At 52.2% G+C, this 141,443-nt stretch overlaps 3 protein-coding genes and 1 long non-coding RNA gene across 21 annotated transcripts in view; 3 read left to right on the forward strand and 1 right to left on the reverse strand.

Annotated features, from left to right (window-relative positions):
• The first annotated feature begins 3,490 nt into the window (after nt 1–3,490).
• Nucleotides 3,491–53,690, forward strand: ASB18 (ankyrin repeat and SOCS box containing 18). 2 transcript variants are annotated; one of them, XM_053903365.1, is made up of 5 exons: nt 3,491–3,826; nt 7,265–7,532; nt 26,685–27,189; nt 43,879–43,992; nt 53,178–53,690. In XM_053903365.1, the coding sequence occupies exons 1-5, from the start codon at nt 3,586–3,588 to the stop codon at nt 53,352–53,354; spliced, it is 1,305 nt and encodes a 434-aa protein (XP_053759340.1). In that variant the 5' UTR covers nt 3,491–3,585; the 3' UTR covers nt 53,355–53,690. The 2 variants fall into 2 exon arrangements, with proteins under 2 accessions (XP_053759340.1, XP_019301020.2); XM_019445475.2 differs by lacking the exon at nt 53,178–53,690 and adding an exon at nt 44,488–45,870 and having other exon boundaries at nt 3,516–3,826.
• An 8,416-nt stretch (nt 53,691–62,106) lies between these two features.
• Nucleotides 62,107–64,996, forward strand: GBX2 (gastrulation brain homeobox 2). Of its 2 annotated transcripts, none has more exons than XM_019445477.2 (2): nt 62,107–63,003; nt 63,988–64,096. In XM_019445477.2, exons 1-2 carry the CDS (start codon nt 62,414–62,416, stop codon nt 64,094–64,096), a joined length of 699 nt encoding a protein of 232 aa, XP_019301022.1. In that variant the 5' UTR covers nt 62,107–62,413. The 2 variants fall into 2 exon arrangements, with proteins under 2 accessions (XP_019301022.1, XP_019301021.1); XM_019445476.2 differs by having other exon boundaries at nt 62,119–62,936; nt 63,988–64,996.
• Nucleotides 64,997–95,694: 30,698 nt separating this feature from the next.
• Nucleotides 95,695–141,443, reverse strand: part of AGAP1 (ArfGAP with GTPase domain, ankyrin repeat and PH domain 1) — a 546,313-nt gene continuing 500,564 nt past the window's right edge. For all 16 annotated transcript variants that reach the window (XM_019445480.2, XM_019445481.2, XM_019445482.2 and 13 more), the window contains 2 exons: nt 98,413–98,668; nt 95,695–97,057 (listed from right to left, as the gene is read on the reverse strand). In XM_019445480.2, the coding sequence (XP_019301025.2) occupies nt 96,854–97,057; nt 98,413–98,668 (460 nt within the window). In that variant the 3' untranslated portion in view covers nt 95,695–96,853. The remainder of the gene's footprint in view (nt 97,058–98,412; nt 98,669–141,443) is intronic.
• The window catches only part of LOC109264861 (uncharacterized), a 1,034-nt gene continuing 483 nt past the window's right edge, over nt 140,893–141,443 (forward strand). The window contains exons 1-2 of the long non-coding RNA XR_002078900.2: nt 140,893–140,993; nt 141,368–141,443. The exon at nt 141,368–141,443 is cut by the window's right edge and continues 483 nt beyond it. This is a non-coding gene — a long non-coding RNA (uncharacterized LOC109264861). The remainder of the gene's footprint in view (nt 140,994–141,367) is intronic.

The raw sequence follows: 141,443 nt of genomic DNA on the forward strand, positions 1-141,443 counted from the left end.
CCAACGTTGGGTCAGGAAAAGTGCTGTTCACCTGTAACTAAAGGACATTGTTCAGCTAGTGGGAAGGAAAGACTAAAGAACTCCGGTGGGCTGGGGTCTTGTGGTCACTGCTTTTTCCTGTGTGGTTCTCGGGGGCAGGGTTATTGTATTTTTTGTCTCTGTATCCCCAAAACTGAATGACACGCCGTAGAGCATAATATTCCACAAATGTTTATTGAATGAATAGATGAACGAATGAATTTGTTTACAGGTATCAGTGGGGTCTTTGGTTCTTACTTTGTCCTATTTTGTTTTTCAATGTAATAATCACACATATGGCTATTGTTTTTTTAAGGCACCTCTGGCATTCTCCTGAAACAGTCTACATGTCCTACTTGTAAAACCAATGCTGTCTCCCATGAGCTATTTTTGAAGCTCTCATAAAGAACCACGTCTGTTTCTGGACTACTACTCCCTAGCCACTGAAATCAAGCTTGGATATTTAGGGCACTGTTGACAAATATAACGCATGGAAAGCTAAATTTAGCATAGGATGCGGGCCAGAATGGCTCTTATCCCTGCACTCACCTCCAGTTTTCCCATCCCTTTAAAAATAACCCATGACAAAATATATCAGGAACAAAGGAATTCTTCAGTTTAAAGTGAAGTACAAGTTGGGTCATATTATAGTTGTATATGAATAAGTCCTTTAGAAATGAACTAATCACAATCAGTCTGAGAAAAATAACATGGCAACATGACTAAGCTTAGAGAAATGAAAAGTCTGAAGAATTAATATGGCTACTGAAACTGACAGAGCAACGTCATGGTAGGTAGATGAAGTGGGGAGAGTGATTGGCTTTATTCCAGCGTGTAGTTGATAAGGGAAATGGTCACGTAGTGTCGCCTTTCATCATTTTCTGCATGCACGTGCCTCTCGTGTCCAATGAAAGCTCTCCATTCCTTGCAAACATGGTCTATATATTCCTTACCACTGCACTGTCTATAGCACCCAGCAGAGTTTTAGGCACAGAGGGGACCCTTGAAAAAAATCGCTGCTCTTCCACTGATGACATTGATTCTGTCTTTGCTGCTGCTGCTGCTGGAAACAAGGGAAGTGAACTTTAAAACATGTGAAATGAGGTTTTAAGGAGCCCTCACGGATCCATTCTCATGGACTGGAAGAACCATTGCAGCTGAAATGTCCACACCACCCAAAGCGGTCTACAGATTTAATGCAATCCCTATACCAACAACATTTTTTTTACAGAACTAGCACAAATAATCCTAAAATGTACAGAGAATCACACACATACACACACACACACACACCCTAAATAGCCAAGCAAGTCTTGAAAAAGAACAAGGCGGGGTGCATGGGTGGCTCAGTTGGTTGAGCAGCCGACTTTGGCTCAGGTCATGATCTCACGGTCTGTGAGTTTGAGCCCCGTGTCGGGCTTTGTGCTGATAGCTCTGAGCCTGGAGCCTGCTTCGGATTCTGTGTCTCCCTCTCTCTCTGTCCCTGCCCTGCTCATGCTCTGTCTCTCTCTCTCTGTCAAAAATAAAGAAACATTAAAAAAAATTTTAATTAAATTAAATTAAAAAAAAAAGAAACAGAACAAAGCTAGAGTGGAGATATCACACTCCCAGATTTCAAGATATACTAGAAAACTGTAGTAATCAAAACAGTATGGTAATGACACAAAAACAGATACATAGATCAATGGAACTGAATACAGAGTCCAGAAATAAACCCATGCTTATACAGAGTATTAATCTTCCACAAAGGAGGCAAAAACATCCAATGAGAAAAAGACAGTCTCTAACAAATGGTATTGGGAGAACTGGGCAGCTACATGCAAAACAAAGAAACTGCACCACTTTCTTATATGAAACACAAAAATAAACTCAAAATGAATGAAAGACCTAAATGTGAGACCTGAAACCATGAAATTCCTAGAAGACGACATAGGCAGTAATTTCTTTGATATCAATCATAGCAACATTTTTCTAGATATGTGTCCTTTGGCAAGGGAAACAAAAGCAAAATTAAGCTACTGGGATTACACCAAAATAAAAATCTTCTGCTGAGCAAAAGAAAGCATCAACAAACAAAAGGGCAACATGCTGAATGGAAGAAGGTATTTGCAAATGACACATCCAATAAGGGGTTAATATCTAAAATATATGAAGAACTTAGATAACTCCACACCAAGTAAACAGTAATAATAATCCAATTAAAAATGAGCAGAGGACCTGGGTAGACATTTTCTCAAAGAAGACATTCAGATGGCCAACAAACGTATGAAAAAATGCTCAACATCGCTAATCATTGGGAAACGCAAACAACAACAAAAAAAACGCAAAGAGATGTCACTTCACACTTGTCAGAATGGCGAAAATCAAAAACACAAGAAACAACAAGTGTTGGCGAAGATGTGAAGAAAAAGCAAACCTTGCGCACTGTTGGTAGGAAGGCTAATTGGTACAACCATGCGGAAAACAGTACGAAAGAAGTCCTGTTGTCTCTGTGGTGTTTACAGCTTCAGGATCCACGTAGCGACTCGACCCCACGGGTATGTGTCCAACGCTGGGCCCACTGGATGGTGGCTGCTGTTATTACCCCTCCCTCGGGACCCCTGTGTGTGTAACTGTCCTGGGCACGTGTCCCACCGCTTCCGCTTTGCCCATCCGGACAGCACCCTCCTGAGCTTCCGTCCTCCCTCGAGCCTCTGGTCACAGGGTTTTATTATAACTCACACAGTGATGGCGAAGGATGGCACCACTCAACGACAGTGGCCCATTCTAACTTCCTAGTAGGAGGGAAAAAACAAGAGTAAGAAAAAAAAAAAAGATGTAAGAACTGCGTCTCACCTACATTATAAGAAAAAATGATTTCATTAATTTTTAGGCGAGAAAATAAAGCCCTTCACTAAAACTTCAACGAGTAATTACGAAGCTACTAACAAAAAGCTATTACCATTCATTTAAAAACCAGAAAACTGTGGCATTTCCCGTCTGCGGCAAGGGGGTCAGTCCTGAACAACTGGAAGAGACTCGCAGGCCACCAGGGACCCCAGATGATGCCTCTGGGAATCTCCGGTGTGCCCTATGAAGCCGCCCACGCAGGGACGCTTGCCTAGAGCCTAGTCATTTGTAGCGTCCAGCTGGGCCTCCTTCAAACGTGCTCAGGGCTGACACAGCCCTCGGGGCACACATCCACCCACCCTTGTTCACCGCAGCAGAGAAAGTGACAGGTCAAAAGGAAGAAGACATCCTATAGAGCAGGAGAGAGAAGCCCCGCCCACTTGAGGGTGTCCGCCCTTGGGTGCAGAGCTGTCTTGGAGATAAATGGATGTGTCGCTCTCCGGGAGTCGAATCTATATAACCACAAGGCGCTGGCTGAGCACACTGGCATCCCGGTGGTCACACGATGCTGATCATATCAAGTAACCGTGATCACAGCGGAGCCCGCAGGAGTTATAAATACACCGCCACCGAGCCCCAACTGGATAACAATTGAGTAATGACAATAGAAATAGCTCACACTCCATAGGACCATCTTTCCCCTTCCTGAAGAACTCTTCTGAAATCAGCAGCCTGGCAATGGAGAGATGGCCAGAGCCGGTTAGGGGAGAGCTTCACATCTTTCAGAAGATGGAGGAAGAGCTTCAAGCTAGAGCCGGGTCCCCAGTGCTCGAGTACCATGCTGCCTTGGTCACGGGAGACCTGAGCCGTCTTGAGCTGCTCATGAACGAGTTCTTCCAGGATGCCAATGTGGTGTTCGAGATCAAGAAGGATGAGATGGAGTGGCAGGTGAAATCCCCAGCCACGTTCGGACTGTCAGGTACCCCTTTTCCTTTAAAGCTCGGCTAGTTGTTTTTCAGGAGCCACTAACACTCCGCTGGACATGTAAGTCCAGGGTGTAGACCGCTCACGGGGCCGCCACATTTCACACACTCGAGCAAAGGATGTTTATAAGTGACATCTGGTTTCTGAGATGCGAGAAATCAAATTAGAAAGGCCAAAAGGATGGTAAGAAGTGCCCATCTGATGCTGGAAGCGTCTCTTGTCTTTCAAAGAGGGCATCGGTTTGGGTGCTCGTCTACCAGTGCCTGCACCTGCAATCCGGGGAGGCAGGAGACGGAGAAGGAACGCCTCGCGTCCGAGTGCTCCCGGAGCTGTCCCCTGGCTTGTAGCTCGGCTTGAGGGCCTTCTAGGAACCTGTGAGCACCACAGCTACAGCAGGGTGGCTGGGGCACAGCCAGCATCAGCAGAGGGAGAGCCCTTAGCAGGTGCTCCGCCCGGAACCCAAGGGAGCCCGAGAACGGGGGAGGGAGGGGAAGAAATCAGAGGTCCCTAAGTCATATGTCTGAGTGCATTCTTGTAGCCTGAACACTGCTATGTGCTGGGCCGGCAAGAGACCCCCCCCCAAGGAGAAAGACACCCCTTTACCCCACTCGGGATGATGAGACTTCCTGACCACCAGGCTGTTGCCAGGGCCTTCTCGGCTGGCACTCCGCCTAGGGCACCCTTTTCCCAGGGGGTCCAGATGCAACACATTTACCACGAGGGTTCACGCGTTGGCACAACAGTTCTGCCAGACTAAGAGGATTTGAGACGCTGCGGTCGGTGAGCCAACGGCCAGCGTCCCGTGTCCCATGTGTCTGACCTGTGGGCTCCGGCAGGCAAAGAATGTGGAAGGTCAGTTTCCAAAGAACGGACACGGTCTTGTTTATACCCCACACAGGGAGAGGGAAATAAACCCAAAACACCGCCAAAGGGCTATACTCGTCCTCCTGAGCTAGGAAGTCTACTTACGGGGTCGGGGAGGGCTCGGTGAACTGTTGAATGCTCGATTAATGCCAATTTTTTAAATTACGTACCACCCAGCCCTGGACACACTCAACCACACTCAAACGTTGCAGTTTCAAAGAAGTGTTGATGTTAACCCATGGTCTGAATCCAAAGGCGTCTTCCTTTTTTCTGCCTTAATCTTTCCACCTCTGAGTTCTGCTGGGTTTCTATGGTGTGGCACGCCCGCACAACAGAAAGTTAGGGCAGGCTGACCGAGAAGGCGGTGAGCTGTCACCGTGGATGGGGCAGCCCTGAGTGCCAGTGCTGGCCTACGGCCTCCGTGCGGACCGGGAAGAGAGGGTGGGTGGCACTCAGGGCTGCGACTGTCCGTGCTCCCTGGGCTCAGCCACTCGACGCTCCTTGCAGCTGACCACGCGGCAGAAATGACCAAACACGGCTTGCGAACAGCACCCTCTCCCACATGAGAACTTCCTGGTGGCCAATCCCAGCCCCCCCTGAAGGGAGTCATGGGGATGGAAGTACACCAGCAGGTTCACAGGGCCAGCCCCCCAGTACCTCGGTGCACCCAGGAAGGAATGCCAGCCGCAGTCCAAGGACAGCGTTGGCATGAGGACCTGACGTTTGGAGGGATGTGCCACGTGGGGAGAAGCCTGTGTCCACGTTCCTCCCGGTGGCAGAACCAGGACCGGGGAGCGGGCGGTATAGGCAGCTGATTCAGGCTCTGTGGTCCACACAGCTGCCTCAGAACTCGGGTTTTCTTGAAGACCTTCAAGAAAGTGGAAGCCTACCACCATCTCCCAGGACCCGGATGGAGGTGCTGGCCTCAAGCTCCGGCTGAGCTCAACGCCCAGCCCAGACTCCTTCCTTCAGTCCTTGGGAAGACTCAGGAATCCAGGGGTGGGTGAAGGGAGCTGCTGGGGTGGGTGGAGTTGGGCTGGGAACTTGGTGTGCCCCAGAGGATGGAGTCTGGGCGCTCCCCCGCTTCCTTGCCCTCCCTGGCCCAGGAAGTAGACTTCCCAGCTCAGGAAAACGAGTCCAGTCAGAACCAGGAGCAGGAATGTAGCCCACCGTTACCATCAGGGACCATATGCATCTATCCCCCTCCGAATCACGCCCGGTCTTCACTGGGAAGGGCAGACCAAACCCGTGCGGGCCCACATGCCAGGGCCCAGCTGGCCACCACCATCCACTGCCGGGATGACAGGCACATCCCCCACCTAAGTGTGCAACAACCTTCGGGCTGGGCCTCGGGGACACAGGGCAGGCTGGAACCCTGCACCACATGCAGGTAGGTAATTATGAGTGGTCTTTCAAAACCTGCTCAGCATGGGTCCCAGGAAGGAGGTGGCCTGTGAAAAGGGTCTCCTCTGCCGCTCATTACAGCCATGGTATCGATTCTTCCATCATTATCAGAAGGCATTCCTGCCATGTGAAATCCTGTCCCTTGAAGTGTATTCACCAGGGACTGCTTCCCCCATTTCCACAAGCGCTCCTGGCCGCTAACAACCTTCCATGGGCCTTTTGAAAGCCCAAAGTTTTCAGAGAAGTACAATGTGTAGCACCTGCTCCATTCATCCGTCAAGAAAGAGCAACGCTATACACACACGCGCACACGCACACACACAACCCTAAAAGGCGCAAAGAAACAAACCAGAATGGTGCTGAATGTGGACAGCGCATCAAAGGGAGCTTCTGAAACCCAGTGGCTTCCAAGAGGACTAAACTTTCTAAGGCCTTTCCTTGAGCAACCTTGGTGCAGGGGGTCAGTTTGTTTCGCCGACTGTCTTCTCCCGCTAATGATAAAGGGATAAGTTTGGGGTTCAACGAGAGAGAGCTGGATTCCAGAAAAATCCACAGCTCGCTTTCCTCCCTCAGGCTGTCCCTAATTCAGAGCCTGGGAAATGTGAACTCCTGGCTTACGTTCTCCCACCATCCACCTACTTGGCCGGCTCTCCATTCCTCAATTCCTCGCCTCGTCCTCAGTCGCCCCCCTATTTGGCAAGACCCCTCTTGCTTCTCAATACGGTCCACTCCCTCCAGACCCTATTAACCTTCTTTTTATTCCTTTTCTCCCTCCTGGGTCTTCATCTCCCTCTCCTGGGCCTGTGAGACTCTCCTCCCCACTTCCTCCACTTCAGTTTTCCTGGAGATCTCTCTCTGCCCCTCTGCCTTTGTCTTTGCACCTGTCACCCTAGGGTGGGAGATGGCCCTTCTCCTCTTCTCTTCTCTTGTCTTCTCTTCTCTCTCTGTGCGCCTAGCTAGATCTGTGCCTCTAGCTGGAACTCACTGGGGTTCTTGGTCCCAACCGTCTGCGTCTTTACATACCTCTGCACCGTCTATCTTTCTTTATGTACCTACGTGTCCACCCGGTAGCTACTTCTAAGAGATGGTTTCACGCTAGCTGGGCCTTAAGGGACACGGCCCCCCCCACCGGTCCCCCACTCACTGTACCTCTCCTCTCCCCCAGGTCTCTGGACCCTGGAGTACAAGCGTGAGCTCACCACGCCTCTGTGCATCGCTGCGGCCCGCGGCCACACGGCCTGCGTGCGCCACCTGCTCAGCCGCGGCGCGGACCCCGACGCCAGCCCCGGTGGCCAGGGAGCCCTGCACGAGGCCTGCCTGGGGGGCCACACGGCCTGCGCCCAGCTGCTGCTGCAGCACGGCGCCGACCCCGACCTGCTCAGCGCCGAGGGCCTGGCGCCCCTGCACCTCTGCCGAACCGCCGCCTCGCTCGGGTAAGGACACGCGGCCCGGGCGGGGGCCACAGACCCTGACCCCATCCGGGTCCAAGGCTCCAGAGGCCGGCCACGCCCTCTGCCCCTGGCCCCGCCTCCAGGCTCCGCCCCAGACCCCGCGGCCTCCGCCCCCTGGTCCCGCCCCCAGATACCCAAGGCCTGCGCAGATCCTCAGGACCCAACGGTCCCCGGCCGGGTCCCTGGACCCTGGACCCAGCCTCGTCCTGTGTCCCAGAATCCGGGACACACCTCGCGCCCTCACCGCACCCAGACTCGCGCCCCGGCCCCGGCCACCTCCGGGGTCCCCGCGGTCCGTCACGGCCCGCTTCACCTGGTCCCCCGCCCTGACCCCGGACCGCGACCCGCCCTCGGTCCCCACTCCCCACCACCCGCCCCAGACCCCGGCCCCCACCGTCAGCCCCAGACCCTAAGCCTCTGACCCCGGGCCCGGGACCCCGGATCGACCTGAGCGCCTACCCCAGCCCCTGCGTCGCGACTCACACCCGGAGCCCCTAGGACCCCAGACCCAGACCCCACCGCGCCCGGCAGAGTACTGGATCCTTCTTGCGGCCCAGACCCCCGGCCCCCAGTTCTCAGCCCTGGACCCCGGCTCCCCCGGCTCCCCCGGCTCCCCCAGTCCCCAGTTCGCAGCCCCGGACCCCAGACCCCGGCTCCCCGGGCCCCCCGCCCCCCAGTTTGCAGCCCCGGACCCCGGCTCCCCCGGCCCCCCGGCCCCCCGGCCCCCAGTTCGCAGCCCCAGACCCCGGCTCCCCGGGCCCCCCGGCCCCCAGTTCGCAGCCCCGGACCCCGACTCCCCCGGCCCCCCGGCCCCCAGTTCGCAGCCCCGGACCCCGGACCCCGGCTCCCCCGGCCCCCCGGCCCCCAGTTCGCAGCCCCGGACCCCAGACCCCGGCTCCCCCGGCCCCCCGGCCCCCGGGCGGGTGTAATTAGCGCTTGATTGCGAGCGCGAGGCGGGAGGCGCCGCACCGAGGTAATGAGCGGGGTGATCACAGGCCTGCAGACGCCGGCGCTGACGAATGCTAAAAGGCCACTGGCGGCGTTGGAGGCTGAAAAATTAGGGTTTTTAATGATAATTTTATGCAGAATAATTGTCACAGTGTGACATAAATGGTTAGCTCCTCGGGCGGGGCCTCGGAGTCCCACAGGAAGCCGAGCTGTGCCCCGCGTTTTCGGGCGCCCGCCCAGGGCCCGGGGTTCGGGAAGTTCTGCAGCTGCCGGCCGACCCCCGCGGCTCCCCTCGCGGGGTGTCTGTCCCCGCGGGGCCCGCAAAGTCCCGGGAGAGGCAGGCGGCTTGCGTTTGCTCGTCGTGACACTCCGTCAGCCAAAATGGTCTGGTCGCTGCCCTCGGGGTTGCGATTTCTTGGCCTTCTATCACGGTGGTGGGGATTAACCAAAACCGCCGTCTGGAGAGCAGGCGGGGCCACTGGGCTCTCGGTGACCCAGGCGGGGCCGCCAGCGACCAGTGTCACTCGAGATGAGAGCAGGGACTGAGAAAGACGGGAGAACCACCCGAGGGTGCCTGAAGGAAAAAATATGCCAACTATACGTACATGTTCTTTTACGTTTATTTACGTTGAGAGAGCGCGCACCTGCAGGAGCGGGGGAGGGGCCGAGAGAGAGGGAGAGAGAATCCCAAGCTGGTTCAGCACAGTCAGAGGCAGAGCCCTGCCGGGGACTCCATCTCACCAACCGTGAGATGGTGACCTGAGCCCAGATCAAGGGTCCCATGCTTGACCCCCTGAGCCACCCAGGCACCCCCTAAACATATACTTCTTAAAGCAGCTCTCCTCACGTGTCATTGGCATACAGTAAATTGCGCCTGGTTTTTTTTTTTTTTTTTAATTTTTTTTTTTTTAACGTTTATTTATTTTTGAGACAGAGAGAGACAGAGCATGAACGGGGGAGGGGCAGTGAGAGAGGGAGACACAGAACTGGAAGCAGGCTCCAGGCCGTCAGCCCAGAGCCCGACGCGGGGCTCGAACTCACGGACCGCGAGATCGTGACCTGAGCTGAAGTCAGGCGCTTAACCGACTGAGCCACCCAGGCGCCCCAAATTGCGCCTGTTTTAAGTGCACAATTTGATAAATCTGGACCTATGCATTCACGACAATATGCATTCACGAGATCATCCCCACAATCAAGGGAGTGAGCACACCCATCACCGGCAGACGTTTCCCTGCCCCACTGTTATCCCCCCTCCCCTCCTCCATTATTATCCCACTAATCTGCTTTTCTAGCCCTATAATTTAGTCTGAATTTGCCAGTGTTTTACATTTTGTCTGGCTCCTTTCATGCAACGCGATTACTTGGAGATTCAGCATATTGTGCCGTGGATCCATAATTCACTCCTTTCCATTGCTGAGTGGTATTCCCCGGTATGGGACTGCCACAATGTGTTCATCCGTTCGTGTGTTGAAAGACACTTGATTGTTTCCAGTCTGGGGCTATTACAAATAAAGCTGCTATGAACATTTGTGTACTAGCCTCTGTCCGGGTGTCTGCTTCCATTTCTCCTGGACGGGTGCCTAGGGGTGGAATGGCTGGCCTGTATGCGATTGAAAGATAACCTTTTCAGAAACCGCCAAACTGTTTCCAAAGTGGTTGTGCCAAGTTGCACTCCCACCAGCAGGGTACGAATGTTCTCGTTGTTTCACATCCTCGGTAGTGGTTGCTTATGGAAACTCTGTAACTGTAGACCTTCTAATAGGTGTGTAGAAATATCCTGTTGTAGTTTTGAGTTGCAATTCCCTAACGACAAGTGATGTTGAGCATCTTTTCATGTACCTATTTGACATCCATCGGTCTTCTCCAATGAAGTGCCTGTTCAAATCTTGTGTCCCCCCTCCCTTTTTTTTTTACATGGGGTTGTTTTCTTAAAATCTGAGATTCCTTTATATACTCTGAATACAAGCCCCTCATCAGACATATAATTTGAAAATATTATCTCCCAACCTATGGGTTGTATTGTCTTCTCTTAAAAATGCCTTTTAGGAAAATAAATGCCTTTTAGGGGCGACTGGGTGGCTCAGTGGGTTAAGCATCTTCTCAATTTCAGTTCAAGTCATGATCTCACAGTCCTGAAATTAAACCCCCACCTCAGGCTCCACACTGAGCACGGAGCCTGCTTGGGATTCTCTCTCTCTCTCTCTCTCTCTCTCTCTCTCTCTCTCTCACCCACACACACACACACACACACAATAAATAAACATTTTTTAAATGCCTTTTAAAGAATAGCAATTCTTAATTTTGGTGGAATCAGCTTGTCAATTTTTTTCTTTAGAAATTACCTTGGGTTATAATATCTTTAAATAAAAAAATCTTTGCCTAACCCAGAGTCACAAACATTTCCTCCTAAATTTTCCCCTATAAATTTAATAATTTTACATTTTGCATTTAAGTCTGTGACCCATTTTTTTGTTAATTTCTGCATATGGTGTGAGGTATAGATCGAAGCTTTCTTCTTTGCATGCACATGTCCGAGTGTCCCGGCACCATTTGTCAAAGGGTCTTTCCTTTCTGCCCTGAATTGCCTTTGCACTTTTGTCTAAAATCAACTGACTACATGTGCATGGGTTTATTTCTGGACTCTCTGAAGTGTACACACAGGACAAAGCCTGACTGATTCAACTGGTAAAGAGCCACTCTTAAGTTCAGACCATTTATCACTTATGTACACCGTGAAAAGAGGACTGGCCAATGGTGCCAATGCCTCGTCCCACACACCAAGAAGGACAACTCCTGCCAAGACTTAGATCAGCAGGGCTTCAAGACCTTTGCTTGCACAGCCTGTGTGGATACACACAAGGTTACCAGAGCTCCGTGGTAGAGCCATTCCTCTATATTTGTCTTCTATTTTATTGGGCTGTTTGTCAATTTTGACATCAGTACCACATTGTATTGAATACTAGAGCTCTATAAGAAACCTCGAAGTCAGGTAGTGTAGGTTCTTGGGTGTCGTCCTTTGTCAAAGATGTTTTGGCTATTCTAGCTCCTTTGCATTTCCATGTAAGTTTGAAAACCATTTTGTCAATTTCTATTTAAAAAAAAAAGCTGCAGGGTTCTGGACTGGGGTCAGAATCAACCTTGAATCTCCCCAGTTGACCCATAGGTCAATCTATAGATTTGGGGAGAATGGACATAATAAACACAAGAAAGCTCTCCGTTCCTTTAGGTCTTTAATTTCTCTCTGCTGTGTTTCTTACTTTTCAGTGTACAGGGCTGGCACATATTTGTCAGATTTCTCCCTAAATATTTATTTTTGGTGCTTGGTAAATGCTATTTTTTATTGTAAATTTTTGATCATGTGTAGCTATTATACAAAATTAATAATTTATTTTTCCATATTGATCTTGTATCTTGGAGCCCTGTTAAGCTCACTAATTGTTCTCATAACTCATTGTAAGTTCCATAAGATTTCTATGCAGGCAGCCGTGTGATCTTTGAATAAACATAGCTTTACTTCTTCAGCTGATGCACTTTATTCTTTATCCTGCCTTATTGCACTGGCTAGTATCTCCAGGGCAATGATGAAGAGAAGTAGTAACAGCAGACAACTTTTCTTATTCCTGATCTTAGAGGAAAGCCTAAGTCTTTCACCATTAAGTAAGAGATTAGACATTGGATTTTTGTAGATGAACTTTTTCAGATTGAGAGAGCTCCCCTCTATTTCTAGCTTGCTGAGAGTTTTTATTATTAATGGTATCGAATTTTCTCAAATACCTTTTCTGCATATTTAGACATGATCATACAGTGTGTTTCCTAGTCTGTTAGTATAATGATTTATATTGATTGTTTTTCAAATGTTAAACCAACCTCGCCATCTTGAGATAAACTACACTTGATCATGAATATTATCCATTTTAATAAATTATTGGGTCTGATTAGCTGGAAAAATTTTACTATGTATCTATGTTCATGAGAGATATTGGTCTGTAATTTTCTTTTCTTGTAATGTCTTTATCTGGTCTTCATATCAGAGTGACACTGGCTTCAAAAATGAGTTGGAAAGTGTCTCTTCCTCAACCATTTTCTTGAAGAGCTGGTATAAAATTGTCATTATTTCTTTCTTAAATGTTTGGTAGTGGGGCACCTGGGTGGTTCAGTCGGTTGAGCATCTGACTCTTGATTTCACCTTGGGTCATGAACCCAAGGTCATGGGATTGAGCCCCATATTGGGCTCCATGCTCAACATGGAGCCTGCTTAGAATTCTCTCTCACTCTCTCTCTCTCTCTCTCTCCCCCCCCCACCCACCCCTACTCACACACTCCCTCTCTAAAAAAAAATTAAAAATATATTTGGTAGCATTCATCAATGAAGCAATCTGGACCTGGAGTTTTCTTTATGAGAAGGTTTTTAACTATTAATTCAATTTCTTTAATGGCTATTGTACTACTGAAAATATTTCTTCTTGGGTGAGCTTTGATAGCTTGTATCTTTCAAGAAATTTATCTCTTTCAGCTATGTTGTTGAATTTATTGACATAAGTTGTTCTTTATTATCCTTTTAATCTTTTTTTTAAATTTTTTTTTAACGTTTATTTATTTTTGAGACAGGGAGAGACAGCATGACAGGGGAGGGTCAGAGAGAGAGGGAGACACAGAATCTGAAACGGGCTCCAGGCTCTGAGCTGTTAGCACAGAGCCTGACGCGGGGCTCAAACTCACAGGCCGCAAGATCATGACCTGAGCTGAAGTTGGATGGTTAACCAACTGAGCCACCCAGGTGCCCCTTAATCTTTAAAAGCTATAGTATTATCACCACTCTCATTCATGATATTGGAATTCATTATATTGTTTCTTTTATTTTCTTCCCTGATCAGTCTTGTTTTTTATTTCATTGTTTTTTTTGTTTGTTTGTTTACTGTTTTCTATTTCACTAACTTCCACTATGGTCTTTATTATATTTCCTTCTTTGATTACCTTGAGTTTCATTTGCTCTTCTTCCAGTTTCTGAAGATAGAAACTAATGTCATTGATTTGATGATTTTTTTTCTTTTTTTACTTTCTAATATAGGCATGCTTTTGGTGTTGTACATGTCCCCCTATGTATTACTTTAGCTAACTCCTGCAATGCTAACGTTATATTTTCATTTTCAATCTATTTTAAATTCTTTCTAATTTGTCTTTGGATTTTTTTCTTTGAACCATAGTTATATAGAAGTGTGTTATTTAGTTTTCAAATACTTGGGTATTTTCCAGATATCTTTCTAGTATTGATTTCTAATTTTATTTCCATGTGGTAGGAGAACTTACTTTGTATCTCTTTACTCCTTTTCAATTTGAGTCTTCTTTTATTATCCAAAATATATTCTGTCTTAGCAAATGTTCCATGCACACTAGACAGGAATTTGTATTCCACAGTTATTGAGAGGGGTGTGAGAGGAGTGTTCTATATATGCCAAATGAGTCAAGATGCCTAGCGCTGTCATTTAAGACTTCTATACCTTTCTGTTTTCTGCCTACTTGTCTTACAAGTTATTGAAAGAGAAGTGTTGAAATCTCTGACTATAATCATTTTGTCTATTTCTCTCTATAGTTCTATCAGTTCTTGCCTCAACTATTTTGAAGCCTTGTTATTAAGTACACAGATGTTTAGCATTATTATGTAGAACTGACCTCTATCATTATGAAAAGATATCTTTATCTCTGGTTTTATTCTTTGCTCTAAAATCTACTAAGTCCCCTATTAATATATCTAGTTGATGTTAATATAGATTTCTCTTGAATGGTGTTATCATAGTACATATTTTTCCATCTGCATGAGTTATCTATTGCTGCATAAAAAATCACCATAAACTTAGACACTTAAAACAACACGCATTTCTTATCTCAAAGTTTCTGTGGGTGAAAGTTTGGAAATTGCTTAGCTAGGTTCTCTACTTCAGAGTCACTCACAAGACTGCAATCAAGATGTCAACAAGGGCCAGGGTTTCATATGAAGGATCAACTGGGAAAGAATCTGCTGCCAAACTCATATGATCATCAGCAGAATTCAGCTCCTCAGGGACTGTGGACTGAAGGTTTTCTTGCTGACAAATGATTGAAGGTCAACCTCAGTTTTTGCCTTTATTTTTAAAGTAGATTTCTTGGGGCACCTGGGTGGCTCAGTCGGTTAGGCATCCGACTTCGGCTCAGGTCATGATCTCATGGTCCGTGAGTTCGAGCCCCGTGTCAGGCTCTGTGCTGACAGCTCGGAGCCTGGAGCCTGCTTCAGATTCTGTGTCTCCCTCTCTCTCTGACCCTCCCCTGTTCATGCTCTGTCTCTCTCTGTCTCAAAAATAAATAAACATTAAAAAAAATTTAAATAAATAAATAAATAAATAAATAAAGTAGATTTCTTGTTGGCAGCCTGTAATTGGATCTTTTTTTAAAATCCAATCTGATAGTCTGCCTTTTAATTGGATGTTTACATCATTTACACTTAATGTGATTTTGATATGGCTAGGTTCAAATCAAACATCTTGCTATTTTTTTCAATCCATTCTTTGTTTACTGTATCTTCTTTTTTCTACCTTCTGTATTAATTAAGGAATTTTTATGATTCCATTAGTCTCCTTTTTTGACTTATTCTATAAAAATTTTGTTGTGTTATTTTAGTGGTTGCTTTGGGGTGTATAGTGTATACATCTATATCCGCCTGCTCTCAAGTATTAACTATACTATTTCATATAGAGTACAACAGCATACTTCCATTTCTCTCCTCCTAGCCTTTGTGTTAATGGTATCACATATTTTACTTACAATTCCTGCAATAAATTTTGTCTTGTTCTAATAGCCCATACTCTTTTAAATATATTGAAATAATAAGAAAAAAGTTTGTATGTTTACCCAGGTAGTTCTTATTTCCAGTTTCCTTCATCTCTCTGTAGAGATCAAAAATGTCACCTAGTATCATTTTCCTTCTGCTTGAAGGACTTTCTTCAACATTTCTTATAGTGATGAATCCTTTCAGTGTCTGTGTGTTTGAAAAAGTCTTTATTTCACCTGAATGTTTGAAAAGTGCTTTTTTAGGTAGAGAATTCTGGGTTGACAGGGTTTTTTTTTTTTCTTTCAGTGTTTTAAACACATAGCTCCACTGTCTTTCAACTTAACATTTTTTAGTGAAAAGTCTTCTGTCTTCTTTATTTTTGTTCTTTTGTAATAATGTCCTTTTCCCAGCTTAAAATTTACCTCCTTATCACTGATTATAAGCAGTTTGGTAATAATGTATTTTGATGTAGTTTGTTCATGTTTCTTGTCCTTGAGATTCCTTGAGTTTCTTGGACCTGAGGGCTTATAATTTTCATCATATTTGGAAAAATTTTGGTAGTTATTTCCTCACATTTCTTCTGTATGATCCCCTCCTCTCTTTCAGGGACTCCAATTACACGTATATGACACCATTTTAAGTTGTTCCACAGCTCGCTGGTGCTGTCATTTTTTTTTTCTTCTCCAATTGGTTTATCTTTTGTTCTAAAATACCTGATCTGCCATCATTCCCATCTAATGTATTTTTCATCTCAGACATTATGGTTTTCAACTTTAGAAGTCCAATCTTAGGTCTTTTTCATATCTTCCACACCTTTACTTAATATGTTCAACCTTTTCTCTAGCTTCTCAAACATACGGAAATGGTCTTAATAACGATTTTAAAGTTCCTGTCCACTAATTCTATCATCTGGGTCAGTTTTAGTTGACTGAGTTGTTGTTGTTTTTTCTCTTTATCTTATCAGGTGCTGGATATTTTTCTATACCTATCAATATTTTTGATCTCTACTCTGAAATGTAAAGTTACTTGGAAACACTTTGATCCTCTTGGGTCTTGCTTTTAAGCTTTGTTAGGCAGGATCAGAGCAGTGTTAAGACTAAAGTTAATTTTTTCCCTACTACTGAGACCACACCCTTCTTAGTAATCTAACCATGCCCCATTATATATGCGGTTTTAAACGCTGGTTGTTGAGAACAGACACTATTCCTGAACTTCTACATACCATGGGTATGATTCCGTCTCTTTTGGGGTGCCATTTCTCCAGTCTTGAGCAGTTCCCTCACACACATACAGTAATCAATACTCAACTGAATACGCAAGGGGACACTCCACAAAGTTCTTTCTCTGTGAAGACACCCCCTGCCCAGTACTCTGCCTGGCAAACTCTACCTGCCTTGGCCTCCCCAGGCCCCTATATCTATCTCCTCAACTCTGAGAGTCACTGGGCTCTGCCTGGGACCTCTTCACTGTGTCCCACTCTGGGAGCCCAGAGTCCCTTTGGGAGGTCAAGAAATTCAGTGTTTGCCAATCATGTTGGTAAGTTCAAACCTTGTGATCCATTTCTGTCCTCAGCTGCAGGCATTCTCTACTTTCTAGCTTACCGTTAGTGAAAGCTGGGTGAAAGGCATTTGGAAATTCTCTGTGCCATCTTTGCAACTCTTTCCATAAATTTAAAATAATTTAAAAATAAAAAGAGTTTTAAAAACTAAGTTTGCTTCACACCTTAGGTTCCAGCCTCCCGCTTTACAGTATCAGAAAAATACTGCTTTTTACTAAGAAATGACAAAGAAACACCTACTCAGAGCACAAAATATTGTGAATTCCATCAATAGCTCTTCTGACAAGCCAACAAGCTCACATCTGGATGTCATAAAGAGCTGAGATATATGCAGACCGTTAGGGCTACAGCTTATCCACTGTGTGATAGAAACTAATTTCCTGGCTTCAGGTGGTTTTTCAGAAATCATAAAGGTCCAGGACATTGTTTAATAAGGACTTTTCAAATGCCTTTGTATTAACATGGAGCTTTTTAAACCTCTTTTCTTTTGTCTTCCTCTTTCTCCTCCTCCTCTTCTTCTTCGCATCCCTCGTCCGCCTCTATGTGTCTCTCCGTATGAATCTTTCTCCCTGGTGATTTAATTTGACAGTCTTGACTTATTTAAATCCTGGTTTTTGGGGGAAAGTTTGAGATAAGTGATGAATATACCAGAAGTTCAGGCAGAACTATGCAACAGCTGACTTAGAATCCCTTCGATATCAATGATTATAATGGAAAATGCTTGCGGATTCCATTGAACACCTCTACAATAACATAGCCAACTACCTTGAAGGATAAAAAGGTAATAGATGTCAGAAAGGGCTTGGGGTTTCGACCACAGCTTTTCAGCTCTAAAGAGTCCCCCTAAAGTTAGACTCCGAGGAGGTCTGGCTTCAGGTAGTATAAACATATTATCACTTTGACAAGAAAGAGCTACCTTCTCCAGAATCTTTTTATACATAGTAGATTTTAGGTCATCCTTAATTTTTTTACCTTACAGTAGAGAGGGGGTCGTTGACCTACATACAGAGCCATTTCATTTTCTTACTCTTGATGACAATGGTCTCCACACCTCGGGACCCACTTCTGCTCCAACCCCTTTTAGTCAGCAATTCACCATGGGTGCAGGACTTTAAAACCTTTGAGTCTCTGAGTTCCTGGGATTAAAAAAGAAAAATTATCTGTGCTTCCTTCCAACCAGCAAGCTTCAGAATTCAGAATTCAACACACAAAAAAGGATATCAGAGCTTTAATCTAGGAGCCTTTTGAAGAGATTTTCCCAAAAAGAAAAGTTCCAGTAAAGTTACTCTCTTCACGTTAGTAGCCTGCTTGTCAGCCTCGCCCTATTTATTATCAGACTCCTCTCCTTGACCCTCTTTTTTAAATCTGAGATAATTAAAATGAGAAAAGGATGAGTAGAAGCCTGATTCTTTTTTTCCCCCCCTGTCTGAAGTTAACTTGCTTTAAACGGAAGTGAGGAAGACTTCCTTCCCTCATGAGCATATCAGTAAAAAGCATGCATGTTTACTTTTTTCGTCCCGGTTGGATTAATTTAACTTGGTAAAAAAAATCATTCAGAATCCAGCGCCAGACCTGTGGAAGCAGCTAATCTCCTTAACAATCACCGAAGAGAACTATTGGACAATGCTTTTCTAGTTCAGACGAGGCAAGCTGAAATCCAGGCAGAGAGAAAGAAAGTATGACTTTTCCCGAGGCAAGAAAGGCACTCTCTGGCCAGGTTCAAGCAGAGATAACTGTTCAAAGTCCCCGCACCAACTCCAAATGTCTCCACGGGAGGTTTACCTACACAAGGTGCCAGGCTCATGGGTGTTGATACATAATCCGGAAAACTGTGTGCTCTTTCCACACCCCAGAGGAGTGGTTGATTTATTGAGGGGAGGACACATGGCCTGATTCAACAGGAGTCTGAGGCATCAGAAGGATATTAAAGAGCAAGGTGTCATAGAGGGGCCGCCCCCATCGGGTGATTTGATACTGGTAGAACTTCATGCATTCCTGAACACTTCCAACGGTCTTACTTCCGATGGTCCTCCAGCAGGCCTGCAAGGCATGAGAATCCCCAATCTACAGACCAGGAAACTGAGTCCCATCGAGGGCCCATGTTTTGCAAGTAAGGTGGCACACAGTGGAAATTGCCAAAAGCCAAGTATTGGAAGAGACACCAATGCTGAACGATCACCTCTCCCTTGTTCACCTAAGTTCTTTTCACACACCCTGTACAGTCGGGAAGTCCCTGCACATCTCCAGCCAGCACCTTCCAGACATGTTCTATTACAGGTGTCTATGCCCCTTCCCTGACCCTTGATGGCCTCTCAGGTAGATTCGTCAGCTTTCGGATCACTTGCCAAGTCCCATTTGAAAACCTACAACCCACTGTCAGGAATTAGAAGAGGCAATGGAAGCCAAGTCAAATGGAAGCCAAGGCAAAAGCCTTGATCAGATGCAAATATGCAAATATGCAAATGGCCAAGATGCAAACAAAAAGGCGTTCAACATCACTAATCATCAAGGAAATGCAAATTAAAACCACCAGGAGGGGCGCCTGGGTGGCTCAGTCGGTTAAGCGGTTAAGCGTCCAACTTCAGCTCAGGTCATGATCTCTCGGCTCCTGAGTTCGAGCCCTGCGTCGGGCTCTGTGCTGACAGCTCAGAGCCTGGAGCCTGCTTTGGATTCTGTGTCTCCCTCTCTCTGCCCCTCCTGCTCGTGCCCTCTCTCTCTCTCTCCCTCTCAAAAATGAATACACACTGAAAAAAAATTTTTTTTAAACCACGAGGAAAAATTTCCTGCTTCACACCCATCAGAGTGGCTAAAGTCAAAAACACCGACAAATACTGAATCTCACCAAGAGTGTGGATCAGCCAGAACTCTTGTATTTTGCATAATAATACAACCACTTCACTAATATGTTCAGCAATTTCTTTTAAAGTTAAATATACACCTGCCAGCTCTTCCACTTCTACGTATTTACCCAAGAGAAACGAGAACATATGTCCACGAGAAGACTTACACAAAGATGTTCACAGCAGCCTTATCCATAATAGCCAAAAAACAGAGATACCCAAATGTCCATCAATATCAATAGAAGAGGGAATTTGGAAATTGTGGTATATCCAGACAATTAAATATGACTCAGAAATAAAAAAAAAAATTAACGAGTTACTCACACACACAACGATATGATGAATGTCAAAGACATTATGCTGAGCAAAAGAAGCCAGACACCAAAAAGGAGAAAATTCTAGAGAACTAACCCATGAGAGAGATCAGAACAGTGATTGCCTGTGGGTGAAGAGCGGCAGCCAACACAAGGAAACTTCTGGAGACAGCAAAATATTCTACATTTTCATTGGAATGTCATTTACACAGGTGCATTCCTTTGTCGAAATGTATACAACTGTAGTCTTAAGACCTGTGCAATCCATCCTCCATATGCAAAGTTTACCTCACCTTAAAAATTCGTACATACCTGCATACATAAAACTTTTCTCTCATCCAGGTGTTGATGAAGGGATGCTGGTGAAGATTCTAGAAAGTTAGATACTACTTCAGGGGCAAGTGGGGCACACAGTGGAGATGACTTCACAAAGTCTGTTCCTTAAATCATTTCTCAGTTTGCCAAAATGCAGGGTTTCGCTTGCAGTCCGGGGAGAATGTGCCCACAACATCATCACCAGCCACAACCATCCGTCACTTCAGAAAAAATTTAAGTGGTGGCCATTGCTCAGAGAGAAACAGTAAGGATTGAAATGGCCGGCTGGTCTCTCTCTCAATTTCCCCCCTACCCTTAAGGATTTGTCCATTCACATCAGCCCTTTCAACTGTAAACATTTATGCCTGATAGTCTCACAGCTTAGCATCTCGGAAGAAAGGGAAAGAGAAGAAAACACAGAACAGAAAGGGGCAGGTGGCAGGTCCCCAAAGGAGAGCCTCAGCAGAAGGCCAGGGAAATAAAGTGGAACAGCTCCTCCATCAAAGTCTTGGGGCAGTGGCTTCCCCGTCCCTCATTCGGAGCCAGCTGGGGAGTCTATCCACAGGAGGGAAACTTCTTGCAGTGGCTTCATTAGAAAACACAGCTGTATTTTCTTCCCAAGTCTCTCCCCCGCGTCCCCTGCCCCTCACAGGCTGGCACTTGCCCAGCACCCAGACAGTCGCTCCCACCCCCACCCATGGACCCCGCCCTGGGGCTCCAATCACCCTGCCCCCGGGGAAGTGTCTCCAGCCCATCAGCCCGCATGGCAACCCTGAGGAGGAAATGGAGCAGCAACGATGATCCAACAAGACTGCTTCATAACACTCCCTGCGTATGTCATCTTGCATGAAACCCCTTCTGCCTGTCAGAGGGACTGGCCGGCAATCGCGTAAGGAGAAGGGCAAAGGCAGCCAGGACTGTCCAAGGACTCCAGCGACCCCCGGCGATAGAAAACACGGTTCCATGTTTTGGTGGTTGCCAGATCATGAAGCTGTCCAGTGATAGCTGGGGTTCCCATCCCAAGCGGGGTGTGCTGGCTGTGGGGTCACCGTCATCTCCCACGTCCCTAACCTTGAGATCATTGCCCAGACCTCAAAAACTGAATCCAGCTGGGGAAAATGGGAGCTTGCGTGCAGAGCTGCTGGCGTGGCCGGGTGAGAAGCAGGCTGCTGTTACCTGCCCCACGGACCAAGTCCACGAGGCTGGTGACCTCCCCTGCCTTGTCCCGCCTTCTGGGTCCTGCAGCAAGTTTATCCAGAAATTCTTGTGAAGCGCTCAGAGAAGACACACTTCTCCCCGCCCTGAGGGGCTGCTTGGAAGATGTTCTCCACTTCCTGAACGAGTGGATCCATGGCTGAATGAAAAGTTCAGAAGTAACTTCTGGAAAATGCCTAGCACGGTGCCTGGCTCAGAGAGAGAGTTTAACAAATGATACGGCAGGCGGGTGGCCTGACGGACAGCTCTGAAGCCAGAGTAGTTGAGATCTCCGCCTTGCCGCTTCCTGCCCGGATGGCCCTCATGCAAGTCACTGGTCTTTTAAGCCTCAAGTTTCCCACCTGCAAATTCCACCTACCATGCAGATTTGTCACAAAAACTACAGATAACCTTTTTTAAAAATAACTTCAAAGATCAAGTACTAGAGACCTCTCAGCTCAGATCCAGAGGCTGTGAAATACCTCCTTTGAAAGCTTTGTATAGACCGAGTAATGTGGGGGGGGGGGGGGTGGGGGAGACGCCTGGGTGGCTCGGTCGGCTAAGCGTCCGACTCTTGATTTCGGCTCAGGTCATGATCTCATGGTTCGTGAGTTCGAGCCCCAAGTTGGGATCCGCACTGACAGTGTGGAGCCTGCTTGGGATGCTCTCTCCTCTCCTTCTCTCTCTTACCCTCCCCTGCTTACTCATGCGCACACTCGCTTTCTCAAGAATAAATAAAATAAAATAAAAAAAGACGAGTAATGGGGAGGAGGGGGGCAGATGACGGCCAGCGTTGAGCAGGCCCGGCCTCACAAAATGCAGCGAGGCTTGGCGGGTCGTGTCAACGGGGAAGAGAGCAAGTAAACAGCAGAAAAGCATTCTTGTGGACTTCTGCACCTGGGAGATTGCCAGGCGCTGCCTCAGGAAGATGCTGGAAGGTAGATGGGAGCCGTGTGTCGGACGTGGGCTCAGAGTCCTACTTCCCCACTTAGAAATAAGTTAAAATGACATTAATTCAACAGCCCTCGATGGGCTCGTCTTTATTAACTCCTGCCTTGTGGCTCGAGCTCCTTTTTCTGTGTCCTGCCAACCTCAGGCCGCTGTAACAGCCTGTCACCACAATCATCATCAAAGACGGCGATGAGGGATGGGGGGGTGTTAGTGTTTGCCCAAGCTGCTTTGTATCAGACGCTGTTCAGACAATACAGTGTCTCCTTAATCCCCGTAAGACAGAGACAAGTCGTTCTGGCAGGCCGAGATGAGAATGTACCCTTGGTTCCTGACAGGGGCCGTCTACACCGGCCCCAGGCCTTCGTGAGTCGCCTGTCAGGACAGCAAGAATCTGCCCTCAGAGGAGAGGACTCAGCCGAAGCTGGGCTGCCCACACAGTCGAACCAAAGCTTAGGTGCTGCTGTCCTCGCTGGGCCATTTCTTCTCCACTAGAGACACTGACACGTACAAGGTCAGGTCCGGGAGGCCCCCGAGACTGTTCTCACTTTATCACCACCCCTGCCCTGTCCTTCAGACTCACCCTCTCGGAGGTACTCGGTACATACTTCCTGAGATCGCTGCTTATACCCGGACAGGGCAATGGAAAATCTGAGTGCGTTCTGGGACCCTGGAATGCTAGCCATTTCTGAGACTCCGTGAACTGTTGCTGTGGCTGGTGGGGGATGGGTTTGTTATCATCAACCTCCGTTGTTCCTGTTTCGAGCCATAACTCTGATCCATTATGGAAATTTCGAAGATACGGGCAGGCAAAAAGGAAAGAAAAGCGTCCCTCGCCCCATCATCCACAGGTAAACACACACCGGCCTATACATTTCTAGGTTTGTTTCTCTCTGTGCCTGTATGTATCTGGTTTTTAAAAAAAAAACAAGACCGTTCAGTGCTGTTTTGTAACCTAATCTTTTCCCATAACCACTGCAAATAGCTTTCCGTGTCATTAAACAGGCTCCCACACCTTCATTTTCGATGACTGCCCAGTGAGCGCCAGCAGAGATGTGTGCCTCAGTCAATTGTTTGTGTTGTTTTCTCTCGTGCGTGTGGTCTGAAACTTACCCCACTACCTGCTCGAAGGAAGTGCCCAGATTTAGCCAATTAGAGCTCTTCATTAAAAATGAAAAGGGCACCCGCAGCCCTCCGGAGGATGGGCTGGTTGCCCTCGTTCTTCTGAAAGGTATCTTCGTTGCAAATAGCAACTTGGACATCAGCCAGTTAGGCTCTGGACGTGGAAGAGAGGCCGGGTTGTATTTCCCGGTGGACTTCTTTGGAGAGGCTGGGCGGCTTTAAAAAAAAAAAAATAGTAGAAGGAAATGTTTTTGCCATTGTTTGTGAGCGCACACAGGCTCAGCGGCAAAATGAGACGGAACCCTTGATTTCTAACCTCCTGCTGCAGTGTTCAAAATGCCTCCCAGAGAGGCAAAGAGGAAGCTGATCTGAAGCACTCTGATTGTGAAATTTGCATCCTCTCTTAGCTGGTTATTGTCCCCAAGGACATTTCACATCAAATTGTACTTGTTTGTAAAGATTTTTCACCCAAGACAGGCCACCCCTCAAGATAACTGCTGATACGGAGGCTAGAGAAATAGAAGGAATTAGAAAGGCCGAGAGTCCCGGGGTAGAAATATACACGGATTTAAGGGCAGCCACTTCCAGCCTGGAAACCCTCGACCGATGATCTCGGTTCAGCCCCCCAGCTAAGTAGGTAACAGGAAAAAAGAGCAGCGCCATGAAGGAACGTAAAAGACGTTCATTAACGAGATGCACTAGTCCAACGCGCTTTCAGGGAATACCAATCGTGGGCTAGCTCTGCGACGGGCACCAAAGAGCAGAGACAAATAAAACCCCCATCTCTACACTCAAGGAGCCGGCGGCCTCAAGAGAGGAGCCAAACGTGCTGATGAACACTGGAAACGTGGTGTGATAAATGCTCTGCCCCGAGGTAAATGACAACACAGAGGTATGAGCCTCTGCTGGTAGCACCGGGAAGGCGTCGGAGAGGAAGAGGAGGGGAAGAGAGGAGTGCGTGCGCCATCCGGTGAGGCACAGCCTCCCAGGAAGGAGGGGCCTGTGCAAAAGGCATGAGGGTCCTGTCACAGCAGATGTGTCCTAAGAACCACACCTGGCCGGCACAGGATGGAGCACCAGGGACTAAAGCTGGTGAGGTCCACGGGAGCTGGGTCAGGCCACTGGCTCGCACCTGAAAGGCTCTTTCTGGGTAGAACGGAGCAGGGGGCAAATTTAGAGTCTGTGGCAAAGGCCTAGGCGAGAAATGATATGGTCCTCAACAAAGGGCAGTGAGATGGGGAATGGAGGGAGGAAGCAGTTCCGGGGAAGATAAAGAGGTGGAGTCCACGGGGCTGAGCCACCGGTGGAAGTGTGGGGCAGCTGGGTGACAAGGGAAAGGCAAAGAACACATCACTTACAGAGCGAGACCCCCACGGAGGCAGAAGAGGACCACACCTGGAGGCAGACGGTCGAGAGGGACTCCCTTCGCCAGACACACGGAGGAAGGACAGAAAGATCGTTGCAGAAACGGGTTCTGGCAAATGTGTGTCACTCACGGGCAGAAGGTAGGACGGGTGGCCGCTCCTGAGAGAGCCCGAGCTCTGAGTGAAGCAGGACTGGATGGCTGACGGGGAGGAGAGGAGAAACAGCGCCTCCAACACGGAATTGTTGGTGAACACAAGCTCCCCGAGGACCAGGGGGCCTGGGGGCCTGTATCTGAGAACCGGGTCTCCTCCAGTGGCACCCAGCAGCCACATGGGGGACAGCAGGTGGATGACCGTGGGGCTCAACGTGGAAGACACGGCCCCTTGGGTCCCCTCGGTTCCAGGGAGCCAGGATGCCAAGGGAGTGGCCACAGCCCCACCCAGGAAGGAAAGAAGCCAGGCAGGGCTGAGAGATGAGGGGCCTAGGACTCAAGTCTCGGCAGACCAGGGATGAGAAGGGGACCCACAGGCCTGGACCAGCCAGCAGGAGCGGAGGCTTGGCCTGAGGCCGGCATGCTGGAGTGTTTGACTCCAAAGGTGAGGCAAACACATTAACGGCCAGGTCGGGGAGCTGACCTGGGAGCAGGTGTCTGAGGTGGGGCTGGTGTTTTGGCAGTGTCCACGAGGGACAAAGGTCAGCACAATGCAGGACTGGCCTCCTGCTTTCGGGGAGAGCTTCCCACTAGCGTCCGAGGCCCAAGGTCCAGCATGAGCCTTGCCTGGTCATCAGCCTGCCGTCCCCCGCTTAGGTGGGAGTCTGGGGTTCTCTCTCCTGGGAGAGGCACTGATGCCTGGGTAACAGGACACTCTGGGGATCCAGTCGGTGAATGTGGAGGCAGCCCAAGACACCCACCTCTGGGGGGGACCGCAGTGTCCTGTGGGCGTCTCGAGTCCCCAGGAGACCACTGCGGTCTGCACTCACATGGGTGCAGCCAAGATCCACCAAGTCTCCAAGGGCAAGTCTGATTGAAGCAAAGGTAGCCCCACAATTAGGCATGTGCCACCTACGCTTGCAGCCCTGTAGGAGGACCCCCCAGTGCCAGTCCGTGTCAGTGCCTTGAGGGACGGATGGATTCCCTCTGCGGGAGCGCGGCGAGCCTTGCCTCGCACGGTCACCAAAGCTGCGTAGCTTACAGGGTTACCTGCCGGCTGCTGCGGAAGAGCCCGCCGGTCTAGGGGACCCTCCTTAGCACCAGGCCTCCCAAGCCCTCTGTGACCGCCAGCCATGACAAAGAGCCCAGGTAGTTAGTGCTTCGGGCACTGTCGTTTGAACCACATTACCCTCCAAAGTAGCACGTGGATCCTGAGGAAACGTTGCTAGCTATTTCCACCATTTGCAACGGGTAGGCCCCACCCCCACCCCGGTCTGCCAAAATCTCATTTTTTCTCCCCAGCTCAGTCTCGACTCCCATAGCCTGGGCACCGGACGGCCGAACTCGGGTCCTTTCTCTCAGGGCCGCCCCCCCCCCCCCCCGCCCCTCGCTTTCCACGAAGTCAACTGGCGCTGGGGGTGGCAGCGGCAGCCAGGGTGCGGTGGGGCGGGGCGGGGTGGGGGGGGTGGGGACAGGGCGCAAGGGCGTGGCGGGGGGCGGGGCGGGGGCGGGGCGGGGCCTTCGGGGGTCGCGCCCCCGCCCCGCCCCGCGCTGACCGGGCCTTGGCCTCCCCGCAGGTGCGCGCAAGCGCTGCTGGAGCACGGCGCCTCGGTGCAGCGCGCGGGCGGCGCGGGCCGGGACACGCCGCTGCACGTGGCGGCCCAGCGCGGCCTGGACGAGCACGCGCGCCTCTACCTGGGCCGCGGCGCGCCGGTGGACGCGAGGAACGGCCGCGGCGAGACGGCCCTGAGCGCGGCGTGCGGCGCGGCGCGGCGGCCCGACGAGCACGCGCGCCGCCTGCGTCTGTGCGCGCTGCTGCTGCGGCGGGGGGCGGCGGCGGACGCGCGCGACGAGGACGAGCGCAGCCCGCTGCACAAGGCCTGCGGCCACGCGCTCCCGGGCCTGGCGCGCCTCCTGCTGCGGCACGGCGCCGACGCGGGCGCGCTCGACTACGGCGGGGCCTCGCCGCTGGCCCGCGCGCTGCAGACCGCAGCCTTCGCCGCGGAGGCCGCGTCGCAGCGCACGGTGCAGGCGCTGCTCAACCACGGCTCCCCCAGCGTGTGGCCCGACGCCTTCCCCAAGGTAAGGGGGCCCCCCCGGGGACGGGCCTGCGGCGGGGCTCGCGCCGCTTCTCAGATTCAAGGGCCCAGCAGCCCTACCCGCGCCCCCCCCCCACCCGTCCATATGCAACTTCTGATGGGGGGGGGGGGGTGTGCATGTCTGACAAACTCCCGGGTGAGGCCGAGGGTGCTCGTCTTGGGACCACACTTAGAAGAGCAGGACCCAGAAGCCTCCTGGCCGGAGTCACTAGAAAATTAAGTTGCTTGGGGCGCCTGGCTGGCTCAGTCTGTAGCGCATGGGATTCAGTCCCAGGGTCGCGAGTTCAAGCCCCACCCTGGGGGAGCCTACATTAAAGAAGAAAAAAGGAAAATTAAGTTGCCAACCTGACTGTATCCGTCCATAGTAGTTACCTGGCGATGCCAGGCACTAAGTTCCACAACGTCATCATGGCCCAAAATATTTTGGCAGGTTACCTCTTGGTGTAATTGGTAAACAGTAGGTATGGGTCTCCTGTGGGATCTGAAACGAAATACCCACTCTGACCACCTACCTTACCGATGAGATTAAGGAAAGCACTTCACACTGTTCGCAGATCTCTGCCATATCGTCCACACCACACTCCTGGGAAATACGCCAGGCTCATGACGGTCTCCTACCTGGGTTTCAACCAGGTGAAATGCCCCTCGCTGGGTCAGGGCTCTGTTGGGACCTCAACCCCGCTTTGCAGACTTCACTCTGAGCAGCTTGTCACTTTTCCCACGTGTCAGATCTACCCCGAAATGATAAAGATGACGACGAAAGATGTCCCATCAGAGAAAATACTTAGAAGGTGGAAAATGTTTCCAAAAGTTCCCCAAATATTGGTTGGAATAAGAAGATATTGTCCTCCCCATAAAAGACTTCACTGAAGGGAAGTCGTGCCATTAGATGTCAAATCGAGCATGCTTGATTTAAAAATTATCCCCAGGCTCGCCAGTCATAAGCAAGAGACATACTTTGGCCTGTTAAGTTTTGAACGAATAGCTGAAAAGCTACTACTTTTAAAGGACAGTACTCGGGGTGCCTGGGTGGCTCAGGTGGCTAGGCGACAGACTTCGGCTCGGGTCATGATCTCACAGTTCGTGAGTTCGAGCCCCGCGTCGGGCTCTGTGCTGACAGCTCAGATCCTGGAGCCTGCTTGGGATTCTGTGTCTCCCCTCTCTCTACCCCTCCCTTGCTCATGCTCTGTGTCTCTCTGTCTCTCGATAATAAATAAACGTTGAAAAAAAATTTTTTAATCAATAAAGGACAGTACTCCAGGTGGGCTGAAATAGTAAAATTCACACATTTCTCTCAAAGGCTAACTTTGCCTAGTGTGTCTATCAAAACGTAGGTGAAACATGTAAAACCCACCCACTGGACTCCCTGAGTGTTTCATTACCTCACCATCACGGTGACAAGTAATTCTCTCGTGGCACTCCACTGTGGCAGGATCCCAGTATGGCAGGCTCTTGACAGGGAAGGAACACCCACACTTGTATATTCTATAACACGTACATTTCTGAGTCATCATTTACATTGTAATGGGTCCCAACCTTTATTGGTCTTAGTTCATGGACCAATAAAATGGGGTCGAGACCCACCTGCTGTCCCTCCCGTTCACACTGCGTTTGCATTAAAGCAAGATACTTCAGCCCTCGGGGCGTGAAACTGCATAAAGAAGGAAAAAGAAACAAGCAAGACAAAAGAAGTGACTTTACGTGATGGGCCAAAAGTGAAAAATATTTGCGGCAAATTCTTTAAAAGAAAAAAAAAAAGGTCCACTTGTTTCAGTAGTGGCCAGTAATAAATATTCCTTTGTTGGTCTTAGAATCACGCAATCTTTGTGGGTTTCCAAGTCCCAGGCACGACCTCACTGGGCATCATCCTTGGGGGCAGGGCGTCTAGCGCCTGAACTCTGTCTTCAGAGCTGTAAGTACCCTGCCTCGACCTTGAGATGCAGGACAAGGCACAGGGCGCCCCCTCTGGGCCCCCTCTGGGCCCTCTCCTGGGATCCGCCCCCCACTCCACCAGCCCCACAGGAATGTAGCATGGTCAGCGGGCTGCAAGCCGCAGGTAGGTTTGAATGTGGAGGCTGTTTGTTATAGCAGGGACCAAGAGGCCCTGGGAAGTGCTTGGCTCCCAGAAGTGACGATCTGTCTGCAATTTCACGCCATCTGCGAAGGAACGGAGCCTCCCTGAGGAATCTTAATACTCGGAGGCATTCACAAAACAGCCGCACTGCCGTTGCCTCCCCTGCACGGAGCACCACGCCCGAACCCGCACATCTTCAGTCCCTGTTTGCTGAATGAGTGCAGGGATGCTGGCGACTCCGGGCCACAGCGGCCTGTGGGTTAAACCTTTGGACACGGGGCTCTGACTTCTTTGCGCTGTTCCCCACACCTCGAGGGGACGCCCCCGGAAGGAGCGCTGGTGGGGTCCGCAGCCCCCGGCCCCCGGCACTGTGGTCAGGAGCAGGTTTCAAAGGGGAACGCATTTACCACCCCACTGAGAGTCTTCTAAGCAAAGACACAAGCGCCTGTGTTGTTGTGGCCCTGCCCCGGGACAGCGGGGCAAAGCACGGAAGCAGTGTGCTCCTGCAGCCAGGCCCCTGCAAGCGGTCGGTCCGCCGGGGAAGGGGTCTGATCGCCACGCAGGACATCAAAGGGACAGACCCGACTCCGCTCAGCAGACTCGTGGAGCGCGCAGCAAAACACTGAAACGACTCTGCAGGCAAGACTCAGCACCATGGCGGGGCGTATACAGAGGCACCAGGGAATGTCACAGAGCACGCGGTCCGTGGGCAGCAGCCGTGCTTTAAATAGATGTAAAGAGACACCCACGGAGCTCAGAATTACTGAGGCAAAGGTTTCACAGCGAGCTTATGACATAAATCACAGCTCCCCCAGGCCCAGACAAAGGCACCGTCGCCGCGGCAGGCGGACTCGAAGCATCCATCGGAGCCGTGCGCAGTGCTCTGCCCCGAAAATCAAAGTGGTGTCACAGCTTAGGAAGCAAGCATGTTGACAGGAAGCCAGGACTTTCCGCCCGGCTGCCCGCTAGTTAACAGCAGAGTCAGACGGCGGGACTCCAGGGCAGGTGCAGACGTGGCGGCCGGCCGCAGCCAGGTTTGAATTCGGAAGGCGTCGGGACAGGTGGGGCCCGGCCCGCAGGAGAGTAGGCAGGAGTGTTTCTCTAAACACACACATGTGGACCCGACTTGTTCTGCAGCCGTCACCAGTGGACCGCGGGTCGGAGGAGGCCTGGTCTGCAGTGAAGGGCTTTGCTCACGTCTCTCTCTCCTTGTGCCCCTGAGCCGGGCGGCCTAAATCATTCAGACTCAGCCCAGGAGCGCGGGAAGCACAGGGACAGCACCAGCAATGAGCCATCTGACCGCAGACGTAGGCTGTGCTTCCCACAGGCAGCCCTTGAGCACTTACTTACTCACTCCACAGACATTTCAGGGAACTACCGTGCTCTGTGTTGGAGTCAGTGTTGAACTGTGGCGTGTGCATTTCCTGCCCTCACAGAGCTGCCTTAAGAGAGTGGAGGACAGTCTTGACTCAGACAACGACACACTCAAGGTGAAGTCGCCACAGCCAGAAAGCTGCTAAACCGAGGCCCACCGTACCTTGAAAGTGCCAAACGGGGGGCCTGACGTGGCTGGAGGGGGGGCGCGGTAAGAGGCTCCCCGGGCAGGTGCGGAATGAGCCTGGACCTGAAGGCCGAAGACGCCACCATGTAAAGGATAAAAGAGGGACCATTCCTGGCAGAAGGAACAGCACGGGCAAATGTCCTGGGGCAGACAGAGCACTGGGATGTATGCAGTTGAAAGGTGACCCGGTAGCTGGCAGCTAGGAGGAAACCGGCCAGAGGGAGCAAGAGGCAGGGGCCTTAAGGGTTACGGGCTTTCGCCTTTGTCTTGAGAACAATGGGAACGTGTTGCATCATGTTAAGCAGCAGAGGTGACACGATCAAATGAGTCTTTGGGATGATATTTCAGCTCGAGTGTGGAGAACATGCCAGAGTAGGGGACTGGTGGAAAATCCAGGCGAGGCATGCGGGTAGCGTGAACGAGGGGAGAGAAGAAGGTTGGTGGCGAGAATGGCAGATTCTAGAAACATCTGCAGATCTCTGGCCTTGCCTCACCTTCTGGGCCCCGACCACGCTGAAAGTGCGGACCCAGAGTTTTGGTGCCTTCTTTTTGCCTGATGACAGAAGGCGGCAAAGCGACCTCACAGGACCGCCAGCTGCACCAGAGGTTTAGTGGGAGAATCCCGGGGTAGCAGCAGCCACAAACCAGACTCCCGTTTCCTGTCTTCACGGAGCCGTGTGTGCGTGTGCAAGCGTCCCCGGTGGGAGGAGGGAGGTGAGCTGTCTCCAGGAGCGCACCTCTGTTTTCCTTGTTCTTGGTTTATTTCTCCATCTACATACAGAGCAATGTGCCTGTGTGATTTTCCCCCTTAATTTTCTTTCTGCCGCCTCATTAGCCGAGGAGAGTGTGCGTGGGCCCTAATGACACCGGGATGTCAGAGCAGTGTGGCAGCCGCATCTCCGCAGACAGCAAGGAGGCAGCGGAGATTTTTTAAACTGTGTTGGCGTAAAAATAATGAAGGCAGCCAGCTGCCTGGCAGACGTGAGGGGGCACGGGGCTGGGGGACTGGGGAGGGCCGGGGAGCCCCAGAGAGGTGGAACAGAGAGACAGGAAATGAATTCCCAGAGACAGGCAATAAGACTTGATCACAGTCTGTGACCCAGGAAGGAGGGGCCCGGAGGAGGGGGCGCTTCTGCTGAGGGAGGGCAGCTCGTCCTGGGCGGGGGGACGGTGCGGGGAGGCCTCCCTGGCGCCTGCAGTCTCTGGGAGCCATTTAACGTTTTGCAGAGAGTAAGTTTGAGGGCCAATCGCAGGGTCACCGGAGGGATAGGGTTAGCCTGGGGAGGGTCTGAAGAAGCAGGCATTGCATAGGACACCATATACGTGTCACCAGACTAGATCCGGAGGGGTCCGGTGTGAACCGCTCAGCTTGATGGTGCGGTTTTCTCCCAGCGCAAAAGGGGGGCAGTCGAAATCGGAGACCACCGTGCTCCAGGAAACGGCATGTTAGTGGTGGCTTCTGGAAGCCAGAAATACCCTCACGCCAGGGGCACGCTGTGTGCTGGTCAAGGGATAAAGTCGGGCTCCGGGGCTCGGGTGGGAAGACGTCTGCCTGCCCGGCTCTCCCTCTACCTCTCCGTCTCCGGCATTCACCGTCTCTCTCCTTCTCTAACGCCCGCTTCTGACTTCGTAAGAGTAATGGATTGGGACAAAACCCAAATTTGGGGTAGGACGGGGCCCAGAGATGATCATTCTTACAGTAGCACTGCGATGACCAGCTTTTAAAGTGCAACTGCTCCTGTCCCCGTACTAGAAGAGCCGCCAAGACAAGAGGAGGGAAAGGAGACGGGAAAGGGAGCCGGGAGAGAAAGCAAATCCTCAGCACTGCCCTAAGTTTTCAGGCAGTCAGGCGCACATTACAAAACTGTTTTTAAAGTCGACCAGGCAGTGGGGCGCCGGGGTGGCTCAGTCGGTTAAGCGTCCGACTTCAGCTCAGGTCACGATCTCGCGGTCCGCGAGTTCGAGCCCCGCGTCGGGCTCTGGGCTGACGGCTCAGAGCCTGGAGCCTGCTTCCGATTCTGTGTCTCCCTCTCTCTCGGCCCCTCCCCCATTCATGCTGTGTCTCTCTCTGTCTCAAAAATAAATAAACGTTAAAAAAAAATAAAAAAATAAAAAAATAAAAAAAAAAATAAAGTCGACCAGGCAGTAGGGGATGCCTTTGGAGATACAGTGCATTCTCGGAGATGGGGCAAAGTGCAAAGGTGGAAACCTAGGAAGCCGGGTTGCATAGCAACCTGCGAGCTGTGCTGGGAATAGGGTACGAGAAGAGGGCTCCCGGGGGGCGCAGTCACCAGGTGAACGTGCAGGCGGAACAGGGCTGGGCATGGTCCTCGCCAGCCTTCCTCCACACGGCCCCTCCGGTCTCCCGCCGGGAAATACAGCATCACGGACCTCGCCCGCATTTTGACACACCTCCTGTCTGGCTCTTGCCTTAATCAATGACAAATAGGCAGACATATAAATAGACTCATGAGGGGGGAAAGGGGGCAGAAAAACAACAACAACAACAACAAAATGCGGGGACGGCATCCAGAGAGTAGAAAGGAAATACGTACCTCTCATGAAAAGATCCAGAAGAAAATCTGAGAAACTGTGTGCCGTCATCTACAGAGCGCAAGAGGTGCCTAAAGCAGAGCCGGTTAAGGGGACAAGGCAGTAGCATGATGTGACAAGGGGGATGGGGGGTGGGGTGGGGACAAGGTTATACAGCGGCGGCTTGGACAGCGCCTGAAGGGAAGCAAAAAGCAGAATTGATTCATAAAAGGAACCACGTCGGTGACATAAGTGACGGAGCTGTGCTGTTAGCACGTGTGACCTCAGATCCACTCCCTGGCGTCCCTGCCTTCTGCTCTGCATGTTGAGGGCTGGGGACGGTGCGGCTAGACCCCTCGAACTCAGAGTCCCATACCAGCCGGCTGCTGGCTGGCTTCGGCGAAAGGAGACCCCATAAAAGGGAGGGAAGAAGCCTGCATTTCCAAGGCTCCGGTACCCTCGACGGCTCCTCCCCATACTCCCAGCCCCCACCAGGCAGACTTGGTTCCAGCCTCTGTCGTATCTCATATAACAAGAAATGGAGAAGTAAGGGCAGGCTTCGGGATGGATTGTTTCTGTGTCCCCAGGAGGTCCCCAAGGAACCAGATGTTTTCCAACCTTCGTGACTTGGCTTCATCCTCAGGGTGGCTCATCTCTTGGTTGGAAAATGGCTTCCAGCAACAACTGGGCCAGCCCGCTTCCTCATTTCATATCCACTTGCTTTTCTCTAGAAGCCCCGAGGAGGCTCCCCTGTGTTTCACTGGCCCCAGTTGACTTAAACCTGCACTTCCCCAAACCAGTCATGGCAAGGGGAATGGAGTTATAGCGATTGAATTAAACTAATCCTTCGGAGTGTTGGAAAGTCAACCACAGTGTGTTAGCTACAAAGGAAAATTAACATTAAAAGCTGTTCCTGGGGCACCTGGGAGGCTCAGTTGGTTAAGCGTCCGACTTCAGCTCAGGTCGTGATCTTGTGGTTCGTGAGTTTGAGCCCCGCGTCGGGCTCTGTGCTGACAGCTCAGAGCCTGGAACCTGCTTTGGCTTCTGTGTCTCCCTCTTTCTCTGCCCCTCCCCTACTCACTCTCTCTCTCTCTCTCTCTGTCTCTCTCAAAAATAAATAAACATAAAACAATTTTAAAAAGCTCTTCCTAAGTGCAAAAGAAAAAAACAAAACCAAGAAACTAGAAAAGAAAGTGGTGTTTATGAAGGACAGAGGGTAGAAAGCCAACCCACAGATAAGTGATGTTGCTGAAGAAGAGCCTAGAACAAATGGATCACAAATAGTAATCAGGGGCACCTGGGTGGCTCAGTCGGTGAAGCATCCAACTCTTGATTTCAGTGCAGGTCATGGTCTCAGGGTTGCAAGATCGAGCCCTGAGTCAGGTGTGGAGCCTGCTTAAGATTCTCTTTCTCTCCCTCCACCACTCACACATACACACACACACACACACACACACACACACACACACTGTTTCTCTCTAAAAAAGAAACAAGAAATAGTAATCAAAGACAGAATAGAAGAAAACTTAGCTGCACTAGAAATCTTAACTCATAGAAGTTGAATGGATATTCTCTGCAAATCAGTGATGGGAGTCACACTTCTATATACATTCCAGCACAAGTGTTCTAAAAAAGCATGGAAAGGGGCACCTGGGTGGTTCAGTCGGTTGAGCGTCTGACTTCTGCTCAGGTCATGATCTCACAGTTTGGGAGTTTGAGCCCCACATCAGGCTCTGTGCTGACAGCTCAGAGCCTAGAGCCTGCTTCGGATTCTGTGTCTCCCTCTCTGTCTGCCACCCCCACCCCCGCTCACGCTTTGTCTCTCTCTCTCTCTGTCAAAAATAAATAAATGTTAAAAAAAATTTTAATTTTGAAAAGCATGGGAAAATCTTGCAAAGTATCTGAGTAGAAAATATTCATAAAGGAATAAAAATCAGTCTAGGCTCCAATTTCTCTGCTGCAATATTATCAGAAGACAATTAAATATCATCCTCAGATTCTTTAATCTATACACCCAAGGTGGCGCTCAAACTCACAACCCTGAGACCAAGAGTCACATGCCCCACTGACTGAGCCAGCCAGACACCTCTCATCTTCAGATTTTTAAAGGAAAAGTTTGGTTGCTAGAATTTTAGACTCAGCCAAGATGCTTTTCATTTGGGTGGTAAAAGTAAGACACTTGTGTCTTATCAACCTTGCCTTCCTAATGCATTTAACATATATATACTTGGGATTCCTGGCTGGCTCATTCTCATTAGAGAATGCTGTTGATCTCAGGGTTGTGAGTTTGAGCTCCACTTTGGGTATAGAGATTACTTAAAATCATTTGAAAGAAGAAAGAAGGAAGGAAGGAAGGAAGCTAGAAAAGGAAGTTAGGAAACAAGGAAGGAAAGGAGAGAGATGAAAAGAAAAGACACAGTTCTACATATTTATTTATCCAACAAATATTTACTGAGCACCAGCCATGCGTCAGCAACATATTAAGTGCTTTGGGTGTAGTTCAGAAAAAAAAAAACAAAAAAGTAGTCTTGCCTTCATAGAGCTTACATTCGAACAGGAAGACAAGCTTTAAACAATGAGCATCATCAATGGGCCAATAAAATGATAAAAACTATAGTGGGGGGGGGGGCAGTTGCAGTTTTAAGCGCAGTATCCAGGGTGGGTGGCTTTGAGCCAAGACTTGAGAGGTGAGTGCATCAGCTGTGCAGGTGTGCAGGTGTCTGGGGGGAAGGGGCCAGCTGACCAGCAGCCAGCCTGTGGCCTGAGGCAGGAGTAAACCTGACCTGTGTGTGGAACAAGGGGACCAGTGTGGCTGACCGTAGAGAGAGCTGGCGACAGCAGGAGATGGGACCAGGGGTAGGGGAGGGTAGGCGTGGATGGTGTGGGGTCTTGCGGGACACTATCATGACTTTGGCCATCAGAGGGGTTTGAGCAGAGTGGCAGGACCCGACTAACATTTGGTGGGGACCCTTCTGGCCTCCGTGCTGAGAACATACATCAGGGGAGGGGGTGCAGAAGTGGGGGGACGACTTAGGAGGCTGCTGCCAGGATCTTCTCTGATTCTGAACATATTTTGAAGACGGAGCCCCCAGGATTTCTTGACAGATTGGATGAGCGATGTGAGAGAGAGAGAGGAGTCAAAGCCAACTCCAAGGCATTCAGCCTGAGACGCTGAAAAGATGGGTTTGCCGTCAGCTGAAATGGAAGGTTGTGGGTAGAGTAAGAGAACTGGGGGCTTGTTTTCGATACCAAGTAAGCAGTAGGCTGTCCAAGCCCAGAGTTTGAGAGGGCTATAGTTGAGACTCCGGGTTTTTGTTTGTTTGTCTCTGTTCTTCTTTCTTCATTTGTTTTGTGTCTTCCAATTCTACACATGAGTGAAATCATACGGTATCTGTCTTTCTCGGACTGACTTATTTTGCTCAGGGAGACTCTCTGGCTCCATCCATGTTGTTGCAAATGGCAACAGTCCAGTCTTGTTTATGGCTGAGTAATATTCCACTGCATATATGGACTGCATCTTATTTATATATGGATGGTACTGAAAGCCAGGAGACCAGATGGGATCACCAGGAAGTGAGAATACATTTTAAAAAAAAAAGAAGAAGAAGAGGAAGGACCTATGAATGCAGGGGTGTTCTCACATCAAGAAGAGGGAGAGAGGAGAAGGCAGCTGGGGAGAAGCAGCCGGTGAGGGAGGTGGGATGAGAGCGTGGCTTCCTGGGAGCCAAGTGAAGAATGTCACAGAGGAGGACCTGACTAACCGCATCAGATGTGGCCCACACAGCACAGGGAGAGGGGAGCACTTCGCAACTGGGTGTGGCAGCCCGCTGGTGCTCATAGCAAGGGCAGGGTGTCTGCGGTATCTGGGGCTGAAGACCAATGGGATGGGAGTACTCCAGCGGACGAAGGGATAAGACCGAAAAGCATCTCGGGGTTGGGAAACTCAAGTCTGCAGATTCCCTCCCTCTGCCTCCTCCCTGTGTCTCGGCATCTTCCTCCTCTTTCCATCCTGACGGCCACCAGCTGAGTTTCAGCCGCCACCATCTCTCCCGTGGCCCTTGGACACGTCCCCTGAACTGGGCCCCCTGCCTCCAATATGGCCCCCGGAAACTGTTCACAACGTTGTAGCCATGGTGCTATTTCTGAAATCAAAATCTGATCCTGTCACTCCCCCAGGGCTCCCCCGTGCCCTCCAGGTCGCCCAGCTTCATCCTGGAGGTCGGCATTCGGCCCGACGGCGCCCTGCCTCCCTCCCCAGTCTCTGGCTCACATGCCCCACGTCACGCTCTGCGCCCCGGCCAACATTTTCAGCATCTCCTCACCTCCCAGGTTTGGCCACTGTTTTCTCCACCCGGCACACGCTTACCCTCTGAACCCACCCTACCTTCTGTAACTCCTACTCCTTAACTAGGTCTTAACTCCAGTGTCACCTACTCCACAGAGCTGGTCTTCCCCTGACCAACTCAGCCCCCATTGCGAATCCAAGTCTGACTTAGGTCCCACTTCTAGCACCTCGTGATCCCCCCACCACAGTTGCTATGGCACCTGTTGTCTATTATTGATTTTACTTTTATTTGGGACCATCTAGTTGGGGGCTGTAAAATTCTGGGAAGGCAGAGTTTGCCATTGTAGCATGCAGGCATAACACGGTCCCTAGCTTCTCGGAGGAGCTCGGTAAATATCTGGGGTGAAAGGCTTAATGGACAGGTGGTGGGCATACAACTCAGGGAAAATAGAGACAACTCGAGTAATTGTAAGGCAGGTTGTAAAACTAAACGCTAATACCAAAAGTTATCTCTGAAGGAAGTACGCAACATAAAATATGACCTTGTAATAATCATGATCTGGAACCAAAACTCCAGATGTTATTAAGGAAGGAGAAGAATTGGTTAGGAGAAGACAGTGGCACATCTAGAGATGTGCCAGGGATAATGGCACATCTAGAACGCAAAAAATGCCATTCTAATGTTTAGAAAATATGGGCCATTATTTTTTATCTTGAAGGTAACCACTAGGAGAATTTTAAATAGGATACGTACTTCCAAAATATAAGAATAAACACAAGGAAAACACAAACTTGTATAACAGAAATCAGACAACAAAGGAGCGGGCATAAAAAATCATAAAAGAATAGGGGTACCTGGCTGTCTCCATCAAAGAAGCGGGAGACTCTCGATCTCAGGGTCATTAGTTTAGAGCTCCATATTGGGTGTAGAGATTACTAAATACATAAATAAATAATAATAATAATATATAAATAAACCTTTGAAAAATCATAAAGAATAAAATAAGACAGAGTAAGCCCAAATAGATTATTGATAACAATAAATGTACATTTCTTAAACTGCCCTGTTACCAACACAGAGACTCAAAACACGTTAAAACTGGAACGAGAGGGTTAACAGAAACAAAAACAATTGTTTTGCTAATTCTAGCAAAAACAAACGAAAAATAAAACGATGCATTGATACTAACACGCAACATAGAAGAATTCCCACTAACTGAAGGGACGAGATGCCCTGACGGTGAGATAAAGAATACGGTCCACACCATCAGAAGCCTATGTGCCAAAGAAAGGTGATGTTACAGTGGAGAAACTAACTGAAAAATAGTAATTCTAGGTGATTTTAAGTTCACATCTCAGTCTCTCATAGATCAAGTGGCGGGGAGGGGGGAGTAGAAGCTTCCAATCATACATGTGACAAGTGCATGTTGAACTTTGCACCCTGCCAACAGAATACAACTTCTGGTACTCCAAGGCAGATATCATTTAAAGCTGTAATAGAGGGGCGCCTGGGGGGCTCAGGCGGCTAACTGTCCAACTCCGGCTGAGGTCAGGATCTCACGGTTCGTGAATCTGAGCCCCACCTCCCCCTCTGTGCTGACAGTGCAGAGTCTGCTTGGGATTCCCTCTCTCCCTCTCTCTCTCTGCCCCTCTTCCAGTTGCATTTTCTCTCTCTGTGTCTCTCTCAAAATAATAAGTAAACTTTAAAAAAAGGCTGTAATACAATACATCAGAAATTAACAGCAAACAGCTAATTTTCAAAAATAACCTTTTGAAAATTGCATAGCACACTCTCAAAAAACTATTGCATCAATACTTACAGAATTGCAGGATATTTAAGAGAGAGAGTTAGAACCCTGTGCCTCAAAACTTAGGGCTGTGACCGTACCCACACCACTTTAAAAGTTGCTTTTATTATGACTCAAGTGGAAGAGAATGTTACTAAATTAACTGAGCAGTCAATCCAAGGGGTCAGAAAGAGGAACAAAGGCATTAATAACAATAAGTGCAAAATTTAATGGATTCGAATATTTGAAAAGAACTGGTCAATAAAATCCAATAGGTGATTCCTTGAAAAAACAAATTAGTGAAATTCCAGTAAGACTAAACAAGGAAAAACATTGGAAATACAACTACAGAATTTCTTTTTTTTTTTTTAATGTTTAATTTTGAGAGACAGAGTCAGAGTGCGAGCAGGGGAGGGGCAGAGAGAGAGGGAGACACAGAATCCGAAGCAGGCTCCGGGCTCCGAGCGGTCGGCACAGAGCCCGACGTGGGGCTTGAATCCACGAACCGCGAGATCATGACCTGAGCTAAAGTCGGACGCTCAACCAACTGAGCCACCCAGGTGCCCCCAATTACAGAATTTCAAATGAAAAGGGGTGCTTGTTCCTAGAGAGAGTGGGGATATCTCCCATCCAGAATTTCTCTCCACCTGCGTAGATACATCAAGAAGGCCCTGGGCCCTCTGCCTTCCTGGGCTTCACCAGTGCAGTCTCCTAGCAGACAGTGGGAGAAGGAGGGCGAGGTCAGAGGAGGTCTCTGCTTGGCCCCCTCTGTGCCTCAGGCTGGCTGCATGTCCCCAACCCAAGATCACTACTCCTGATAGCCCACGTGACTCTCCACCCTTCAGTCCCAGAGGCAGAAGTGGCCCTGCTCCCAGCTCCCATCTCCACATTAGTGCTTTGACTTCCCCTGTACTCACACCGGGCTTAATAGTTCCTGTATTGGTAAACCCTCCCGGGACGATCCTACATCAATGTGCTGTTTCTGTCCTATTGGAACTCTGACAGATACACCTGCAAAGCTCAGTTTCTTTACGATGAAGATTGTTGCCATTTGCAACAACATGGATGGATCTAGAGGGCACAATGCTAAGTGAAATGACTCAGAGAAAGACAGATACCATCTGATCTCACTCATACATGGGATTTAAGAAATAAAACAAACAGGACAAAAAGAGACAAACAGAAAAACAGACTCTTAACTATAAAGAACAAACTGGTGGCACGTCTGGGTGGCTCAGTCAGGTAAGCGTCCGACTTCGGCTCAGGTCATGATCTCATGGTCCGTGAGTTCGAGCCCCCCGTCAGGCTCTGTGCTGACAGCTCGGAGCCTGGAGCCTCCTTCGGATTCTGTGTCTCCCTCTCTCTCTGCCCCTCCCCTGCTCATGCTCTATCTTTCTCTCTCTCTCTCAAAAATAAACATTAAAAAGAAGAAGAAGAAGAACAAACTGATGGTTACCAGAGCGGGGTGGGGAATGGGTGAAGTAACTGAAGGGAATTAAGAGTACGCTTACCATGATGAGCACTGAGTCATGTTTAGAATTGTTAAATCACTATACTGTGCAGCTGCAACTAATATAACACTGTATGTTAACCATACTGGAATTAAAAAAATTTTTTTAATAAATAAAATAAGATGAGATTGTTTTCCAGGAAAATATAGATTAACAAAATGGATTCAAGAAGAAATCAAGGGCCGCCTGGCTGGCCCAGGCAGTAGAGCGTGCAACTCTTGACCTTGGGGTTGTGAGTCTGAGCCCCATGTTGGGCGTGGAGTTTACTTAAAAATAAAATCTGGGGCGCCTGGGTGGCTCAGTCAGTTGAGCGTCTGACTTTGGCTCAGGTCATGATCTAGCATTTTGTGAGTTGGAGCCCCGCGTCGGGCTCTGCGGTAACAGCTCAGAGCCTGGAGCCTGCTTCAGATTCTGTGTCTCCCTCTGTCTCTGCCCCACCCCACGCACACTCTGTCTATCTCTCAAAATAATAAATAAACATTAAAAATTTTTTAATAAAAAATAAATAAAATCTTTAAAAAAAAAGAAGAAATCAAAATATACCAATAACCGAGGAAGAAAGTGAAAATATAAAAAAATACCAATAACCGAGGAAGAAAGTGAAAAATATTACCTGCAGCATAAGACCAGGCATAGACAATGTTAAATGCAAGATCCGTGCCTTCTCACTTCCAGGAAGTTTGCACTTTTAAAATCTTGGAATGTGCTAACAGGAGATTTTCTAAGCTAAGTCGACATAAAGTGATATCAAAACCTGACACAAATAGCTTACAAAACTGAAACAACAAACCACATTTAGTTCTTAGAAGAGATATAGAAATCTTAGCAAATTGAATCTGGCATTTTCTTCAGATTAGTCAAATAGAGTCTGTTCTGTGAAGACAAAAATGGGTCGGTATTGAAAAATCTTGTATCAACTTGCTTAGAAAAAGGCAAAAAATAAAATGAAATCCTAAAATTTACAGTAACTTAGGAACAGAAAGACACTTCCTGAATTTAGAACAGAGAGTCTATCTGAAACTAATATCCAAGGTTATATGGTTTAGTGAAACATTACAGATAATCCTATTAAAATCAGGAATAAGATAATGATGCCTGCTATCAATATTGTTATTTAACATTGAACTTTAAAGCTCTCACCAATGTAATAAGACAAGAAAAGTAAATGTGAGATGTTTGTAACATCAGTTTACAGTAGTCGTTTCATTGAATACATTATAATATGCTCATATATTCATCAAATAAAATATTATATGGTCACTGAAGTAATGTTGAAGTGCTCATTTATGATTTCTGAATTGTGCACAACTGTTTTGAGTGGACAAAAATCAAGTTTCAAAATAATATGCAAAGTATTAGCCCACTCTTATTGTATATATTAATTTTTTGTCCAAATGCATTAAACATTAGTATACTTAAAATGTTAATAGTGCTTATCTCTGAACAAAGATACACTAATTTCTTGTTTTGTCTTAACATTTTAAAAAGGGTTCATATCTGAGCCAAGCTCAGTAAGTTGTGAATGGAGCAACCATACTGGGGGATTTAAGTACTTTCTTCTATTTGACTCAGTTCAGAGAGCCCCAGGGAGCTCAGCCTTTGGCCCTGTTTGTTAATTGCCTGCTGTAGATGTTTGGTGCCTGATCTTAAGAAAATTGCTTAACCTCAGTTTTCTCAATAAAGAAATACTAAGAATAGTTTTACAACCCTTGGTAAATCTTAAGCCTCAAAAACAGAAAGCTATGATGTTGCCCTGCCCTTCCCCCAAATCAAATCTGAATTTGATGAATTTTCCAAACCCAACCATTAATTTACAAAAAGCAGAGGAGGAACATCGTGTCCCCAAACCCTACAGGAATACTGTGAGCAAAATCCCAACACTGAGAGACTCTGCTGAACAAAGAACCCAGTTTCTTCAATAATCTATAACATGATACACAAATAAGAGATCTGATAATACATCTTATCAACCAATCTCAACCCTGTTAGCCTTATTTCAGTTCTTATTCAGACAAACAATTTTTTTTTTTTTTACTATATAATGGCATTGAAGAGAATTGAAGAGAAATTTGTGAATTTAAACACTGGCCATATATTAGATGATGCTAAGAAACTCGTTAATTTCTCAGGTCGTGTAATGATGTGGTTTCTTCTAAAGCATCCTGTAAGAGTCACACTGAAACATTTACAGATGAAATGATAGGATACATTGCATTTGCTTTAAAATAATCGGAGGTAACGTGGGTGTGGATGGGGCAGGGTTGGCCATGTGTTGATGGGGGGGGGGTGCATAGGGACTATCATTTTTGTGTTCATTCACATGTCACGATCGCAAGAAAAAGCTGATTTTTAAAAAGCAAATAGTGTTCTCATTTCAGTCGTAAAATTTGCAAATAAGAAAACAGGACTCCTTTGCCAGCAGAGACTGGAAATAAAATGGAAAGGCCAAGTCGGGAGGAAATTCAACGGCAAAGCGATCCTTCTCCCTCAATGTCCTGACACATTAGAAAATTGAGATAAGAATTTGTAAACACCATCCTTGAACCAGACTGTCAACCAACAGAACCTCCTTCCTCTTCTCTGAGTAGCAATCCGGAGGCCAGGAGAGCCCACGGAGCCATCGGCACCCTGTTCCTGGGAAAGTGAATGCGTAAGCACTTGACCCAGACTCGGGGATGTGCTGCCATCACGGGGCTAAGATGGGCCACTCGCCTTGCGCTTGTCTGGGAACTAACTTCCGTGGCCCTGCTGTCCTGATCCCTCCAGGGCTGTTATCCCCGGTATGGCTGAGGTAGAGTGGGGTCACACAGCCAGGGAGTGGCCGAAGTGGGACCCAGACACCCCCCCACGTCTGCTGGCCCTTTCCCCACTTGGACCCAGAGCCCAGTCGACGTAAGTTCTGTCCCCCCCACTTCCGACCAGGTGCTGAAGACCTGCGCGCCAGCCCCCACAGTGATCGAGACGCTTTTCAACTCCTACCCTCAGCTCCTCGTGTCTGAGTCCTGGCGGGAGGTGATTCCGGAGGAAGTATTTCAGGTAAGGGAGCGCCCTTCCTTCCCCCTCAGCACAGCATCGCTGGGTTTCTGCTCACCCGCGCGTGCGTGTGTGTGTGTGTGTGTGTGTGTGTGTGTGTGTGTGTTTCCTCACACTATACCCAGGGAAGCGCAAAGCATCAAAAAAGGACAGAGAAGGCAAAGTGGAGGTGTATCTAGGTACCCAACAAAGTCTACAGTCACTGTCGATTAAGAAACTGTGAGGACGTTCCCCCCCGCCAGCCCCCAGAAGCCTCCAGAAGCTCTCCCCTCACGTCTCATTGACTTGAGTTCTGTGCACATCGCCCAACAGCGAGTGCACCGTGCAGTGGGGGGAGCAGAGCAGGATTTGAGGAGAATACCTGTGTTACCTGGGGTGTCACCCAAAACGGACTTCCTTCAGACCCCCTAGAACGGCACCTCGGGAAAATCCCCGCGCCCCCTTGGTGGAGGGCGCTGCCGGCTGTCAGGGTTGATCTCCCGCCTGCCTTCTTTCCAGATGCACCAGGCCTTCTACCGGTCTTTGTTTGCTTTGGCCCACGCCCCCCGCTGTCTGCAGCACCTGAGCCGTTGTGCCATTCGGAAGTTACTTGGCAAGAAGTGTTTCCACCTCGCGCCCCTGCTGCCCCTTCCAAAGTCCCTGCAAAATTACCTCCTTTTGGAGCCGGAAGGTGTTTTGTACTGAAAACCAGAGCGCTGGGACTGAGGCTCTGATTCTCACTGCTGCCTTCCGTAGAGGCGGTGCGCTGAGGGGGGAGGAGGGGCAGACCCGGACGGCACCTGCCACGTCCCCTGGCGGACGCCCGGACCTCACAGATTCCCGGTCACTTTGGAACAGAACTGGCAATAAAAGGCCTTTCTGCCTCTCAGGGTTGCTCGTGAGGGTCAAGGTGGTGAGTGCCACAGTACTGGCATCAGAGAGGACTTTTCAACAGAAGTTGAACGAAAAGATACACTTGTTTTCCCAAGGCTTGTGTCCTGCCTGCGGTGGGTTAACAGCCTCCATGCTGCCCCCTCAGCCATCAGACCATCCGCCTCACAGGCACTGTCCCGCCTCTCCTGGAGCCTGGCCGCCTGGAAAGGCTCTGTGCCCAACACGTGAGAGGGGTACGTACTGAGAGAGAACACCTGTTTCCGTAACAAGAGCGCCTTTCTGGAGCCCCATGGTGCTTCCCAGCACATCACAGTCCCGAAGTCCCTAAGGGACATTGGAGGGGCGGCGAGCCCAGCGTTCTGGTCCCATGTGAGTCTTCTGACACTCTCACCAAACCCCAAATGATTCAGCTGTGGTAACCTGCAGGAAGCCGGATGCCAGGAATAGACACGGGTTGGTAGGGGTCGCCATCAACCCAGCCTGGGCATCACATACACAGAGAGCTGCTCAAGGTGTCAGGACTGCATAGGCCATTCCTTATTTTCTGTATTCTGGTGCTTTTGATATCTGGGACCTGGCTGACCCTGGAGGGACTGCCCCTTCCAGGGCTGGTCGATTCCTGAGGACAGCAAACCATTCACCCCCAAGCACGCTTTTCACATGCAACCCCACCAATCCAGAGCTCTCACCCCCACCCACCTCCTTTACTGGGCTGTCACACTCTGGGCTACGGTCCACCTGTCCTAACAGTCCCAGGGCCAGGTGCCAGACAGGTAGGGACAGCCCTTATACCCCAGAGCCTGCTGAAATGATTCCCACTAGCCGATCCTAAGCCCGTCTGTCCCGCCTGGCCCTGTTCCTTCCATGGAAACCACAAGAGAGGCTTTTGTCCACATCCCTTCCCCCAACCTCCTGACCAACCCTGGTGCTTCCCCACGTGCCCGCCCCATGGCATGCCGTGTCCCTTCTCTTGGGAATGGTGAGTAATAAACGATCTTTTCGATGGTAGTTGTCCTCTAATCTGTTTGCCTTAACAAGCCCTCAAAGTTTTTGTCGATACACCAGATTGCGAAACAAGAACTCTTCGCCACCATCCTCTGGGGATAAGCAGTGGCTCCATCTTTTCCAGTTTGAGCCAGCGCACGGGTGTGCTGAGACGGGCCTGGGGGGCGGGGCATGGCTCCCACGACTGCCGATCTGGAAGGGAGCGCACGGCCTAGGCAGCACCTGCAGCATAGATGGGCCGCTGTGTGCGCCATGATGAGGCCTACTGTGGAGCTGCGAAGGGCACCAGCCGGGCCCCCCCCCCCCCACCGTGAGGGCAGACATCCTGAAGCAGGTAGCCGGGCTGAGCCTCGATTTCAACACAGTGGGCCAAGGGGGTGATAGGACGGCGTCCCCCAGCACCTTCAGCTGACCCACCCTCACACCCCCACCCCAAGAGGACGGCCGTCCCCAAGCCCCTCCTCCGTAAACATTCGGCGGTCACCACTGTTTCGAAGGCAGGGTGCAGGAATGTGCAGGGTGTGGTGGAGGAACAGAGACCCGGCCTCCTGGAGGGGAGGGTCCTTGTGCTTTGGCAGCTGGACGAAGGAAGGAGTGGACGGCATGGGGGCACATTGGGAGGGTCTTGGCTTCCAGACCAGGGCTTCTGAATTTCCCTGGAGAAGCCGTGAGGCTCCACGGAGCAGGTGCGCAGATGTGGTCACCACGGGACTCTCGGGAGACCGCTTTGTCCTGGAAAGGCAGACAGCACGCTGCGGGACAGGCAGGAGCCCACAGTGACACCCCAGGGAAAGGGTTGCGCCCCCAAGCAAGAATAGCTACTTAACCGAAGTCAAATGTGATTGTCTCAACTGGACAGTGAAAGTGTCCACGCACCTCCTGTCGGGTCAGGATTTGGCCAGAGAACTATCACAAGGTAGGTTTCTCCAACTGGAAAAGGATCTTGTTGAATTGCAGATTCTGACTCTGGAGGTCTGGGCTACGGCCTGGATCGTGTACGTCTGTGAACGTGAGGGTTCCTCAAGAGCGTGGATAACAGCCCTGCTCCCGGGGGCGGGGGCGGCCCCACTGAGTGCAGAGACCACAAAACCCCAGGTCCAGAGCCCGCCCAGGGAAGGAGCTCAGTAAATGGTCCCTTCTGTTACTATGACTGCATCATTATTAGATGAAAACAGCCTGACCGAGGGATAAGAAGTGGAAAAGCCAAGCCATTTATAAGAATAAGAAGGGCAAGAATACAGGGTAAGAAGTGCAGCCACTGAGGAGCCCTGTCCTCACTGGATTTTGCAAATGACAATCTGAGCAAACATACTGTCCTTATAGGATGTAATCCTGAGCCACCCCCCCTCCATCCCGGCCACCTGAGAAAACAGTTCGGCCGTATTTCTGAAATGCATTACAATTTAAATGTTTTAGAGTCCTGGAACAAAGTAGAACTCCCTTAAAACATACTGGCTTTGTACTTCCAAAACTCTGATAGAGGATGATCAACTGATAGGTTGCCGGGGCACCGGGGCGGGGGGGGGGGGGGGGGCTCAGTCGGTTGAGGGTCTGACTCTTGATTTCGGCTCATGTCATGATCTCATGAACTGTGAGATCGAGCCCTACATCGGGCTCTACGCTGACAGTTCGGAGCCTGCTTGCGATTCTCCCTCCCTCTCTCTCTCACCCTCCCTTGCACACGCTGTCTTTCTCTCTCTCAAAAATAAATAAGCTTGTTAAAAAATACATAAACAAAATAAAACTTAGGCGTGCCCAAGAATAGCTAATCCCTAAAGTTCCTCGGGTTTAGTCATTCACGCGTCCATTTAGCCGTTTGCTCTTTGCTTTAACCAACTCTGACCGAGCCTGCTGGCCGCCGAGCCCAGCGCTTGGGGTTGAGGGCCCGTCACCAAGCAGACAGGCTCACGGGCTCCTCCTCCTTGGGCAGCTCACAGCCAAGCAAAGAAGGCCCATTTGTCAGCAAGGCTCCTGGAGAGACCTGAGCACATGGCGGGGTGGGCTGCGGAGAGGAAGCGCTTTCAATCTGGCTTCGGAGCCCCATCGAATGGGGGACTCCTGTTTATTCCCGGGGGCAGGTGGAAGTTCAGGCACCTCTCCATCCATCACCATCCTCACTGTGTCCCGTGCACAGTCGTGAGGCTTCCGGGACAAGCTCCCGCAGCCCACTGCACCAGCCAGTACCACCTGCGCGTCCCGTTGTTTTGACGACTGTGTCCAGCCATGTTCTACGCTACATGTATTCAGAAGTTCTCAAATCAAGGAGACTTGCATAATTCCACATAGATAAGAGAAAGAGGGGGGAGGGGGAGCTAGGTGAAATAAATATCAAAAAAAGACATTTCCCTTCCTTTTTTTAAAGTTTTTATTTTTAAGTAATCTCTACATCCAACGTGGGGCTCGAACTCACAACCGTGAGATCAAGAAAAGTCACAGGTTCCACCGACTGAGCCAGCCCGGCACCCCGAGACATTCTACTTCAAAGCGAGAATTATCCTGGCTGACTTCCCTTCCAGTGAACAAAATGTACCCTGGCATTTTTTTATTAAAGGATCTAAAAATGTTTTCCATTCTTAGGCGGTTCATATCGGACATCATTACTTTTCTCTGAGTATATTACATAAACTCGATTCCCTAAGACCTAAATTGTTTTTTTTTAACTTCGTATTTCATTTTTAATGACAGATTCACATGGTTCCAGAAGCCGAAGGTAACAAAAGAGTAAATGCCGCTTCCACTAAAAAAAGATAACAAGAATCGTTTCCTTCCGCTTTCACGGAGTATCTCTGACGATACTACTTTGCCATCTGACCACTGAGGATTTAAATGCAGAAGTGAGTGGTCCTGAGGAGGTCCGCCTCCCTGCGTCCTGGCTGTGCCCTGCACAGGGCAAAACGCCCCCGGCACAGCGGGATGCCCAGACGCAATCCCCAGGGCACAGGCAGGCAGTCCCCGGACGTGGCAGCCTGTGCCTATTAGGTTTAAAATTCTGAACACGGCGTTGGGCCTCTCTGTAGTGTATTTGCGTCTTTTTAATTTTAAAAAGATACATGATAATCATCAATTCAGCGGGTTTTGAAGAAAATCAAAACCACTGACTCTTTAGGAAGCGTTTGCTAATCCCAGGAACTATATATATAATTGTCACATTTCCAATCTCTGAAATAACCCTTTAGACACACGCTGATGGGGCAGGCTGTTGAACTTTTGCAAAGAACACTTAACCCTCTACAAAAACGGTATAAAATACAGGCTTGGAGAATGAGCTGGTCTGCTCCAGTGACCGGTCCTGATGCGGGGCAACTGAGAGGAAGCTTAATCACTACAATTGCAGATATTACTAGCTTGCCAAGTGCTTTTCATCTCTTAAGGGCTGCCCAAGGACCAAGTGATAAAGCAGGAATATCGCAACCTTTAATTCCATTATTTCAAGAATAAATTATTCCTTCCTCAAAATTGCCGTGCGCACTTGGGATATTCAGAAACCCCCAAAGTTTCACCTGTGATCAATACTGCGTCTTGTTTGTGGACTCAGGTATACTCTTCAAACCCCAAGACTTTGTCTCCAAACGTCAACATCGTCCTATTTGAAGACAAGAATTACTTTCATGAAAGTGCCAAAATAAGCCTGAGGTTAAATTTCTGGAGCCCAGCAGAGGATTGCGGCATTGAAACTCATTTTCATAGAGTCCTGCAGGTGGCGCCATAAGCAAACGGTGTTACCCTCATCCACCGACCTGTTCTCCCCAGAACTAGAAGAAAACAAGGCTTTAGCTCTCACGATAAAGGGGAGGAGAATATAGGAAACCTATGGGATTGTGACATATCATATAGGATTGTGCCGCTATAGTAAAAAATTCAGTAATTAAAATATTGATTATGGAATGGCCTACTCCCGTTTGTATTAAATATGCACGTTTTATAGGCAATGTGTTTATAAATAAATATAATTTTAAGATGACTCTTTTATGATGCCATAATGACAGCCCGATCCTCATTTGTGTGTTAAACGTGTTCTTTAACAAAATTGTACATTCACCGAGGCAATGTAACTAGCCCAGTTCCCAGCCTCCATCTAATCTAACAGAATGGTATTTCTGCCGTCCTAACACTCTGCTTAATCACGCCAATAAAAAGAGTAGATTTCTCTGTAATGCAATTTGTAAGCAATAAACATGATTGAGAATGCGGTATTTGCTGTCGACTATGTTTAATGCAGGGTTTTAATTTGGTGTGTAATTATTCATTTAGTGGGTACTTTTTCCATTCACATTTCTCTGTCCTGCGCTAAAGAAAGTTGGTAAGTTTGCAGAACGTTGGGCAGACAGGGTCTCCCTGTACTGTGTGCAAACCAGAGTTCGATGCAGATGTTATGGAAAAGGAATATTTTTTTTAATCTGCTAAAGACAGGAGGTCACATTAACTCGTAATACAGACACATAAAAATGTGATTATGGGTTCTAAACAGAACGCAGTAGGCTCCTAGTTAACACAATGAGATTTCTAGGAAGTGATGTGTAAATTCTTCAAAAATGACACATTTCTCACGTTTCATTCCAATTAAATTACTGAGGCAGCTAACAGCGATGAGCACAAAGTACGGGGGTAAAATGAGGGTTTCTTCTGGTAACTGTGTCACTGTGAGAGTATATTTTTATGAGAAGCAGTTAATATTAAGCTATTATTTTTCAACTGTCCTGGAAGGGATGTGTGGAGCCTTTGTCGTACGGAGAGCTGTCCCCAGAAGAGTCCCGCTCCTTTGTTTCTTGAGTTTGCTGATAGGAAGCGAGAATGGCTGGGTACCGCCCCCGCCCTCGTCCCTAGAGGGGTCCCGGGTGTCAGTCCCCAGGGTCGGGCCCAACCGCTCCCCAGAGGCCTGCAGCCTCAAGAGCCAACGATGCCCTGCGCTGCACTCTCTCCCCTCGGCTGGTGCCCACCCGCGACCCCCTAGCGCTTGGGGCCCGTCCCCCCCGACCCCTGGGGCGCCCCGCTCCTGCCCTCGATCCCGAGCGCCCCGCGGGCCGCGCTGGGGGTCGCCGCCCAGCCTTGGGGGCTCTCGAGGGCGGGGCGGGGGTGGGGGTGGGGGCGCGGGGGTCCAGCCACCCTCCCCCAGCCCCGTTCTGGGGCAGTGGGGTTCGGGACTGCTCCCCCGCGAGGGAGGACAGAGGGGGCGCGGGGCCGCCCCGGGGGGAGGGGGGGCGGGAGGGGCCGTCGGAAGACAAAAGGGATGTGCAGCTTTAAATTCAAAAAGATGTTTTTGAAAGCCTCGTCCTGGGGTTTGAAAGGCGCACCGAGGACAGCGGCGGAGCGATCCCAATCAGAAATGCGATTTGAAGTCCTAATGAACTTGATTGCGTGAACATTTATAATCCCCCATGGCCCTAAATGAAATCAGATATAATCAGGAGATACAGGGAAGGGAGTGTTTACAGCCGACGCCGGGCGGCTGCGGGACGGGGAGATGACGGCCCCGGTATTGATGTCGAAAATGATGGATAACGCGGGAACGGCAAATATACTATTTGTCTAATGGCTCGGCAATTAAATTCCCCTGTAAATGACCCATGCCTCATTTCATCCTAATCTATGGAATTTTGATTGAATTCGTCAGCTCTAATTGAAAAATACTGCACTTTAATGTCTGCATTGCAGTTTCAGGACGAGAGTGGTTTTAATGAGACGGTGCCCCCCTGACCCGGGAATATTTGAGACTTTTATTCGGAATTTAAAGCCAGAAGATTGCTCAACTGAGCGCTGCCGTTTCCTCTCCTGGACCCACGTCCATCCATCTCCAGGCGCGATTGAATAAACGCACTTGGGGAGAGACGCGCCCCCGACCCTCGCGCCCGCGTGGCGTCCCGGGGGGCGGCCCCTCCCTCGGATGAGAGCGGGCGGGGTCCGGGGCTCAGGGGACGGTCTGCCCCCTCCCCGGGGCGGGGGTTGGGGGGGGGGTGTGTGCCGGGGGGCTCCGTCCCCGCTGCTGCTCTGGTCCTCGGGCCCAATCGCGGGGCCGCCTTCCCGGGCCAAACCCAGGCGTCCCCCCCGGAGGACGAGGCCCAGCTGCCTGCGACCTGGGCACCCCAAGAGGGGGCCGGCCCCCGACGCGCTTTATATGCAAATGGCGAGGCGAAGCCATCCCTGAGAAATTAGCTACTTGCTGAAGCATATTTACTAGATTGAAATGAGTTAAAGAGAAACATTTTAAGTCGTTTAAGCGAGATAATTGGGCCACATTAAAACTGGAGATGTTTGCTCCTTTCCAAAAAAAAAAAAAAAAAAAGCTGGGGGGGGCGGTAAAAGCGCCCCTCACACACACACACACACACACACACACACACCCGAAACCAAAACGCGAGGCCCCTGCTGCTCAGAGACCGGAAGTGAGGGAGTGCTGGGGCTCGGCGGCTGCGGGGACCTTGGTGGGGCGCCCCCTGGGGCGGGAGTCCCCGCAGCCCCGCTCCCCGGCTCGGAAGGACCGATCCCGGCCGCGGCCCGCAGGGGGCGCCCTCGAGCCAGGGTCCCGCCGCCACCGCCGAGCCCAGGAGACGAAAGGGGCGGCCAGCCCTCGGTCCTGGCCGCGCCCCCGCGTCCGGCGCCCCAGCTTCGTCCGTCCCGGTGCCCCCAGCCGCGTTCAAACCTCCGACGGCGGGATCGCGACGGGAGCCCTAGGGACAGGGCGTCTGGGGGAAAACTGGAGGCCAAAGTGCACGGGCTGCCCGTCCCCTCCCCCAGAGAGTTCGGTTAGCACGTTGACAGAGTCTACCGAGCTTTCATGGAAAATAAAATAATCTGAAATGACTCAGAAGTCGTTTCCCTGGGAAGACAGTGCTTTGCGCCCTTCCCCTGCGCAGCCTGGCGAGGAGAGCCCACTGCAGAGGTGGCTCCCAGGGCCAGGGACCGCCCCGAGCCTCGGTCTCCAGTCGTGCCGCGGGCGCGAGGGTGAGCCGACCCTGGGGCGGCGCTTTGGGAAGCCACCCCACCCCCACCCCCAGGCGTCGCGTGCGTTACACACTACAGTGCATCCAGTTCCACTCGAGGCCTGCGGTTTGTTTTTAAATGCTCAAGAGTCTTGTGATCTGAGGCCGCCCGCAAATTGGTATTCTCCCTCCGAGCGCACAGGCTTGCGTCCCCGGCTGCCCCGGTATCCATCCGGCACTCTGCAACGCCCAGGGCTGGCGGTCGGCGCTGAATCAGTTACCCTACCGAGCAACCGCTCTGGGCCAGGCCCCCTGCCAAGGAGTGCTACGTGAGCTGAAGCGGTTCCTGCGACCACCGTGACTTAAGCGCTGTATTAATTACCCCCATTTTAGAAACGCAATCAGGAGGCTGGTGGAAGAGATCCCGGAGTTCCCGCCCATTACGCAGATGGAACAGGAGAGGCCGGCGCCCACGATGGTCAAACCCAGATGTCAGAGGGTTTCTTATCCATCCACTTCCAGGATGGGGCTGCTCGGGATGAGTCAGAGTCAGGAAAACACGGGATTTAAAGAGAGCCGAGGTGGGGTTTCTATTACCACATCCAAAATCGGATCGTATTTCACTCTGTGCAATCATGGAGGTCTGGTTCCCCCCACCCTCGTTTATGACAACGGCTTCTCTTGTGTCCTAGACGTTTATAATGAAAAGAAATTGGGAATCTGTTTCTTATGCAATTGCAGGCATGAAAAAAATAGACGTCTTATCCCCGAGAAGGGGAGCTGGGATCTGCTGAGTCTGCTCCCCAGGAACCTCGCAGCCCAAACAGGCTCTAAAGCAGATGCCGTTACTTCCGTGGCCTATAGGGGGCGGTGCGGGTCCCTGAGCGCTCTGCATACCGGCGTCACTTTTCAGGCTGTTAATCCTTTTGAAATTGTGAAGCCTTAAATAAAAATGTTTCCTGTCATTCCCTCATTAATTTATTAAAATATATAATTCATATTTGAGTTCTGTTTACAGATAGGAAATAACTTGGTTACATTATAAATTTAAAACATGCAATGTAAAATTTGTGTTGCAAAATACAATAAACTATTCAGTTTATTACATTTTAAAGCATAAATTTCCAAATAACATTCAACAGTACTGAATGAACTGAATTTGAATGCTTTTGGGGTTAGAATGAAGTTGAATGTTTAAGTCTCTCTCTTTTTTTTTTTTTTTTTTTTTTTTTTTGATGTTTATTTTCTTTTTGAGAGAGACAGAGCATGAGTGGGGGAGGGGCAGAGAGGAATTTTTTTAAGTCTCTCATTTCTTAAGTTTCTTGGGGTTTTCTTGGGTGTCTGGTGTTGCTGTTATGTGTTTGTTGCAATTTAAGCGGGTCTGAGAGAAACTTAACAAGGGGAAATGATAATAACCAAAAGATTAGCTAGGTCTATCAGCACGATAACGACCAGATTCTAAAATACTCCTCTTCTCAAAGAAATAAATGAATAAAAGGAGGGGACATGATGCCCAAGGACGGGAGGGGAAAGTGCCTGAACTCAGTGAATGTATCAAATTGGTCACATGATGTCAATCACCCTCATTCTCTGAGCCATCATGATCAATTTCTGCTCCTTCTGAAGCTTCTCGTTGGTTATTGTCCCAGACTTCAGAGAACAGAAGGTTTGTCCGGGTGGAGACGAGCAGGATTGCTTCTGGCTTTGGCTCATTTCCCAGCTGAGCCTAGTTTCCCCGCACATGCCCTGGAGAAGGAGAGCTGGAGGCAGAGGCCTGGTTTGAACAGGCAACCGACACCCACGGGGGGTGGGGGGAGCAGAAGCAGCCCCCAAGCGGCTCTCCTGGTGTCCATGGCAATGTCCCTGCAGGCAGCAGTCACCTCAGTGCAGTCACCCACATGAGTAACTTCCCCTCGAAGGGTGTTTCAAAGTCACTGTGCAGAATAAACACTGGATAGTAAGGTATGAACAACACCCTTTCTTTAACCTGTTCGTCAGAAAGAAGGGAGGAAAGAGGGGAAAAGGGAGGGAATGAAGGAAGAAGGGAAGGGAGGGAGGGAGGGAGGGAGGAAGGAAGGAAGGAAGGAAGGAAGGGAGGAAGGAAAGAATGACGGAAGAAAGAATGGGAGGGAGGGAGGGAGGAAGGAAGGAGGGGAGGGAGAGAAGGGAGGGACTGTCAACACACACACACACACACACACACACACACACACACACGGTGCACATGTCCCACGAGAGAGAGAGAGAGAGAGAGAGAGAGAGAGAGAGAGAGAGCTCCTCTCTCCTCATTCCCTTTTTCTTCTGTGTGACCTACGGGCTGGACCCTAGAAGAAAATACTCCGGGACGTCGCAGCTTGCTCTCTACCCTTGCTCTGGGCTCCTTCTCTCCCTTAAGTTTGGGGACTTCAGGCTACACCCACAAGGGAGACCACTGTTGGCAATATCAGGCAAATTCAGTTCCCTGTATTTTTTCAGACGACAGGTGCAGGAAATTCCAAGATTCTTCCGTTTCAAAGGCCTGGCAGGTCAGCATTTCCCACGAGAGGCTGTATATTTAGGGCAGCAGGGGCAATAAAGAGACCTAAAAGCAAGGATGTGCTCCTTCCGGTACCCCTGCAAGCCTTTTCTCGGGCAGTAGCAGGGAATGATAACAGTGAGGGTGTATGATTTGACTGGGGAATGGCTTTGGATTGTCCCAGCCCAGCAAACACGGGGGCCTGCTTTCGCGTCACTTCTCAGGCCTCACTTGAAGGCACTTGGCTCACTCCCTTGTGGCCCATGGCCTACACCTGACCTCAGGTCGCTGAGCAAAGGGGTTAGGTGAAGGGTTCAAGGAGAGCGGGAAGGGGAGTTGAGTCCCGTGGCCGGCCTCTGCTGACTGCGGTGCTCAGTGTCTTTTCAGCCCCTCAAACAAGAGTCAAGAGTCAGAGATCTACACTGAGATCTTTCCCCAGCGCGGGGTGCGCCCATCCCAGTGCCTTTGGAGCACGCAATTTCTTTTCCCTGCCTCTGAAAGTTGGGCGCTCTGTAGTAAGCAGTGTCCCTGTCTGCCTTTCTAGAAGGGACTGGCATCGATTGTTATCTTCCCTGAATTGTGGGCTACTGGAAGGGCTCTCCCCCGCCGGCATCAGCACACAGCCCTTCTGCCCTCTCTTTGGGAAAGCCTGACATTAAACGTGGCCCTCCATGAGCTGCTGTCCCTACCGGTCGACACCCGTCCTTTGGGGACGGCTCAAGGGAGCCAGTTTGGTCAGTTACACACATACCTACCTGGAGTTTCTCTTAGCTTATGGCTAAGTGAAATTTTACAATGGCCTTTTCCGGGAAATCACAGGAGTGAGGGAGGCCACCCTAAGGCTCGCTCCCCAGCTAGCCAACCCCTCTTCCCCCCGCGTTTCCTCCCAATGCCTGTCCCCTGCCCTGTGACATCCTCTGCAGGCGATGTTTTCTCATGGAAGGAGCAGTGACCAAAGCAAGTGCGGGCTCTGCTTTACAAGTCTTTCTGGAAGGAGGAGAAACGGAGTTCTGCCTAAAAGCGACGGCTGCTTTCCATCCGGACCCGCAGAAGTTCAAGCTGGAGCGGCGCCCCCGATGTGGGTAGCTGTCGCTCCAAACGCTCTCCGGCTCCCTCCGGTGTGGTTTCCAAAGGGTTAAATGGATGAAGTCGAGGTGAACCGCTTCTTTTTTAAAAGACGACTCGCCTGCTGGGGTCTGGGCTGTCGAGGGGTGGCGGCAGGGGCCGTGGTTTGCGAGGACCCCGGGGGTCTCGAGACCCCCAGCCACCCGGGGAGACGCGCCCGGACACCGGGTCTCCTCTCGAGCGGTGGAAGCGCGTAGGGCGCACGGCTGAGCCCGGGCCACAGTCGCTAGCCCGACGCTTCCCGCTTCAGCATCCATTAGACGCCGGCCGTGGCCAGCGGGCAGGACGGGACCCGGGGACGGTAGCGGATCCCCGCGTCCCAGGAGGCCTGCTCCTCAGGCGGTCCCCGAGGCCCCAGTGCTGGCTGCGCCCCTCCTCACCCCTCCGTGCCCTCTGCCCGCCTCACAGGCCGCCGTTTTCGCGGCCCCGGGATTAGCATATCTGTGAAGTCCCGCAAACAATGCCCGCTGTGCGGGGAGATGAAAGTCGGGCGCAGGGTGGCGGGGGCGCCGTTTGAAGTCCCCGAAAGGTGGGGCCGCGGGAATCCGAGGGCGCAGATGGGAGGAGACAGAGCCAGGTGAGAAACGCCACGCGGCCTGCGCCTCCCTCCCCAGCGCCCCGGGGCCGGGGGTTCGCGGACCGCACGGCCTCCCAGGCCCTGCCCGGCCCGGGCCCTCGCTGCCCCTCGCCGCCCGCGCCCCAGCCTCCGTCTCCCAAATGCAGTCCTCCGGCCCGGCTCGCGCCCTCTTCCCAGCCTGGGAAACCGGGGCTGACCGGCTCAGTCCCCGCAGAGGATCCCCCTGCCACCGCTCCCCGCCACCACCACCCCCCCCCCCCCCGCCCGGGCTGGGTGCTGCCTGGGCGATTAGCGTTGAGCGCGGGCGCAGGGCTTCTCGGTCCATCCAGTACCCCCAGTGGGTCACGCACTCGCCGCTCCAACCTGTAGGGCTTTTCGGAAAAGGAAGTAGGACCCCTGCCTGCGCCCTCGGACGCCTAGGCCCAGGCTCTGCAGCCCGAGCCCGAGGTGGGGTGACGGGTCAGCGCGGCCACGCCCGCAGTCCCCAGCCTCCCGGGTGGTGCAAGAACGCCTCATCCCGGCCCCCAGATCGCACGAGGGCACGGGTCGCGGGCCACCAGGCCGTGGTCCCGCCGGTTCCTCCGCACTGGGGTGGGGAGGGCGGCGCAGGTGTTAGGGGTCACGTTTCCCGCCCTTCAGGCCTGAGGGGAACATTTTCCAACCTCCTCCCCCCACCCCAGGAAAATGCAAAACAAAACAAAACAAAACAAAACAAAAGTCTCCTCCCCTTCACGTTTCTGGTGTTTGCGGTTTTGTTGCTGCTACTTTGAGGGTGGGGGACAAAAAGCGAAACTTTCTACATAAGAATGTCGCGGCACACAGCCCCGAAAAGTGTTTCTTCTTCAGGGCGCTTTAGAAAAACCCCCTGTCCTGCTTTCTGCATGGTCAAGGAGCAGAATAATGAAACCAAAGACTTTCATTTTATAAACCACTTGATCTTTGCTTGGGAAACTCTATTAATTGAATGGGTTTGCCTTTTTTGCCAGGTCCCCTTTATCATTATTTATGGGCTTTAAATTGTTTAAAGTTCCCTTGACGTTCAATTTACAAGTTTGGGGACTTTTTTTGTTCTGCCTTTTGTCCTGGAGAAAGACATCGTGTTGGAAGTGCTTTGAAAAGCCAAACAGGAGAGGTTGGCAATGAAAGGGAAGCGGGCGAGATCCCTTTTAATTCCGTCCTGTTAGTGAATGGCTCTTTTACATAATTGCAGGAGCTATTTCAAAGCCAGCCAAGGGCTGACTTCACTTAGAACCACATGGAGTCTATTTTGGGCTTTCAGATTAAAAAAAAAAAAAAAAAAAAGCTGAATAAAATAGTTAAAAAAGATGAGACTTCAATGCTTTCTGCTACTTGCAAATTGGTGTGTCTGATGGGGAATTTTTTACACAAGCACCCCTTTGTAAGTGCGTCTTGGGCTTGGGAGGGACTGTTGTGAGTTTGCTGGGTGTGAATCTCAATTGCTCTTCCGCAAATAAAAGCCATCCCAAGCTATTTCCCAACTATTGCCAGGAGCGAGAGCTAGTGCAATGACCGAATGATCAGGCCACTCAAAGTCTCTATAAATAAAAACAACACGGTTGCCAGAGAAACCAGCCGGCCTCCTGGGACTGGGTGGCGGGCGGGCGCGCCGGGCCCGGCTAGGTCTGCGGGTTTCTCCGCACCCACGAAGAACCTGGGGCGCCCACGCTGCCCCCTCTCCTGCACCGCCCGCGACCTCGACCCTGGCGGCTGCCTGGAAACACGCCGTTCGCCGCGCCGCCTCCTCCGGGCTGGACTCGCCAGGCCGACGCAAGTTTGCCGCGTGAATATTCATCTACTTGTACACTTAGCACCTTGTCCTCAGCCGTCATACACCTGCGTGCAAGCGTTGCCTGGGACAGCCCCGAAGCGCGGAGACAACTTAATTACCACCGCTTTTACTGACGTCTGGGGTTTTAAGTGGCTTAATACGAGCTTGGCACTGGCCGAGGAAAGTGCCCGAGGGGTGGGCCAACTTCTTTGCCGGAGCTTTCCTGGGGGGGGGGGGGGGGGAGTTCGCGGAAGTTAACTAGAGTTGGAGGACCCAGGTGTCCCTTCGGTGGCGTCCCTCCTTCTTCCTAATCCCAGGGAGTTGTTGGTGGAGGACCTCTCAAGGCAAAGTTGCAAAGGTCTGTGCCGGCCGGTTTTCGTGCGCAGCCTGGGCCGAGCTGGGTCACCCCAAGGGCTGTGCGGTGTGAGGCAGTTCCGAGGTAAGCAGGTAGGAATCCGAAGGATGGGCAAACCGCGTACCTGTCGCTCGCTACCCATAAATCTCTCCGAGGCGACGGGGGGAAACTCTAAAGGCTTTTATTAGTCGCAGTCTCCCACGCTCCGCACGCTTTGCAGGTAGCTGAGGTGCCCCGAATGAATCTTGTTAACCACGGCGAAACACGAGGATCCTTTTATGACGCGAACAGTCGTTTTCTAAGTAGTTAAGCATTAGATGAGAAAATATTACTGCGCTGCATTCGAGAAAAAGCACACTAGTAAATAAAATTCATATTGATGAGAATTCTCTGAACTCACTAATAAAAGAAGATTAGTATTATAACCCCCGCAGTCAATACTTTCCAGAGCAATTTATGGATGCAAATAATATGCCATCAAATTATTTCAAGTGTAGCTATAATTCAACGGACCTAAATCTTCTTGCTGAACTTTAAATGTAGAATTATCACCGAAATAATCAAAGGAATCCCGGTTTCTCGGAGGGTAATCAGGCGGCGTAAGTCCCTAGAACAATATTTTTTCGGCGAAATAGCAAAGTGGATGGCAAATCGGCCTAGGTGAGATGAGTAGGTTACACTCGCGCGCCGCTGTCAAGCGGCGAAGAGACCCGACTGCAGCGACGTAAATCAAGCAAGGGAGTCGAACATTTTTTCTTGGTATTCAAACAACACGGTAATCATACCAGAGACTGTGTGCCTGCAACTATCTCATAATGAGAGGGAGTATTTATTATGCTCGTAAAGAAATCAGCCTTTTGCCCTGGGCTTCGATTTGGTGTTTTTTGTTTTTTGTTTTTTTCCTTTTCTTCTCTTTCTTCTTTTGTAGGAGTGGAGAAAGAGGGATAGAGCTCAGAGACCCCACAGACACTTCCTTCCCCGTGGATTCCAACGATCCCCCTGCACACCGCCTAAGCCACCTCGGGGTCTGGGCGTGAAGCGAGTGGAGGCAGAACAGCCAGCAGCGTCCTAATGAATTCCTTTCAAACCGCCTGCCGCCGGAGCCATCTATTACAGCGGCCTGGAGTGGGGAAACGCGCTCGCGCTCGAGACGTCTTTGTCCGGGTGGCGGTGGGGCGGGGGGTGGGGGGGTGGGGAGGGGATGGGGAGGAGGCGAGCAGGGGGAGGGCGGCTGGCGGCGGGGCCGGCGAGTTTTCCCAGCACTCAGGGGCGCCGGGGATGCACCCTCCTCTCTTTCTTTCCCCCAGGGCCCTTTGGGTGGGCAGTGGGTTTCTGGCGGAAGAGGTGGTCTGGAATTAAGACGTCCCCCTGGGGGCCCTGGGGTTACAGCGGGGGAAAGAGGAGCTTCAAAGAATAGGGTCGATAAATTCATAAAGATCGATTTATCTTTATCTCCCAATTAAATGTGCTTGTAAGTGATACATAACACACGTCCAACACGGGCCAACTCCCCAACCACTAGCTCCTCGGCGTGAGCGGATTTTTAATGACTGATGTAACAATGCCCTTCTGGGCTCTCCTCGCAAGCCAGGTGCTTGTCGGCTGTTCCCGGCGAACGTCTAGACCCAGGAAGTTGGAGCCGAGGCCCTGGAGGCGCGTGGAAGCCCCGCGCGCGCTGGCGCGCTTTGCACCGTCTGCCCCGGCCACGAATAGATTCCCCTTTTAAAGAGAACGCAAGAATTGGAAGTTGGTCTTTTTGTCACAGATTAGGGGATGAGAACATCCCTAGCTCCCACTCCCTCCCCGCCAGTTAGTCCCCTCGCTCCCAAATTCTGGGGTGTTACCATCGTCGAGACAGGGGAAACATCTTGAGGGAATCGGCTCCGTCCGGCAGTAGGCGGAGGGGACCCGCGCGCCCTCGAGTCCTCGCGCAGGAAACCGGGTGGCGGCGCCGGGGTGAGCGCTCCCTCCGTTCTCAACGTGCTTAATTAGCGCCTATTTACAAAACGCAGCTTTTATTTGAGCAAACATCATAAAGCTTTCATCAGGATCATCTCACGTTATACAATCTGGAGGCACAGCAACTCCCCCTTCCTCCCCGAGGATGGGGCAGATAAAGCACTCGCTTTATTATCATAATTATCGTGGCTGTTATTTTGGTGCGCGCAGGCAAAGTGTGTAAATAGGTGCGATGATTAAGAACGTCATGAAAAATGAGAAGGGATCGCTCGCAGGAGGGCCCAGCTCGGGATGGGGGCACCAGCAGCCTCCTCGCCCCGCCCGGGAGCGCGGGGGGGCGCGCGCTCAGAGACGCGGCCGGCTCCCGCCGGTGGCTAGGGCCTTCCGGCTCCCGACCAGCGCCCTGGGGGCGGATGTGGAGGGGCAGGACCTTGCTCCCAACTCCGGGAACCTCTTCTGGACCACGGGCGCAGCAGCAGCACCCAACGCTAGGGTGAGCCGCGGGCAGGTTTGTTCCAGCGCTAGGAGGAAGAAATAAAACGCCCTCGGCTGAGCCGCGGTAGGTCCTAGCCCCGGAAGCTGCCCTTGGACGCGGCCCCGACGAGGCTGCCGGGCCACGGGGCTCGAGCCTTGGAGCTTTGGAGGCAACAGCCCCTTTCAAGTTTGCGCGGCGCGGGCCCGGCGCGCAGGCTCCGGCTCTCGGGCCCGCGCGCTCCGCCGGCGGCGCCCGCAGCCCGCTCCCGGCCGGCCCGGGTGGAAGGGGCGGAGCCCCGTTTTCGCTCCGCCTCCTCCCGGCGCAGCCAATAGGCGGTGGCGCCCGGCCCCACGTGACGTAAGCCCGGCCGGGCAGCAGGCAAAATGTGAATGAGAAAGAGGAGCGCGATTTAAAGGTGCTGGCGGCGCCCGCCGAAGACAAGTGCGCCAGCTTCGCGCGCTCCCCAGCGGCCCGCGGGAGGCGACGGATTGCGGATCGGACAGACGGACGCACTGACGGCTGCGAGCCGGGGCCGAGGGGGGCAGACGACACGCGCGCGGGCTCCGACGGGCAAGAGGCGGGCAGCGGCTCCAGCGAGCCCGCGGGGCCCGGGTGCCCTCTCCACTCCGGAGCTCACGACCTCACCCCGCGCGCTGCCCGCACCCGCCGGGCATGCAACCCGCTCAGGGCTGAGGGTCGGCGGCGCCTGCTTTCAGGGTCCGGCTCGGCCCCTGCGCGGCGCACTCGGCTGTGCTCCCGGCGCCCGGCGGGCTTCCTGGCGGCGGCGCGGCGCGGGGACTTTTCGCCTCTCGCTGGCCTCTTCCGAGCGCGTCTATGAGCGCAGCGTTCCCGCCGTCGCTGATGATGATGCAGCGCCCGCTGGGGAGTAGTACCGCCTTCAGCATAGACTCGCTGATCGGCAGCCCGCCGCAGCCCAGCCCCGGCCATTTCGTCTACACCGGCTACCCCATGTTTATGCCCTACCGGCCGGTGGTGCTGCCGCCGCCGCCGCCGCCGCCGCCCGCGCTGCCCCAGGCCGCGCTGCAGCCCGCGCTGCCGCCCGCGCACCCTCACCACCAGATCCCCAGCCTGCCCACCGGCTTCTGCTCCAGCTTGGCGCAGGGCATGGCGCTCACCTCCACGCTCATGGCTACGCTGCCCGGAGGCTTCTCCGCGTCTCCCCAGCACCAGGAGGCGGCGGCCGCCCGCAAGTTCGCGCCGCAGCCGCTGCCGGGTGGCGGCAACTTCGACAAGGCTGAGGCGCTGCAAGCCGACACCGAGGACGGCAAAGCTTTCCTGGCCAAGGAGGGCTCGTTGCTCGCCTTCTCCGCGGCCGAGGCGGTGCAGGCGTCGCTCGGTGAGTCGGCGGCGCGCGCGGCCGGGGCGCGGGGGCGGGAGGGGGGGCGGGGGCGAGCCCGCTCCGGGTTCCCGCGGGCGCAGAGGGGGCGAGGCCAAGCCCCCCACACGACCCCCCGCCCCGGCCCCCCTGTCCGGAGCAGCGGGAGGACGCGGCCGAGCGGTGCCGCGAGGCCTCCGGGGGGCATTTAGAGCCGAGCAACAAGCTAGGGCTTAGGGGTAGTAGCATTTAGCCCTCGGGGCCAGCTGCTGTGCCGGGCGGCTGTTCGTCTGTCCGGCGGCGAGTTTGGAGGAGTCTGTCCCCCCTCCCGCGCGCCGTGACCTGGGGTCCTGGATGAGTTTCAGCCTTTAGGGCTGGCGGGTTGGGCTGCGCGTCTCAACCGTGCGTGTGCTCAGGGGCGCCCAGACCTATTAACCCCCTTCACTGGGCTTGGTGCTTGCCCGGGAGAACCCGATTCCCGGGAGGCTGTGCGTCTGCGTGTGTGTTGGGGTGTCTTGTGGGAACTTCTCCTAAGGCTACAAAACTTCCCTTTCGCCAACATCATCTGCCTCAAAAAAAAAAAAAAAAAAAAAAGAAAAGACCCGGTCTGGGATCTCCACCTCCCTGTGGCCCCACTTTGGCTGCGATGAAATCGAGGTTCACTGAATATTCACTGGGGGGTGGGGGGAGGCAAGATGGATCGTGAATTTCCCCCTTCAGTCCTCACCCAGCCCCCACCCCAGGGACAAAGAGGATGCTGCTCTCTTGGGCCTCACGCCTCCTGTTACTTCTGCCTTAAGCTGCCGGAGGCTGGGAGGGTGCAGACGAGGCCTGGCGGCCCCTTGAGTGATGGTTCTGGGCAAAGGGCCGTCGCCTGTCCTGTCTCCTCTCCTCCTTTGAGCTTTCTCACGCCCCCCCCCCCTTCTCTACCCCTCAAAGGCCAGGAAATCACAATGTGTTAATGTCATAGAAAGACAATCCGCTAAGGGCGGGGGAGGCCCGAGTGGCGGTGGGAAGGGGAAGAAGGCCAGTGTGCGAAATGTAATAAAACGCCGTTTGGTTTTGCTTTCAGTCGGGGCTGTCAGAGGGCAAGGGAAAGACGAGTCAAAGGTGGAAGACGACCCGAAGGGCAAGGAGGAGAGTTTCTCGCTGGAGAGCGATCTGGACTACAGCTCGGATGACAATCTGACCGGCCAGGCGGCTCACAAGGAGGAAGACCCCGGCCACGGGCTGGAGGAGGCCCCGCCGAGCGGCGGCGCCGCGGGCAGCACCACGTCCACGGGCAAGAACCGGCGGCGGCGGACTGCCTTCACCAGTGAGCAGCTGCTGGAGTTGGAGAAGGAGTTCCACTGCAAAAAGTACCTGTCGCTGACCGAGCGCTCGCAGATCGCCCACGCCCTCAAACTCAGCGAGGTGCAAGTGAAAATCTGGTTCCAGAACCGCCGGGCCAAGTGGAAACGGGTGAAGGCTGGCAACGCCAATTCCAAGACAGGGGAGCCCTCCAGGAACCCCAAGATCGTCGTCCCCATCCCCGTCCACGTCAGCAGGTTCGCGATCAGAAGTCAGCATCAGCAGCTGGAGCAGGCCCGACCCTGAGGCCCAGGGAGAGCCAGGGCCTGGACCGCCGTTGGAGAAGCTACAGCTCTGGAAGGAAACCACGGTGGCCTCTGCCATGTTTGAAGCAAAACTCAAAGTCACCCCCCCCACACACACACACCCAACTTTGGACATCCCAAGCACACTGAGAGTATATTCATTCAGAAGGCTGAAGACTGCTTTCGAAGGGGCTACAGCTCTACCTGATGCCTGATGACACAGTAAATATTTATTATACTATCCTACTTTGTACATAGATATCTATATAAACTGGATCTCAGCTGCAGTATTTTGAAAGTTAGAGGACCAAACTGCCCTTGTAATGTTCTCCACTCACATTCCAGAAGAAAACAGAACCTCTGCTGTAATCCTCCACGGATAGCAGCCACCTTTCCATACTTTTCCAAAGGTAAACATAACACTGAAGAACAAACCCTCATTTTTGTTTCTCTTTTGGTTTTTTGTTTTGTTTTGTTTTTTGTTTGTTTTTGTTTTTTTTTTTTAAGTTGACCGAAAAGCAGACGTTTTGGGGGCAGCCTGGAAATTTGCTTTGCTTTGGTTTTGCCTGGCGTTCTTTCCTGGGGTTGCACATCCTATCTGAGCCATGTTTGGAAGCACGTCTCTGTTGTGTTTAATTTATTTCAATGTAGCTTATTTTCTTATAAGTTATGACATTTAAACAATCGCAGTCTTGTGAATAATAAAAAGGAGAGAGAGAGAGAAGGAAAAAAAAAAAAAAAGACCAATCTCTGGGTCTCGTGAGTGTGTCCAGATTTGAGTGTTTGCAGGGCACCACCGGAGAATGGCCAGGCAGCCGGTCTGGGACCAGCACTGGATAAAAGTCCCCTGTCCTGGTCTCCGCAGGCTGGCGGGACACAGCACACCCCGCGCCTTCCCAGGTTTCTAATTGGCGAGCAAGAGCTCTAGCTGGGTTATAAATTTCAGGGAGCCTCACTTTCACCTGAGAAAGCTGACATCTCCCCCTTTTGCATGGTCTAACCACTACCTAGGAGGCTGGCAAACTTGGGCCAGAGGAAGAGGCGGGCGCCCGGAGGAGGGAAAGCGAGTGCGGGTACTGGTGGCTTTCCACTAACTCCCGATGCTCTAAATCGACCACAGCCAGGGAGGAGACGCGTTCCCCCCACACACATCCCCGATCCGAAAAGAAGCGGTGCTCGCTCCCCAGGCTGGGCCGAGGGCCCATAAATCAGGCTCCGGGCGTTATCTTCCGACAGGGGCAGAAACCCACCAAACCGAGCAGGGCTTCCGGGCAGCGCTCCGCGCGGAGGCGGAGGCGGGCCGTGAGCGCCAGCGGGCCGGGCACCTCCCTCGGCGGGCGGGGTCGGAGGGGCGGGACCCGACCACCGCCCCACCCCAAGGGCGCCGGGGCGGTCGGCTGCACAAAGCGGGGGAAGGGAAGAGGAAGGCCGGCGGGTGGGCGGCGGGCCCGCGGGGGTGCCTGAGAGCCGGGCGGCTCCCCGCCTCGGCCCGGAGGCCCACGGGGCGCGGGCGGGGCGTGCCCCGACCCCCTGGCCCGCTCCCCCGACCCCCCGCCCCCCACCGCCGGAGCCCAGCCCGGGACGCCCGCTCCTTTCCCGACCCCGAAGCGCCGGGCCAGGCCCCCTGGAGATAGTCGTGGGCAGGCCCGGGGTGCTCGGGGGGCGTGGAGCGGGCGAGCGAGAGTGAGCGATCGCGGCTCCAGAGCCCTGGCCGCGGCCAGCAAACCTGCAGCCCGAAGGGCGAAGAGAAGCCAGAGGCTTCCCCGGCCTCGGCCTTGCCGGTGGGGAGCGGGGCCGAAGCCGCCGCGCGCGGTACCCACCGCGGCTCTCTCAGCCCAAGAAGGGGGAACTCGTCGCCCTAGGTCAATACTCGTATTGGCTTAATTTACGCGGGGACCGAGGCCTCCACCGGCACTCCGGGCACAAGGTGAGGGACGGACGCGACCAAGTCACCGTTTCCCGCCGCTGTTCCCAAGACTTCCAGCGGCGGAAGATGGCCCAGACTTGGGTTTTGAGCACAATAAAACGGAGTGGCCGGTCCTCCGAAGGCCTCAGCCGGCTCTGCGGGGCGCGGAGAGCTTGGGGGCTCCTTCCTGTCCCCCACCTAGAGCCCTGGGGCCTTTCTCTGCCCTGGCGCCTGGTCGGCGAGGCCCGGCCGCTCCCCCTGATCCCGCCAGTGGCCCGCCGGTGAGCGCGCCCTGATCGCCCGTGAGCGTCATCTGCTTGGGGCTGGTTTCCCCTGGCCACACGCCGCTACCGTGCATTTGAGGCCAGCGGAGACGCCGCCCCCACCACATCCCGTTCCCCCGCCCCCACCCCGCACACCTGAGCCAGCCGGTCCCTGGGCGGGATGGATCTGCGCCCCGGCGGAACAGCGGCTGGTGGTGCAGGGTCCCAGCCGCAGAACCGGGGAGCGGCGGCCTCCCCGGCGGGGGCGCCCCCACTCGGCACTCTTGGCCTGGGGGAAGATCGCTGGATCTCGAGAGCGGGGTACCCCCCCCCCCCGGCATATTCTGGAGGGCCCCCACCGCCCATATACCTTTTCAGGGTAACAGGTGTAACTCCTACCCATCTTCTCCAAAAGCCCGTGGTACGGATGGAGGGCACAGAGGGACTCAGAGCCTTGGCCACACAAACCCTGCGGGGAAGTGAAGTTCCCTAGAAACTGGGGGCCACCTTCAGGAATCCTCACCCCCCCCCCGGGGGGGGGTATGCGGGGGGACCACGCTCCCCCGCCCTCCCTAGCTGCACTTTGGGAGCAGGAGGAGAGGGCCTGGGGCTCCCCCAGCCTTGCAGAGGTGGCACCACCACCAGCCCCTCTGCCCTCTGGGGAAGCTGCCCCTCCTCCTCCCCAACCCCTGAATGCCGGGGCGCCCCCGAGAGCCCGGTGCGGAGGCCGAGGCCCGGGAGACAGGCCGAGGGGAGGAAGATAAACAAGCGGGAGCTTGATGGCCGCTGTCATCATGGCCGTCATCATGGCTTTCATTTGGCTGCCTAATGAGTCACATCACAGGCAGAGAGAAAAATTGTCAATCGCCCGGGCCCTAATGAATTTTTTTGCAAATTGTAATCAAGCCAGGCCGTCTCAGCTGGCTGATTAATGAGACCCACGAGGCTCGGCCAGCACCTCAGCTTTTTATTCCATCCCGTCCTCCCTGCACTAAATTAACAGCAACTTGTCTGAGCTTCAAATTAACTCCCAATGATTAATTCTGATGGGGGGGCCTGAAGAATAGCTTGTTCTAATAGGCTCTGGCCTGAGATGCTGTTGGAAATTAATACACTTCCCCTTTGGCTGCCGGCTTTAATCCAAGGTTGGGTTTTGACATCACTATATTTGTTGTTACAATAAATTCCACTTACATCTGCAGATCAAATAATTACGCTTGGGAGTGCCACGGGCCTGCGCCCTCAACCATCCGCTAGAGCCCCCCCCCCCCCCCCCCCAGGCTGTCCACACCCCGGTCCACCAACCTGAGCAGGGTTATGTAGTGGAGGGGGCAAAGGAACAGCCACCCCACCCTCTGCCCTAGCTCTCCTGCGAGCTGGGAGACCCCCATCCTTTGGAGAACCAAGGGTACTTTGAAAACTCAAAGCCAGATCCGTATGGTCCTTGAGCAGAGCCCTCTTGAGATTGGTCTTGGGCCCCAAGCAACCTCCTCCTCCCCTCCCTGCAGGGGCTGGGGATATCCTTGGAGAGGCCTGGACCTGGACCAGCCCTTGAATCTTCCCCAGCCCCAGCCCACGAGGGAATTTTTGAGATGTGGCACCTGCTTCTACACCCAGCTTTCTCCTCCCAGTCTTCAGCCCCCAGGATGGTTCTGTGCAGGACATTTTCAACTAGATAGCATGCGGTGGGGTGGAGTGGGGGCCCTCCAGGCCTGGTGTGCCTCCTGAGATCATCCTGAGTCTATGGCTGTCTGAGCACAGTTCGCACTGGGCCTGCTGCTGGCCCGAGCACCTGCATTCCAAGACGCTGGTTCTCTTGGGGTCAAAGCTCGCTTAGCCTTGCGTCTGTTTGTTCGAGCTTAATTGGCTTAATCACTTCGGCTGTGTCTGGCTAGCACCGGGCCTCCGCTGCTGCTCCCTCTGCCCCCGGCCTGTCCCAAGTGGAGTCGCTCGCCCACCCCCTTGGCAGGGGGGTGCTGGATGCTCTGGAAGCCCGTCGGGCGGGGGGGTGGGGTGGGACGACACTCTGATGGGCCTCAGGATCTGGTCACCAGCTTCCTAGATCCTGGGCCTTCCTGGACCCCAGTGGCCGTCCCCAAAAGGCTGGAGCCCGGCTTCCGAAGGCCCTGCAGTAGAGTCATCCTCCGTTCGCTCTCCTCTCGCCTGTGGGGAACTCGCGTGACAACGCAGCTGAGTGGCCTGCCCGCGCCCAGCCACGGCCTCCCTGGGAAGGAGGCTCCCTTACACCGGCCTCTGTTTCTGTCCCTGGAGACCCCAGGCCTCTGCTCAAGCGCAGGCAGTCTAAGCAGGCGGCCTGCTTGGACCCTCTGGAGTCCCAGGGTTTCCTGGAAGGCCCTGGCAGTCAGGGCCTCTTTCCCCCTAAGCTCGGCCGCGCCGGGGCCCTCGGGTAGCCGGGCTCCGGGGGTCTAGGGGGGAGCTGCGGTCTGGGGTGTACCGGGAGCGGCCCCGGGGAGAAGGGAGGAGGCATCCATCTTCATTTTGGGCCCTTATGGTGCAAACAGGAGAAATATGATCTTAGTAACCAAACATGAATGCAAATCACACCGTCAGAGTAATAAAGCACCTAAACCCCGACACACAAAAGCAACACCATATGTATGAAGACAGCCTGCATAAATTATAAATTACATCATAAAAATTGATTGCCTATTTGAATAGTTCAGAAGTGAGAGACCTAAGCTGACTTCCGCCCTCCGTGGCTTTGGGGGAAAGGTCAGGGAGCGCGTGCTCCCGACTGGCCCGAGGACTGGGGTGACTGGGCCTAGAGTGTCCTGCCGGCGCTGCGGCCCAGCCTGGTGGCACGGGGGGAGGGGGGAGCGCGGGGTGGGCGGCGCACTGGACGCGGGGCGCGCCCCGTCAGCTCCGCGCCCGGAGGAGGGGACAGGCCCGCAGCCGTGGATGCCCGGCGAGGCCTGCGCCGGTGGGGCGAGAGCGCCACGGTCAACGCCCGAGTTGGGTCTCAGGAACCCCTACCCCCAGACCGAGCGAGGCTGCCCCTCAATCGCAGCCCCTCCGGCCGGCGAGTGGTACTGCCCCGAGGGCGCTCAGCCTTCTAGCTCGGACCCCAAGGTCCCTGAGAGCGCCTCCCCCTCCCCACGCGGTGGGCTCTATGGCGAGCACGGGTGTGATGTGTGCGCACGGGTGGGTGTGGGCGTGCAGAGGTAGCGTCTTTGCAGCTGTGCGCTTAACCGGCTCAGTCTAGCCCGGCCCCGCCGAGTTTCTCGGTTTTCCCGGATCCCGGGCTCAGGGGTTCCAGAGTCCCACCCCACTGGAGCAACCCAAGACGCCGTTCCGGGTGCCATTCGAAGTCGAGCGCCCACTGCGCACTCGGGTCTGCGCCTCGGGGCTCCCCCGACTCGTGGACCGCCGGACGCCCCTTCGAGGGGCCTGCGCCTCTGTGCCCCACCCTGTTTCCTCTCCACTGCGTGGAGGCCCAGAGTCTGATCTCCGGCCCCCACCCCCCACCCCGTGGTCCGTGTCCACTCGCCCCGTTTGGCCTCTGAGATCTCCCCACACACCCCCGACCTCCATCGTGCGGGCGCACCCCCCACGCCCACTCTGGTCTCTGGGATGACCCCCTCCGCAGCTCACCACGAACACCCCCACCTCCCCCGCGGGAAGCCGCGGCACCAGTGTTCGGGCCCTGGCCTACCCTCTCCCACCGCCGCGCGCAGGCCCACCCTCTGCGCTCTGCCTGCAACAGGCCCCGAGGACTCCGCGTGTCAGCCCCGGAGCTGGCAACGCGCTAGGCTAGGGAGGGGAAAGCTGAGGCCCGGGCAGCTCAGGGAGAGGCCGTCGGGGCGCGAGGAGGGTCTGCCCTGCCCGAACCAACGTGCGCCCCTGGGGCCTCAAGGGACAGAGGAGCAGGTGGGGTCGAACCCGCACCCCTCCCCCCCCCCCCTCCCCCGGCCCCGCAGCTCAGAGCCCGAAGGGGGCAGGGAGGCCGTCGGTGGGCGCGGCCGCCCATCCCGCGTGCGATTCACGAGCCCGCGCGGCCTGGCTGGGGTAACGACCCCGGGTCCTGCGCCCGCAGTCGGGGGGCCCTGCCCAAAGGCGCGCCCAAGGCCGGAGAGAGGGGCCTGGGGTCCAGGCTAATGCCTGAGGCAGGGCCCAGCGTTGGAGGCGACGTCACGCTGGGCGCCCACCCTCCCTCCTCCACCCGCCTTCATCTCCTGGTTTCCCGCCACTGGATCCCTCGGGGCCTTTGTCGTGCTGGTCTGTCTCTGGTGTGGCCGCGCGTCTTCTTAAAGGGCCCGCCCCCCCAGCTCGGTCTCCGCGGCCGTCAGAAGGACAAAGGCTGAAATGGGATTACACCAACCTGATCCCATTAAGCCGCCCTCCCCCACCCTCGCCCCCCCCCCCCACCCCCGGCCGGGGCTCTGGTCACTCAGATGCCCCGCGCGTTCCCTCTGTCCCCGCCCCCAGCCCGACTGCGGCCTGAGCACCTGGTGCGGCGACCCTGCAGCGAGCAGAGCGCTTTGGGGGTTTGGAAGTGGCCGCCTGACCCCGGGGTAGGAGCGCGGCCCTGGCTCTGAATGACAAAAGCCGAGCCCGGCCACACCATGGAAAGAGACAAGGGGTTTGGGAGCGCGCGGGGTGGGGGTGGGAGGAGGGGAGGTGACCCCACCAGGCCTTGGACTCGCCTCCCTGCAGGCAGGGGTCGGTGTAGCCCGGATTGTCTGAAACCGAGCTGGTGGCTCTGTGTCGAAGCTTCCAGAACACCTCGTTGGCCGCGCCAGCCAGGTAGCTAGCTGGGGCCTAGAAGCAACGGCGGGACTCTGTACTCAGCGCTTTCCCTGCGGGCTCTCAGTTCGCAGCCGCTGGGGAGGCAGGGGTGGGGCCCCCTGTCTGCAGAGGTAGCAGCTACAACCCGCGAGAAAGGGGCCTCAAGAAAGGTGGAGCTGGCAGCGGGTTCTGTCCTGGATCACTCCAAACCCGGATCTCTCTCTCCACAAGCCTTGGGTGCTGAGGACACCACCACCGGCCCCCTTGTCAGGGGCGGAGCCACCGGTCTGCTGGGGAGAGGGCGGGAGGTGGAGGCCAGGGGAGGGAAAGCCTTTGGGTGGTGTGGTGGGGGCTGGGGGTGCTCGGTCCTGTTTCAAGTTTCCCTTTTTCTTAACAGAAGCCAGCATGTCTCTTTGAACTTGGCACAGGAAGGGCGGTCAGATCTTGGTAGAGACTCCCGTGAGCTAAACTGGACCAAACCAGTCCACCCATCTGAACCTTTGTTTCCTCACCCGATGACCCACTCAGGGTGCAGCCTTCAAGATGTCTTCTGGGGAGGTTAATGACGTAACACAGGTGAGGTGCATGGTGACGTCAGGGCCATGGGAGAGCCCACTCCTGGCCGGGTGCACGGCTTCGGACTCAGACCGCCTGGGACTCAGACCTCAGTAAGGCGACTCCTCCTTAGCCCTCGAAGACCACCTCAACACGTCTGGTGCTACCTTGGGCCCAGAGTTGGCAGCCCGCGGGGCTGACGGTGGCTCGACGCGGGAGTCCTGCTCTGTCTTAGTTCTCAGCGAGACGCCAGCAGGCAAGGGCTCCGTGGATGCGTAAATCATGACAAATGGCATGAAGTCGCATTTCAGAAAGGCCTTCATCATTCCTAATATGTGCAGTGACTCCTTTGCACAGACACCATCTCCCTCCAGAGGTGTCTGGTGGGATTATTTGGAAAGCCGGTAGGAACATTGCAAAACCGAGAAAAGGACTGTAAACGTGGTGGTGCCACTGTCCTTGGCCAAAGGAGCTCCGAGTGGTGTAAAACCTGGCTACGCGAATCCCTGGGTTTTCCAGTCACGTGGGGGCTCTGTGCCGTCCAGACTGTTGACCCCCGTGGGGTCGTTTGGAACTTACCGAGACAGCCGTGCCACGTACAGGTACGTGATTATTGCTCTTAGACTTCAGAGTATTGATCCTGTTTTCAATGTTTATCAATAGTTTTGAAGCGGATCCCCGTTTTCCATGACCATGGCTGGAGTTTTCTCCCCAATAATTTCCATATTTCGGCATTTTGAAAGCTATAAATTGCCAGAAAAGAATGATAATCGCCCATCTTTAAATGAGAAATTGTTAATTTGGGATTTATAAAGGACTTTCCTTAATGAATAATAGTGAAGACAGATCTGTCTTCCTGCCTCATTTTGCAAAGTCACATTTGTAAAGTCGGGAGATTTCCATTCTTCCCCCTAATTATTCTCTCCCTCCAGAAGGCAGTTGTGCAGTGGAGTGGAGGCCTCCCCCGGGGACAAGAGGAGAGACTGTAGCAACGCCCTGGGCTCCTAAGAGCGCCTCTGCAGGCTGCCCTCTGCGGACCCCAGCACCACCTGTTTGCCGAGCGCCTCCACCCAGACTGGCCTTGGTGGGACCACGGTCCTTGTGGTACGGGACTGTCCCACGAATGCCAGAGGTACACGCGACAGAAGAGCCCTCGAGGAGATGGGAACAGCCGCCGGTTGAGAATGGGTCTGTTGGCACTGCGCTGGGCATGGGGCACCCAACAGGCCCCTGGGGGCCATACACACCCTCGGGCACTCAGAGTGCAGGCAAGACGGCCACTTCCGGCATGGGGAGCCCAGGGCGCCCCGAGGCTCACGGCAAGGCCCTCTTCCCCTCCAGCACGGGCAAGAAAGGTACGCAGGGTGAGGGCGCCTGGGCGGAGGCCACGGATGGGTGGACGTTCACGAACACCTCTCCCAGCTCCGCAGGGGTCTGTGGAGGAGTGACTGGGCCCCCAGGGCCTACAATGTCACCCACTTGAGCTGAGCCGCTGGGGTGGCTACTGTGGAATCGCAGCTGGCAGGGCACCCACGCTTAGAGCTGGCAAGGAGCCCCCTTCGTGGGTGGTCTCTGTCTCTCTCTCTTCAGAGACACCTCCCTCTCTGCAAAGGTTGGGACGGCACTTGCTTGGTTCAGCATCCCTCTGCCTTGCGTTGAGGACCGCCACGCCCTCAGTGGGTCTCGGGGACACGAGGGCCTCCGTGGTGGGCTGCCTGGGAAGCCCTGAGCTCTGGGGGCTGTGCTGGCCCTGCTCTCCCCCGAGCCACTTGGGCCTTTGGGGAGCTTTCTCAAAATGAGTGAATACTAACAATACTAATAACTACTACTAAAGATAATGGTCCTTCCGCCCACATTACTCTGCTCCAGCCGCCTGACAGCCAAGTAAATGGAGGGGTTTTCAACCTAATTTGGAGACATTTAGCCAAGTCCTTGGTGACGTCAGAGCCCTCGTTTTCCAAGCAATTCAGCACATTAAGCCTGCAGCCGGCCAACACCCCTGTTCTGCCACTGTTTCGGCTGGGGGAATTTGATGATGCTTTCAGGAAATTTTCTCATTGGCGTGATTTCTTTCTGGCAGGGGTGCCTTGGTCTTGGAATGATGATTGAGTAAGATGACCCCCTCTGCGCCCGCCCCCCCAGCCTTGAGGTCAGAACCCCCCCCCCTCCCTCCCCCGGGCTCTCCCTCCAGGCAGGAGAGTTCCCAGATGCTTCACCCTGCTCCCCCTCAACTCTGTGCAGAAACATCAGAAGGGACTGGAGTCAGCTGGAGACCAGCCCATGGCTGGAGAGAACAGGAGTCTTAAAGCCGCCAGGGCTCCCCAAATGAACTGATCCCCTCAATGCACTGCCACCCCGGGTTCCAGAAGACTGATGTGAAACTGAGCACGTGATTTCAACGTACATCTGGAAGAATAAAAATATGAATGTGGCTGGGGGATTTTTAGAGGGAACCCTAACGAGGAGGGGCACTTGCTCTAATAGGAGCCAACAGCTAATGTCCGTGGCGATGGGCCCTCTTCTGAGCACTTGACCTTCATCAATTAAATTTTTTTTTTTCAACGTTTTTTATTTATTTTTGGGACAGAGAGAGACAGAGCATGAACGGGGGAGGGGCAGAGAGAGAGGGAGACACAGAATCGGAAACAGGCTCCAGGCTCCGAGCCATCAGCCCAGAGCCTGACGCGGGGCTCGAACTCACGGACCGCGGGATCGTGACCTGGCTGAAGTCGGACGCTTAACCGACAGCGCCACCCAGGCGCCCCTTGACCTTCATCAATTAATTGAATCCCCGCGACAAGCCTGTGAGGTAGGTATTGTGTTTAACCGTATGAAATGGCTGGTGTTTGCTAGCCTTTGGGACCTACAAAGTGGCCACTTTGGATTACTGTCACCCACATTTTTGCAGATGACAAAAGCCATGCCACAGAGCAGTTAAGTAGGGTTCCAAGTTCACACAGCTGGCAGTTGGTAGGTTCAGAATTTACATCCACATAGGCTGGCTGCAGGGTTCGTGCTCATAAGATTACATGATATAATCGGGCCGCCTGGGTGGCACCGTGCGGTAAGCAGCCAATCTTGATCTCGGCTCAGGTCATGATGACACAGTTTGGGGGTTCGAGCCCCGCATCGGGCTCTGCGTGAATGGCATGGAGGCTCCTTGGGATTCTGTCTCCCCTTCTCTCTGCCCCTCGCCCGCTTCTGCTCTCTCTCTCTCCAAATAAATACATAAACTTAACAAAAACCATTCCATTATATAATCGACAGACTACATACTCAGCAATAGACTGTAGAATATATGAAGATTTAACCTATGGTAAAGGAAGGCCTGTGAGTTTGTGGAAAATGAAGAATTATTGCATGTCGGGGATTTGCTAAAACCGGCTAATTGGGGGAAAAGAAGGGATCTTTACCTCCCATGTTAACCAGGTATCAATTACACATGGATTACAGAATTCGGTGTATGAGAGGAAACCTTCGAAACCTAGGAAAGAGGATTAGCCAAATAATTACCTGCTGAGGGGCAGGACGCAAGGAAAGGATTGCAAAGCTGTCTACATAGAAAACGGAAGCTCCTGTTCATTAAAAAGATCATAAAACAATTAAAATATCAGGAACGAGCGGGAAAAATACTTGTCAGAAACCGGACAAGGTGGATTAATCTGTTTCCACACCAATGGCTAGAATGAAAGGGGAAGGGGCATGAATGGGCATTTCATGGAAGGTGAAAACCAAACTCACTGATCGCACAAGTAGGTACGGGGACACGTTATGTCAGACACTGTTCTGGTCTTGGGATGTAGCTGGCATTCTAGGGGGTGTGACATTACAAAGAACAGTAAGTGAATGCAATATAATATCAGGTGTTATTCAGACAACTAAGTGATTGGAAGGAAAACAAGGCTGGGTAGACTGGCAGGTGCTATTTTAGATAAGGAGGCTCAGGGTCAACCTTGCTGATAAGGTGAAAGTGGGTAGCTCCCTGAAAGAAGTAGGAAGCAAGAGATGCACAGATGTGGGGGAAGAACATTCCAGGCAGAGGGACCAGAAATAAGACGACTGTGCCCGGAGCAAACTGGCAAGGAGGAGAGTGGTGGGTGAGACAATGGGTCGTAGAGGTAGTAGCCAGGCCCTTGATCATGGAAGGCTTTGGAGGCTTTGGGAAGAACTTTGGATTTTATTTCAAGGGATACAAGAAGCCATTGGAGGGGTTAGAGCAGAAGAATGCATACTTTTTTCTTTAATTGCTAATAAACACACAAAATTGGTCAAACTCAAAGAGAAGTAAATTAAAACCAAAATGAAGCAATACTGTAATCCTTTAGCGAAGTTTATAATATAAAAATATTATAAGAATTGGTAATATAAAACGTTTGCAAGACCAGACACTGACACAACACAGTGAGGGGACACTCGTTCATGGCTGGGGGAAAAGCATCCGTTCAATAAATAATGACTGGGCAGCCACCGCGAGCCAGACAGACTTCAAGGAGCCAGAGAAGTGACTGTGAACAAGAGAAACAAGGCATCCAGGCTCAGGACGTGGAGCACATTTTTTCTCTCAGTTTGTTTGTTTGTTTATTTATTTATTTGAATGTTTATTTTTGAGAGAGAGAGAGAGAGAGAGACTGAGTGTGAACAGGGGAGGGGCAGAGAGAGAGGGAGACACAGAATCCGAAACAGGCTCCAGGCTCCGAGCTGTCAGCACAGAGCCCGACGCGGGGCTCGAACCCACGAACTGTGAGATCATGACCTGAGCCGAAGTCGGACGCTTAACCGACTGAGCCACCCAGGCGCCCTTCTCTCAGTGTATTTTAAATGTCTTAAGCTTTACTATCAAAAAACAAATAAGAAGACTATTGTTACTACTTTTAGTCAGCATTGTAACTAGAGGTCAAAACCAAAGCAGTAAGATAAGAAAAATTAAAAGGCATAAGGATGAAGAGGGAGGGAAATGAAAGCGTACATTTAACAACAATAAAAATACAAGATACTTGGGGAAAATTGCAACAATTTCTTGACAGACATTGAAGCGTATAAAAATACATGGAGAGAGACACAATGATTGTGGATGGAAAGATGCAGTGTCATAAATGTGTCAATTATTCTCAAACTGGTTTATAAGATTCAAGGTCATTCCTATCAAAACTCTAGGAGGAAGTTTGAAGAACTTGGGTTAAGAAAAACCATGACATGCCTGAAGATGAAAATAGGTGGTGGTGGGGGGTAGCCTATAAGATATAAAGTCTTATAAAGTTCAGTAATTAAGGAAATGTAGTATTGTCATGGGAACAGACAAATTGAACAGTGAAAGGGAATTGAAAGCCTGGTGCATACACCCCATGTATATACAGAAACCTGATTTATCAGAAAATTCTAAATAAATAGTGCTGAAGCAATTGATGATCTCCCTAGAAAAAATGAAGCTGATGCTTCCCTCACATACCACACACACAGATTACAAATAGATTAAAGATATTGGTGTAAAAGACAAAATTAAAAAAAAAACTAGAAACATTTATGGAATAATATTGTTTCTCTTTTTAAAGAATGATGTTTTTAAATGTTTATTTATTTATTTACTTTTGAGAGAGAGAGAGAGAGAGAGAGAGGGGGAGGAAGGGCCAGAGAGAGAGGGAGACACAGAATCCGAAGCAGGCTCCAGGCTCCGAGCTGTCAGCACAGAGCCTGATGCAGGGCTCGAACCCATGAACCGTGAGATCATGACCTGAGCCAAAGTCGGACGCTTAACCGACTGAGCCACCCAGGTGCCCCAAATGTTTTTTTTTAAGAGAGAGAGAGCGCAAGTCGGGGAGGGACAGAGAGAGGAAGACAGAGGATCCAAAGTGGGCTCTGTGCTGACAGCAGCGGGCCTGAGGTGGGGCTCGAACTCATCAACTGTGAGACCATGACCTGAGCTGAAGTTGGATACTCAACCTACTGAGCCACCCAACCACCCTGAAGAATATTTTTTCTAAAAGGTTTCTTCAATAGGTTGCAAAACACACTGCTCATCAAATGAGAGCATTAAAAACATTTTTTTTTAATGTTTATTTATTTTTGAGACAGAGAGAGACAGAGCTTGAATGGGGGGAGGGTCAGAGAGAGAGAGAGGGAGACACAGAATCGGAAGCAGGCTCCAGGCTCCGAGCTGTCAGTACAGAGCCCGACGCGGGGCTCGAACTCGTGGACCGCGAGATCATGACCTGAGCCGAAGTTGGACACTTAACCGACTGAGCCACCCAGGCGCCCCAGATTGGCAAGTAAATTTATAAGTACATGCTCAATCTCCGTTGTAACCAGAGAAATTTACTTAAGGCCACTATGAAATATCATTTTCGTCTATCAGATTGGCAAACATTTAAGAGCCTGATAATACCAAGTGGGAGCAAAGGTATGGAGACCTGGAACCCTCTCATATGAACGTAAATTCACACAACCACGTTGGAAAACAATTTGTCTATTATATTGTGAAGTCAAACATGTACAGAGCCAACGTGGCAATTTTACTCTTCAGTATTTATTCTAGAACAGTGGTGCAAAGACTGTCCAAGGAGGAACGAGAAACTGATGGTTTTAAGGAAACCTGAGTCAAACTTCCTAATGTCCTCCTTTCTCTCTCTTCTCCTTTCACCGAGACCCCCTCGTCCACTTTCCGGCCACCACGCCCAGTCTTCCCTTTGGTGCATCACCCCAGGTTGTAAGAAAATACTCTGGGCTGTCAGGCAAAGGGGCAATGAGAGATTCTGGTGTCAAGGCTGTAAAAAGAGAATGACTAGTGATTGTCGAATAAAAACTTCTGCAAGTCAAGTCGTTTCTAATTCGTCGTTTTCTTTCTTTCCTTCCCTTCCCTTTCCCTTCCTCCCCTCCCTTCCCTTCCCTTTCCCTTCCTCCCCTCCCTTCCCTTCCCTTTCCCCCTTTTCTTTCTTTCTTTCTCTCTCTCTTTCTTTCTTCTTTTCTTCTTCCATTCTTTCTTCTTTCCTTCCTTTCTTCCTTTCTTCTTTCTTTCTTCTTTCCTTTCTTCTTTTCTTCTTTCTTCTTTCCTTCCTTTCTTCTTCTTTTCTTCTTTCTTTCTTTCTTCTTTTCTTTCTTTCTTCTTTCCTTTCTTCCTTTCTTCTTTCTTCTTTCTTTATTTCTTCTTTCCTTCCTTTCTTCTTTCTTTCTTCTTTCTTTCTTTCTTTCTTTCTTTCTTTCTTTCTTCTTTCTCTTTCTTTCTTTCTCTCGAGAAAGAGAGAGCATGAGGAGGGGAGGGGCAGAGAGAGAATCTCAAACAGGCTCCATGCTCATTGTGGCTCAGTCTCACAACCCTGAGCTCATGCCCTGAGCTGAAATCAAGAGTCAGATGCTGGGCGCTTGGCAGGGGGGGGGGGGGGGGGGGCTCAGTTGGTTGGGCGTCCAACTTCGGCTCAGGTCATCTCAGTTTGTGGGTTCGAGACCTGCATTGGGTTCCGTGCTGACAGCTTGGAGCCTGGAGCCTGCTTCGGATTCTGTGCCTCCCTCTCTCTCTGCCCCATCCCCACTCACGCTCTGTCTCTCTCGGTCCTAAAAATAAATAAAACATTAAAAAATAATAATGTTTAACAATTAGAGAAATAAGGTCACAGGAAGTTAAAATAAACATTTGTGTTATATACATATCTGCATGGCAGAGACGTGTAATAGCATGACCAAGAAATGACCGTTCAGGGTACAAGCAGTAGGATCACATTTTGTGGGGAGAATGAATGGAAGTACAACTTCAAGAAAAAAGAGGGGGTAATAGAAACTTCTGAGCTTCGAGGACCTCCGTCATGTAATTTTAAAGGGAGTGATGACCGACAGGAAATTGTCATGGTGTTTGCATTCCAGTGGGCGCATTTTTACTTATTTTTTATTGAGGGGTGATTAGCGTACAATGTTATGTTGGTTTCATAACACAGCGAGTTGACGATCCCATCCCTTCCTCAGAACTCACCACCATAAGCAGGGTCACCATCTACACCGGACACGTTTTTTAAAATGGGGTAGCTTGAGGAACTACAAGAGCTGGCTGTAAAATGAGACAAAAACAATGTATTTATTAGCCATTAACCATCACATTAGATGTAGTCATCCTTCTTCGTATCTTTGACAAAATTCCTTATTTTTTCTCTTTTCCTTATAAAATAGGAATGATGTGAAGGATAGTACACTTGGAATACAATGAAATAAAACTACTTTATTTACAAAACTACTGCCATTATTTTAATTTAATTTTATTTATTTTTTAATTTTTTTTAACGTTTATTTTTGAGAGACAGAGACAGAGCAGGAGTGGGGAAGGAGCACCGAGAGAGGGAGCCACAGAATCCGAAGCAGGATCCAGGCTCCGAGCTGTCGGCACAGAGCCCGACGCGGGGCTTGAACTCACGAACCGCGAGATCATGACCTGAGCCGAAGTCGGTGCTTAACTGACTGAGCCACCCAGGCGCCCCTGTCATTATTTTAAAACGTTAATATTTACAATGTCCAAAATTATGTCCTTTTCAACTCTTTTTTCTTTTTGACGTTTATTTATTTTGTGAGAGCGAGAGAGGGAGAGAGAGAGAGAGAGAGAGAGAGAGAGAGAGAGACTGGGCACATGCACGTGCACAAAAGGGGGAGGGGCAGAGAGACAGAGAGACAGAATCTGAAGCAGGCTCAGCACAGAGCCTGATGTGGGACTCAGACTCATGAACTGAACCGTGAGATCATGACCTGAGCCAAAATCAAGAGTCGGATACTTAACCAACGGAGCCACCCAGGCGCCCCTCCTTTTTCAACCCTTAAGCTCATGATAAAAGTTGAGATTTCAACTCTAAAGGATGGGAAAGGATACGTAATTTTTCAAATTTATTTAATTTTAGAGAGTACAAAAGGGGAAACTCGGAGACCACAGACCTGCAGGAACTCATGAACACCTGCTCGGGAAAAGCGTGTGAGGATATTCTTGGCAGCCTGGTTGGTGATGGCAAAAACTGGAGAAATAATGAAAATCAGGAGAATAAATAAATTGTGGTCCATTCACATTCTGGAACAGTGCAAATGGATGAACTTCAGTGACACACGGCATAGAGAAATCTTGGAAAAATCTGTTGGGGGGGAAAATATAGGACTCCAGATTTATAGAACTCAGAAGCAAATAAAGCCAATGTGGTAGCAGACTAAATTTTTATTAATTATTATTTTTATTATTATTTTATTTATTATTATTTTTAAGGGTTTTTTTTTTTGAGAGAGAGAGAGCACAGGAGTGGGGCAGAGAGAGGGGGAGAGAGAGAATCCTAAGCTGACAGTGAAGAGCCCAATGTGGGGCTCAATCCCACGAACTGTGAGATCATTACCTGAGCCGAAACCAAGTGTTGGATGCTTAACCGAATAAGTCACCCAAGTGCCCCTAAACTTTCTTTTTTTAAAGCAAGAAAACAATTAGCATAAATTCAAGACAGTGGTTACCTTCAGCAGAGGCACCGGGATGGTGGGTTATTTAATTTTTCACTTTCATGGCTTATAATAGCTACTCCATTCTATTATCACATTTTATCTAATTATAAATATTCCCCAATTTTAATTTTGAAAGTCTTCAAACATATACAGAAAAATTAAAAGGACATCAAGTGAACACCTGTACAGCCTTTGCCCCTCCATTGTCCACTGGTTAATATTTTATTTTTATTATTATTTGTTGTTGAATTACTCGAAACCTTTGTGCATTTTCTGAGAATAAAGACATTGGCCCATGTTGCTCTGAAACGATCACCTGCCTAAGACCATTAACAAAAATTCTCCCCATTTATTAAATGGTTCATATTTTCTACTGATATGAATTGCTACTTTTGTCATATTCTAAGTTCCCATCTTTTTTTTTTTTTTTTTTTTGGTTCATTTTCTAGAACCTAGATATAACTCTGATCTGTTATAGGACAAGGAACAGAACGGGAGAGGGAACAGCCTGTGCAAAGATGGGTAGGCAACCAAACGGCACATTCAAGAAAGAGCAAGGCCAGGGGTCCTCCGGAGGTCAGAGGAGAGTTGGGCAAGATCGCGTGGGACTTTAGCGAGACAAGGTGACCAGCCGGACTTTATTCCGGGGATGCTAGAAGCCATCAGCGTTGAGAGCACTTTTTCAGGTGCTGACTTACATTTTCAAGAGCGTTATTCTGGCTTCCAGACAGAGCTTCGACAAAGGGTCCGGCAGAGGAAGCGGGAAGGGCATCTTGGGGCCACGGGAGGCACCGGGTGCTTGGGTATGGGTGCCGACCCAGCGGGGGTGAGACGTGGTCAGCGCTAGGATGTATCTCTGGAGATGGCAGGACAGGCTGGTAAGGAGAGAGAAGTCCCGGTGGCTCCCGTGCATGTGGGTGGGTTGTGTGGGGACAGAATTGCGGATTCTTGTTTTGAAAAAGTGCGCTTGAGGTGACCGTTAGATGTCAGAGGCCAATTATGGTTGGCTGACACCTATTCCCAGCCTTTATTTTCACTTTCCCACCCACCGGACAGAGGCTGGAAAGGACAAGGTACTCGACTTGCTTTTGCGGCCCGTCTGAGGATGGCCATGTGACCAAGTCCTGGCCAATGAGACAGTCATGAAGGGAAAATTTGCTGGAGACTGGTGAGAAATCTGGGGATGCCTTTGTTTTCCTGATAAAAAGGATAGATGTGGTCTTGCCATCCTTTTATCCCAGGGATGTGAATGCAATGTCTGGAGCTGTGGCAGCCATGTTGCTAACAATTGTAGCATGAAGGAACCTGATTTTTTTTTCTTCTTTTTTTAATAACACTGCTGAGCCACAGCACCGGCCCCGGCTGTCTGCCTCAAAATATTTTCTGTGATACAATTACACCTCTCTCCTCTCTCCTAGTATTTGATTATTTGTAGCCAAAATCATCCCAAGCTCTACAGCATCCAAATATCTACTTAGCAGTGGAAAGAAGAGTCTAGAAGTCAGGAGAGAGGGAAGGCTAGAGAAAACTTTGGAAGTCAGGGGCAAATATTGAAAACCTCGGGCCTAGATCATTTAGGGAGGTCCTGGAGGTACAGGATAGGTCAAGGACTGAGTCCTGGGATTTCCAATATTTGGAAGTCAAACTAGAAGGAGCAGCAGCCAGCTAAGGAGACTGAGAGGGAGAAGAGATCGTTGTACTTGTGTGTGTATGTTCACACAAATACACCTTTGTTTTGGGGGTCACATGCTACATGTCTGTGCACTGCTTTGCAACTTGAATGTTTTATTTAACAGTGTATCTTGGAGACCTTCCCCCGTCAGAACCTATAGGTCTACCTTATTCTTTTTTAAAATTTTTAATGTTTATTTTTGAGAGAGAGAGAGCGAGCAGAGGAGGGGCAAAGAGAGAGAGAGAGAGAGGGGAGACACAGAATCGCAAGCAGGCTCCGGGCTCGGAGCCATCAGCACAGAGCCCAGTGCAGGGCTCGAACTCACAAACCACGAGATTGTGACCTGAGCCAAAGTTGGACACTTAACCGAGTCACCCAGGCGCCCCCCCTACCTTATTCTTTTTAATGGCCAATTACCATTCTATCACATGGAAATTCCACAATTTATGTGTCATTCATTAAAAAAGGACTTTCATCCTGTTGTTTAATACATGGACTTGGTAAAAAAAAAAAAAAAAATTATGGAACCGGTCTGATTAGCTAACCATTTGGAGAAAATTAAATCTTCACAAATGGAAGAGGGATGAAAAGTTTAACTGTAACAAAGTAGCAGAAAACAAGGGGAGTGTGGTGGAAGAGAAATGGAGGTTTATACAATTGTGGACTTTCTAAGTGTAGCACAAGGCCAAGACTCATAAAAGTAAACACTGATTTGAGGTCACAAGTGTCAAAATTCTGCACATTAGAAAATCGCCGAGTTTAAAAAGAAAATGAAACAATGAGAAACACTTTGTAGCATGTAACATGCAAAGGCGAGTGCCCTCCAAGTTCACACATCATTAAGAAAAAGATAAATCCGCCAAAAGAAAAGCCAGCAAAGAATACACCAGGGGAGCAACAGGAAAATACAAAGTGTCATTAAACATAAAATATTGCCACCCAGCCGTGTTGAAATGCAGAAAAGCCAAGAGATCCTAATTTTTGCCTTTAAAATTGGGGGAAAAAAACTTCAATAAAATGTTAGTCCCATATTAGTGCAGTGCTGGGAACAAGGCAGCTTCATTCCCTGGCTGGTGAGTGTTTAAATCATATTAGCTATTTTTTTTTCTGACATGAAAAGTTGTTCATATGCTCATTTAAGTTTAAAGAAGTAGGTTATCGTGACAATTAAGGGCTCTGTGTGATTATTGATTGGATCTTGGATGAGAGGAAAATCAGCTATAAAAGACATTATTGGGACAATTGAGGAGATTTGAATATGGACGGCATATTATATCATATCAATGGTAACTGCCTGGGGAGGGATAATGGTCTTGTAGTTACGACAGAACGTCCTTGTGCCTATTTATTTAAGGGTGAAAAATCATGATGTTGGTAATTTACTTTCAAATGGTTCACCCTAGTGTGTGTGCGCACACTGTCATCGATCTATCGTCTATGTGTCCTCTCCGTATCATCTGTCTGTAGATCGCCAAGATGGGAAATGTTAGTAACTGGTGAATGCATATGGGGCTTCTCCGGGCGTTCGCTGAAGTCTCCCATTCTTCAGCTTGTCTGTCGGCTTGTGAAACTTCGAGACGAATATATGGAGGGACGAGTAGGTTATCACATAGTTGGAAGGATGTTATTTTATGTTTTTAGTGAAAGCACACGTAAGTGTGTATTTAGAAGGCTGCGGGGCTCACGTTCAAGTGCCAGTGGGCGGGGCGGGGTTGGTAATTGTTTCATTTTCTTTAAAAAATTTTTTGGCGGGGCGCCTGGGTGGCTCGGTCGGTTAAGCGTCCGACTTCGGCTCAGGTCATGATCTCGCGGCCCGTGAGTTCGAGCCCCGCGTCGGGCTCTGTGCTGACCGCTCAGAGCCCGGAGCCTGTTTCGGATTCTGTGTCTCCCTCTCTCTCTGCCCCTCCCCTGTTCATGCTCTGTCTCTCTCTGTCTCAAAAATAAATAAACGTTAAAAAAAAAAAATTAAAAAAAAATTTTTTTTTGGCTTGTTTTTGAGAGAGAGAGAGTGACAGAGCGGGGGAAGGGAAGAGAGAGAGGAGACACAGAAGGCAAAGCAGGTGCCAGGCTCCCAGCCGTCAGCACAGAACCCGGTGCGGAACTGGAACCCATGAACTAGGAGGTCATGACCTGAGCCTAAGTCAGACACTTAATGACTGAGCCCCCCAGGCGCCCCCATAATGAGTCTTAATACCTCCTGTGGGCTCTTTAAGGACCCAGCGCACTTCTAAGTCCTCCCTATTACGCACTTACATGGAAGACGACACCCATGTCACCAACGTGCGCTCAGAGGGCCTCGGAGCCCAGGCTGTCTGGGTGCTCGGCCCCGCCTTCACCAGCCCAGTCCATGGCTTTGGCAATGACCGTGGCTCTCTGTCGTTTGAAGGCAATGCTCCGGGTTCCACGACAAAGGGCGCGCGGCCCCGGGGTTCCGGGGGGCGCGGCCTCTGGGCAGCAGCTTGTTTTCTGGAAGCCGCTTTGCTGGGTGAGGTTTGGCGATGCCCAGATGAACTCCACGGAACGAAGGGACCAAATCTCTGTGCATTTTGAAAGTCCGCGCCAGCGGGGCACAGGCCCTGGGCCTCGACCGTCCTGGCGTCCCCCGGCCTGCGCGGTGCACAGTCACCCGCACGGGCCGCACAGCAGCGGGCTGCGCGCAGGTGCCTCCGCTGCAGAGCGTGGGCGGGATTGGGCCCCGCACGCACGGAGGTCCTCGGCCAGGGCAGGGCCAGCTTCCCATCACCCCTGCTGGTGTGTGCGCGGGGGCGGGGCGCGTGTGCGGTACAGGCACGTGTGGGGTGTGTCCCCGGGAGTCAGTGGTGTGTGCGTGACGTGTGCGGCCTGTGTGATGTGTGTGTGTGTGAACCTGTATGCGCGCGGTGCACGTGTGTGTTGCCAGTGAACCCGTCCCGTGCCGTAAACGAGACCCCCTCTCCCTGCGGCCCAGGGAAAGGCGGGTGTGGAAAGCCAGCGAAGCCGGAGATGGGTCAATACCGTATGCAAATAAATAAGTGCTAATTGCCTGCAGTGTCTTTGGGTGTCAGGTGCGGTTATTGGACCACATTTATGGGCCAATTAGGCGCCTTACCGGACTCAAGTGGTGATGGATTGTGGCTCGGCGGCTTCTGGAACGTGCAGGAGACGAGGGGCCACCGGAACTCCGTGCTCACTGCTGGCACGCGCCGAGAGGCTTTTGTCCCCGAGCAACTGCGCCGTAACCATGCCCGAGCCCTGTGGCCCACGGCAGGGGGCAGCCCAGGGCCCAAGAGGGCACCTCCGGGGGGGGGGGGGCAGGCCAGGGGACGCGCCTGAGGGAGGCCCGAGAGACACATGGACCACTGGACCAGGGCCCCGGCACCCACCACCACTGAGGTTCTGCCGGGGCACCTTGGGGTGGCTGTGGGGACGTGACCGTCCCGAGTGTTGACCCGGGGCACGCCTCAGACCTGTCACAGTTACACGGAGGCTTGGTGTCCTGAAAGTCAGAATGTTGGTACAGGTGGGCCCTCAGTGCCCCCGTGCCCCAGGCGGGGCAGCCACTGGTGGTCAGAGTTTGTTCCTTTTCTCACGCACTTGGGCAGGTTCCGGGGGCCCGGGGGGAGACCAGACACACCCAGCCATGGATCCAAGTGAGGCTCAGGAGGGGAAGAGTTGTCCCTCAGAGAAGCGCACAGGGAAGGGCAAGGAGGGCGCCCGTGCACGTGCAGGGAGGCTTGACTGAGCCGGGCTGGGGGTGGGGGGGAGTCCCTCAGAGGGAGGGACATTTCACCTGAGACCCCAAAGTTTAGAAGGAGCTGGCCACAAAGAGTGGGGACCTCCCAGGGGAAGGGAAAGGTGGACCTAAGAGGGGGACGCTGGGACTGGGCTGGGGCCAACAGTGAGGGGCAGAGCTTGCTGTCAGAACAGTGGGGAGTGGTGAGGGGTCTTGGCACCGAGGGGCAAGATCAGATTCCCAGAAGGGTTGTTTGGGGGGGAGGGAGAGCAGAGGAGGGGAGCTGCTGTGGTCCCCTGGGGGCGGGGCTGGGAGGGTGGAGAGCACCTTGGGGGGGGGGAGGAGGCTTGGGGACCTGGGGCAGCCTGGCCTTCTGGAAGGTTCTGTGTGCTGGGACTGCTGTGATCGGTCTCTTTGAACCTTGTTCCTCCGGAGTCTGTGAATTATGGTGTGCTCCTAGCCCGAATGCTTCCTAATTTTTAATCAATTCGTTTCAGCCTTTTATGAATCAGTTAACCATTTCTTCGGTTTTAGTATAAGCAAAAATTATATTCATAAAAAACCCAACCACTGTCTTCAAAGTCAGTGGCAAACCATGGGTTTTTAAAATGTACCTCGAAATAACTTTTTAAAAATACTTTCTTATGGAGAAAAGGTGGACAGTATAAGGAAGAAAATAGACACAACCCGGAACTCCCTGTAGAGAGACAGCGCTGCCTACATTTTGGACTTTTTTCCCCCTCAATACGAAATAAGCATATAAAAATACCTTTGAGAGACCTTACATTCTTTACTAGCGGAGTCCATTATATATTCCGTATCCTAATTTTTAAGTTACATGGTGTCATTACTCCATGTGATAAACACATTTGGAATGACTGATGTTCCCATACGGTACTTTATATAACTATCCCCCTCCTGTTAGACTTTGGGCTCGTTCCCTGTATTTTGTTATATAAATACCACAGCCACAAACATCTTTTTTTTTTTTTTAATTTAATTTTATTTGAGAGAGAAAGAGAGTGAGTGGGAGAGGAGCAGAGGGAGAGACAGAATCTCAGGCAGGCCCCATGCTCAGCGTGGACCCCGACGTCGGGCTCGATCCCACGACCCTAGGATCATGACCTGAGCTGAAATCGAGAGTCGGACACTCAACTCACTGAGCCACCCGGGCGCCCCACGAACATCTTTTATGCAAATGGGGAAGTAGCCACGTTCTCCTCGGCCAGATTCCTAGGCATCAAATTCATTCATGTAATCAACACAAATTTACGGGATGGCTTGTTGTCCAGGCCCTGAGCTCCTGGGCCAGAGGGAAGGTCTTCGGAACCTTTGTACACAACTCCGTATCGCTTTGCAGAAACGCTATTTCACTCCGTCTCCACCAACCATCCCTTTGCAGCTGGGTACCACGACTCTCACAATCTTGGCTACTAAATGCAGACATTCAGTCTTGCTTTTGCTACCTTGCCGGTCTGACCGAGCTTTTCAGGGAGGGCATTTGGCTCAAGTGCCTTGGCTTGCAAAGGTTGAGTGGGCTGGAGAAGCCGTCACCTGCTGGGACCGGATGGACACTCTGAGACTGACTCCGGAGCACTGGATGGAAGGTGGGGACAGAGTCCTGGGAAGCCTGCCCACGGGCATCTCTCTGGGGGAGCCACCGTTCTGGGTATTGACAGAGGGTATTTTGGGGAGCCAAAGGGTGAATGGGCAGGGACCGCTCGCCCCCCTCTTCCTTACAGCCAGACCCTGCCCCACTGAGCCACCACGTTTCCTTCCCAGTCTCCTTTGCAGCCCTGATTGACCTCGGCCCCGTGTGGCTGATGTGATGGGGCGTCAATAGAGTCCTAAGTGGGGCTTCGGGGAACACTGAATAGGAGAGGCCTGTTCAGATGCCTCTCTCCTTGTCCTTTCTCTCCTCCACGTGTGGAATGCAGAGGCCAGCGGTGGAGGGGCCCTCATGTGGGTGCCGGGAGGTAACGCCCACCCACGAACGACGGTTGACCAGATGGCCAGAAGGAGGCTGGGCCCGGATATCCTTCCGGATTGGTTCAAGCCGGCCCTGGCTTGCTCTCTTTGGGTATCTTCTCTGACGAGGAAACACAACCCCTCCGTCCACTTAAGCCCTACGTTACCAGATACAAGAGGACCAACACGCGTGCAAGTGGAACTGATTTCTCCTAAAACTTTCCTTCGTCCTCCTTCTTTTATTTCCTAGAAGACAAATAACTCCCGTAACACTGTGCATGTGGTCTGCTGGGGTGTTGTGACCCTGTTGCCGAGGGGGCCGTGTGACCTTGGGGCTGGGTGGGATGCTCCCCCCGGGGGGGCATGCTGTTGGCTCCCTCTGCGGTGGGAAAACCTCTGCAGGAAATGTAACGGGCTCATGTGCCTGCGTATTTATGATCTGCAAGAGTGGGTGAGGGGAGGCCATCTGCAGAAAGAAGTGCCTGGAACGTGTTTGCCAAATTGCTGCCAGTGGGGATGTCTGGGTGGCGGCATTTGGGTGTTTTAATTTTCTGATTTTGGCGCTGGGGGAGGGTAAAGATAACATGTATTTTGTATGAGAAGAACGTCACACTATTCATAACAACACTATTCATAACAGCGTCCTGGAATGGTTTTACTCCCTAGCCACCTGCTGAGCCCTCCTCACACGTCTGGGGCGGTGTGGCCCAGCCAGTCTCGGGCTGGGGAAACCACGCACGGGCCCTTAGAGTGGCTCGTAGACGAACAAGTTGGAAGACACGCTCCTTAACGTCCCCTCGCGCCACGACCACAGCACCCGCGTGCCGACTTCCTCATGCGAGAGGCCGCCTGGGCCTTGCACACTCCCTTCTGTAATCACCTCTTCTCGGATTTACCTCGCCTGAGCGCCGAAATCCAATTAGTCGTGACAAATGACCAACACGTCCCCCCGCTCCCCCCCAAAGCCCAACAAAACCTCCACGGAAAGCAGTGTAGACATATTTTCATTTCTTTATTAGAAAGAGGCCTCTACACTATAGCCACCTCTCTCCATTACTTTACACATTTTTCTCTTTCTTTTTTTTCCCCCTTAGAATACTGTACAGCCGACACAAAAAAATCCCAATGCAGGAAAATACAAACTGGCCTATTTAATCAAAACAAAATCATAAGAAATAACAAGCAAAGTGAAATGTCTGTCAATGGTTTTAATTACAGTACAAACAATATAAATAAAGCGTCATTGAGTCCTCGTGAAACAAACTTGCTGAATGAGGTAATATAAAAACAACCAAAAAAAGGAAAAAAAACCCCAAAGAAACCAAAGCCGTCTCTGGATAAACCCTGGGCCGCTCTTCCGTCTTCTGTACGTTGCTATTTACAGAAGCAAGACGTGCTGGGAGGTGGGCAGGGACCCGGCCTTCCCTGTTCCCTCCTAGAAATGCCTCTTGGCTGCCACCGTTGACCCGCCCAGGCTCCCGTTCAGAAACACACCCGTGGCCACACGAGAACCCCATTCGAGGTCATGGGCAGGAGAGGAGGGGGCCGTCTGGGGCAGGACGCTCTCCTGGAACCCACGTGGCCGTGCCCGTGGCTGGCGTGGCCCACCCCTCCAGCCCTTCCCGGGGCAGCCGGCCCAGGCCTCCCAAGGCTTTGCGGAGCGCCCTTGGTCAAGGGCACGCAGCATCCTCCCCAGCACGCGGGTGCTCAGACCGGGGCAGGGGTGCCACCTCAAGAATTCGACAGATTTTAGACAAAAGCACAGCTGCAGGAGGGGAACCGCGATCTTTTCAAGGGTTGGAGAAGACGGGATTTCTAACCTCGAGATGCGCGAACGGCCGCAAAGCAGTTTCTAAGCATATCTGCTGCCCATGAGCCGTGTGACAGCCCAGTCCTCTCTCAGATCTGCCTGGGCGCCCGGGGGGTGGGGCTGGAAGGCGTGATGTGTTCCTGAGAGCGGTCAGTGAGCTAACTCCCGGCTCTGGCCCATGCACCCTTGGTCCCCACTGTCCCCTGACCCTCCAAGGGCCCGGGCAGGATGCACATGTCCCCCAGGCCACTCAGCGGCATGTCAGGTGCAGAGCAGGGTGCAGGGGACATCGGCTGGGCTGCCCACTCAGGCTTTCAACATCCAGGTGCTAGGCCAGAGCTGGAAAGCCCCAGGATGTCCTTCATCAAGCCCGGACACTGGCCATCTTACACGAGGAATCCCTAACTGTGTGGGCTTCTGGGGTCGGGCCCCAACTTCTTCACATGAGTTTGGGCCAGCTCAGATATTAGCTTCCCAGGCCAGTGTTGACACCATCTGGGGAGGTACGGGGAGGTCAGGGCAGACTCTGATTTAGGGGCAAGCGCTCCCAACACCGGGCCGTTCCATTCGGAAGACTCCCCAAAGCTCTCACATCTGTGTGGTTCCTTTCTTTTACCCGCGTCTCAAAACAGAAGACAGGATATCCCTGCCGCCAGGGAATATTCTAGAGGGGACCTAACTCGACTTTGACAGGCGAGTCTCTAGCATACAGCTCCAACGTGACCCTCGGAGGACCTTCTCTACAGAAGCCACACACACCAGGCCAAAATAAAACACAAGCCCTGAGCTGACCTCTCGCACACTGACCGAGGTGGCTTGCCCTGCACGTACCCCGGGCACCGCAGGCCCTTTGGACGGGAAGGCCTCGGAGAAGGGCATTTTTACCAACCGGGTGCAAGCCCCAGAACCAAATGCCGTCACATGAGAACAAAACGAGGGCCTCATTAGTGAAACGCGGTGAGAGCAGTTTTCAAATCTGTGGTCCTGACGCATTGCTTTGGGACGGTGCTTCCTACACTGGTGAAACCAAACTCCTTCTAGAACTTGGGCGTTTTGAAGATCACAGACTAAAAAACAGACTCTCTGGTTTTGCAGAATCCCGTGCTGATGGCTGATGAGTTCATCCTCTAATTGCTACTCTGGCCCAAACTGAAAAACCGGAACTGGAAAGAAGTGTCAATGTTTGTTTAAAAAGCAGCAGACATCCAAAATTAAACAGGAAGTCCGTTAATATTGTTTAAAAAAAAAATCTATGTAAGGACAGCCCTTCTCCTCCAAGAGTGTTTTTGAAATATGAATTCTAAGCTGTTACCTGTCCTTTCTTCCTCACGAAGGGAGAGCTGAGGGGTCAGTGGGGGCGTGCTGACCCTGAGTGGCACTGTTTCTCTCTCCTCGCGAGGGGCCTGGCCATTCTGGGTTCCAGAGACAACTTCCCGGCATCGATGGAAATAAAAGTCTGTTTCCATCTAACCCGCCCCCCACCTTCTCTCCTCTGCGTAACTGGAGTTGGATATTTTGAATATTCAATTCAATCTTGAATATTCTGACTGAAAGGCAACCTGATTTCGATGCCTGAACGATGACAGAGCCATCAGGGTGTAGGGCACGGAGCGGGCGGGGGCCCACACCGAGGGCTCACTGACCACAGGGCTTCCAGGAGAAAGCCACTTGGGAATTCAAACAGGAAACGTGTCGATAATGGCCCGAAGTGAAAAATCCAAGTCTGGATGCCAAAGGCCCTTATTTAGCTTTTTGGTGAAGGATGGGGGTGAGAATCACTTGAAGACAGGACGTCACAAGGTGTGAAACCCCCATTTGAGGAGACCAGTGAGAAATAAATTATATTTCCCGGGAAAGAAAGATGTGATTCTTCAGCACATTTCTATTCGAATTCCTTCCTGACTGCTTTTCAATTTGTTTGCTTGAAGGACATAAATACAATCCAGGGGAGTTCTAGAAAGTCAGGCCGACCTTGTGGGGCGCGTGAGGGATGGAAATAGCGCAGAGGGGGGAGGGGGGAAGGGCCCATCGAGGGGTAATGGATTTGCTTTCCAATTATCTTTGCCTTTTGAGAAGTTTTTGAGGCCTGACCATACTTACTCTTAGAGGCTCTATATTGTTGCAAGGCTTCTGAACCTCCCTAGGCGGGAATGTGGACTTCTTCTTATTTCCGGAACATTCTAAATGCGAGGAGGAAGGGTGGGCACAGCTGGAGCCGTGGTGACCCAGGTCATCCTCGAGCACAGCTCGGGCTGGGGGCCGGGTAGGACCCAGTGGCCACCCTTGACGGGGAAGATGTGTTCCCCAAGTGTAGGGACTAGACAAGCCGAGCCTGATGCCAGCCCTGAAAGGGACGGCTGCTCCAGCGAGGCCCCTCCTCTGACACTGCTCCCAGCACACAGGGGTGGGGAAGGGCACTGACTGGCCCTGCAGAGGGGAGGCCCAGAGGCTCAGATGGGAAGGGGGGGCCGTCACCGACTCCCTAGGGCCCTGGCTGGGGGACGCACCGCCAGCCTGGGGGCAGCTCTCCAGGCCTGGGTTCTGGCTTTCTGCTCTCGGCATTTCTGTTCTAAATGAACAATCCCATTTCCTGAGCATCCAGCCTCTGGCTGGGTGTCTGGCTGGCTTTTATCACATTGGTTGGCAACCGACTGGTCATCAGATCCCGCAAGGCCACCCCGGTTTCACAGATGAGGAAAAAGATCCCCAAAGCTGGGGGCCTCTGCCCAAGGCCACACAGGAGGGACAGGAGAGCCAGGGCTGTCTTTCTCACTGGACCACGCTCTCCCCTATAAGTTAGTGGCCGCTGCTTTGAGGATGTAGAGAATGACCCTGAATGCGTGCAGGTGTTACAAAACTGCAAAGAATGGTCGCTAGGCCCGACGGCAGAGGCTGGGTCCAAGGCGACCCCATCAGGCTAGACAAAGCTTCAGAAGGCAGTGGTGCTGGAAGGGCCGCTGCCCGGGCTCACGGGCAGAGAATGGGCTCCTTTCAGGATCCTGGTCAAGAGTAAGCCAACGAGAGCACCCGACCGCCGCGTGATCAGCAAGCACCCCCTGCCTCCCGGGATAATTACGCGCGGTGTGCGTTCACTGGGAGACCCACAACTGCACCCGCTCATGGGGCCACAGACTCGGGAATCTGTCACCCGCTCACCCTGGAGCCGCTCCTCTCCTAGGATGACAGGAGACGGGCGGGGGCCGGGGCCCCATGACTGGGGCTCTGGGCTTGGCGAGCCACCTTTCCGCCCAGTACCGGAGATCTGCTCTCACAGGGTCAGAATCAAGGCTCCTTTCTCTGCAGGGTTTCTGGGGCACAGAAGGAATCCAGCCAGATCGTGAAGCTACCCTAACCCGTGACCGCGTGCGTGTGTGTGTCTTCCCCAGCACGTGGTTTCTCGGTAAGGGAAGTTTTACTTCTGAACAGAAGAGGCTGGACTATGCACTGGTGTCCTCACGGTCACTTCGCAGAACTTCCACGAGAACCAACGAACACAACTCGACCCCCTTCCCAAATTGGTTATTTCTAACACTAGCCCTGGGTTTTGGCTTCCTGGCCTTGGCGTTAAGTAAGGCTCTAAGATGGGAATGGCAGCATTGTTGGCGAAGAAAGCCCTTCTGGTCTGACACTGAAACATAAACGGATTAGCCATCAGTCGCTTTATTTTAGAGGAAAACCCTCGAAAACCACCACTGCCTTTCCTCTGTTGCCAAAACTCGGGCTCAGGAAAGCAGGCCGCCTCCCGAAGCATGGCTAAAAATAGCAGAAGAAGGGTCAGGTTTTCTGAGGAGGAATCAATGAAGTCCCCGTGCCGGAGAGAGGGAAGGGGTGGGGTGGGAGGGTGGGGGGAAAACCGGTCTAGCATTCAGGTCGTGAAAGGCTAAGTGAAAAAAGGAGTCGTTTGGGAAAATATTATATTATAAACACATATAATAATATGTACACACTCATATACATCTCAAAGAGAAGCCTTACAAGGAATTCTGTTTCTTTTCAAAACGAGGCTTCGCTATATGATAGGGCGTTCCTATAGTGGGAATTAACTACAATGAAATAATTTAAGAATTTCATTTATACTATATCTGCGTTCACTACGTGAAGTCTATGCTAAAGGCTGTGAGGAGGAGAACGTGTCCAGGTGGAATAGAACAGTAATGAGTTCTTCAAAAATAGGCAGTGACATTTTTTCCCCCCATTCACATTTAAAATAACTGCACAGTGATGAAACACAGAATTAAAAACCAGGGGGAGGATCAGGGACCTGTGGTCAGGGCTCTCAGCCTTCTGAACCTTCCATTCCCGGAGCCCGCTGGGCTCCACGCAGAGGAAGCAAGGTTGCAAATGTCCATGAAACACTGACCCACATATAAATTCTGTGTAAAGCTTTATTTTTTCCCCACCTACTTGAATTGTGTGTTTTTTTTTTTTTTTAAAGTGAAAGAAGAGGGACAACTCTTACAAAATAGAAGGTTTCATATATGAGAGCAGGGGACTTCCCCGGGGAGGGGGGGAGAGGGGGGCACTGGCCTGGCGTGGCCTTGGTTTCTGTGCTACAGCAGCCCAGAGGCGCCTTCCCATTGGACGACCCTCTCCTCCCACATACTGCTAAAGCGCTCCAGGCAAAGCCGCCCCTTTCCTTTTTAACCCAGGGTGTCACAACCTGGCCACGTTGAAGGTGGCTAACGTCTGAGAGCAGCCCCGATGGCACACAGTGACGGCAGACCAGGGGACGTGCTGATAACCCCAGGGGTCTGGGATTCGCACAGTCGCCCCCTGCTTTGCCACGGCCCCTCCTCTGGGTCGGCAGAAGTGCCATCAGATCGAAATGATGAGAAATCACATGCCGCCTTCCTCTTCTCTAAAATGCTTCAGTGTCTGTTTTTTTTTTTTTTCCCCCTTTCTCGATTTTAATAAGCAAATTGTACTACCATCTTCCGATGTGTTCCTTTTTCAAAGCTGTCTATCACATTAATGGAAGTGTTTGCTGCTGGGAGTGTTTTCCATGTACAATGATCTGTAACCCTCTCATCTCAACTAGTTGCACATTATTAGTTCACATCTAGTTCAGTTTATAAATTAACAGAGGTGACATTTGTCTGTACAAAAATCAATGCATATTTATGAACTCCTTTTATTCAAATAGATTTTCACAATCTTATCTAAAGACATAACACAGAAGCCTGGGTGACACTCTGGCGTGGCCCAGGAGTGACTGAGGACCCAAGACCTCCACCTTGGCAAAAGGAAGTAAAATATCTCTGCTGTTTGGGGCAAAAAAAAAAAAAAAAAAAAAAAAATAGCCTTTTATGCCTTCGGTTACTTTACTGCATGTATTCGAAGTGTTATTATTAGCTTGGATCCGTGATTTCCTTTTGAATTTCCGAGTTACCCTTATTTATTTTTTCCATTTTGTTTTTGCACCAAGGAGAGCGACGGCAGTCAAATAATACTCAGCAACTGATTTCCTCTCTTTGGACTGAAAAATTAAACAGATACTAAATTATGACAGTGAATTTAGAAAGAAGGGCTCCAAGGGCTCGAAAGAACATGTCTGAGATGATATGATGCTTCTAAGAAGTATTACAATCACATCGTGGCAAGCATCGGAGCGTGCTGTGTAACTACCTCCTCGGCTAATATGCTTTTTTCTCGGTGATGACTAATCATGTTCTATTAAACAGCGGTAATGCTGGAAGAACTCTACTATACAAGTGTAATGAAGCCAGTATTCTCCCCGGACAGATTAGCTACAACTGATTTGACACATACCATCATAGGGGCTTCAAACCTGACAAACTCTGCCTGCTTCTGATTTATGCCGTCAAGCTCCTCGGAGAAGAGATGAAATCCGAGTGGTTCCGTTTGGTAGAGGTGAAATGTACTGATGTGCTTAACTGCCAGTTAAGGAGAGTTACCCTTCTCCTTGCTCCTCGCCTCCCCTCCCCCTCTCGTCCCCGTCCCTTGTGCCGTGCTCTGTGTCCACAGGCCGCCGGGCCGGGGGACCTCGCGGTGTGCTATCAAGAAACCAAGGCCCCCCCCCCGGGCAGCCCCTGCTTGTCGCGGTGGGGGGGGAGTTCAGGGGGGGGAAAGGAGTCGGTCCTGCAGCCTCGCGGCCTCCGCTGCGCCCCCGCGAGGACGGTCAGGCTTTTGTGATTGCGCGCGGGGTGAGGGCGGGTGGGCGGCTGACCGCCAGGAGGAGTGGGGACGCGACGGGACTCACGTGTCGTGACCTCTGGGCGAGGGCGCGAGGCTGCGGGGGCCCGGCGGCCCTCAGATGATGGTGGGCACCCGCCCGCTGCTGTTGTTGCGATTATTGTTCTTCCTGGACAGGTTGGGGGTGGCCATGAGCACGAAGCGCTCGTCCGGACAGCCGTACTGCAGCAGGACGTCGATGCACTCCTGGCTGGACGCCTGCCGGGCGTAGGCCAGCGCCGTGTTCCCGTGGGCGTCGCGGGCCATGACGTCCACCCCGTACTGCGGAGGCAACGGAGAGGGCCGTTAGGGTCGCGGGGGGGGGGGGGGGGGGCGGTGTGCCGCCGGAGGAGGGGACCAGGCGCCTTTCTCCAAGCCGTGTGGCAGCTCGTGCGGGGGGGGGGGGGGGGGGACGGACCACCCCGGGAAGGGCCACAGATGAGGTGGCTAGGGACGCGGATGGCCAGAGGCCACAGCCGGCCCCACGGCGCGTCCTTTGAAAGAAACCATGTGCTTTTGACTCCCAGAAGGCCCTCCTTTCTGCAGGAGACCGAGGGTAATCCTGGCTTTGTTAGTTCAATTCTGCCTTTCCAATCGTAAAAACAAAAAATAAGCACTTCTTGATCTCGGAGGTGATTCTCTTTCATTGGGGAAAATCTGTATGTAAAACACAAGGGTGCAGAGAAGTCCTCTGTTACCCCTATTCAGGTCCTACTATGGGTAAGCACCGCCATCCGCCCCCGCCGGGGACCTCTCGGCAGGCTGCCTTCTGTCGCCCTTCGGTGGGGACGCGCGGTGGCTGAGCCCCAGAGGTGTGCGGGCCGTGCCACCGCGGGTGTGGGCTGCTCAGGTGCCCGCGGCTCTACACACTGTCCCCCTCTTGTCGCCATTCAGGCTTCGTGACGAATGCGTCTGTAGAAATCTAAGAATAATTCTTCCTAGGGGCGCCCGGGTGTGCCAGTCGGTTAGAGCGTCTGACTTCGTGTCAGGTCACGATCTCACGGTCCGTGAGTTCGAGCCCCGCATCGGGCTCTGTGCTGACAGCTCGGAGCCTGGAGCCCGCTTCGGATTCTGTGTCTCCCTCTCTCTCTGCCCCTCCCCTACTTGCGTTCTCTCTCTCAAACAAACAAACAAACAAACAAACAAACAAAAGAATAATTTTCCCTAGTGGAAGTTAACCAGAACAGTCCAGAAGAAGCCCTTTGATAAAGTCCTACCATCAAACTCTGGGTCCAGTATTTCTGGGTTTGGTAAAGGGAAAACCATATAAACTAGCTGTATCCTCCCCCTCCACCCCCCTCCCAAACACAGAGGACGGCAGTTGGTTGTAAAAGGAACAGGACAGACACTCCACCCGCACCTGACCCAGAGGGGTCATGAGACAGATGAGCTCTGCAGACACCCAGCGAGGGAGGGCTGGGCAAAGCAAGCCCCGCGGACCCCCTCCCTCCCTCTGATCGGTCCTCAAGCGGTGTCCTCACACAGGGGAGCCCGGCAGCCAGGGGCCTCCGCGCCTCAATTCCAAATTCCCTACTCGTATGCTTCCCATCTTCAGACCCGCCGCCTCCCACCAGAGAGATGCCCGCAGAGCAGAGCGAGGCGCCCGCGGCTATGCTGTCCTGTGCGCGGTGACCTACCCAGATCAGGAGCTGAGCCAGGACCACGTTCCCCTTCCGGCATGCCAGGTGCAGCGCGGTGCGGCCGTCCCCCTCTCCACACGTCTCGTTCACCTCGTCCCGGGAGCCGTGCGCCAGCAGCAGGATGACGGCCCGCAGGTCCTCGTCGGCGGTGGCCCGCAGCAGGTGCTGGCCCAGGGACAGCTCCGTGCAGGGCAGCGGGGCCAGGAAGAGCTTCTGTTCGTACTTGGCCCGGATCCACCGCTCCTTCTCTTCCCTGCAAGAGTCCCCACACAGGTGCAGTCGCAATCAGGAAGGGTGGCCGAGGCCGAAACCCCTCTGGCTCCAGAACCCACGTGGTCCGGGGGCATCGGGGAGGAAGCGAGATAGCAGGAGACGGTTATCTTCGCAAGGAAGCCCCCTGAGGGACGGGCTTATTTTTTTTTTACAAAGTGGGGTCCCTGACCGGCAGCAGCTGGGAACTTGTTAGAAATGCAGAATCTCAGGCTCCGCCCCGGACCTCCGGAGTCAGAACCTCTTGGGGGGTGGTTGCAGAGCCTGCAGGCGGGGGTTCTGGTGCCGCGGAAGCTGCGGCCAGGGGGAACCACCCCCCTACCCAGGGTCTGGCACGATGCAGGGTGGATGCCGCAGGCCGGATAAGCAATGACAGCGTTTAGTCGGGATCAGAGGACATTACGGAGCATAGCGGACAGGATGGCCAGTGGGCTCCCCGCACCTGGGTGTGACCTTGAACGCTTAGCTCGTAGTTCCTCCCCACGGAAGGGAGTATGTGATCCTCCTGATCTCCACATCCTTCGGTTGAGGAAAATCTTACTACAGGCCCATGGATGAAACCGCAGAGACCCCCATGTGGAGGTCTAGAAAAGACAAGCAAACTAAGTTCCTACGTGATTCTGTAATCTCTCTGGATACGTGGGGAACACCAAGATGTTCTAGGGCCCAGCCCAGGAGACAAGGCAGGCGGCCCGAGGCCAGAGCTGAGCTAGGGGTGCAGGAGGGGAGGACACTGGGGAAGGGCGGGGAAGGGCCTCGGGATGCAGACAGCAGCCCCAGGCGTCCCTCCCCCAGCAGCACTGGGCCTGCTGAGAATGTGCTTCCTGAACTTTGGGGGAAGGCGGGGTTCAGGGTCCAAGCGGCACAGGATGCTGCCTGTGACATCTGGAAGGAGGGCTGGGGAGGAAGAGGAGAGGGCAGAATGGGAAGAGAATGGGCAAAAGGAGACAGAAAGGAAGAGACCCACAGCAAAGTGTGTTCACACCGTCCCGAAGCAAAGGTCTGTGGCTGCTTAATGAAAGAAGAAAAGAAAAGCCCTACAGAGAAGAGGGACTCTAATGCCCCAGAGACTTAAATGAGACACTGGTTCACAACTAACCCCTCCTAAAACCCAGCGTTTTCTCCAAGAGAATAATCAGGGTGCATAGCTACAAACTACACAGAGAATCACTTAGGGCTTCCGTGACACTCTAGAAAGAAAACTCATTAACCATGACATTTCTTCTTCCGAAGGACAGAAAAGACGCTTGTTTACACCTTTTACTCGTGTTTACACTGCTCCCAGTGATCTAGTGTCGGGTTAGCCCTAATCTGTTTTTAAATACTTAGGCAAACAGATTCTTCCAGGAGCAAATCTGGATTAGTTTTGCTTCATTTCCTGGTCCATGCGAGTGACCCCAGGGTGACCCCCGACCCTTTTCATTCGGAGATTTCCAGGACAAACACTTGGCTACAGCTGAGAACCCACCCCCGCAGCCCGGACGGACGAGGCTGAAGCTGGACACGGCCCGCACCCTGTCCCCGCCTGGGCCAAAATACAAACGCGAGGGTGCCGGGCAGGCGAGAGACAACACACTCCAACAAAATCGTGTTTCTCGTGCTATGAAAAAACCACATTTAACATGTATTTAACATACGTTGGTGCGTTTCATAAACCGCCAAACAGCAAGAACAAAACGAGAATGAAATGAAAAGGGACGAGGGTGAAGGGTGCATCCAGATTTTCAAGTCCCCGCTTGCTAGCTCTCGTTTTTTGGTGGGCATTAAAGTCAGAGCTGTTTTATTCTGCTCTGCTTGGTTTTAATTCGCATTGCCAAATCACCCAGGGATAAAACAGGGAACTGAACACTGGAACTATCGTCCTAGCTGTAGTTATCCAATTCTCTTTTTAATATTCGGACATCCCAGCCGAAGAATGAAGAAGGCCCCCAGCTTCTGAGTCCTCTCCTGCGGGCGGTGTGCTCTCCTGGGGAAGTGGGGCGGCGGGGGGGGGGGGGGTTTCTGTCCTGGGATCTGGTCACCCCACAAACAAGCTCGCCTGAATTCACTGAAATTGAAGTCGATGTGTGTCTGAATGATTGTGTTTAAACCGCTTCTTGCTTTTATTTAAAAAAATTTTTTTCTTTAATGTTTACTTCTGAGAGAGAGACAGAGCAGGAGCAGGGGAGGGGCAGAGAGAGAGGGAGACACGGAATCTGAAGCAGGCTCCAGGCTCCGAGCTGTCAGCACAGAGCCCGACATGGGGCTCGAACTCACGGACCGTGAGATCATGACCTGAGCCGAAGTCGGACGCTTAACCCACTGAGCCACCCAGGCACGCTCCCCCACCCTGCACCATTCCTCGCTTTTAAAAGTCAGTGCTGTTTATAATTACGGAACAAAGGTGGGTCCAGATTTCATGGGGCTGAATACCAGTTTGGGAGCTTCTTTCGAAGGAAGACTCGACTGTTATGTCTCTAAAATTAGGAACAGGGTCTTGGAGAGGGTTCCCGCAAGGGAAGGCCAGCGGTTGGCAGCCTTTACGGCTGATCCACCTGTGACCCTGCAGAAGCCAGAGCAAGGGGAGTATTACCAATAGGGCTGCACGGCCTCCACCGACTCAAATACAGAAAACAGGCTTGATACTGGGGGCCGTCCCCGAGGAACACCGCAAGGAGACAGAACGAAGCCTCCACGTGGCCTTCTTGGTGGGGGCTGCCTCTTCCAGCCCATGTCCACCAGGCCCCCAGAGCTGTTTAACATATGGCTTTCATCACATGACGGAAACACGGCTCTTCACCAAAACTTCTTTGCCGTTTAAAAGCAGAAGCTTTCCACGCCGGCTTCTGGGCCCTACAGGACTTCGGCCCCTCGCTGTTTTTCCGGATACCGGGAGGGGCCGGAGCGCTAAGCGAGGCCACTTCATGTCTGAATCAGGAATGCTTCTGTTTCGCGGCTGAAATCCAGCGAGTAGGAACGGAGAACTCAGACACGGGCGTGTGAGGGTTTTGTGAATTCAGGAACCCCTACTTCTGCTCAAGCACTTGCTGTTGTTTAGAACCCATGTCCTGTGGTCACCGTGCACCCCGATACACCGGGCGGGGGTGGGTAAGCTTTACCCCGTGTGCTTTCCGCGGTGGCCGAGGGCGGGAGAAGAGAATCGCCCCAAGGCCGGTGGGGCCACAGGCCTTGGTTTTGGCAACGGAGAGACGGGATCTATGTGCCTGCTTCCACGGTGTAGACTTCCACGCCTTCAGTGACTTCTCGGGCCGTCCCTCCCTCGCCCATAAAGCGGGTCTACAGAAGGCAGGGTGGTTTCGGGGCTGAGGCCGCATGTCTGGAGGATGTGCTGGCCCAGCCGTCGCTCTGCAAGTGGCAGCTGTTGGTGCTGCAACGATGGAGTCAGACAGCAGCTCTAATGACGCACAGTTGCCATCGAGCACCTGAGAACGCACCTGCGGGGGTGGTGTGCGTGACAAAGGTGGCCGTGGTGGCCAAATGCCAGCTGGATGCTCAGGGTTCTAAGTCCGGGCCGTCAACGTGCTCGGCGGGGTGAGGTGGGGACTCTTGGCCAGGGGCCCCGACAACTCCACCAGCGTCCCTGGTGTGTGTGACCCCCCCCACACCCTACCACGGGCAGCAGAGGGGCTCGGGATGCTGGGAGAGGGGTGCCCAGCCGGCATAAAGGACCCTGTGGCTGTCAGCGGGTCTGGGGCCAAGTGCGGTTAGCCCCTGTCCACAGCCTTGAGATATCCCAAGTCTTCTTGGACTGAATTGTGTCCCCTCCCCGCCGCCCCCCAATCCATATGCTGAAGCCCTAATCCCAGTGTGTCTGTATTTGGAGGCCAGGCCTCTAGGGAGGTAACTGAGGTTAAATGAGGTCATAAAAAGTGGCCTTATAAGACGAGGAAGAGACACAGGGATCTCTCTCCGAGGGAGGGCACAGCAAGAAGGCACGGTCTGCAAGCCAGGAAGAGCTTTCACCAGAAACCAGCCCTGGCACCCTGACCTTGAACTTGCTGCCTCCGGAGCCAAGAGAAAACACAGTTATGTATTGGAGACACCCAATCTGCGGTATTTCGTTAGGGTAGCCCAGTCTGACCCGTAACATTCTGGACACCCACGGCCTCCACCATTGTCCTCCGGCTTCCGTGCCGACACGTAACACGCGAAAAACGGACACTCCGCTAGTGTTTCCTTTTCTACGAGAATATTCTAAGACCGTTTGCCCTACGAAGCCAGGATGCCAACACACAAATACTCTAATTGTTACTCTGATGTCCCAATCTTCCTTCTGGGATCCCCAGCTTGTCTTGGCCGAGCCTTTCATTTTCCCCAAGGAAGGCCAGTTCAAGAGCAGCGTAGCTGGCAACAGATCACTTCACCTCGTTCCAATCCCCTGGAGGCCCGCTGCTCACAGCCTCCGTTAGCTAATGAGCTAAAAAATGACTTATTGGCACGGCCGGCCGTCAGCAGAAAGAAGGCGGCCCAGCTCCTCATTTGAGCCCCGTGCTGACACACCTTTAAATAAATCAACCGCACGGGAGTGAGAGAAAATGAGAGAACAGACGACTAATCAGAAGAAAGACACTGACCCAATCCCCCCAAAATAAAAAGGAAAGACACAATCGAAGGTGCAGTAGTAAATATTTTCTTCCCTTCCGGCCTGAAATGAAGCCCCTTTATTAGGTGGCCCTCCACCCCCCACCGGCCCCTGAGCCAGGAAACCGCCTGGTGGGTGCGCTGTGGGCCGGTCAGGTACCCAGCACAGGATTTGGGGGTCAGGGAGCAGGTGGGGCCCCGGCTGTCCCCAGCACCGTGTGTGCAGAGTCTTGAAGGGTCTGCAGGGCTGGGATGCACTCTGGTCCTGCAGCCCGACAGACAGGCCCTGCCGCACTTGACCTTGATGTGGCCAAGGCTCCGCGTGGCCCCCGAAGATGAGTCTGGGACACATCCCAGCTGCCACCTGCACATTCAGTGCTTGCCAGACGGAAATGACATCATTCCCAGGCGCCAGTAAATACCGCCCGCAGGTCCCAGGAGCACCTGCTGTGGCGATCCTGAGGGTGATGACGACGAGGAGGAGGGAAACCACCTTTCCTGGGAACTCCCAGTGACGCTGGGCTCATCAAGGGCCCCCGAGCATGGTCCCCGTTCCTACAAAGGAGCTACATGTCAAACACCGAGCAAAATGCACATGTGATCGCAGAGTCATGGCCATATTTTGAGAGAAATTATGACATTTTTAAAAGGAAAGGCCTTTTGGGGTGCTTGGGTGCCTCAGTCGGTTGAGCGTCCAACTTTGGCTCAGGTCACAATCTCACGGCTGGTGAGTTCGAGCCCCACATCGAGCTCTCTGCTGTCAGTGCAGAGCCCGCCTCGGATTCTCTGCCCGCCTCTGTCTGGCCCTGCTCGTTCTCACTCTCAAAAAAAGGACAGGTCTTTTCCTGAAAAGCTTCAAAAGAAAAAGAGACGGGTCATCTGCGTTCCAAGCTTCAGAGAAGGCGCAAGTGTGGGTGGTGTGCAACGGATGGCTTTTCCGAGTTTGAAATAGGGCGGCTGGACCGTGAACACACAGGGGGGTCCGGGGTCGTGTAGGCAGGTTGCAATGTGGGAGGAAGAAGCTGCCGGCAGGCAGGGCAGAGCCAGGCTCCCAGACCAGCCCTGGCCTTCGAGATGGGCTTTGGGGACCAGCTGCAGCCAGGAGCTCGGTAGGGTTGGGCCACAGTCCCGCTCCCCTCGGCCGACCCGGGGACTGGACGGAGAGGGCGGAAGGGTGTGGACGCTGGTACCACCCTGCCGGTGTGGCACCAATAACGCCCAGGGTCTATTAAAATGAGCTAGATGATGCACACCCGGCAAGGACAGCTAACTCAGCGGATGGCAAGATCAAGGTGAAGAGTCAGGAAAAGACGATGAAGAGGAGGTGGGGGAGGAGCAGAAAGGAGCATTTACATTCACAGAGAAAACGAGCTGGGTCGGGGTGGTGGGAAGCAGAGCTTTACCCCCGTGTCTGAGGCGAGGACCCGGGGATGGGGCGGCTCGAGGTGTGTGGGCTGCCCCGGGCTCTGTCTTGGGTCACGGGAACGGTCGTGGGGTGAGGACCACTGTGCCCGGTCCTGGCAGTCCACTGCAGTGCCCAGCTCCAGGGGAGACACGAGGGTCTCCGAACGGCCAGCCAGAGGTGTCTGGAAGCTGAGAATGCCACCAGGGCGAGACCAGCCACACCTGATGCTGACGATCACGATGACAAAGGCCCCGAGTGTGAGGGTCATCTGTCCCCAGTAATTGAAGGGGTGTCCCGGGAAGGGCTGGGCGTCCGTGGCACCTCGAGCCGCCCAGCACTGGGCTGGCGCCTTCCTATCCCTGCGAGCAGAGGCCTCCCACGTGAAGTCCCTAGGATGCCGCCCTCCACGCGTGCTGCTTTTCACCCGGCCTTGACCCCGCACCCTGTTTCCACCGCTGTTTACTACTCTGCCTGAGCCACGTGTGGGCTTGCGGTGATCCGCCTGTGGGCACGCGCTTCTGTCTTGACTCTGTCACCCAGACGAGGAACGTGACCGCCGATGTCACAGCTACAGTTTAAGGACTTCTGATGCGTCGGCCATCGGGCTGAGCCTTTCGTCAATTATGTGGTTTCACTCTGACGACGCCCGGTGAGGTAGGTCCTGCCCCGTTTTAGAAGGGGAGAAGGGGAGCCAGAGAGAGGTGGGTCCCCCACCTGTGACGGCCAAGCGGCTGACCCCAGTGGTCACTGTCTCAGCTCCTCCTCTGGGCTCTGCTGCCTTCCCAAGAAGGGGAAGCCCCGATCCCAGGCCACCGCCCTGGCAGGGTGTCGCGGTCGGGCCTGCGGTCACAGCCCCTCTCTGACGATCTCAACACCGGATCCTCCCTGTGGGGAACGGTTCGATGTGACTTGTGTCAGAGAATCGAGAGCTGAGCCCCGCCCCGCCCCCCCAAGGGGCAGCATGAGCCACGTGCTGGTGTCTGAGTTTAATCCGAGTAAAACAAGATTGCTCTGTTGCTCTAGACAGGCCTCACACACCCCAGGCGCACTGGCAGCTGCCATCTCGGACGGTGCACGTGATCTGGAACGTTCCCCCTGCTGCTTGCAGATAGGGCCCATGGAGACGATTGGTCATTTCTTCCCTCCCAGTTTTTCCTTACCAAAATGCTCTGGCATTAAAAACAAATACGGAATGAAGAGAAATGAAACCACAGATGTTCGAGGATAGCGAGTGCGAAGGAAACGACACAGACACCAGGACTCGCGACAGAAGTGCTGTGAGGGGAGGTGCCCGGGCAGCTGGGTCCCAGAGAGGACCCGGGTCACCGTCAGTGTCAACGACCCTGGCAGTCAGTGAGGAGCAAAGGGCAGGGCAAGTCTCACGGGCCCGCGGGGAGACCCGGAGAGCAAAGGAAGAGCACGCTAGGCACAGGCCACGGTCCTCAGAGAATCGTCTGGACGGGGCGCCCCTTTCTCCGCTCCCTGCGCATCCGAAGGCGAGCTGCGAGGATGCCGTCACACGGAAACGCCACCGGCCGTGTTGCAAGTCTGGCAGGGAGGGCTCAGCAGGCTGCCAAGGGGTAACGAGGTTAATGGGTTGGATTCGCAGAAAAGAACGTTTTCGGCGAATAACCACAAAGCTTTGGGTTGGCTTTCGGCACTGTTCTGTGGCACCACAGGACACGAGTCGTGGGGGGAGGCAGACCCTGGACGGTGACCGGACGCCCCACTGGGTCCTCGAGGGTGTCGTGAGCAGTGCTCCCCGGTGGTTTTGGCCGCAGCCCTCCACTCCCCACAAACGAGGCTTTCACCGGATGCCTGTGTAAGGCACTGGCCAACAACGGCCTTTCCCGAAAGCCCTGTGTCAAGTCTAATGTGTTCATTTTTCTGGGAACCCCTCCCCCAAACATTAAAAGGCCAAGAACTTTTTTTGGTGCCTGTCACTTGTCACAATGTTCCTCTCGGGAACATCTTTCTTCCCACTCGACGGGCTGGGAGAGGATTTGTCAACGCTGATTAAAAAAAAAATTTTTTTTTAATGTTTATTTATTTTTGAGAGAGAGAGAGAGAGAGAGAGAGAGAGAGACAGAGTGTGAGCCGGGAGGGGGAGAGAGAGACAGGAAGACACAGAATCCGAAGCAGGCTCCAGGCTCCGAGCTGTCTGCACAGAGCCCGACGCGGGGTTCAAACTCACAAACTGTGAGACGGTGACCTGAGCTGAAGTTGGACGCTTAACTGACTGAGCCACCAGGCGCCCTCGTCAATGCTGATTTTAAAGGAGATTCTGTAGCAAAGTATATCGGAGGAAAGGAATATCCTCAGCAGTGATAGGAGGCCTGTGTGGCTTACATGGTGACTGGGACAGCGACAGGAGAGGAAAGAAAGAGCCAGCTAGCAGCAAGGAATTTCCAAAGTGTCTTTCTGCCTCGAGCAAAGCAGGAACTGGGAGGGAGGCACGGAAGGGGGGCCGGAACAATATGTTAGGAAAACAGGGGGCTTCCTCTCTCTGCAGGAGAAGACCCCGGCCCGCGGCAGGCCGCCCCTGGCACGCATGCCTTCTCCCCTGGCCGCGTTGCTAAGGAAGGACGGCCAACAAAGACCGATGGATATTTATTCCTTAATTACCGAAAGCTTTTAAGAAACTGGCCACTGTAAATCCCGCATGCAGAGAGCAGGAGGCAACGGACAAGGATTTATGCTCACGGGGCAAAGACAAAATAAATATCCCGCCTGACTTCTGATCAATATTATGAGTGTTTTTGCCAACCTGCAGGGTGTTTTATGAGTTCCGAGGAACGGAACAGAATCATTATTAATTAAATAAAGCCAACTATATTAGGCTTATTACTTCTGTGAGTCATAGTTAGCGGTGCCCAGCTGTAGGTGTTGGGGGCGGGTGGCTCAGTGCGCAGGTGCGGCCCGGGGCAGCCCGGGAGGCGGGATCACGTGCTCAGGGGCACGGCACGGCCAGCGCCCCCTCGGGTCCCCTTCCACCTAGACGGCAGCGGATGAGAGCACTAGCCATAAGCAGAGCTGGCTCTCCCCGCCACACCTCAGTCCGGGGTTCAGGCTGAGTCCTGGGGCTCCTGGGGCTCTGCTGTCATTAGCGCTGGGCACCTCCCAACACCTGTCTGTTTGGAACCTGGCCAGGCCGAGCAGAAATACGCACCAGGCTACAAGCAACAGGGCAGATACAACATCACCCCTCTGAAGTTCTGCGGCAACCTGTAGGAATTTTACCCGGAAACCTCAAAGCAGGCACAAGCGCGAGCTGGCCTGGGAAGGAGGAAACATTCGGCTAATCGTGGACAAGACCCAGCTCAAGCCTCACACCCTTTGGTCGTCTACCAAGCACCAGGTACTCACAGAGAACAGACCCTGGGCCTCGATTTCCCCTCTGGGTGATTTAAAGGCCTACTGAGGTCCCACAGGAACATCCGCTTGAGAGGTAGCGGTCCAGGATGGAACGAAGGCAGGGGCTGAGTCACGGGGCTGGGAGAGCCCAGCCCGCCCAGGCCTTCCTCCTCTCGCCGGGTCCACTCAACGGGAGGCCTCAGCCTGGCTTCCCGTGTGGACAAACGCTGCCTCTAGAACACGTGGCAACCGTCCGCTGGGGACCCGGCACGCGCCCATTGCCATAGGCAGAGGCAGCCGGGGGGCCTCTCCTGTCCGTTCCTGTCCGACCTGTGGATGCCGTGCTGCCACCAGCACCGTGGCCGAGGAAGGCGCAACCCCCGCCCCGGCTTGCGGCCCTCCACGAGGGACTCCCGCCTGTCTGCTGAGAGTGACCCACGTGCTTTCTCAGGCTCCCTGCACAGGAAACGAGTCCCAGGACGAGAGAATCTGCTCACGCTTACTTTCTGGTCCCTGGAACCACAGCAGGGACCCCAGAGCCCAATCCTCTCCAAACCTCTCACTGCCCACTTGGGAGGCGGCCAGTTCGAAAGGGTGGGTGTGGGTGAAAGGGGACGCAGGGCCTGGGGGGCTGTCTGCCTGGACCCCTGGACAGAGCTGGGGCCGGGGGGGGCCCAGGTAGTGGGGGCAGAGAGTGGGGGCACTGAGGGCAACTCAGAGCAAATCTGTCATTCAAGGAAATCCTTTTGGAACCTCGTTATGCTATTAGAGAAGGGCGGGACACCCAGACTGTTCCAGAAGCAGCCGTAATATTTTTATTTTCAGTATTTCCCGCCCCCTGGCCCTCATTTTCTGACCTATTGTCCAACAACACAGCGAAATGCGGGACGTGAAAGGAAAAACCACCGGAGGTACAGACACCTCAACTGGCAAACTTCTCACCGTCTCTGTGCTCCAGGGTCACGTTTCGCTCCCAGGCATATTATCTTGTTGGAACTTTAGCAGACACCTTTATTAGTCTCTGCAAAGCTAGTCTGACAAATTAAGTTTGTGAATTAATTTGCAAACTGAGTGAGTGTTTTCACATTGGAATCGCGGCTAAGCTACAGCAGCCACACGCACGTCGCCGTCTCCGGGCTTCAACGTTAGAGAAAATGTGAGCAACCGTTCTAGAGCATAAATGCCGATAAATCTGTGCCAAGTCGGAGGGGGCCTGAGCCAGTCAGGTGAGGCGGTCCTAGATCCCGCGTAATGTGTCATGAAACGGGACGCGCCTGGGCAGCCCTCGCGTCAGCCCTGGTGGTAGGACCCCCATCACAGCGAATTAAGTTCGCCATAACAGTGGCTGATGGGATCCGCTTTGGAACATATCGCATCATAAACAGATAAGGGAAGAGAAATGGCCCTTTTCCTCCGCTCGGAATACTGTAAAATGGATATAAGCCTCTGCTGTACGTGCACCAGTGCCCTTTAAACACCAGGGAGCGGACACTCCATGGCTCTTCTTAAACGAGAAACCAAGGGGGCAAGACGCAGTAATTGCAGAGGGCCAAGCATGACCTGGTGGCTTCTCGGAGACCTGTCCGCTACGTGGTTGTTCAATAAGGAGAGAGAGGAGGCTGCAGGTTACGGATTGGCGACAGCTGCAGAGCGATACGAGCTCTGAGCAGGGGCTGACAAGCGGCTTTGGGGACCACAGACTTCAGCAATACAGCACCTTGGGCTTAAAAACATTTTTTTCAATGCTTATTTACTTTTGAGAGAGTGCGTGAGCAGGGGAGGGGCAGAGACAGAGGGAGACACAGAATCCAAAGGAGGCTCCAGGCTCCGAGCTGTCGGCACAGAGCCCGAAGCGGGGCTCGAACTCACAAATTGTGATATCGTGGTCTGAGCTAAAGTCGGATGCTCAACCGACTGAGCCCCTATGTTTCTTTGTTTTTTTTAATGTTTTTTTATTTTGAGAGAGAGAGAGAGAGAAAGAGTGCACGCATGTATGCAAGCAGAGCAGGGACAGAGAGAGAGAGAGAGAGAGAGAGAGAGAGAGAGAGAGAACCAGACTCCAGGCTGCCAGCACAGAGCCTGATGCAGGGCTCAATCCCACACATCCTGAGATCATGAGCTGAGCCAGCATTAAGAGTTGGCCGCTCAACCGACTGAGCTTCCTGGGTGCCCCAGTAATATTATGTTTTTAAACACTAATGATTTTGAACACTAAAGAATCTTTTTTTTAAAAAAATTTTTAACATTTATCCATTTTTGAGAGATAGAGACAGAGTGCGAGTGGGGGGGTGGGCAGAGAGAGAGGGAGACAGAATCCGAAGCAGGCTCCAGGCTCTGAGCTGTCAGCACAGGGCCCGACGCAGGGCTCGAACTCACGAACTGTGAGATCATGACCCGAGCCAAAGTCAGACGCTCAGCTGACTGAGCCACCCAGGCGCCCCTAAAGAATCTTCTTCATGTAGTTTTCCTTTTAATTTCGGGGGGGGGGGGGAAGGTGGGGATTGGTTTCTCACGTGGTTTCTCAACGGCCAAACCAAAACAGCAAGAAGAAAAACAAAACAGATTTTAAGAGAGGAAACACGTTCCAGACGGCATGTGAATGGAAAAGGCATTTAAAATGAATGTGCACGTTAGTTTTCTTGAAAACATAAGCCGATGCGCAGCCAGCTGGACTGACACGTTGGCTACAGAGGGGGCGGTCTTCATCCACACCAGTCAACGTGGACTCCTCCCAGCGTAACGACAACTGAGAATGTACGAAAGGCTGGGCGTCCCTCTTAGAGAAGACCCAACAGATGAATAATGGCTGTTTCTTCTTTCTTAACCCGTCTCAAATGGTGACAGGATCAGAGCCGATCGACACCCCCACCAAGTACTATTTTCCCTAAGTTTGGTCCCACAGTGAGTGGGTCATCTTGGGAACGACTCTCCATAGCGTATACGTGAATTCTGTAGAGAAGGGACAGGATGATTCTTTAACAAGCTAAAGTTAATTCTTTCATGAAAATCACCTAACATCTATCTAACTAATTGGGATCAGGAGGCAGAAACCGGTCAGATGTTTTATGTTCCACAACCGACACTGCGTTTAACTTGCCCAACGTCATGGTCTTTGATAACGCCACGTTAAAATTCTGCCCGGCTTTTTTCCTGGAGAGGGAATCCCGAAACAGTGGCACTAGGGGGGACTAGACACTGGGTTCAATGGCCCAGGCCAGCCTCATGGGGGTGCAGACGCACAGGGCCCCTGACCCAGAAGGAGCCCACGCTTGGGTTAATGTTCCACTGTTCTGAAATTCCTGATGGTTACCGAACAGAAAACCACACATTGATTCTTCACTGGGCCCCACAAATTCTCTGGTTGGTCCTGGACAGTCCAGTTGCTTTAAAGTATCAGTTGGTGGCAAAGCCACCTCCAGTCCACCGAGAAATGGCAGAACACGAACCGTGCAGTGGGGATCTCGCGAAGCTAAATTTGTAAGTTTACAGGGCACTGCCGCTTCTGAGGGTAGGTCCTTCCTATCGTCTGGATGCGAAACGCCCTTTTGTGAAATGACGGTGACAGCAGACGATTCATCATGTGTCCTCTGCATGACAAAGGTAGCAACCAGCTACCTTCCATGTTACCTGGGAAGCCCTGTCCACCCACCCGGCCCCTCTCCGCAGAGGGCCTCGCCCAAAGAGGCCTTGCTCGCTGCAGCCCTGTGGTCCTGAGAGCTTGTCCCTCCCCTTTGTCCTCCTGCACGAGGGTGTCTGAGGCCCTCTAGAACAGGCTCCTTAGAAAAAAGGAGTTCTTTGAGACAGTCAGCACTGTTTAAATGTGTCAACAATCCAGAAACTGGGACAACAGTATGGCAGGCCCTCACAAGATGAAACGCAGTGCTACTGTGAGACCCCGCAAAGCCACTTCTGGGGTGTACAGGCAGAGCAACTGAAAGCTGGACACTGACGAGATTTTTGGATGTCCGGGTTCACAGCAGCATTATTCACAAGGGTCGAAACGCGGAAGCAACCTAAGCACCCGTCAGCAGATGAATGGGGAAACGCACCGTGGTACATCCAAGGAATGACATACTGTCCCGCCTTAAGAAGGAACGGAATCCTGCCACGTGCTGCCACGCCGGTCAACACTGAGGACGTTATGCTGAGTGAAATAAGCCAGTCACCGAAAGACAACTATCGTGTGGCTCTTCTTCTAGTCGAAGCCATAGCGACGGAAGGTAGGCTGGTGGGCGCCAGGGGCTGGGGGAGGGGGACGTGAGTCAGTGTACCGAGCTTCCGTTTGGTACGATGAGAAAGTTCTGGAGATGGATGGTGGTGACGGCCGTGCAACCACCGGGAGCATATTTAATGCCACTGAACTGTGCACTTAGTAAATTAAAATGCTAAATTTTATGTGTATTTCCTCACAGTGAGAAAATACTCCAGGGTCTAAGTGCCATCGTGTCCTGCACAAGACGCTGCTGTGTGACCCTCAGTTTGCGTGCCCGTATCCCAATGGCCCTTATCGTCAGAGCCAAGCAACTTAACGTTAGTAGAGTGTTACTGTTGACAACACGTGGTCCGTACTCCGTTTTCCCCACGTGATCCCAGACACCCTCCAGAGCCGATTTCTTCCAACCAGGAGTCAATCGGTGGGGCCATGTCTATCACGTCTGGTCACTGGGCACGTTCATCTCCATTAATCTGACAGACCTCCCAAGCCCCTCCCCTCTTCTGGGTCTTCCATTATATGGATATTTTTGAGGCATCCAAGTATGGCACAATGTCCCCCAATCTCATTTTGCCTGATCCAACTCGGGTCACTTATTATCGGCGAGGACACCACACACGTGTCACCGCTCCCCCCCCCCCCCCCCATGTCACATCATCACATCGGAAGGTAGACTGGGGGGTGGTCCCACTACCAAGTCGAGGCACAGGTAAAGCAGTGGCCTCTAGGCCTGTCCTCTGTCCAGAACCTCCTCCCCTGTGTAACTAACAAGTGACCGGGGATTGATTCCTCTGGACGCCAGACCTCCTATTCCTCAAGACCTTTCCCCAAAGCGCCACAGCATGGGCTGATGATGCCTGTGGGGTCGGCTGCTGTGTCCTCGGGGGCAAGGCAGAGATTCAAAAAAAAATTTTTTTTAATGTTTATTTCTGAGAGCAAGAGAGCACCAGAGGGGGTGGGGCAGAGAGAGAGGGAGACACAGAATCTGAAGCAGGCTCCAGGCTCTGAGCTGTCGGCACAGAGCCCGACGCGGGGCTCGAACTCACGGACCGCGAGATCCCGACCTGAGCCAAAGTCAGACACTTAACTGACTGAGATACCCAGATGCCCAAGACAGAGATTTTCCAGTTCTGATCACTCATTGGCATTTTCTATCCAGGAGAGCCCCCACCCCCCACCCCCGCCACCACCTTGTGCTTCCTTTTGGGACTATCACCATACACCCACAGGCTTTAAAAAATTTAACATGTCCTAGAACTTACTACCACCATTATTCTTTCTGACGTTTATGTTATTCCATGGTTGGCCAACGGGAGCCTCCTGGAGCTGCCCCTGTTGTATGTGACGCGTCACCCCTAGTCCCTGCCCGGTGCTGGGCTTTCACCAACAGCAACATGCTCCAGGCTGACCTTATCCTTTCCCAGATCTGGGAAGAGCCCTTGCCCTCAGGAGTCCTGATCTTTCTGCCAAAGCCACCCTTTATTTTGCTTTATTTAACTTTTTACTTAACATTCGAGATTCACCTGTAGTTTGAACACCTAACGTGGGGAGACGGCTTCGCTGGTTTCCCCCAATGGTGACATCTTGAGAAACCACAGTGCAATGAAACGGTAGGGTACTTTGACAATGACACATTCCACCTGCTTGTTCAGATCTCCCCAGTGTTACTTGGGAGTCATTTGTACCTGTGTGTGTATCTGCTTAGTTCTACGCAACCGTACCACACTCCCGTGTCACGTTCCTATATCCGCCGTCACGGCCAAGGTCGGGGACATTTCCAGAACCAGGGTTCCTCTCATTCACCCTTCTATAACCACAGCCACCTGCCCAATCCCTCCATCCCTAACCTCCTGTTACCACTAATCTGTTCTCTATCTCTGTAATCCTGTCGCTTCAAGAATGCTCCATAAATGGAATCATACGGCATGTAGTCTTCGGGGATGTGCTTTTTTCACTCAACGGGACTCCGCAGATCCCTCCAGGCTCAGCTTGTGTTCGTCAGCAGTCCACACCTTTTCGTTGCTGAGCGGTGTTCCGTGGACTATAGCCTGTCTCACGATCCCACCGAGGGACCTCTGGGTTGTTTCCCGTTTTGGGCTATTAGAAATAAAGCCGCTATGAGCATTAGTCACAAGGTTTTTGTTATTTCTCTGGGATACACGCCCAAGAGTGCAGTCGCTGGGCTGCATGGCAGCCGCATGTTCCGTCGAATGAGAAACTGCCAAAGCGTTTTCCAGAGTGGGAGCAATGGGTTTTTAACAGCGCTATTCCAAAAAACTAAATTCCGTTGTGAAACGTGAACGGTGGGGAGCCCTACGATTCGGAAGAACGTGACATCGCCTGCATCTAAACCAGAGCAGGGTGGGCTGGGTGACCGGGGGCCACCGCAACCCCCACCCCTCACTCCTCCCAGAGTCCCGGACGCAGAGGCACAGGCGAGTCCGAATTTCTACAAGCCGGCGGCACCTAAAAACGAGCGCAGGGATGCGAGTGCGCGCGTGTGCGCGGAAGACGAGAGGTGCAGCGGTCAAAAGCGTGTTCGTAACATACGTTACACGTGACCGTGACGTTTCCAAGGCGGGTCGGTACAAACACGTGAAGCCAGGTTTCGACAGGGCCAAAAACGCGATGAGACCGAAAACCTGCACAATTGAAAACACGTTGCAGGAGAAGGGCCTCCCACACCTCGCCGTCCTGAGGTCTCGGCCGAAACGGCGGCCTCTCGCTGGCCCGGGAAAGCTGTGTTTGTTTTTCCACACCTTTCTTTCCGCTCCTTCCCACTCTCTTTGGGGCACATTTGGAAATTATTGAAAAAGATAAAATGCCTCTAATCTGTTACCAATTAGAAGACACATGTGAATATTATTTTCTAATTTGTGACTCTTGAGTGTGTGTCTCAAACACCAGAGAGAAGTAATTGAAATAATTACGGCTGCTCCTGAATATTTCTATTATGTTCCTGAAATTAAAAAAAAATCCTCTTTGCATGATGCGCCCGAGGGTTGAATGTATCCACGAGAACATCAAAGCCTTGGATGCGAGCGACCCCCGAACTGCGATTCCACGAACTGCAATTTCCAGCCAGCCCGTCGGTGGCCTGACCAGCTGGAGCCCGGGGGGCTGGCAAGCAGGTCGGCAAGACGGTGCCAACCGGGGTCTCGGCAGAGAGCTCTGTGGAGCAGGGGTGCAGAGAAGCGGTGGGTTTCCCTGCAACTCCCCTTGTCCCAAACTTCCCTGTCCGGGGGATAATTTGCAGCTGGAGGGCCGTGCCGTATGAGGCATCAGCCTGATTTATAACATGAGCAGCGTGCACTTTTTTTTTTTTTTTGAAACCCAGTTATAGTGCGACTTGAGTGACTAACTCCTGAAAATTGGTAATTTCTTGGTGGTTAACAGTAGCAGGTCCACCAATGACAGGCGAGACGTGCTAATAAATTTATAGGGCGTTATATGCCAATTAGACCTCGTCAGCCATTCAAAAGGCAGGGATACCAATCAGGCCGTCATTCCACAAATGCACTCTTTATTGCTGACATTCTTGCAATTCAATCCCCCATTTATATGTTTGAAAAGCAGCATATTAATGCTGACTGTACAGGAATCTGTAATTTTCAGAGCCCTTCCGGTTAAACAACCTCCCTCTTCTATGCAAACTTCTCTTTGTTCTCGAGGGGTAAACAAGGACCCGAGATGAGCACGAAATCGACGCGGAACAAGAGTGACTTCCACGTTGCGGGTTTCCTTCTGTTGGGGGCCAGCCATCAGGGAACCTTCTGGTCTGGTGGCATCACTACCTTCAGTCAGGCATCACATAGCCTTCCGCCAGGATCTGAGGTCTGGTAGGTGCTCACCTCTGCCACAGAGTTGCTGGAAAGCACTCTGGACAGAGCCAGCGTCCTGGCAATCGGAAGACCCACAGGCACAGAGGTAATATTGCCCTTTCTGGAAAGGCGAGGAAACATTCAGATCTGCCCAAGGAAAAAGCGTGGAAATTCTCTCTTCGCATTAAAGCAATGGACTAAACTGATTTTAATTTTGTATGTTTTCTTTGGAAAAAAAAATCAGAAAAGAAGTGCGTGATCTTTAAGACAAAGTCAAGCGAAGTGTACCTGGGGGGCTCAGTCGGTTAAGCAGGCGCTTGACCTAACCACGGCTCAGGTCATGATCTCGTGGCTAGTGAGTTCGAGCCCCGCATTGGGTTCTGTGCTCACAGCTCAGAGCCTGAAGCCTGCTTCGGGTTCTGTGTCTGCCTTTCTTTCTCCCCTTCCCCTGCTTGTGCGCTCTCTCTCTCAAAAATAAACGTTAAAAAATATATTAAAAAGAAGAGAAAAAAGTCAAGTGCATAGAAGCGTACAACATGGGGTTGGACGCGGCCACCCATGTGAGTGGTCTGGCTCGCACCCTATCCTCGTGGGCATCTTCAGCTCTGTACAGCACCCCAAATCTGGTCCCCCGTCTTCTCATCCCACTTCTCCAAGTGATGGATGCCGACATCCCTTCTACCTCTGTACTTTGAAACATATAATTCTTTTTTTCTCTTAGCTGAAGTGAGTTCTTGGAATTTGATTTGATTACCGCCATCATCCGATGCCCTATTAAGCATTCATTCTTTCAAGAAATATCAATTGAGCACTCACTAGGAGTTAGGCACCGCACTGTGTTAGGTTCTGGGCTACAGGGTGAATAGAGGCAGATGGATAAACACGAGGGGAAAAGAGCCGCATTTGCGGTATAAGCTGCTGTAATTTCACAGGAACAAAACATGCTGAACAAAAGACAGAATCCTTGTCCTCTTGGTTTTTACTACGTGGACAGCCCTGGATTTCGGGTACAAAATTTAAAGTGCAGCTAACCCAGAGGAGAAAAGATCACTATTTCCTGCAGGCTGAGAACACAGAATGGGGGCGCCTGGCTGGTTCAGTCGGTAGAGCGTGTGGCTCTTGATCTCGGGGTTCTGAGTTCGAGCCCCACATTGGGTGTCGAGATTACTCCAAAATAAAATGTTCGTGTCAGCGGATCTATAATTTGCAGACAGCCTGTGAATCATTAAGACCAATATTTAAGTTCACAGAGGCCATCAACCTCAAGATAGACCTATCATCCGCTCACTCAACAGTAAGCGCAGCCTTTTTGGAAATGCCGGCCAACTCACAGGTGTACTGGAGCGTCTGATGTTTCAAGATGGCGGCACAGAGAGGCGGCACCAGACCCACACCCCACAGGCGCGTGCTGCGTAGTGGTCCCCTCCATCTTCCAGCGGAGCTGGAGCCACGTAGCGTCTTCTTCAGTGTGCACAGAAACTCCTTCAAAGCACGACACGAGAAAACTCCTCCTTTGCTAATTTCAAAGGCAAAGTGCTTATGGACTCTCGGTACGGTTAACAAAGGACACCACTGTCCAAGGACACCTAATGCCCTGTGTAGGACTCAAAATGGTCAACGCATGCCCGAGAACATTCCGAGAATCAACGAATGTAGGAAAAGGACTTCTCTGAATGACTCTTACCTGCCTACAAATAGGTCTTGCATTGAAAAGAACTCAACTGTGGTCAATCTCTGCCCCGAGAGGTCCATCAACCAGGGAAGGTGGACTCTCACCACCGGAGAGAAATGGGCTCCACACCCAAACCCTGTCACAGGCTATTAGGTCTCCCATCTATTTTCCTACGGGCCCATTTATCCTTTCTACACGTCAGCTGCTCTCCTGGAGCGGCCTTTCTCCCCTCCCTTTCCCCTGTGAAGAGAGAGTTGGGTGGCACTCTCTGAGACCCGGCAAGGCTGGGACAGGGACCCAGGCAGGGAATGTAGCTGGAGGTCCTGCAGTGCCCAGCGTGGGTGAGGTTCAAAACGAAAGAGCAGTAGCTACACTACTTCTGGGAAGGGCTGTCACCGAGTCTCTCCTGCCCCAGAGGGGAGTCTTGTCAGACCAGCACATCGACAAACTGGACAACCAAGCCTTTGTGACCCGTCCCTCGGGCCAAGGGACACCGAGCATGTGTCTCACTTGCCTTCCCTACCCTGGCCTGTGCCTGGTGATGTTTAACCCGACGTGCCGCGGCTGGTCACCTTTGTGGGGAGGCTGACCAGCCCTCGAGGTCTCTCCACACCTCCGAGCAGGTAGAGGGTGTGAGGCACCAGACAGTGGAAACGCCCCTCCCCGCAGAGGTGGCTGGACCCTCACCTCCCAGAGCCCGTTCTAGAGTCCTGGATACCGATCACATCCCGTTCAACTGAGGTCAACTTTCCCTTAGCTCGGTCCTACGTGGACAAAGAAAACAATGGCCGGTCTCTGGTTGTCTAACAGATACGGCCCTGTAACTGGCCTCAACAAACTGGCCACGGCACCACATGTACATTAAAATAAAAAAAAAAAGCTTTTAAAAATGTCCATGATCGTGTTATCAACCTACGGGAAGATCTTTGTCCAGAACCTCAAATTGGTCCAGGTGGGTCCAAGCCATGAGGTGGCCATCCCTGCAGGAGCATGCTCTGGGGTTCGGATCCCGCAACCTGCCGCTTCAGCAGGGTCTCTGGGAAGAGGGTGCAGAAGATTCCGGTAGAGGGGTGACAAGTGGCAAACAGGATGTGTTATGACAGAATAGGTAAAACAAACAAACAAAAACGCTCCTGCGAGATGAGGTTCTCTATTCTTGTGGTCTTTTCTTGGGTGGGGGGGTGGTGGGGGTGCACGACTCTTTCAGTGAGCACAGGACGACCCCCCACCTGGGGCTCTGGCCCCCTCACTCCCGCCCCAGCCCCCGAACGGCCCTGAATGCCCCGCCCCCTGATGGGCTCCATAATGAGAAGCACGCTGTCAATCTCGGTTCCATTAGCCTGGACAGACTTTCACTTCCTGAAACAATTTATTGGATCCCCAGAAGCAAACGGGCCTTCTTCCTTTTCAGCTCTGCTTTTAGGGAGCTATTCAGACGGGAGTGTGTGTCCCTTCTGTTCCTGCTGAGCGGCCTTTGTTTTCCTTCATTTACTCATGAAAACAGTTTCCTGACTTTACCCTGCCTCCTCTGTCCCGGGTTTCCCGAGTGTTTGCCAAAACTTTGTCCCCCCCACTGGCTCAGTTACCGCACAAAACCCGCCAGCTGTTTCCAGCTACTGAACCAGGGAGGGAGCTGCGGATTTTATTTGCAGATGTTTGGAGGGAGGCTGGGCAGGGGGGTGGAGGAGGGGAGGGGAGAGGCACATACTTGAAGAAATTAAATTCAGGTGAAGAAATACAGAAAACGAGGCAGAAGAATGGAGGGCAGCGATGCCCTCCTCGGAGGTAAGTCCGGGGTTCTGGCCTCTCTCCTGTTGTCTCGTTTCCGCAGAGTTAAAGAGGCCCCAGCTGAAATGTATCTCCGGGATATCTAAAATGTTTTTGCACTGTCTTCACACTTCTAGGGTCTATGTAACGAGCTGACGATTTTAGTTCTACTGTGATAACATTTCCAACTACTTAAAAAAAAAAAACAACACCAAACCCATGCAACTTGTAAGAAAAGGGCCGGCCACCACGCTTAAAAGGTCCGTAATGTCTCTTAGTCTCCGAAAAGAAAAAGATGATCGAAAATTATATAAAATAATATTTCTCCTCTCCAGCTCTTCTTCAAGAATAACACACATTGTGCAACTGCGCTGGGGCAGTAAGGTAATACCTTTTAAGCATAAATCAGTTTAACTCTTAACCTGGGAAAACAGAAGAAGGCAGAGTTCCACCTCGCCCTTCTGAGAATTTCACGTCAATAGTAAATTGGGGGGCACGTCAGGGCCTCTGAGATCCGAGCAGGGTAAAATTATGCAGCCACGTAAGAAATAATATCTATTAGGCTAATTTAATCACCGAATACTTTACAGATGAATTAGAATTTAGAATCCAATTATTTCCAACATTCAGACTGTCAGAGCCTGTTTCTAAGCAGGAGGGAAAAAAGGGGGAAGATTGGGGCGGGTTTTAAAGACGCAGTGAATGGAATGGACCCTCTCCTGCTCTAAGGCTGCAATAAAAGCAGAGAAATGACAACAGTGATCAGGGTTTTTGCCATCACCCCACCCCGTCGGGCCCAATGAACCCAAGACCAGGACACGGGGTTTGTTATCTCTGACGGACAGCCATTGTCCCCGCCAGGAGCCCTCCTCGAGGGTGGCAAGCCTTTACAAAGGAAGGCGGCTGGGCCACATCCTGGGGTGGCCCGTGGAGCAGGGCAGCTCCCCAGGCCTGGAAAACCACAGGGTGCCCGCGGGGGCCACCGCAGGGGCCTGGTCATGCCCCGGGCCTGCCCATCCCTCTTCAGCAGGCCTCCCCTCGGCTCCCTCTAGGGTAGCATTTCTTTTTTTTTTTTTGACAGTGAAGGCCGCCAGGGGCTGGTGCAGAGAGAAGAGAGAAGGAAGCAGTGAAAGGAAGCCTTCTGGGCCTCTGGGATATACACTGGCTGGCTCCCCCACACGGGAGGGGGTCTGTTGTTCCATGTGTGGGGAAACTGAGGCCCGGGCTGTGAGGTTAGCATTATAGACACTGCAGCAAGAACAAAAGTAGCCCTGTACAGTGTTTCTCTGCCAAACAGATCCCAGTACCAGTTGGGGGGTGAGGGGGTGGAGGGGAGGTCGGATAGGAATAGAGCACTTTGGGATTTACATCTGTGCTCCAAAAGGAAGAGTCAGGTGTCTCTGCCTGCCCTCCACTCGTATAGGCCGGTTCAGGCAGCAACAGAAATGGGTGAGCATCTTACAGCGGGTCCTCGCGTTATCACTAGGGAGACGGGATTGGTTTCAGGATTTTCAAATCTTTAAACCCAAAGAGAGGTTTCTCTGGAAGAGAATGACTAAACAACGTGTTTTGTTTTGTTTTTTTTTTTTTTTTTTTTGAGACCAGAAGTCTGCAGAAGACCTTTGCATTATGGTTGTTTTGCAATTCTCCAGAATCTCCCATGCTCCCAACAGCAGACTGCGAATGTCAGGGAGAAACTGCCACTTGCAACCACATTCCAGAACCATCTTCACGGCGCAAGACGAATGCATGTGCTGCGCATTTAAATTTTAACGTGCCAGCGGGTCCCACGGCTGGCCCCAGCCGTCAAGACTGAATACACTTGTTTAAGGGCCGTGCAGACCCCGCCTCCCCAGGAAGGCACAACTCACACCAGCCCCCGCTCAAGCCCAGACCCTGTTGGGGCCTCCCAGCCCCTGTTCCCTGGTGGGAGGGAAATGCGGTGTTTACAGGCCACGGGGGTTTTATGATGGGGGTGCTTCCTGTCCGGCTGAACACACAGGTCCAACCCTACGGACGGTGTGAGTTCTCCCCGTTTTCTTCCACCTGCACAGAATGCGTCCTGATTATCCTTTTAATTACCGAGCTGGACCGCCCCGCTCCCTCTCGAGTCGAACCTTTGTGTGTGTTTGAGTGTGTGTGTGCGTGTGTGCGCGCACGCTCACATTTATCTCTTTGATTCATTTAATTGAGGGCAGGGCGCTGGATGGGATCTCAGAAGAGGCATTCCTTGTTCTAGGATGATTTATTACAGCTCTTGAAAACACCTGTTCATCAATTTATCCTTTTGTACAAAACTCAGACCTCCTAACCAGTCCTTAAAAAAAAAAAAATCTTCCTATGTAATATATTTAGGGAAAAGAAACCCCTCACTTAATTGTAACACAAACAAACTCTAAGAATAACCGTAAGAAAGCCTCCCGTATCTGGGCGATTATTTCTCTGTGCATGTACGCACACACACAGACAATTGTGTGGGATTCTAGGAACGGTTTCTCAGTAATAATGAGTGTTCTCTATGTGAGAATGGGAAGCAGGAACCTGCCTGAAAATGAACCGGCTCTTCAACGCACCGCGATGGGAGAATCCCTTGAATCTAACCGAGGCGTCAATTTCAATGGGTACAGACCAGAAAAGTCGCCACCTTATGATATAAGCAAAACAGCGCTTTAATCTTTCCTCCAGGGGAAAAAGTCAGCCTCCAAAGCCACGGTATCGATGTAACGAACCCTCGGAGGCAAAGCGACACTTCTGTGTGACAAGGACAGCAGCAGTACAGGCAGTGCCCTAGACTGACTGAAAAACCCAAGACCAGGGCCAACCATCGATCGCCACTCGCTCCCCAGCTCACGGGCCAGGCAAAAGGGAAGGTGAGGCCTTCCTTCTTCCGCTCAGCTTGACGCGTCACCACTGCGGGCACGCTCTTCGCCCCGACGGGTCCTTAAGGGGTTTGTCTGCCTTTCCGGAGGGGACGGAGCAGTCTGCTTTCCCACCCCTAATCCTGCCTGGGTGCTTAGGAAGGGCTCTCCCTCCCGGAGAGATCACATGGGCAGCAGCCTGGAAGGGGGACCTGGTCGGTGAGCCACAGCCACATGCCTAATTAATGGCCCTGCTGGTCACAGCTGGAAGAGCTGAGCTGGGGGTGATTAATTAAATTAGCTGGCAGAGGAAATTACAGTGGAAAAGCCAAAGTTTGATTGCTCCATAATTAACCGCAGTGCAAATAATATCTGCATCTATAACTTCCAGCGATGAGATCAGAAGCCAATTGAATTTGGCACTGATTGAAGCTGTAAATATCCTGTGGTGAAAAATGATAGGTTTGTTCTAGAGGGAAAACTTACAGAAATGGACATCTAGCAAATGTGATCAGGGGAAAAGGGCACCAGGGGAAACTGCAGGAAGGAAGCCTTACCTTTCAAGCTCCCTTTTTCCAACATTAAAACAGCCCCCTTTTTTCATATTTCTTTCGGATTAGTGACGAGGCCTGCTACCCTACACACCTTGTCTCTAAATTTCAGATGTGACTTCCCATGCATGGAACCTGGGTTAGGGTTCCATTTCCCTTCCTTGTTCCAGGGATTAAAACTCAATTCTAAAATAATTTCACAGGCTGATACAGGGGGGTGACTTTCATGTCCCCGGAAGAGGAATATTCTATTTAGACCATCAAATGCGAGAGCTATTGCTGCTTTTCTGGATAATGACATTTTTTCCCTCTTTGTAACAATTTCATGTTCAAAATACGGTTTCATTAGCAATAGGATTCTACTTGGGGGGAAAAAAAAAGTATTTCATACAGATAATTGCCCAGCAAAACCCTGCAGAACTTTAGGTAGATGGAAACATTGCATTTTCTACCAACCACATATTTTCAAGGAGGTTATTTCAAGGCAGAAGTCACTGATCTCTACTAAAGAAGCATCGACTCATACCTTGGTGGCTTCTGACCAAGAGGTGTGGCATCTGCCTGGCAGTTGGTCAACATTGTAGCCTACTCTTTTTATTTTGAGAGAGAGAGAGAGGGACTGGGGGAGAGGGGTGGGGGCGTGGAGAGAGGGAGAGAGACAAAGACAGAAAAAGAGAGAGAGAGAGAGAGAGGGACTGGGGGAGGGGTGGGGGCGTGGAGAGAGGGAGAGAGACAAAGAGAGAAAAAGAGGAAGAGAGAGAGAGAGAGAGAGAGAAAAAGAGAGAGAGAGAGAGAGAGAATCCTAAACAGGCTGCACGCTCAGCATGGAGCCCCACGCAAGGCTCGATCCCACAACCCTAGGATCATGACCTGAGCTGAAATCAAGAGTCGGATGCCCAACCGACTGAGCCACCCAGGCGCCCTGCCCGCCCCTGACATACAAGAGCTCTCAGTTCAATGGAGAGAACAGAAAAGGTGACAACATTTTCAACGTGGTATAGTTCAGAGATCCATCCCTGGGCCGTTCTCATTGGAGCTTTACGACCATCTGGTGGGTTGGGGAGGGCAAGTGATGTTGGGCTCCTTTCGTTTTTTGCTTTTGTGAAGAAAGTTAAGGCTCTGGGTGGTCCACAGTATGGCAGAGGCTGACCCAGCCCGTCCTGCCCGATGCCCTCCTTCGAGCCTGGGGCGCTCCTTGTCCTGACTCTCGGTGACCTTCCTGGCTCTGCACCCCAGACTGAGCTATGCTTACAGACAGCACGTCGGGGTGGAGAGAAACACGCAGACGGGGCCGAGCGCGTGCTGGGGGCGTGACGGTGGGGGCCGCGGCATCTAGAGAGAACACGAGGATGCGGCGGACACACAAAATGTCCCTAGAGAGGTCCACGTCCTGATTCCTGGGAACCCACTGCCCCACCGGGTGAGATCACCGGGAGGCGGGAGGAACCGAGTCAGAGAAGAGGTGACGACAGAACCAGAGGACCCGGGCTGCGGGGCCACGAGGCAGGGCGAGGGGGTGGCCTCCGCGAGCAAACGCATGCAAGGGACGCGGCCGTGTGGACCCGTTTTGGACTCCCGGCTTCCCGAACCGCAAGATAACACAACTGTTGTGTTACGGCACTGAATTCGTGGCCATTTGTCACAGCAGCGGTGGGAATCCAGCACCCACATCACCGGGGAGAAAGGCGTGGACGAAACACGCAGACAACACAGCTTGGCTTGGAGCTCAACGAGGCACTCGACGTTGGGCAGCAGGAGGCCTCGCGGCCACGTGCTCCCATGAAGCCCTCTGCCTCCGGCCCAGGGATTCCACAGGCCCCCAGCCCTATCGGGCCGCAAGCCGCCCTCATCTCTTCGGGGCTGCCCCTCCTGCCCGAGTAAGGAAGGTTCTGGACTCTCACACGTTCTAGACCGGAGACACGATGGAAGAGACCCTCTGACCCCGTCTGCCTGTCTCTTGTCGGGAAACGGGTCTTCAGAGGTCGCTCCCACGTTCTCTCGTCTTCCCAGCAGAGACTCCCCTGCCCTTGTTTGCTGATTATCCTTCTATCGGGAATGTCTGCACAGGCTCCCTGCCCCGGAGCGTCTCCGTCGGAACGGAGGCAAAGGTGCTTCCTGTCCATTACACACGTGGGTTCCCTGAGCTCAGGGCAGTCCACTGCACGCCCGGGTGGCACGGGCCCTGTTCTATCCTCCCACAGGGACTGGGCAGGGAGGGCTGGGACACCCACACAGCTGCTCTGGCTGATAAGCTTTTCTTTGTCTCAGACCCAGGAGTTGGATGTGTTTGACTGGCTCCATGGAAAGTCAGGAACCGTCTCAGACCCACCATGCACGCTCCCTCTCTCTCTCTCTCTCTCTCTCCCTGCTATAACCTGCCCGGGATGCACGTACGCGTGTTCTGCTGGGCCCCTCTTTCATGCCTCTGCACCAGCAGGTCCCTGTGGCTGGACCAGCCTCTCCCAGTCCCACCAACTTCCTGCCTCCTGTGCCCTCTCTCCTCGGTGAAGTCCCCCTGGACTTCTCCGTTCCCCTCTGCCCTGCTTCACTGTTTCCCCGGGTCACATCATCAGACAACTTTCAGCGTGTCTGTGAGACCCTGGGGGGCAGGCGTGGCGTGCCTCGGCAGCACGGATCAGGCCTCATGAGGACAGGACTGGAACCTCACTGCTCCAGCCCGCGGGTCGCCATCTGTCGCCAGACCTCCCGCTGGAATGAAGAGCTGAGCTGGGGGTGAGGAAGGAAAGGCGGGGGGTGTGGTCACTTGTTTGAACACAAGGGATGCGGGGTGGCCCGGGTGCAGAGGAGGACAGAATCCGGGCAACAGCAGGAGATAGGCTCAAGTGCAGGGCTCTACGGCGAGAAGGGGGCTGGACGGCAGACCGCGTCCAGTCCACAAAAGCACTAAGTCACAGGAGCCAGAAATGTACGAAGCCTGTCTGGTATCAGGCGATGCCATTAAGTTGTTCAAGGTGTCATCTCGTGGTCACACACATCCGGGGAGATTATCCTTTAAGAGGCGGAAGGGCCCAATAAAACGCACGTCCTCCCCAAGGACGACAGCTTGTGGCTCTGCTGGGGTGGAATTCTCTGGGCAGCTGGAGCCATGGCAGGTCTAATGGTCAATTTCATGTGTCAAGGTGTCCAGGCCATGGCGCCCGGTGATTGAATGAAACACCTGCCTACGTGTCGCTGTGAACGGTTAACAACGTTAAGTAAAGGAGATCACCCTCGACAACGTGGGTGGGCCCCAGCCAAGCCGCCGAAGGCCTCAGGAGCAAACACCCGAGGTTTCCTGAAGAAGGAATTCTGCTTCAAGCCTGTCGTGTTAACTTCTGCCTGAGTTTCCAGCCCGCTGGCCTGCCCTGCAGCTCAGCCAGCTCTTGTAATCGTGTGAGCCAATCCCTTAAAATAAATCTCGCTCTCTGCGTGAGCACGCACGCACACGTGCTGTTCGTTCCGCGTCTCTGGAGAACCCTGACGACGGAGGAGGTGAGCGAGCAGACGTGGTCAAAGCAGTGCCGTGGGACCATGAGCCTGGAGGTGCTACGCGGACCAGCTTCACGGGGTGAGGGCACGCGGGTAAGGAGGGATGCGTGGGGCGGGGCACCACCACCTTCCTGGAGAGCGATTCAGTGCCACTGTGACGTTCCCCAACAAGTCCACAACTCTTGAGGTAGCTGGGCTCCTTTTAGGAAGCCACCCAGAGGAAAGGATCAGCCGTAAGCCCCTGAGACACACACACAGCGTGTGCCCCCCCCACCCCCGCATACCCCAGTTGCCCCATTACAAGGATTCCCAGTGTCCACAGCTGAATGGCTAAGGACTGGCTCAGCCATCAGATGGATTACCGTGACGCCGTTAAATAGTGCTTTCAAAGAGATACGTGACGTGGAAGGAGGTACGTGACATGATGCTAGGCTGAAAAGGGCTTTAAAGTGGTTTTTAAAGGATTCTTTCCAGAAAAACGTACACACGAAGGGTATACGTCACACGTGAACCTTGACTGGGGATGGAATCACAGAGGTGTGGATGTGGCTGTCTGCATTTTCAGCTCTCCACAGAATACCGTCACTTCCGAAAACGCGGCCCTTGGTCATTAGTAGGCTATCTCTTCAGGAAGTGTTCTGTTGTCCAGGCAGTCTGGGGGTTTGGCCGGGATGTTACAGCCCAGAGCCTCCGCCCCTTACTGGTTTGGGAAGCTGTAGGCATCGTAAAGAAGCTGCTCGAATGTCGTTTACTTCAGTTGTCAAACACAACTCTTTTTCCAGAAACATCTATCATCGTTTGCTGGAATTAAAATTCACAGGAGTGTATTTTGGAAATCAGAGGGCTTTGATACGGCATCCTGGTTCTTTGCTGAGAAGGTTGGGCCGATTTATGGACCGTGTTGGAAGCATTCAGGAAATAGGTGTTTTCAAGACTTAAAAAAAGAAAACCCACAAAAAAACCCCCACATAATGATATTCTCATGATTGTGAAAAGAATCTTATTTCCACTTTCTAGACCTTTCTGTGATATGTATACGAGGACGGGTCTAGGTGAAGAGCAGAGGGCCCCCCCCCCCCAGTGTCCTGAGGCCCGTGTGTGCACGTAAGACGCCTTGACTCCACCTGCCCCACGGCCACGGCTGTGCCCTTCCCACTGAGGCTCCCCTGGGAGGCTTTCCTTCCCCAAATACACTTCAGATTCTGAACCACCTACCCTGACACGAGCTTTCAAACCTAGAGTCAGCGGTGGTGTCTTCCTGACGCACAGGACATTTGCACGGCTGCTCTTGGTGGTGGAGGCCCCTCCGGGAGCGGTCAGAGAGGGAGGCATGTTTGCGAGGTTGGGGAGAGTGTGCTGTGGGGAGTTCCCAGCGGGGTCCCGCGGAGGGACAGCAGGCCATTTCCAGCACTGAAGAAAGAGGCCCCCAGCAGCTTCCATGTTTACATGAGAGGCTTTGAAAACCAAGGAAAAGAGATCCTTCCTCTCATCACAGGCTGGGATATGGGTCACTATTACGACTGCAGCAGGGGACCCTTTTGTGGCTTTGCCCTCATTGATGCTGCCTCTTTGTCTTGGGTTTTCTTAATAAACCAAGAGCCCCCGGGGTGGGGGAGGGCAGTGCTAAGGCTTTTTTTCTCCCCCAACAGCTTTATTGAGGTGTAGTTTACAAACCATAAAATTCACCTGTGTTCAGGATACGATTCAACGATTTTTAGTAAACCTAGAGAGCTGGGCGACGATCACTGCTTTAGAACATCTCAGTTGCCCCCAAAAGATGCCCCGGGTCTGCCTGCAGTCCGCCCTGGACCCTACGCCCAGTCCCCACTCGTCTGCTTCCTGTGTCTGCATGTTCACCTCTTCCGGACATCTCACGGAAACGGACATGCTGTGTAGGTCTTCTCCGTCTGGCTCCTTTCACAGGGGACTCGAGTCTTGACGTGCGTGGCAGAGATGACAGGCGAAGAAAAACAGGAACTGCCAACAAAAAAACCCATCTGAGAGAAGGGGTTGCACCAAAGTCATGTTTCGGCCGCCGTTCAAGTCGTTTGGTTTATGCTTCGCAAATTTTCTACACGTGTATTTTGGCTTCGTGTGGCTCAGAAATATCTACTGCATGTAGGCATTAGGTTTTGTGCCGACTATCGCTTAGTAAGAGCAAACGGACCTTTCTGGTATTTAATGAACCTGAAGTCTCCGAGTTCCGACTTCTGAAAGGCAGGAGCAGCCTGTGCCGTGTCACGTAGAAACTGATCGGGGACGTTCCAGACTGCACCTCAGTGCAGCGAGCGGGCACCTCAGTGTCTTTGCGCGCTAACCCCATGAAGAAGCTGTCCCCTTCGGAAGAGAGTGTTAGGGGCTTCCCACGGAGCCACGGAACAGTCTCTCCCTCACGGTGTCTTGTTCTACGCTCACACCAAAGAAACGTCGAAGCCTTCTGTCGCGGATTACGGCTGGGGAGGGAGAGGAGAGAGGTCCGCAGACTCTTCAAGCTGGAAGGGGGCTCCCTGGTGATCTTCCGCTCACCGCCTCCCTTTTCAGAGTGACCCGAAGTTAACTGACCTGCGGCCCAAACGGGCCAAGAACCTGCAGATTCTCACCGGAAGTCTGGGGTTTCCACTTCCTCCAGACGCTCTCTCTCAGTCTGCTGCTACGGAAGGACTACTTTGGGCGGACTTCTTATCAAGGACGTCAGGGCAAACTTCTAATGAAAACCGTCACTGGATCTTTAATGGGAAGGAGGGTCTATTCTAAAGGACCGTCTGGAAGTCCAAAATCATGGGCTATCTCTTCCCAGGGAGGTCTGTAACCTTCTCCACAATCTCCCTCTGGCTTCTCTGGGCACAGCCGTGAGTTCCTTCGGGAAGCTGGTGGCTCTGACTTTTCCCGGAAACGATTCAGCAGATACATACAACACCCGGCCAATAGTGGAGCCAGGTCTGTGTTTGGGGAAGGGGCCGGGGAATGAAGGTGGTGGTCGTCAGGGGCAGATAGACTGAGGGAGGAGGCTCTGCTGGCCCAGGAGAGCCGTGGCCACGTAGGACTTTGAGTCCGGGCAGGTGGCCTATAAGGCCTCGAGATCACCGGTGGTGTTGATATACATATATACAGCTTATGGACCCACGTATTACGAAAGGGGTTTTACACGCTTCTAGAGCTATGAACACCCCTATGAAGCAGACGTTCTTCTCTCCAGGGTACAGACAAGGACACCAAGGTCTGGAGAGGCCAACGGACTTGCCCAGAGCCACGCATCTAGTGAGCGAGGGAGCCAGCACTCAGAAGCAGGCAGTCTGCAGAAGCAGAATTCTTGGTAGGCTTGCACTGCACTGCTCCAACCAATTTATCAAGGGACAGCAGTTAAAGCTGCTCGGAAATCCGAAAGGCTACGTAGCTCACATTGCATGTCTGGAGAGTGTTGGCAGAGACAGCGGTGATGATGCATGAGAAATCTGAGGGCAAAATGGAAGGCTGTTCTCTCGGAGAGAAGAAACCAGTTTCTGAGCACTGGAAAACCACAGGTTATGTTTTGTTTTGTTTTGTTTTCCTCTTGTGGGTATGTATTTAGTTTGCTCCTAGAGATGGCCAGGGATGCCCACTGGAAAGAGAATCACCGAGGCCATGAAAACCAGCATTGATGGCCAGTTCTCAGTTCTCGCTCGGCAAAGGTGGATAATTCCAGAATCCGGCTTGGCTTTCAAAGTTGAGGTCTCCGACTTGGCGTCCCCGACACCCAGAGCCGCAACACCCACCCTGCGCTGCCTGCGGAGGCGGCTGGGGGCTCGGAGGAGGCCCAGGAGGGCGGGACAGCGGAGAAGTTCCACCGCGATGTCAGATGCCAGGAAACACCCCTCCCCCCGCCCCCTGCCAGGTTTTCTTTTTAATTCTGTTACTAAAACTCTCACCTTTAATCGATCTCTTCCGGACTCCTTCACCCACATGGCCTCACTAAGCCGTTAGCAGTCAGGTAGCTGTGGATGATGTGGTACCTCCTGCTTCACCCCCAGTGGCTCGGCTCACAAGCTCCCCGGCCCGTAGCAGAGCCTCGCCGCGTTCGCTGAGCTGGTGTCCCCAGCGCAAACAGGACACACGCCAGGGTTTCGATAACACGGCTCCAGTGCGGGTCTGGAGGCGCTGGGTGTATATACCCACGCGGTCAGGCCCCGACATCCCGGCCGTCTCCTCGGCTGGACCGGCAGACCCCCACCCCGGGCAGCCTCAGCCTGTCCTTGTGCAGGGCGGACGCCCCCTGCAGAGGCCAGGGTGGGAGGTGAGCAGCCGGAAGCCACTTGGACGCACATCTGGGCTCTGACTCGGGCACGACTGTGCCAGAGGGTTCGCAGGTCCCTCCTGCTGTCGCAAACCGAACCCCACGGGACGCTTCAGAAATCCCGCGTGTTGACCTTGAGTGGCGCTCTGACCTTCCGCACAGACTCCGCGGGGATAAGGCCACGGACGCCAAGCCGTTAAGCAGTGCTGCCTTCAGAGCCCGGCGGCTCGGCTGTTCCCGCCTGGCCCTGTCTCTGCACTGGCGATGCCCGGTGCTCTGTGAACGGTTACTGTTTGCCGGGGAAACGTGATTTTTTTCTGGCCTCACTGAAAACTTCAGAACGTGCTGCCTTTTATTTTTCTCCCCGCTGAAAATGTGTGGCATATTTTTTTTTTTCCTGATCTAACTGACGGCTTTATCGAGATGTAATTCACATACCAGGGGATTCACTCATTTAAAGCATACAATTCAATGGGTTTTTACATTGTCACGGCTGTGCAACCAGCACCACAATCAAGTTTAGGGCACGTTCGTCCGCCTCCCCCCCCACCCCCCGCCCCTGTCCTGTCCAGAGGGATCCTGTTCCCAGTACGGGTCACTGCCCACCTCCCCCCGCCTCCCCCTGCCCCAGCCCCTGGTAACCACCAGTCTATTGTCTGTCTCTGTGCAGCAGCCTATCCTGGGCGTTGCACGCGAACAGAATCATACAATATGGGGTCTTTGTGACCGGCCTCTCACTTAGCATGGTGTTTTCGAGGTCATTCATGTTGGAGCATGAATCGGTACATCACCCTCTATATGGCTGAGAAACAGTCCATTGTGCAGGCAGACCACACTTTGTTCTTCGGCCGATGGACATGTGGTTTGTCTCCACTTTTTGACCACATGCAGGACGCTGCCGTGAACGCTGGTGAACAAGTTGGCATGTGGATGTGTGTTTTCATTCCTCTCGTGTATAGACAGAGCATGAGTGGGGGAAGGGCAGAGAGAGAGGGAGACACAGAATCGGAAGCAGGCTCCAGGCTCTGAGCTGTCAGCACAGAGCCCGATGTGGGGCTCGAGCTCATGAGCCGCGAGATCATGACCTGAGCCGAAGTCAGATGCATGACCGACTGAGCCACCCAGGTGCCCCTAGTAGCATCATTTTTAAAGTCTTCAAAATGCTTTACTCATACATGCATTTTATGTTACGTAAATAGATATCTTATTTGTATACTAAAATAAATGATAACTTATTTAATCACCTTTTTTGGAATCCTGCTTTATTTAAAATTTTTAACTTCGGGGGTTACCTGGGTGGCTCAGTAAGTTAAACATTTGACTCTTGATTTCGGCTCAGGTCATGATCTCACAGTCGGGGAGACTGAGCCTTGCGAAGGGCTCTGTGCTGACAGCACAAACCTGCTTGAGATTCTCTCTCTCTTTCTCTCTCTCTGCCCCTCCCTTGCTTGTGCTCTCTCTCAAAATAAATAAACTTAAAAAAAAATTGAACTTTGGAACAACAATGCCATGAATATCTTTGCAATGAACTCCTTCCTCACTGCCTCTTTGTTTCGAATGAGTGTGAGAAATACTGGTAGTTCAAAAAGTATGTCATGTGTTTTTTTAAAGTTCTTTAATGTTTATTTATTTTAGAGAGAGAGAGAACATGCAAATGTGTGGTGGGGGAGGGGCAGAGAGAGGGAGACAGAATCCGAAGAAGGTTCCAGGCTCTGAGCTGTCAGCACAGAGCCCGATGTGGGGCCTGAACTCACGAACTGTGAAATCATAACCTGAGCCAAAGTTGGACACTCAACCGACTGAGCCACCCAGGTGCCCCACGAAGTAGGTCATTTTGAAGGCTGTTTATACATATTGCCAAGTTCCTTCCAGGAAGATTTTGCCAGTTTTCACTCTTGCCGGCGGCGAAGGGGGGAACATGGGTACATGTCTATGAAACCCTGGCTAACACTAAGCATTATTATTTAAAAAAATGCAACTATCTTCTTTACCCGTAAGTTGTTACCCATTGATGTGAAAGCTAATTACGTGATTTCAGTAAGAGCCACTCCATTTCACAGGAACACAGACAACACGCCCTTCCCTTCGCTGGACCAGCCAGCGTTTAAGACCGACGGCTGACGCCGAAAGACCGGTGGCCGTGATCCGGAACATCTGCATCCCAAGTGGCCACTGCTCCTTGGCTTCTGTGACCACATGGGAAAATCACTCGTGATTCCTGAGTCCCACCTCACAGGTTCAGAACATGCAGGCTGCAAAGGATGAGGAGGATGTCTAAGAGACAAGGCTGCCTCCCCAGAACCGGAGAAGAAACGTCACTTTATTCTCTTCTTCAGATACGTGCCACTCGGAGTCTTAGACACAGAACTCGGCACAGAGTAACATGGATGATTTTACATTATGTCATAAGAAAGTCATTGGACTGTCTTTTCAGACATATTCTTGTCTGTCCCAAAGGGGTTGGCGCAGTACTGGGTGTTACGGGAGATACTGACGAAGCGTGCTGATCACTTGACTCAGCACACTGTAGCAAATACACTGTGTGCACAACTGTAATTTTCAAATGAGCTTGTTGAACTAGACCCCGAAGTATCTGAACTCTTAGTATTTTTCCCCGTTTCTAACAAAAGCTAATAGATGACATCTGTCTACAATTTTGACCTGTATTTAGAAGACTAGGTATTCAGCCCTGTATTTCTCGCTTACTTCTCAAAACCATCCTATGGGGCAGCTATTATAATTATTGCTACTTGCAGATAGGGCAACTGAGGGACAGAAGAGGTCCGACAGCCCAGGATACGTGACAAGTCAGTATAAACTAAGGGCTGACCCTTGGTCAGGTGAACCTGAGTCTGAACTTGGGCTTCAGCTTCTGAAGCAGATCCACAAGGAACGCATCCGACATACACTAAGCTCTTAGATCTTGGCGATTAAACATTTACAAAATGGGAAAAACCATGCTTGATGAGCAACTATATTCCAGATATTCTTTTGAAAGAATAAAGCATACAAAAAAAAAAAAAAACAAAAAAAACCACCACTGATAGAGCCCTAATACTTTTCAGTGTAGTTTTTGAGGGATAAAAGTCAGTCACAAAAAAAGTACATGCCATATAATACCATTTACAGAAGTCTCTAGAACAGGCAAAAACTATTCTGTCCTGATAGAGATCAAGTCCATGACTGCTTCTTAACAGAGAGATTAGCTGGAAGGATTATGACAGTGAACGTCCTGGGGTATGAATCACACAGGTGTATATAGTGGTCAACAATGACAGGACTGCATGTATGTTCATCAGGGCTATTGGCCTGTACTCCTCTTGTTCTGTGCTGTCTTTATCTGGTTTTGGTATCAGAGTGATACTGACCTCAGAATGAATTTGAAAGTTTTCCTTCTTCTATTTTTTGGAATCGTTTGAGAAGAATAGGTATTAACTCTTCTTTTAATGTTTGGGAGAATTTCCCTGGGAAGCCATCTGGTCTTGGACTTTTGTTTGTTGGGAGTTTTTTGATTATGGATTCAATCCCCTTGCTGGTTCTAATTTTCTATTTCTTCCTGCTTCAGATTTGGTGGGTTATACGTTTCTAGGTATTTATCGATTTCTCCCAGGTTGTCCAATTTGTTGTAACAAAGTAGGTTTAGAGGCAACATATCTCAACATAGTAAAGATCATACATGGAAAACTCACAGCAAACATCCTACTGAATGGTGAAAAACTGAGAGCTTTTCCCCTAAGATCGGGCATGAGACAAAAACGTCCACTCTCACAATTTTATTCGACATAGTATCGGAAGCCCGAGCCACAGCAATCAGACAAGAAAAAGATATAAAAGGTGTCCAAATTGGTAAGGAAGAAGTAAAACTGTCACTGTTTGCAGATGACATGATACTGTATATAGAAAATCCTAAAGAGTCCACCAAAAAACTACTAAAAATGATAAACAAATTCAGTAAGGTCACAGGATACAAAATCAATGTGCAGAAATCTGTTGCATTTCTATACGCTAATAATGAAGCAGCAGAAAGAGAATTAAGAAAAGCAATTGACAAATATATCAAAAATAAGATGTGTAGGAATAAATCTAACCAAAGAGGTGAAAGACCTATACTCTGGAAACTATTAAATGCCGGTGAAAGAAATGGAAGATGACACACACAAAAAGGAAGACATTCTACGCTCATGGGTTGGAAGAACAAATATTGTTAAAATGTTTCGACTCCCCATAGCAATCTCCACATTTAATGCAACCTCCATCAAAATACCACTAGCATGTTTCACAGAACTGGAAGAAATCATCCTAAAATTGATACAGAGCCACAAAAGATCCCGAATAGTCAAGGCAATCTTTTTTTTTTTTTTTTGGTTTTTAAGTAAATGCTTATTTATTAATTTTGAGAGAGAGGGAGAGAGTGTGCATGTGTGTGCATGAGAGTGGAGGCAGGGCAGAGAGGGAGAGAGAATCCCAAGCGGGCTCCCTGCAGTCAGCACAGAGCCCGACGTGGGGGGCTCCATCTCATGAACCGTCAGATCATGACCTGAGCCGAAATCGAGTCAGATGCTCAACCGACTGAGCCGCCCAGGCGCCCCCAAAGCCATCTTGAAAAAGAAACGCAGAACTGGAGGCATCATCATTCCCGACTTTAAGCTATATTTATTACACAGCTGTAATCATTCAGACAGTATGGTACTGGCACAAAAATAGACACATAGATCAATCGAATGGAGTAGAAAACCCAGAAATAAACTCACAATTACATGGTCAACTATCTTCAACAAAGCAGAAAATTATATTCGAAGGAAAAAAGACATTCTCTTTAACAAATGGTGCTGGGAAAGTTGCGACATGCAAAAGAGAGAAATTGGACCACTTTCTTATACCGAGCACAAAAATAAATTCAAAATGGATGAAAGACCTAAATGTGAGACCTGAAGTCAGGAAAATCCTAGAAGACAGCACAGGCAGAAATGTCTCTGACGCTGGCGGTGGTAACATTTTTCTACATATGTCTCCCGAGGCAAAAGAAATAAGAACAAAGATCCAGCACTGGGACCACACCAAAATAAAAAGCTTTTGCACAGCAGAGGAAATAATCAACAAAACTAATAAAAAGCAACCTACTGAATGGGAGAAGATATTTGCCAATGACTTATCCAATTAAAGGGTTAGTATCCAAAATATAAAGAACTTGCACAACACAACGCATTTGCCAATGACTTAACCAATTAAAGGGTTAGTATCCAAAATATATAAAGAACTCGCAACACAACACACACACACACAAACCCAAATAAGAACGGACACTTCTCCAAAGAAGACGTCCAGATGGCCAACAGACACATGAAAAGATGCTCAGCATCACTCATCACCAGGGAAATGCCAATCAGAACCACAAAGAGATATCACGGCACACCTGTCAGAATGGCTGGAATCAGAAACACAAGAAACAGCAGGTGTTGGTGAGGATGTGGAGAAAAGACTCATGTACTGTTGGTGGGAATGCAAACTGGTGCAGCCACCGTGGAAAACAGTATGGAGGGTCCTCCAACGGTTAACATTAGAATTGCTCTATGGTCCAGTAATGGCACTACTGGGTCATTTGTTGCAAAAATACGAAAACGCTAAATCAAAGGGATACACGCACTGCTATGTTTACTGCAGCATTATCTACAATAGTCAAATTATGGAAGCAGCCCGAGTGACCATCCATAGATGGATAAAAAGGATGTGGTATCTCACACACACACACACACACACACACACACACACACACACACACACACACACACACGCACCCACACGATGGAATACTGTTTAGTTATAAGGATGAAATCTTGCCACTTGCAACAACATGGATGGAACTGGAAAGTATAATGCTAAGAGAAAGAAGTCAGTTAGGGAAAGACAAGTATCACATGATTTCACTCATGTGTGGAATTAAAGAAACAAAACAAATGAGCAAAGGCAAAAAAAAAAAAAAAAAGTGAGAGACAAACCGAAAAACAGACTCTTTAACTCTAGAGACCTGCTGGTTACCAGAGGGGAGATGGGTTGGGGGATGGGAGAAATAGTTGACGGGTATTAAAGAGTGCACCTGTCATGATGAGCACCAGGCGATGTATGGAAGTGTTGAATCACCGTATTGTACACCTGAAGCTAATATTACACTGTATGTTAACTATACTAGAATTAAAATCTTAAAAAAAAATTTTTTTTTACATTTATTTATTTTTGAGAGACAGAGACAGAGCACAAGTGAGAGTGAGGCAGAGAGAGAGGGAGACACAGAATCGGAAGCTCCAGGCTCCGAGCTGTCAGCACAGAGGCTGTCAGGACACACAGCCAAGCTTTGGAGCACGTCCCACTGAGGTGACGAGCAGTGACACGGATGTTGCTGGCTGCACGCCACCCACATGACGGCCACTGCACAGACTCCCAGGGGGAGAGACACCGGGGGGCTGGGGGGGGGGAGCCACAGCGACCTGAAAGTTCATGTTCAACAGCAAAGGGAGTATCGCAGCTGATGAGGAGTATTTCGGCATTCGAAGGCCATGCTAACACCACTTCTAGAACACGGGCCCTGGGTTTTCACAGATCAGGTGGCCCAGCTGGTTATGACAGGGCTCTCAAAGTCAACACAATGCAGTCGTGGACGATCCCACCTTTTACTTACTTAACAAATTTTTGTAATGTTTGAGAGAGAGAGAGAGCGAGCGAGCAGGGTGGGGAGGCACAGAGAGACAGGGAGACACAGAAGCTCTGAGCTGTCAGCACAGAGCCGACGCGGGGCTCGAACCCATGCACCGTGAGATCACGACCTGAGCCGAAGTCGGATGCTTAACTGAGTCACCCAGGTGCCTCAGAGATCCCCCCCTCTGCCCCTTTTAAAAGGATTACTTAGGTGAACCCTTCCGGCCACGATTGGACCCACTCCCCCGCTCCGGGAAACAGGGCTTCCCTGTAAATAACGGGTGTTAAAAGCGTTGTTCCTTTTCTTCTGTCCATAAGCACCCAACTGCCCACGGGCCGGCCAAACACCATCCCCGTCCCCGAGAGGCCGACGGGGCGTTAGCGACGTGTCAGCAAAGGCTTCCGGGCTGAGAGCAGAACATTTAGGGTAGCGTTCTTTGATGGCTGCTTCACAGCCAGATGAAAACCGGCCACGAGGGGAGAGCATTTCAGAAGCGAAGCTCAGCCAGTGGATCGCGGAGTAACAAGCCCGCGCCACAACAGGGTGGCCGACGCTCCTAACTCAAAGCCCACGCAGGTGCCCCCTGCGCGTGAATAAGTTCTTCCGCCACACCTGGCTCGGCGATCGCCAAACCACACGTGCAACGCATCAGGGGCAGAGCCTTCTCGACACCGCGGAAGCCAGGGGTTCTTTGGGGAGCCTGCGATCAGCCTGGAACGTCTGTGCCCGTCTCACCTGAACGTGAGCCACCTCGAGGGGACGAGCCCCCTCACTGTCGGTCTGCAGGCATCACTCGTCTCGAGAAGGTGCCACCGAGGCAAGGCAGCCCGCTGCTGGGCTTGTCTTCCGGTCTCTGCCGGCTCCGGGGCCCGCGGGTCAGGCCGGGGCATCTGACGCTCTCCCCGGCCGCCCTGAGGGACACACGGGGGTCGGCACTCGGCTGGCGTCATCTGAGGCCCTCCCTGCGGGGACCCGCTCTGGGGTTTAGGTGAGGGGAACTGTCGGAAGGGGCCTTGGGGAATTTAGGAACAGGGGCAGTTTGCGCTTACAGAGGAGGGCAGGCCCAGGGCTCAGGGCTCAGGCTCAGGGCTCAGGGACGACACCCACACGGGCTGCCCTGGGTGGAGGGCACCCACACGGGTGCCCTGGGGAGAACACGGGAGGAGCGGCCTGGGAGCCCCGGCCAGCGGTCAGCACGCAGGGCTCTGCAGCGGCCCAGCTCACCTTTCCGGGGGCCTTGGCAGCTGGCCAGCTGCCCGCCTGGAGAACTCAAGGGAGGAAGGGGGGTTAATCAAGACTCTGCATGTCTTTGCAAATATGGTTCGTCTGGCAACATGGCTGCACTCCAGGGGGCTTGGAAAGGAGGGCCGGAAGGGACTGTGGAGCAAAGCCTGGTCTTCCCTTTGCCTGGAACGACCCTCTTCCACCTGCAGCTGTAGCACCCCCCCTTGGAGCGTGGCCCATGACCTGGGGGTGGCCTGCCCCCTCCTGGCCCCGTTCGGCCACCCCTCGGACATGCTCGCTGCCCATCTCGGAGCTGTAGGTCCGCCGGGAGGGGCCGGTGCTCTTATCCACTTGAGGCCGTCAAAATGCCCAGTGTCTTGGGCGACCCAGCCCAAGGGATGGTCAGGTGGCCTAGACCTACCCCCAGGGGAAGAGCTGGAGGCCACTTACACCCTTCCACCAACCAAGCCAGAGGCTAGAGGCCGCAGCAAGGCGGCCAGAGAGGGCGGGCTGGAGGGACGGTCGAAGGTGCCTGGTCTGGCCCTCATCCTGCCCGGGTCCCTCTCCTGCTGAGCCCAGTGCTGGTCCTGCTTCCGCTCACGCGCCCTGCACAGGAGCCTCGAGGGTGGGCAGCCTCGAGTCCACAGAAGCTTGTAAGGCAGTGACTGTCCCAGGCTCTGAGGGCTGGTCCTCAGAAGCACAAGCTTCTTCCCAGAAAGCCTTCCACGGTGCCGGGACAGGGAACCCGGCCTGCCTCTGTTCTGTCCTCAGGGCGTGGTGGCCTTGGTGGTACAGGCATTGGGGCTGGGTAACTCTGTGGTGGGGCCCCTCGTACATGTCGTAGGATGTTCAGAAGCCCCGTTCCCCCCCGCCCCCCGCCGGCCACTGCTCCAGTGTGACAACGTCTCCAGACAGTGCCAAATGTCCCCCACCTCGGCCTGTCCCCCGTTGAGAACCACTGGTCTATTTCCACAGGTCATCTGACCAACATCCCATGTCACCACCGGAGACGAGTCAGAACCTCTGTGTCCCTTCCACACGGAGCTTCCCGACCCAGGAGGCGGGCGCTCTGGTTCCCAGCTTACAGACGACAAGACTGAGTGTGAGTCTGGTCTGTGAACCTGCCAGCACAGGGAAGCTCGAGACCCAGAACCCAGCTTCGGCCTCTTCCAGAGCCGCTTACTGTTTCTGTCCCCTCCCCTCCCGAGCTGCCATTTACAGCGTCTACGACAGACCGAGGAGAAAAGCCATTATGCTCGTTATCTTGGTTGTATCTTTATCGCCTTCCAGAAGCTTCTCCCGGCATCACGCAACGTCTCCCGGCCTTTCCTCGACTCCATCAGCCCCGCAGGAGGCTTTCTTCCCACGAGGACCTGCTGTCAGAAGAGCCATCCTTGCCCGGGGTTCTGAGCAAAATCAGTATTTGCGATAACTTCACGAAACGTTCCTCTTTTCTGCTCTTTCCTCATACAAAGCGCTCAGAGGACCCGTGCCCCCTTCCCCAAAGCGGACGTGGGCATCCAGGCAAACTCTGCACAGCACACCTGTGGTTCCTCACCGCGAGGAAGGGAGGTGTGACCCACAGGCATCTGGGGAAGTAAGAACACGCCACACGACACGCTGACTTCTGAGACGAACCACTCGTGTCTGGTTTTGCTAAGCCTGAAAGATGAAATAAACATTTCAGATGATGTGTTTTTGGCCACCCGTTGTCTGGGGTGCTCAGACACATTATGGTCGCCAAGCATGGGAAAGAAGATGGTGTGCCAGGGGGCAGGGGTGGGCGTGGGAAGCAGTGAGCCCTTTGCCCCAAGCCGCCCGTTTTGGAGGGGGCGGGATGCAGGGACTCAGGCACGGACACACCGCCTCGCTGACGTCCTGAGTCCCGTGGACGCGGACGGCCGGCACACCGTGTCTCACTGCCGTCCAGCGTCACACGCGGTCACCTTTCAGTCGCCAGCCCGAAAGCCCAGCAGCAAAGCACTGAGGCTCAGAGCGTGGGCTGTGGGTTCCTGGACACAGACTCCTGCCGTGCGGCCTGTGTGTTCTCAGCTGTAACAGAGGGACAACAACGAGACCTAAGTAGCAGGACCGCGTAAAGTGCTACCTACAGAGGCCATGTGTCATGGCCACAGGGAGAACCAGGTGCCGGCTGCCTGGAGTGCTGCCTAGGACAGCGAGCGAGGGGCCAGCCTCTCCTGCCCCAGGAGCCACCGGAAGTGAGAAGGCTGTGGATGGCCGGGCGCACCTGGCCTTTGTGGCATCGATGGGTCTCGTTCCCGGTGGTTGTAGGTAGTATATGAACACCAGCCTTCCTACCTACTTAGGTCAGAGCTCCAGGTGACCCCAGGCCATTTGGACCTGTTCAGTTTATTTCTGACCTCGATGCCTTCGGTGTGCTGAACTTGAGAGGTGAGATGCCAGAGGCCACGGTCTGTGTGGGGGGGAGGGGATGAAGCCCACCCTGGAAGTAACCTTGCTTTGGGCCACAGGATCTTTCCTGGGGAAGACTCTTGTAAGCCCAATGATCGCGTAAGAAGCAGTGGCCTTTATATATGACCGCACATTCACGGTCATCACCAAACATGTGAGCCCGGCTGGGTGGCATTTTATTTCATTATTTATTTTTAGTAGCTTCATGACCAGCTCCGAGCCCAGCGCAGGGCTCGAACTCATGGTTCTGAGATCAAGACCAGAGCTGAGATCAAGAGCTACCCTGGATGCTTCACCGGCTGAGCTGCCCAGGTGCCCCTGACTGGGCATTTTGAATCTTCTTTCCTTCACAGAACATCCCGGCCCTTCGACTCCTGCACGTTTCTCCTCACTGCTCCTTAGCACTTGGTGCCTTGCCATCTTGAAAAC

The sequence above is a fragment of the Panthera pardus genome, unplaced genomic scaffold (assembly GCF_024362965.1).
Source record: "Panthera pardus isolate Hobbes unplaced genomic scaffold, ASM2436296v1 HiC_scaffold_10, whole genome shotgun sequence".
Taxonomy (NCBI): domain Eukaryota; kingdom Metazoa; phylum Chordata; class Mammalia; order Carnivora; family Felidae; genus Panthera; species Panthera pardus.

Bases quoted from the DNA above. Each gene is read 5' to 3' on its own strand.
- ASB18 (XM_019445475.2), top strand. From the start codon at position 3,586: ATGGAGAGATGGCCAGAGCCGGTTAGGGGAGAGCTTCACATCTTTCAG. The intron at 7,533-26,684 runs GTAAGGACACGC...GCCTCCCCGCAG, and splicing joins CGAACCGCCGCCTCGCTCGG to GTGCGCGCAAGCGCTGCTGG. The intron at 27,190-43,878 runs GTAAGGGGGCCC...ACTTCCGACCAG, and splicing joins GGCCCGACGCCTTCCCCAAG to GTGCTGAAGACCTGCGCGCC.
- GBX2 (XM_019445476.2), top strand. From the start codon at position 62,414: ATGAGCGCAGCGTTCCCGCCGTCGCTGATGATGATGCAGCGCCCGCTG. The intron at 62,937-63,987 runs GTGAGTCGGCGG...TTTTGCTTTCAG, and splicing joins GGCGGTGCAGGCGTCGCTCG to TCGGGGCTGTCAGAGGGCAA.